This window comes from Heloderma suspectum, chromosome 2, assembly GCF_057233095.1.
Source record: "Heloderma suspectum isolate Gila_16-S chromosome 2, 16-S_ref, whole genome shotgun sequence".
NCBI classification, from domain to species: Eukaryota; Metazoa; Chordata; class Lepidosauria; order Squamata; family Helodermatidae; genus Heloderma; species Heloderma suspectum.
This window is the reverse complement of record NC_139459.1, coordinates 189,189,657-189,332,904: the sequence shown is the minus strand read 5'-3', so window position 1 is coordinate 189,332,904 and position 143,248 is coordinate 189,189,657. Positions and strand designations below refer to the sequence as shown.

The 143,248-nt window shown below is 47.7% G+C and overlaps 4 protein-coding genes and 1 pseudogene across 4 annotated transcripts; all 5 read right to left on the bottom strand.

The window, feature by feature from the left end:
* Window positions 1-33,013: 33,013 nt before the first annotated feature.
* LOC146353605 (chymotrypsin-like elastase family member 1) lies at window positions 33,014-46,958 on the bottom strand. The gene is made up of 9 exons (XM_084829751.1): window positions 46,901-46,958; window positions 42,425-42,489; window positions 40,718-40,818; window positions 39,001-39,126; window positions 36,186-36,322; window positions 35,558-35,703; window positions 34,326-34,475; window positions 33,715-33,778; window positions 33,014-33,267 (listed from the first exon to the last, which is right to left on the bottom strand). Exons 1-9 carry the CDS (start codon window positions 46,956-46,958, stop codon window positions 33,014-33,016), a joined length of 1,101 nt encoding a protein of 366 aa, XP_084685877.1.
* Window positions 46,959-64,789: 17,831 nt separating this feature from the next.
* On the bottom strand, window positions 64,790-65,465 carry LOC146353604 (NADH dehydrogenase [ubiquinone] 1 alpha subcomplex subunit 13 pseudogene; annotated as a pseudogene).
* Window positions 65,466-67,473: 2,008 nt separating this feature from the next.
* Window positions 67,474-81,347, bottom strand: LOC146353603 (chymotrypsin-like elastase family member 1). The gene is made up of 8 exons (XM_084829750.1): window positions 81,290-81,347; window positions 77,878-77,942; window positions 76,185-76,285; window positions 74,673-74,795; window positions 71,020-71,156; window positions 70,384-70,529; window positions 68,815-68,964; window positions 67,474-67,701 (listed from the first exon to the last, which is right to left on the bottom strand). Exons 1-8 carry the CDS (start codon window positions 81,345-81,347, stop codon window positions 67,474-67,476), a joined length of 1,008 nt encoding a protein of 335 aa, XP_084685876.1.
* Window positions 81,348-99,833: 18,486 nt separating this feature from the next.
* Window positions 99,834-114,850, bottom strand: LOC146353602 (chymotrypsin-like elastase family member 1). The gene is made up of 10 exons (XM_084829749.1): window positions 114,769-114,850; window positions 114,043-114,148; window positions 113,215-113,279; window positions 110,008-110,072; window positions 108,312-108,412; window positions 106,739-106,861; window positions 104,452-104,588; window positions 103,814-103,959; window positions 102,471-102,620; window positions 99,834-99,866 (listed from the first exon to the last, which is right to left on the bottom strand). The coding sequence occupies exons 1-10, from the start codon at window positions 114,848-114,850 to the stop codon at window positions 99,834-99,836; spliced, it is 1,008 nt and encodes a 335-aa protein (XP_084685875.1).
* A 2,272-nt stretch (window positions 114,851-117,122) lies between these two features.
* On the bottom strand, window positions 117,123-142,518 carry LOC146353601 (chymotrypsin-like elastase family member 1). The gene is made up of 13 exons (XM_084829748.1): window positions 142,485-142,518; window positions 140,781-140,788; window positions 139,696-139,711; window positions 139,260-139,324; window positions 136,843-136,943; window positions 135,223-135,342; window positions 126,834-126,970; window positions 126,194-126,339; window positions 124,938-125,090; window positions 123,476-123,567; window positions 123,002-123,144; window positions 121,180-121,238; window positions 117,123-117,185 (listed from the first exon to the last, which is right to left on the bottom strand). Exons 1-13 carry the CDS (start codon window positions 142,516-142,518, stop codon window positions 117,123-117,125), a joined length of 1,137 nt encoding a protein of 378 aa, XP_084685874.1.
* Between the last annotated feature and the right edge of the window lie 730 nt (window positions 142,519-143,248).

Sequence of the window (143,248 nt, the reverse complement as noted above, 5' to 3'; positions counted from 1 at the left end):
CCGGGGCATCTGCGATTGGGGCAAGGCGCTCCGTCCCTCCCCCCAGAATCCTCCCCAGCTGCCTCCACTCTGCGGCAACTCCATGGAGCTGCCAGCCGGGGTCAGCCAAGGCCAGAATTCCAGCTGCTGTTGGGCTGCTGCGGCCGCAACTGACGGCTGCTACACCAGCCGCCATTTGCGTGGCTGCCAAGCCATGATAGGCTATGTAAATACTTACATAGCCTATTATGGCAGGGACACAAATGGCGTAGCAGCTGCCATTTGCACCCCTGCTCTTTGCTGTGATAGGCTACGTAAGTATTTATGTAGCCTATCACGAAGAAAGGCAGCCACACCGTTTGCGGCCGCAGCAGCCCGGCAGTGGCCGGGAGACCAGCCAGAACTGCCGCCGCCACTCGCCGGAGCTGCCAGAGCCACTGGAGCCGCCGCATCCACCACATCCGCCACATCCACCTCCAGGTACACTCCATCCCTGGGGGATTCCACAGGGTGGCGAGGAGGAAGCCATTCCACCACGGATTCCAGGGCGCCGGATTCTTAAGAATCCGGCCTCACTGGAGTCTGTGGTGGAATTCTCTGACATCCCTATTATAAACAAACCCCACCAAATCAAGTAGATGTAGCAAAAAGCAAAATGGAGAATGTAGATATCCCTGCACCAGGTTCAAATGTTTGGAAATTTAACTTAAACATCCCCTTGGTGGGAAACTCAAGGGTTGTGGTTCAAACAAGACTAGGCCGCAGGCATGCATGAATCATCTGGGTTGAAGTGCCCGGGTATAGTTCTGAGGGGTGTTGCAGAGGTCAGGGCTAAGCCAATTGGAGCCCTAAGACTACTGGGAGAGGGCAAGGAATACATAAGGCTGTCTAAAAGGCCTCCCCACAAGACTATTAAGTCCCAGGTCTAAAATTACCTAGCTGCACCACTGGCAATTACTTCTGGGCTTTCTTATGTTGGATGTTTTCATGCAGTAAATTAGGTAGGATTTAGCTGGTAGAGTCCTGAGGGAGAGGAATGGACTGCACTATTAGAGAAAGGTTTGAAAAGAGGGAGGAGGTCTTGCAAGGTTTCACTCCCAGCTAAACGGACGATCTGTCTCCCGATCATTCAAAATAGCTCCATCAGCCCTTGGTCCATTTTTAGCTCAGTTCCAAGTGCCGGTGCTTAACTTAAGGCCCTACATGGCCCAGGGCCCAAGTATGTGTAGCACCACCTTCTCCTGCACCACTCTGACAGCACTCAAGACCACCATTTTGGGTTCCTACTTTATGAGGTTCAGTGGGGGGGAGCCTCTTTATCATTTTAGTTGCCCTTTTCTTCACTTTTTCCATCTCTACAATATCATTTTTAGATGTAGTCACCAGAAAGGTAAACAATATTCCAAGTGTGGTTGCACCCTATGTTTGCATAAGGGCATTATGGTATTGGCACTTCAATTTCCAATTACTGTACTAATTATGCAAACGTGGAATTTGCCTTTTTCACAGTAGCTGCATACTGGGTCAGCATTTTCACTGAGTTGTCCACCACAACCCCAAGATCTCTTTCTTGGTCAGTCACCATTAGCTCAGATCCCGTCAGCTTATATGTGAACTTGGGATCATTTTTCCCAACCTGTGGCCCTCCCTCCCATTGTTATTCGACTACAACTCCCATAATCTCTGACCACTGACCATGCTGGTTAGGGCTAATGAGTGTTGGAGTTGATGGACAACAGTCAATTCCTGTGTTCAGAAAATGTAGAGTGCAAGAAAAAACTAACCAAAAAGAACAGAAAGCTTATGAAGGTATCTTGTTAGCATTTGTAATTGATTTCTTGACCTTGTACTCTCTATAGTGCTTCATCAATTATAAAAGAAGAAAGAAAGAACAAAGCAGTCTAATGTCAAGCTTTATTTTTGCTAAGGGACGCAGACACCACAACATTTGACTAAAAGAAAATGTGTAGCGTGCTCTGACCAGGCAATGACATTCACTTCTGATATAGTTTCTCCTTCAGTTTGAGGAAATTATCTGAAAAAAGAGTTGTTTAAAAGGGGGGAACAAAAAGGGTTACTCTTCTGAGAACAAACATTCTTTTAAAATAAGAAGGTGGAGCTCTAAAAATACCAAATTTAATCTAAGCAAAAGTCAAAGGCAAAGCTCGTGGTAATGCAGTGTCAGAGGTGGGAACGCTCCAACTAAAGAGAGAAGATTGCAGCTCCTCATATTATTTAGTTGCTAGTAACCATAGCTGTGCATTTTATATTTTTATACACATCCCGCCACCCTTGCCGCCTCTCTCTCTCTCTCTCTCTCTCTCTCTGTCTCTTTCTCTCTCATGCACACGTACAAAATCAGCTCCCAACTTTCCATCACAATCTAGTATAAGGAAAATAATTGAGAATGAGGCTAAGGAGACAACAGCATGCTGCCTTCTTGATAGCTGGCTACTAGGATTAGTTTTGCCTTTACCCAAAGGTGTCCTGGACTCCCCACCTTTATTTGCTTGTTTACATTTGTTTGTTACATTGACATCTGTCTTTCTTCCATGATGAAACTCAGAGAGGCTGACATGGGTTCTCAGGTGAGTCTCCCATCCAGGGACTGCCCAGCTGAGCTTCAACCAGGAGGCTGCATCTCACTCCTTCAGGCCATGCCCTGGGGCAAATACTTTACCTTCTCACATACCAGTGAATGGTTGCCATTCATGCCTACAGGGACAAGCAAAGGCTTACACTTTTGTGGCCAGGCCAAAACCTGCACTCCACTCCTGCCAGTGGTTGTCCAGGGGCCTCTCAACGTGGAGACACCTTCCAACATGATTCCATTTGAAACCGCATTTTCATACATTCCAGTTTGTTCCTCCCAAGGGACACACAGCCAATTAAAGGAGTGTATACCCCCCTCCAAAAAAACCCGCTTTCGCATGGTAGCCCAAATGAGAATCTACATTAATTTGGGCACAAATCCACAAATGCACAGGTCATTACAGGTGTCCCCCAGGCAAGAAACCTGCAAAGTTCCTGAAGGATATACATGCATTCTAATTTAGAATGACTAGAATTGATTTACATTTCACCAATGTTAGCAGCACGGGAACATGGGTGGGAAGGTGCTATTGCACTCATCTCCTGTGTCTGGGTTTCCTATGGGCATCTGGTTGGCCACTGTGTGAACACAATGCTGGACTAGATGGACCTTGGTCTGATGCAGCACAGCTCTTCTTATGTTCTTAAATATAGAGTGTCTCTGAGCATGTCAAAAACAATTTGACATGCTCAGAGATGGATTTGTCAAAAACAAGTCCTGCCAGACAAATCTGATCTCATTTTTTGATCAAGTAACCTCCCTTGTAGACCGTGGGAATGCTGTAGACATCATATACCTCGACTTCAGCAAAGCTCTGGACAAAGTGCCCCATGATATCCTGATGAGCAAACTAGCTCAAAGTGGGCTAGATGAAACAACGATCCGGTGGATCCACAGTTGGCTACAGAATCGGACTCAAAGAGTGCTTATCAATGGGACCTTCTCAAGCTGGGGAGAGGTAACAAGTGGGGTACCGCAGGGCTCAGTCCTGGGCCCAGTGTTCTTCAACATTTTTATTAATGACTTGGAGGAGGAGGTGCAGGGAATGCTGATCAAATTTGCAGATGACACAACATTGGGTGGGGTAGCTAATACTTTGGAAGACAGAAACAAAATTCAAAGTGATCTGGATAGACTGGAGCGCTGGGCAGAAAACAACAGAATGACATTTAATAGGGACAAATGCCAAGTTCTGCACCTAGGAAAAAGAAACCAAATGCACAGTTACAAGATGGGGGATATGTGGCTCAACAACACTACAAGCGAGAAGGATCTTGGAATTGTTGTCGATCACAAGCTGAATATGAGCCAACAATGTGATGTGGCTGAAAAGAAGGCAAATGCTATTTTGGGCTGCATTCATAGAAGCATCGCTTCCAAATCCCTGGAAGTACTAGTTCCCCTCTACTCAGCACTGGTTAGGCCTCATCTGGAGTACTGTGTCCCGTTCTGGGCACCACACTTTAAGAAGGATGCAGACAAACTGGAGAGGGTTCAGAGGAGGGCAACAAAGATGATCAGGGGACTGGAAACAAAGCCCTATGAAGAGAGACTGAAAGAACTGGGCATGTTTAGCCTTGAGAAGAGAAGACTGAGGGGAGATATGATAGCACTCTTCAAGTACTTGAAAGGTTGTCACAGAGAAGAAGGCCACGATCTCTTCTTGATCATCCCAAAGTGCAGGACACAGAATAATGGGCTCAAGTTACAGGAAGCCAGATTCCGGCTGAACATCAGGAAAAACTTCCTGACTGTAAGAGCAATACGACAATGGAACCAATTACCTGGGGAGGTGGTGGGCTCTCCCACACTGGAGGCCTTCAAGATAAAGCTGGACAGCCATTTGTCAGGGATGGTCTGACTTGGATTCCTGCATTGAGCAGGGAGTTGGACTCGATGGCCTTGTAGGCCCCTTCCAACCCTACTATTCTATGATTCTATGATTCTATGTGCAAAATGTTTTTCTTTCACGACAGAACACTTACATTCTCCCCCTACCAATTCTATTCCCCTCCATGCAACCATCCCTCCTCATCCATCCTACCATCCTTCAGCAACTCTTCATCAAAACAGATGTCTTCTTTTGTGCAACTCCTCTCTACCTCCTCCTTGTTATGCACAAGCTCTCATTGTATCTTCCTCCCCGTAACTTCATTTGTGCCAAGACTTCACCAGGATTCAGCCGACGAGTCTGTTTTCAAAACTAAAGCTAAGTTATGGAGAAACTCTGAGCATGGACTAAGTGCTTTTTCCTCACCGCTGAAGCTAGAGTTCATGAAAAAAAACAAAAAAACAAAAAAACAAATCCGCAAATGACAAAACATGCATAGGACTGAGCTGAAAGGGTAGTCAATTCATTAGTCAGAATTGGGTAGGCACTGTATTAAGCCTGCAGTACCATGCTCACAACTCAGGACTTATTTCTGAGTAAACATGCAGAACATCAAGGTGCAAACCTCCCTGCAAAAGTAACTTGTGCTGGAATCCTATGCACAATTTCTTGAGGGTAAGCCTCATTAAACATAATGTGACCTCAATAGTCATTAGGGATGTACGGATTTCCCTCCTTCTGATCTGGTGGGGAATCCACCTGGGGGGAAGGCGATCCATTCCTCCCCCCCAGAATCCTCCAGAGCAGCTCCACTCCAGGAGGATTCCGCGGAACTGCACACTGGCTCCATACTGGTGGCGGTACAGTAATGGTGGCCAGTGTGCCGTTCCGCCTGCAATCCTCCTGGAGGGGAGGTAAGTGATCCATTCCGCCATGGACTCGGGAGTCTTTTGAGTCCACGGTAGAATTCCCCAACATCCCTAGTAGTCATACATAGGATTGCATAAATTAGCAATATTTATCTCCCCTCCACTTAAAAAACAAACCCAAAACCTCCTATTTTAAAAAAAAAAATGAAGCTTTCTGTTCAGAGGAACACAGGAAGCTGCCTTATACCGAGTCAGACCCTGGGTCCATCTAGCGCAGTATTGTTGACACTGACTGGCAGCAGCGGCTCTCCAGGGTTTCAGGCCAGATCCTTTCCTAGCCCTACCTGAAGATGCTGGGGTTTGAACCCGGAACCTTCTGCAGCCAAGCATGTGCTCCACCACTGAGCTACAGCCCTTCCTATTGCTGGATAATGGCAACTGACAGACAAAACAGCCCCAGTTTTGTTTCTCTGCAACCACGTGAACCCACTTTCTCAAAGGCTTGAGTGAGAAGGAGAAAAACCAACCCTCTTGTCTGTTTGTATAAAGTCAAATACAGTTCAGAACTTCTCTTGCCCATGGAAGAGAATTCTCTTTAAGAATTCCCCAAGATATGCCCTGGGTGGAATAAAGAAGAGAAAGGAAGGAAGAACAGGATAGTGGAGGGAAGAAGAAAAGAAGAATGGTGATTGGAAATGTGCATGGGGGGCAGGTAGAGAGAATTCCCTAAGCCATGTGGCTCCTTTCAGAGAGGTAGTACTTCAGAGGAAATTTAGGAAGCTGTGCAGGGTTTGCAATGATTACACGTACTTAAATGAGCTTTATGAGGTGAGGTGGCTGAGGGCTTTTTCTAGCTTTTTTAAAACTGTAGAACCTAGTTAAAAGCCCCAGCAGTTTCTAGATCATGATGCCACATAGTCCTAACCCTCCCTTTGGGATTATTTGAGTCCTGCAGCTATTTAGGAGAAATTAAAGTGGAGGGGGAGAAAGAAGTTTGTGGAGGCTGATTGGATCCTTGGCTGTACTGAAGCTATTAAACTTCTGCAGAATCCAAAGGTTCCAGTTCGGGGCAGTAAAATCAGATGCTGTGTGAAATACCAGTATTTCACATGGAGCTCTTTCTTCCCTTCCTTCTCCCTCTTCAAAATTTCATTGCAGGCAAGCTCCCAATGGTGGGCGTGTAAGAGCAGAAAAGAAAAGTAGGGGGAGAGAGGTTTTTTGCACCTCAATAAAAATTGAGGTGCAAAAAACCTCTCTCCCCCTACTTTTCTTTTCTGCTACAACCTACACCAGAAATTAGGGATAGTTACCTCCTAATGGTCACTTTAAACACTTTCTGATTAGGATCTCTAATCCCCTGGGTGACTTGACAGTTTTTACTTTTTGTTTTAGACTTTGAGAAAAGGAAACTTTATACATGGCTAGCCAAAAACCACTGGACCTAACTGTCTGAAATTTGGTATAATTTCAGTCAGCTCCACAGGGGCTGCTAGGTCCCCAAATTCCATGAATTTATGTGGAAGCACAAAACAAATTATAGCTCATTATTTTGACAGATTTTCTTGGGAAAAGCAAATTTTACCTGTGGCTAGCACAAAAGCCACTAGACCTAACTGTCTGAACTTTGGTAGACTCAATCATCTCTATAGGGGCTGCCAAGTCCTCAAATTCCATGCATGTGTGTGGAAGCACAAATAAAATATAGCTCTTTGCTTTGACAAATTTTCTTGAAAGTAGCAAACTTTATCTGTGACTAGCACAAAAGTCACTGGACATAACTGCCTGAAATTTGGCAGGTTCCATAAGCTCCACGGGGGCTACCAGTTTTCCCAAGTTCATACACTTATGTGGAAGAACAAAGAAATTATAGCTCTTTGCTTTGACACATTTTCTTGGAAAAAAGCAAATTTTACCTGTGGCTGGCACAAAAGCCCCTAGGCCTAACTGTCTGAAATTTGGCAGACTCAGTCAGCTATATGGGGGCTGCCAGGTCCCCAAATTCCATACATTTATGTGAAGCACAAAAAAATTATAGCTCTTTGCTTTGATAGATTTTCTTGGAAAAAAGCAAATTTTACCTGTGACTTACCAAGGCAAGTAGATCCCTTGAATTTTGACTCTAAAAATGTTGCAGAAAATTGGTCACAATGGAGAGAAATTATGGTGCTAGTGTTTGCTGGCCCTGTACACAAATGGTCTAAGGAGCAAAAGGCTGCACAGTTCCTGATATCCATAGGCCAGAATGGAACTCATATCTGAAGGTACCTGAAATACGCTACTGCCTGGGGATAATTTGGTGCGAGGCTGTTGTGTTGGATTGCCATAAAAACTGAAATGCAGAATTGAATGTAACTCTGTATTGTTCATGTATACAGTGGACTCGGCACTGGCAGTCAAATAAATCAATCGTTAAAGGTTGTATTTTTTTTCTAAAGCAATACAAAATAACAATATTCATCTTTCTTTTTTTTCACTTACAAAAATAGTTTCCCTAAGCAGTTAAAATGGTGACCGCAGTGTTCCTTCATCATGATCGGGGGACTAAAGTTTTGGCCATCATGGATGGTAGAGGTGATCATGCATTTCAAAACTGGCTTTTCGCTCTGTGTATTATTACTATTTCATGGATATTGAACCAAACAGAAATGTTCATGTTGGAGGATACGCTCCAGTAGTATGTACTAGTTAGGCACACATCATCAACTAGCACAGAGACTGTCAAAAAAGAACCACTGCACCTATTAAATTCATAACTAGTTTGGTCTAGTTTTGATTCAAATGGGAATGGGAAATCCAGCAATGTTCCAGATCACCCTAATTCTCTGAACTTCACTTTGAAACTCGCATAGCCTCACTCCAACCTTCAACTGCTTTCTGCATTTCTTTTCATTCTAATGGAAAAAGTGCTCATTTTTTGGATGTGCATACCAAAAAGGCTAGTCTAATGGCGTGGTCTGACCCTGGACTCTGATGCACTCCTTCCCGCCATCCCAAACAGCACCATCCCCAGAGGCTGACATTGCCCTTACAGAGGGGCACAAGTGCGGTTCCCACAGTCCCCCAGAGAACAAGACACAACTGGCTGCATCTCCTTTCATTTTTGAACAAAGTGCAGGATGGGGAGAGGCCAACCAAAGGGGGTCTCTAGACCCAGGATGCCCCTTGGCCCCATGATAACATTTCATCCCAGGGGAGAGGAAGCACGAATTGGTCAGTTCATAACATGGCAGGGAGGGGGGCATTGCTTCTCCAACACACTTTAAGAAAAAGAAATGCTTGGGCAAGTTTTAATTTCGAGAATGTAAAAAGAAGCTCACAAAAGATGGCCTGATTCAACAACATTCTTCATAGCAAGCAGAGTAGCGATGGCTGTGCAGTTTGAGTGAGGTTTTGCATTTTCCTGGCCAAAATATTTTGCACTTTGAGCACTGGGGAAAATGTGTCCTCTTCCTGAACAGCAGCAGAACCTGCAGCGATGTCATGCAAACTGTGCACAAGAAAGGAGTAGGGATGGCGGAGAAATCCACCATGGACTCCAATGAGGCCAGATTCTTTGGAATCTGGCCACCCAGAGTCCATGGCGGAATGGACTACCCCACCCCACCACCACCCAAAATCCCTCCCAGGACGGAACCTACCTGACGGAGGCTGGTCCGGGTCGCTGTCTTTATTCTGCTGCCGGGCTGAGGAACAAAATGGTGTCCGGTGTAGGGGATGCCATTTGCATCCCTGCCTTTTGCCATGATAGGCTATGTAAATACTTATGTAGTCTATCACGGCTTAATGCAAGGACGTAAATGGTGGCCGCTACGATGGCCACCATTTGCGGCCGCAGCAGCCCGGCAGCGGCCGGATGTCCACTCCTTGCCGCGGAGCCAGCTGGGGAGGATTCCGGGGGGAGGGACAGATCACCTCCCCCCCACCGCCAAAGCCTCAGACCGGAACCAGGTAAGGAATTCGTACATCCCTACCCTGCTTTTTGCCGTGATAGGCTATGTAAATATTTATGTAGCCAATCACAGCCAACAGCGGGGATTCCATTTGCATCCACAACCGGCAGTAGCCGGAGCCGGCTGGTAGCTCCGTGAACTCCCCGTGGAGCGAAGCTGGCCAGGGAGGATTCTGGGGGGAGGACCAAATTGCCTCCCCCCACCTGTGGGTGCCCCGGCCCAGAACAGGGTAAGTACTTGGTACACCCCTAGAAAGGAGGGGAAACTGTGTTTCTAGGAATATGGGCTTCTCTACATTAGGCTTTCATTGTGCGGTTGTGATTGGTCACTCCTGGTTTTTTGTGGGTCCTTTACACAGGATGTCATCAACCTCCAGTTCCACTCCCATGCTTTCTGCCCATTTTCCTTTATCCTTAACAGGGAAAATAGGATAATAAAATTTTATCACTCTTTAAAGCACTCCAACAGCTGGTGAATTTCTGGAATCATGCTATGTCGCAGGTATACCAGAGCACCATCTAGTGGCTCTATAATAAAACATATAGAACTTGTAGAGAAAGAAAAATATAGAAAAGAAGAAGTGTAAAGGAGGAGACCTTAATCCCGCAAGAAATGCAGAAACCGAAGCCCCAGGAAAGGTGCAAGATAAAAGCCTGGTGTTGAGAAGCTCTATAGCTGAAAGCTCCTCTTCTGAATGAATGGCATGGCCCTGCTAAAGGAACATGGATCCCTTAACAGAGCTGCCTTCAGTGCAGTTTTTTGTTTCTTCAGGTCTTCTTTTTTACAGTAAAGAAGCAACATTACATTAAGGTTTTTGAGCTGTGGAACAAGACAAAACTAATGTTTCCAGCAATACCTCACATTTCTCTGCTTCCAAATAGTGAGCTACAAAGGCTGTCTTAATTTAAAAGAATTGCAAAGCTTTTCCTGTTGGGTAGCAAAACTGGAGCATTCTCTTTTCAAATATGACATAGCTTCCAAATGGGGGAAGAGGATATTGACTGGATCGTCACGTCATAAGACCCCACAGTTAACGAGTCAACAAGAGAGGAAGCAAGAGAATGGGCTGGCTGCTGCAAGCGTGCCTGTCCCATGGCCATAACCAACCCAGGAGTATGTTGCTCCAGGGTTGTTTACTGTGATATCTGAATCCAGACCTCTGGGTTCTTGGGGGAGGAGTTTGGGTTGTTATTTAGGGATGTCAGAGAATTTCTCCACGAATCTCCAGGGGGGCGAATGCCAACGCATGCGGCCCCCTGAAATTGGTGGAGAAACGGTCTGCCACCCCCACCACCACCCCCGGGATGGGACGTACCTTCAGCGAATGTCCCTCGCGGCAGCGGCTCCCGGAGGCGGTGCGGCGGCAGCCGGTCTTCCAACCAGCTGCCTCCGCCACCATTTCCAAGTGAAAAAAAAAAAACACCAACAAACGTGATAGGCTACGTAAAGATTTACGTAGCCTATCACGGCTAGATTTTCAAAAAACACCGTGATAGGCTACGCAAATCCTTATGTAGCCTATCACGGTGGACTTTGGGGGGGGGGGAAGCACGTATGCCAATGGCGGCACCCATGGGCGCTGCCATTTGCGTACGCGCTTTTTTTTTTTTTTCCAAAGTCAGCCGTGATAGGCTACGTAAGGATTTACGTAGCCTATCATGGCTGACTGCAGGGACGCATTTGCATCCCGGCAGGAGACGAGATTCGCGGCCGGGGAGACGGGGCGCTCCCCCCCGGCCAGAATTTCGGCGGGGAGGGATGGGGCGCCTCCCCCCAGCCAGAATTTCGGTGGGGAGGGACAGGGCGCCTCCCCCCCGGCCAGAATTTCGGGGGGAGAAACAGAGCGCCTCCCCTCCACCACGAAGCAAGCTTCGGGATCAGGTAAGTGACTTTCGTCCATCATCCCTAGTTATGATGCGCCAAAAATAGCATTGTCTGAGCTGCTTATCCTTCTGGATGAATAGCACACGGATGTGGAATGGAGCTTTGTATAATGGTCTAATTCAGGGGTAAGCAACCTGGCACCCTCCAGATGATTTAGACTATAACTCCCATCATCCCCAGCAACCATGGCCAATGGGCAAGGATTATGGCAACTGCACTCCAAGAAGGCAAGTAAAGGGAGACATGATAGAGGTGTACACAATTTTCTACTCTGTGGAGGAAGTGGATAGGGAGACATTTTTTCTCCCTCTCTCAGAATACCAGATCCCCGGGTCAGCCCATGAAATTGATTGGTGGGACTTTCAGGAGAGATAAAAGGAAGGACCTCTTCACACAGTGCACAACCGCAAGATGTAGTCATGGCCACCAATTTGGATGGCTTTGAAAGAAGACTAGAGAAATTCATGGAGGAGGATGCTATCAAAGGCAACTAGTCCTGATGACTATATTGTACCTTCAGTATCGGAGGCAACATGCCTATTTATACTAGTTTCAGGGGAGCCTAAGTGGGAGGATGCGATTGCACTCCTGTCCATCTTGTGGGTTTCCAAAGGGCAGCAGGTTGGCCACTGTGTAAACAGATTGCTGGCCTAGATGGACCTTGCTCTGACCCAGCATGGAATTTGCACTTCAAATTAGGAGTGTTTGGGGTGGGGCCTGCTATCAAAGCCAGATTGCTGAGGCCTCTCCCACTGGCTACTGCACTGGCTACTGCATCAGCTGACCAGCCATTCTTCTACCCCATAGGTATTTCAGAGCGGGGGCTGCCAGAGGCCTCATGCAAAGTGCAATGCTAAGTGTGCACATAGCGTCACATGTGGAGATGCACTGAGAAGCACAGGCAAGGCCCTTGTTCATTCGAGTAAATATTTACGTAGGCTTTTACGGAGAAAAAAAAAGAAATGCAAATAGTGCCCACTACGCTTTTTGCAGTTCCGTTTTTTTTTGCCGTAATTGCCTACGTAAATATTTACGTAGGCTGGAACGGTGGAAAATAGGGAACGCAAATGGCGGCCGCCATAATCACCACCATTTGTGTATGCTGTTTTTTGTTGTTGGGGGGGGCATGCCATGATAGGCTACGTAAATACTTAAGTAGCCTATCACGGCAGCCTGGAAGGACGCAAATGGCCCAGGCCACTGTATCTGGGGTGGCTCAGGACTTCATGGCTGCCATGACAGCCATGGGGCTTTCCCAACATGTCATCAGCATAACACATGTTAAAGGGCACATGTTTGATCTGGTTTTCTCAACTGGGCAGGAGGATGCTGATCTGAAAGTAGGGGAATTAAGGTCTGTCCCCTTGTCATGGTTGGATGGATCACTTCCTACTGAGGTTTAGAGCCAGTGTAGTGTAGTGGTGAGAGTGACGGACTGGGAGCCGGGAGATCCGGGTTCTAGTCCCCACTTGGCCATGGAAGCTCACTGGGTGACTTTGGGCCAGTCACAGACTCTCAGCCCAACCCACCTCACAGGGTTGTTGTTGTGAGGATACAACAGTGAGGAGGAGGATAATGTAAGCCGCCTTGAGTTCCTTGCGAGAGGGAGAAAGGCGGGGTATAAATGCAATAAAATAAATAAATAAATAAATAAATAAATAAATAGAGTCTCAGCAGCCTTTGCTCTCTGCAAGGGTGGGGGAACCTATTAAAACGGTCCACCCCTAGAAGCTAATGGATTCTGAAGGATTCCAGAAGGCTCTGGGGGATTTTCCTGCTGGTATGGCTGGTGTTCCTGTCGAAGCCCAGATTGCTCTGTGGAATGCAGAGATGAGTCAGGCGGTTGGCACAATCATGCCCAAGCCCCCTCTCCCTCTGAGCTGGGCCTGGCCAGCTCCTTGGTATACACCTGAGCTGAGGGCAATGAAGCAACAGGGGAGATGGCTAGAACACAGGTGGAGGAAAGCCCATGCTGATTCTGACTGAACACAGGTTAAAGCTCTTCATCGAGCCTACTCTGTGGCGGTGAGGGTGGCAAAGAGACCATTCTTTCCCACCCTCATTGCATCTTCTCAGTGTTGTCCAGTGGAGCTTTTCTGAATGGTTCGCAGCCTGTTGCATTCTGGGCCGGGGAGACAGACTGTGGAACCCTAGGTAGAATGCAGTGACAAGTTTGCACGGCACTTTGAAGATAAAGTTGCTCAGATTCGTCAGGAATTGGACACTGATTAATGCTGTTCCATTGGTAAAGGCATCCACAGCACCATCTGATCCAGTGAGATTGGATGAGTTTCAGTTACTGAGGCCCGATGAGGAGGAAAAGGTGCTTGGCCAAGGCCAGTCGACCACCTGGGTGCTCTACTCTTGCTCTTCATGGCTTATTACATCAAACATGGAGGGGATGTCTGGCTGGGTTCAGAAGCTTGTAAATTCCTCCTTGAGAGAGGGAGTGGTGCTAGCCTCTTTAAAAGAGGTGGTAATCAGGCCACTCCTGAAAAAGCCTAACCTGGACCTGGAGGATGTTAACAACTATAGTCCAGTGGCCAATGTGCCCTTCCTAGTGCTTGAGCGGGTGGTTGTAGGACAACTCCAAGCCCTCTTGAATGAAACAGATTATATAGATCCATTTCAGTTGGGCTTCAAGCCTGGTTTCGGAACAGAAACTGCCTTGGTCGTCTTGTGGGATGACCTCTGCCAAGAGAGAGACAGGGGGAGTGCAACCATATTGGTTCTCCTGGACTTCTCCTGGACCTCTCATTATGCAGACCCAGCAAGTCTATGGGCACATCCTGCTGATCGCATGTGCCCATAGACTTATATGCAAAATAGAGCCGTGAATCGTGCGTATATGACTATGGACACATAGACTTATACGCAAGATTCATAGCTCTATTTGCATATAAGTCTATGGGCACATCCTCCCGATCGCCATTTTTAAAAAAAAAAAAAAGACTTGGCAATTGGCAGGGACAGGGAGGAGGTGAGCGGCTCTGGCCGGCAAGAAGCAGCCGAGTGCCATTCTGCATCCAGTCCTCCTGGAACGGAGGTAAGTGGTCCCAATCTGCTGCGGATTCCTGAGGACGGATTCCAAAGGATCTGTCATTTTGAATCCGCAGTGATTTCTCTGACATCCCTAGATACATTTCTATCCCCTCTTCTGGTTCTTCCCCCAACCAGGTGGTTCCTTACCAGCTTGTCCTCAGGTCTGCTGTTGAATGCCAGGTCGGTTCAAAATAAAATCTCCCTCATCCATGATTTGATTGTATGTATTACTGGGACCTGGGTGGGGGAACTGGGAGGGATTGCAGCATGAACACTGACTCCAGGGTTGGGGAGGCTGAGTAGCCATGGTCTATAGGAATTCGATCACCCTCTCTAGGCTTCCTGTTTGAGTGTGATCTTATCATAGAATCATAGAATAGTAGACTTGGAAGGGGCCTATAAGACCATCAAGTCCAACCCCCTGCTCAATGCAGGAATCCAAGTCAAAGCTTAGGGAGAGAGACTGGAACCCCTAGGAAGCACACAGTGACGAGTTTGCATGGCACTTTGAAGATAAAGTTGCTCAGATTTGTCATGAATTGGACACTGTGATTAATGCCGTTCCATTGGTAAAGGCATCCACAGCACCATCTGATCCAGTTAGATTGGATGAGTTTCAGTTACTGAGGCCCGATGAGGAGGAAAAGGTGCTTGGCCAAGGCCAGTCGACCACCTGGGTGCTCTACTCTTGCTCTTCATGGCTTATTACATCAAACATGAAGGGGATGTCTGGCTGGGTTCAGAAGCTTGTAAATTCCTCCTTGAGAGAGGAAGTGGTGCTGGCCTCTTTAAAAGAGGTGGTAATCAGGCCACTCCTGAAAAAGCCTAACTGGGACCCAGAGGATGTTAACAACTGTAGTCCAGTGGCCAACATCCCCTTCCTAGTGCTTGAGCGGGTGGTTGCAGAACAACTCCAAGCACCTGTCAAGGGCTCCTTAGGGGGCTCTCTCAGTCTAATCCAGTAGCTAAGGGATTAGACAAAGGGATTCCTTTCAAAGCTTTATTCTTCTTTTGCAACTTAACAACTATACCATTTGCAGCTAGATCTGAGCAGCACAGTACCTATGCCCTAAGTTGGAACAGTTGGTCCCCATTTGAAAGGGAATTACTGGCAGACCCCTGAACTTAAGGACTAGGGAGAGTCCCTCCCCTTTTCCCTTGGAGCCTCGGGGCGCAGCCGTTGTTTGCGCGCCAACCGGGCACTTCGCCTCCTTTCCGCGCCCTCCATCTGGCGCCGCTCTCTGCGTCTGCGTCGCGCATCTACCAAGTCTGCTATCTGTGCTTGGTCACTCCCTGGACTGCTAACTAAACTAGGAATGCTGGTGGGAGGAATCTTCGTCAGCTGTTGGCCCTGGGAAAGAGGAGCACACTCCTCTCCCAGGAGCGACTGCTCTTCCTCAGAATCAGAACTACTCTGGGATTCTATGGGCTCAGTGTCCACCCTGACATCATCCCCGCTCCCATGAGGCCCCCCTCGTGCTCCTCCCCTGGGGCCCCAGGTTTGTGGGGGTACAGCTGGTGGAAGCACCTCAGCAGCAACGGAGCATGCACATTTTCCGAGGGTTCCCAGGATCGCTCATCAGGCCTGTCCCAAGAATGAGGCACTGCAGCTGCCGCCAGGCCTTGAGGGGGAAGAATCGGGGGGGGGGAGTTTCCTCACTCCCTGGCTGGAGGTCAGGCTTACGAGAAAGAGCATCCACTTGTAGGTTGTCTGAGGCCTTCACATGGAAAATCTTAAGGTGGAACTGAGAAAAAAAAAAGCGACCACCTAATCTGCCGCTGGTTTAAGGCACGGGCTGTCTGAAGATGTCTGAGGTTGCGATGGTCGGTTCTAACTTCGACTGGGTGCTGTGCCCCCTCCAGGAGATGACGCCAGGTCTCCAAAGCGGACTTGATGGCCAACAGTTCCTTCTCCCAGATGGTATAATTCCTCTCAGACATGGTCAGTTTCCTGGAGTGGTAGGCACAGGGTTGCAGCCCGCTGCCCTCCTGATCAGGCTGAAAGAGCACCGCCCCCACCGCAGAGTCAGAGGCATCAGTTTGCACAACAAAAGGCTTCCTCGGGTCGGGATGTAACAGGATCAGCTCAGAACTGAAAAGCCACTTAAGTTCCTCGAAAGCTTGTTGGGCAGATGCCGTCCAATGAAAAGGAGATTTCTTGCCCTTAAGGAGGTCCGTGAGAGGAGAAGTGAGCCGAGCAAAACTGGGCAGGAACTTTCTGTAAAAATTAGCAAAACCCAGAAAACATTGCAAGTCCTTCTTGGTGGACGGAGCCTGCCAGGAGAGGACTTTGCAGGATCCATCCTGATACCGTCAGGCGAAATAATGTAGCCAAGGAAGTCCAAAGAGGTTAGGTCAAACGCACATTTCTCCAGCTTGGCATAAAGATGGTTCTCGCGGAGGCGCTGGAGTATGGCAGAGACATGGTGCTGATGGGCATCGGAGTCCTCAGAAAATATAAGTAAATCATCGAGATAAACGATGAGGAAAGTGTCCAAATAGTCCCTGAAGATGGCATTCATAAAATGCGAAAAAGTGGGAGGGGCGCAGGCGAGCCCAAAGGGCATTACTAGGTATTCATACGCTCCGTACCAGGTCCCAAAACAGGTCTTCCACTCATCCCCTTCCCGGATGCGAATGAGATTATATGCATTACGCAGGTCCAACTTTGTGAAAATCTTGGCTCGCCCCAGGTGCTCCAGCATCTCTGGTATGAGGGGTAGGGGGTACTTGTCAGGGATGGAAATGGAATTTAGATTTCTGAAATCATGCACCGGCCTGAGCTCTCCAGATCTCTTGGCCACAAAGAAGGTAGGAGCGCAGGCGGGGGAGGAGGAGGGGCGAATGAAACCGCGTTTGAGATTTGTGTCCAAAAACTCCCGCAGAGCTCGAAGTTCCGGATCCGACATCGGATACAGCCGGCCAGTGGGGATGGTTGCCCCCAGAATGAGGTTAATGGCACAGTCAAATGGCAGTGGGGGGGAAGCCGGTCAGCCTCGGTCTTGTCAAACACATCCCGAAAAGCTGCATATTTCTCTGGGAGGATGATGGTCGCTGAAGGACTGCCAGAAGCAGACAAGGAGGGGGAGGAAAGGGTTAAGGCCTGGGCTGGGACTGGCGCCTCCTCCGGGAGGCAATGCTCCCGGCAGTAGGGAGACGCAAACTCCACTTGCTGAAGTCCCCAAGAAATCTGAGGGTTGTGCTTAGAGAGCCAGGAAACACCCAGCACGATTGGGTATAAGGGAACCTTGGCTAAGTGAAACTGAATCTGCTCAACGTGGGACTGGGTGCGCATAGTGAGCGGAACTGTAATCCAGGTCACCACGCCCGAAGAGAGAGGATGCCCATCAATGGTCTCCACTGCCAAGGGGGCAGGAAGGGGCAGGGTAGGAATCTTGTGGAAAAGGGTGAAGGTCTCATCCATGAAACTGGTCGTCACCCCTGAGTCCACTAACGCTAGGGCCTCCACCCCCCCTCTGAGAGGAGCGGAGGTGAACATGCAACAGCAGATGGGAGGGGGGGTTGGGGAAGGCACCCACCCAGTGGGGAACTGACCCCCACAACGGAGGCCCCCAACAAGCCTGGGGGGCAGCCTAGTCAGGCCTGGGGACGAGGAGGAGGGGGAAGGAGAGGAGGAGGAGGGGGAGGCAGCGGAGCAGTGGATGTCACTCGGCAGGTCTTGGCGAAATGCCCCAGCTTTCCACATCGAAAACATCGGCGCTCAGTACGGCGGCGCTCAAACTCCTCTGGCGGCAGCGAGGCTCAAATAGCTCCCAGCTGCATCGGGGTCTCCTCTACCCCCAGTGCCGGAACAGGGGGTGGGGGAGGAGGCAGGAAATGTGGGGGAATGGGAGGAGGGAAATACCGGCCCCTGGCACCCTGCCGGGTCTGCTGGCGCCCCTCCAGCCGACTATCTATCTGAAGGCGGGTCTGGATGAGCTCCTCCAAAGTAGGTGGGCTGGGCGTGCTCGCTAACTCATCTAAAATCTCGTCGTTTAAACCATCCAAAAACTGAGCCACTAGCGTGGCATCATTCCACTGTAAATCCTGCATCAGCAAGCGAAAGGTTGTCGCGTAGCTGGAAACTGAGTCCTTACCCTGCCAGAGGTGGGAAATCTCCCGAGAAGCCATCTGCATGCACAGGGGTCACCGAAAAAACGTGCCATGGCTGTCATGAAACCTTGATAGTCCCCGAGCAGGGGGTTAATGATGAAACCCACACGAACCTGTTCCGTCTGGAAATCCTCAGGCCTAAGATGCATGTACAGCTCTGATTGGGCCCTGAAAATCTGAAAAAGTCCTTTCTCACCAGAAAACTTCTCTGGCAACGCCACTGGGCACTTGCGGCATGGGGAAGTGGAGGTGGGGGGGTTGAAACACAGCCTGTAGATCTTGCACGGCCACCGTCAGTTGAACCATCTGATCACGGAGCAACTGGTTCTCTTGCACAAGAGCTTGCACCACTGGGTCCCCGGCACCCTTCATAAGGCAATCGGAGAGAGAGAGAGAGAGGAGAGAAAGAAAAAAAAAGAGGAGACGGGGACCAAGCTGTCAAGGGCTTCTTGGAGGGCTCTCTCAGTCTAATCCAGTAGCTAAGTCCAGACACAGACAAAGGGATTCCTTTCAAAGCTTTATTCTTCTTTTACAACTTAACAACTATACCGTTTGCAGCTAGATCTGAGCAGCACAGTACCTATGCCCTAAGTTGGAACAGTTGGTCCCCATTTGAAAGGGAATTACTGGCAGACCCCTGAATTTAAGGACTAGGGAGAGTCCCTCCCCTTTTCCCTTGGAGCCTCTGGGCGCAGCCGTTGTTTGCGCGCTAACCTGGCACTTCGCCTCCTTTCTGCGCCCTCCATCTGGCGCCGCTCTCTGCGTCTGCGTCGCGCATCCACTAAGTCTGCTATATGTGCTTGGTCACTCCCTGGACTGCTAACTAAACTAGGAATGCTGGTGGGAGGAATCTCCGTCAGCTGTTGGTCCTGGGAAAGAGGAGCACGCTCCTCTCCCAGGAGCGACTGCTCTTCCTCAGAATCAGAACTACTCTGGGACTCTATGGGCTCAGTGTCCACCCTGACAACACCCTTGAATGAAACGGATTATCTAGATCCATTTCAATTGGGCTTCAAGCCTGGTTTCGGAACAGAAACTGCCTTGGTCGCCTTGTGGGATGACCTCTCCAAGAGACAAATGGGGGGAGTGCGACCCTATTGGTTCTCCTGGACCTCTCAGTGGCTTTCAGTACCATCGGCCATGGTATTCTTTTGGATATGCTGTCCGGGTTAGAAGTTGGAGGTACTGCACTGCAGTGGTTCCACTCAGACTTGGATGTCCAATTGCAGAAAGTGGTGCTGGGGGATTACTACTCTGTGCCTGGGCAATTATGCCATGGGGTTCCACAGGGCTCTACTTTATCCTCTATGCTGTTCAACATCTACATTAAACTGCTGGAGGAGGTTATCCAGAGGTGTGGGCTGAGGTGCCATCAATATGCGGAATGATACCCAGCTCTATCTCTCTTTCTCACCAAACCCGGGTGATGCAGTGGCTGTTCTGAATCATTGCCTGGGCACAGTAATGAACTGGATGAGGGCCAATAAACCAAAACTCAATCCCAACAAGACAAAGTACTCTTAGTGGGTGGTTCGTCTGCCCACCTAGGTGATGTTCAACCTGTTCTGGAGGGGCTTGCACTCCCCCTAAAGGATCAGGTTTGCAGTTTGGGGGTGCTCTTGGACCCAGAACTGTCACTTGAGGCACAAGTGAACTCAGTGGCATGGAGCACTTTTTATCAGCTTAGCCTGGTATAACAACTATGCCCTTATCTGGACAGAGATCGCCTAGCTACAGTTATCCATGCTCTGAAGATGGTAGATGCGACCTGCAGTCTGCAATGATATGGCCCGAACATACTACCTCAAGTCTCCATCTGTTCATCCTGCTACAAGTGTAGACCAGGACTTTATCTGGTACTGAACACAATTCCTCATCAGCTCCAGCCTTGCCAGGTACACAGATATGACTATTCACACCCCTCACCTCAAAGGCACTAAAGAATTATTCCCAGTTAGTATTGCACCAGATGGTAGTGCAATTCAGTATATGTAAACAGGAATGGTTTGGATTGACTTGTGGATTTGGTTGTGCATCTAGCAGGTTTCAGAAGAATAAAAAAGGGGTCCTGCTCAGTGATGTGGAGTAAATTTTGCAGGCACTCATCATGACTGTCCCCATCACCACCCGGAAAAGGAGACTCAGGAAATACAGGCAGTTGGGCTGATCTCTCTCCCTCTCTCTCGCTCTTATGTCCATAGATATTGATATCAATACAGAGATGGAGAAGGGTAGAATTGAGCAGAGAGCTCGGCTCACAAATGCAAGACAACCTGGGGGCTCCAAAGAAAACCAGTGAGCTCCAAGAGAGCCAGTTTCCCTGCACCAGGCTTCCCTAAATTGTATGCATCTCTCTTACTTCTCCCCTGACTTGCCTTCTTTCCAAGCTAAACAATCCCAGCTGCTTTAAGCTTTCCTCATAGGGGAGTTGCTCCAGACTTGATAATTTTAGTTGGCCTTTTCTGCACCTGGAAAGAGTTAGCAGGAGTTAATTGGGCGTTGATGTGGGTGTGTTCATCCTGACCAGATGTGCATTTAACTGAAAGCCCAGGGGCAGAAGACTTGTGGAGGGGGGGAGAAGGCACTCGTCCAGCTGTCTTGAGTTCTTGTTCAACAGGTTCATTGAAAGAAGAAGATTCACTGTATGCACAGAGCGGGGGGAGGCTGTGATAAGGAGCTTAAGACTGCTGTCGTAAATTTGCCTGTTTGGGGGGAGCAGCGCTTTTTCTGCAGAGAGAGACGAGGAGCTGTGTACAACTTATGGATGTACGAAACTCTTACCTGGCTCCGTGCTGGGCAATCTGCGGTGGGGGGGAGGCGCTTAGTCCCTCCCCCCGGAATCCTCCCTGGCCGGCTGCACTCCATGGCAACTCTGCGGAGCCGCCAGCTGGGGCCACCCGCAGCTGGACATCCGGCCACTGGGCTGGGCAGGGACGCAAATGGCGGCAGCCATAGTTGCCGCCATTTGTGTCCCTGTCTTTTGCCGTGATAGGCTAAGTATATATTTACGTAGCTTCTCATGGCAAAAGACAGGGGTGCAAATGGCATAGCGGCTGCCATTTGCGCCCCTGTTTTTTGCCGTGATAGGCTACGTAAATATATACGTAGCCTATCACGGCTAAAGACAGCAACACAAATGGTGGCGGCTTCGGCAGCCACCATTTGCATTCCTGCCTATTGCCGTGGTAGGCTACGTATATATTTACATAGCCTATCATGACCTCCGCAGGGACGCAAATGGTGTCCTTGCGTTAGCTGTGATAGGCTACGTAAATCACGGCCATTCAAAAGTGGCGAATGGCGGCCGCAGGCACCATTCAAGGAGCACTGGAACGGCCGACAAAGGTAAGCTCCATTCCGGGCCCATTTCACAGGGTGGTGGGCTGGGTGGCTTTGTTCCACCATGGATTCCAGGGAGCCAAATGCACTGGCATTCGACCTCCCTGGAATCCGTGGTGAAATTCTCCGACATCCCTAGTACAACTGGAACCTGGAAGGAGGTTCATTTTGCAGCGTGTGGACTCCATCGTTGCACACTGGGACCTGGTGTCTACTACAGTGTTGGAGTCTGGAGGCCTGTTTGTTCTCCCCACCCCACCCTGCCAAGACAAAGAGTGTTGATATATATTGTTCGCCTGTGGGATTGCTATGAGAGGCTGCAGTCTTAATGTCCGGACTAATCTACTTACAGAGACAAGAGGACTTGGGCTATGGTTTATAATTACACTTTACTCTCCTGTGAAGGGCTTATAGGGTTGGGATTTGATGTTTGCTGGGAATGCTGTATTTTATCTAGACTGTATTAATAAATCCATTGGTTAATTGATTTGCCCTTGCCTGCATGTGTGACTAAGGTTGACTGTCTTGGGGAGGGGGGATTGCCCCCCATGCATCACTTTACACTTGCTTGCATTGAACCACATCTGCCATTTAGATGCCCACTCTCCAAGTCTGGAGAGATCTTTTTAGAGGTCCTCACAATCCCTTTTCCTTTCAACTGGCCTAAATAATTTGGTGTCATCAGCAAACTTGGCCACTTCATTGCTCACTCCTAATTCCAGATCATTTATGAACAAGTTGAAAATCATTGGTCCCAGTACAGAGCCCTCTGGGACCACACTATTTCCATCCCTCCACTAGGAGGATTCACCATTTATTCCACTCTCTGCTCTCTGCTCCCTGTTCTTTCACCAGTTCTTCAACAATATAACAGTTAAAACAATAAAAGTCTACACTAAAAACATCATAAAAAATACCCTAACCCACCCCAAATTCCCACCTGAACAAACACGTTTTTAATGGGCGGAAGCTCATTAAAGATGGGGCATGGCGGAGTTCCCTAGGGAGGGAGTTCCACAGAGTGCTCTCTGCTCTCTGCTCCCTGTTCTTTCACCAGTCCTTCATCCATAAGAGGACCTGTCCTCTTATCCCGTGACTACTAAGTTTGCTCAGGAGTCTTTGATGAGAAACTTTGTCAAAAGCCTTTTGGGAGTCCAAACTAGAGACAATATCTAATGGAACACCCCATCCACATGTTTGTGGACACTCTCAAAGAACTCTTAAAGTTTAGTGAGAGTGGACTTACATTTGCGAAAGCCATGTTGGCTCTTTTTCAGCAGGGCTTCTCCTTCTATGTGCTTACTAATCTTATCTTTACTAGGGCTTTCAACCAATTTACCTGGAACCAATGATAAGCTAACCGGCCTGTACTTTTTGTGGGTTTGGGGGTAAAAACAGGCAGCGCACTCAATCGGCCCTGCTCGTACATGACAACCCATTGGTATTTTAACTAATGGGTTGTCATGATATGCAAACAGGCCCATAGTTAGCCAGTACGAGTGAATCAGGCCACACTGACATTTGGCACCCAGTGCGAGCAGCCATGGTCCAAGTTGCAAGCAAGACCACCTGCATGCATTTCTTCCAGAGAGCGGCCTTTAGCCTTGCAGAAGAGACCATGCCTCCATCATAGGCACATGCTTGCATGCAGAAGATCCCCGGGTTCAGTCCCCAAATCTTCATTTAGAAAGACCTCTGGGGGAAGGACTGGGAAAGACTTCTTTGCTGCTGGAGACCATGAAAAGCAGTTCTCAGTCAGAGTAGGCCGTGCTAGATGAGAGGAGAAAATGGTTTGACTTGGCCTATGGCAGCTTCAGGACCAGCTCTACCATGAGGCAGTGCGAAGGGCTGCTTCAGACAGCAGCTTTGGAGTTTCATGAAAGGGCAGCACATTGTTGGCTGTTTCATTTGTTAGTATTGTATTTTTACTGCAGGGTCTGTGCGTGTGGAGAAGTGCTTGTGGGGTGGGACATCTTTCCTCCTGGGTCTGATTTTTACTATGAGCCTTGACTTCGATGAGTGTGGCAACATTTGCTGCTCTGCCTTCTGTATCCCATCCCTTGGACGTTAGGGGCATGTGGTATGTTTCTAAGCACAATGGCAATTGAAAAAAAGGAGATGTTCCTCCTGTGCAAGCTCCAGGTCATTACTGACCCCTAGAGGAACACTGCTTATGCTGGCGTTTTCATGGCAGACTATAGCGGGGTGGTTTGCCATTGCCTTCCCCAGTCGTGACTACCTTTCCCCCAGCTGGGTCCTCATTTTATCGACCTCAGAAGGATGGAAGGCTGAGTCACCCTGAGCCAGCTACCCGAGACCCAGCTTCCACTGGAATCGAACTCAGGTCGTGGGGAGAGTTTCAGTTGCAATACTGCCACCTACCACTCTGCACCACAAGAGGCTCACAATGGCAATTATCCCCCTATAAATATGCAGAAAGTGGTGATTTGCATGTATGAATGATCTATCACAGACCAAACAGCACAGACCGAACATTCCTGTCATTTCACTTCACCACCAACACGAGTCTTGTCAATGGTTCGCACAAGTTCAGTTGTTGTTGTTCAGTCGTTAAGTCGTCTCCAACTCTTCGTGACCCCATGGACCATAGCACACCAGGCCTTCCTGTCCTGTGCTCTCTCCCAGAGTGTGCTCAAGCCTCAAGTCCATATTCATTGCATCGGTGATGCTATCTAGCCATCTCATCCTCTGCCGTCCCCTTCTCCTTTTGCCTTCAGTCTTTCCCAGCATCAGGGTCTTTTCCAGTGAGTTTTCTCTTTGCATTAGGTGGCCAAAATATTTGAGCTTCAGCTTCAGGATCTGTCCTTCCAATGAGCAGTCAGGGTTGATTTCCTTTAGGATGGACTGATTTGACCTCCTTGCAGTCCAGGGGACTCGTAAGAATCTTCTCCAGCACCACAGTTCGAAAGCATCAATTCTTTGGCGCTCAGCCTTCCTTATAGTCCAGCTCTCACAGCCATACATTACTACTGGGAAAAACATAGCTTTGATTATACAAAGCTTTGTCAGCAAGGTGATGTCTCTGCTTCTTACTATGCTGTCTAGGTTGGCCATAGCTTTCCTCCCAAGGAGCAAGCGTCTTTTAATTTCATGGCTACAGTCACCGTCTGCGGTGATCTTGGAGCCCAAGAAAGTAAAATCTGTCACTGCTTCCATTTCTTCCCCTTCTATATGCCAGGAAGTGATGGGGCCAGAGATCATGATCTTCTTTTTTTAATGTTGAGTTTCAAACCAGCTTTTGCAGTCTCCACTTTCACCCTCAACAAGAGGCTCTTGAGATCCTCTTCGCTTTCTGCCATAAGGGTGGTATCGTCTGCGTATCTGAGGTTGTTGATAATTCTCCCGGCAATCTTAATTCCAACCTGTGATTCATCCAAACCAGCGTTTCTCATGATGTACTCTGCATATAAGTTAAATAAGCAGGGTGACAGTATGCAGCCTTGTCGTACTCCTTTCCCAATTTTGAACCATTCGGTTGTTCCATGTCTGGTTCCTACTGTTGCTTCTTGTCCCTCGTACAGGTTTCTCAGCAGACAGGTAAGGTGGTCTGGACTCCCATCACTTTAAGAATTTGCCAGAGTTTGTTGTGATCCACACAATCAAAGGATTTAGCGTAGTCAATGAAGCAGAAATAGACGTTTTTCTGGAATTCTCTTGCTTTCTCCATGATGCAGCGAATGTTGGCGATTTGATCTCTAGTTCCTCTGCCTCTTCGAAACCTAGCTTGTACTTCCGGTAGTTCTCGGTTCACATGCTGCTGAAGCCTAGCTTGTAGGATTTTGAGCATCACCTTACTGGCATGTGAAATGAGCGCAATTGTATGGTAGTTTGAACACTTTGGCATTGCCCTTCTTTGGAATTGGAATGTAAACTGACCTTTTCCAGTCTTGTGGCCATTGTTGAGTGTTCCAAATTTGTTGGCATATTGAATGCAGCACTTTAACAGCATCATCTTTTAGGATTTTAAATAGCTCAGCTGGAAGACTGTCATCTCCGCTAGCTTTGTTGTTAGTAATGCTTCCTAAGGCCCACTTGACTTCACTCTCGAGGATGTCCGGCTCAAGTTCAGTGACCGCACTATCATGGCTATCAGGGACATTCAGATCTTTCCTGTATAGTTCTTCTGTGTATTCTTGCCACCTCTTCTTAATCTCATCTGCTTCTGTTAGGTCCCTGCCTTCTTTGTCCTTTATCATGCCCATCTTTGCACAAAACGTTCCCTTGATATCTCTGATTTTCTTGAAAAGATCTCTAGTCTTTCCCATTCTATTGTTTCCTCGATTTCTTTGCATTATTCATTTAAGAAGGCCTTCTTGTCTCTCCTTGCTATTCTCTGGAACTCTGCATTCAGTTGGATAGATCTTCCTCTTTCTCCCTTGCTTTTCGCTTCCCTTCTTTCCTCAGCTACTTGTAAAGCCTCATCAGACAGCCACTTTGCTTGCTTGCATTTATTTTCTTTCGGATGGATTGAGTTGCTGCCTCCTGAACAATGTTACGGACCTCTGTCCATAGTTCCTCAGGCACTCTGTCTATCAGGTCTAATCCCTTAAATCTATTCCTCATCTCCACTGTATATTCATAAGGGATATGATTTAGGTCATACCTGAATGGTTCAGTGGTTTTCTCTACGTTCTTCAATTTAAGCCGAAATTTTGCAAGAAGCAGCTCATGATCTGAGCCACAGTCAGCTCCAGGTCTTGTTTTTACTGACTGTATAGAGCTTCTCCATCTTTGGCTGCAAAGGACATAATCAATCTGATTTCGATATTGACCATCTAGTGATGTCCATGTGTAGAGTCGCCTCTTGTGCTGTTGGAAAAGCGTGTTTGCTATGATCAGCGTGTTCCCTTGGCAAAACTCTATTAGCCTTTGTCCTGCTTTATTTTGTACACCAAGGCCATGTTTGCCTGTTATCCCAGTGATTTCTTGACTTCCTACTGTAGCATTCCAATCCCCTATGATGAAGAGGACATCTTTTTTTGGTGTTAGTTCTAGAAGGTGTTGTAGGTCTTCATAGAACCGATCAACCTCAACTTCTTCAGCCTCAGTGGTTGGGGCATAGACTTGAATTACTGTGATGTTGAATGGTTTGCCTTGGATTCATACTGAGATCATTCTATCATTTTTGAGATTGTACCCCAATACTGCTTTTCCCACCCTTTTGTTGACTATGAGTGCTACTCCATTTCTTCTAAGTAGGGATGGCGGAGAATTTCTCCCCGAAACTTCGAGGGGCCGAGCGCCAACATGTTCGGCCCCCCGAACAAGTTTCGGGGAGAAATCCTCCACACACACCCGCCCCCCACACACACACCCCCGGGACGGGACTTACCTTCACCGAATGTCCCTCCCGGTGGCTGGTCCGGCCGGCGGTTTGGCGGGTGTTCGAGCGAGGCGGGAGCGGCAGCTGGTCTTTCGACCGGCTGCCGCCGCCGCCATTGCAATGAAAGAAAGAAAAAACGCCCCCTGATAGGCTACGTGACGATTCACGTAGCCTATCACAGCTAGATTTGCAAAGCCAGCCGTGATAGGCTACGTCAATCGTCACGTAGCCTATCACGGGTGACTTTAAAAAAAAAAAGTGTTAAAGATAATGGCGGCCCCCATAGGGAGCCGCCATTCCCGTTCCTTATTTGGTCGCTGTAGTCTACGTAAATGTTTATGTAGACTACGGCGAAAATAAGGGCAACGCTAAATAAGGAACGTGAATGGCGGCTCCCTATGGGGGCCGCCATTAGCGTACGCGCTTTTTTTTTTTAAGTCACCCGTGATAGGCTACGTGACGATTCACGTAGCCTATCACGGCTGACTTTGCAGATCTAACCGTGATAGGCTACGTGAATTGTCACGTAGCCTATCAGGGGGCGTTTTGTTTTTGTTTTTTTAACTTTCGCGTTCGCGGCCAGGCGAGGCGAGGCGCCTCCTCCCCGGCCTGAATTTCAGCTGGGCGAGGCGGGAAGCCTCCCCCCCCGGCCTGAACTTCGCGGGGGGACCAGCGAAGCGCCTCCCCCCCACCGCGAACGTCCTTCAATGACAGGTAAGTGACTTTCGTCCACCCCTACTTCTAAGGGATTCCTGCCCACAGTAGTAGATATGATGGTCACCTGAATTAAATTCGTCCATGCTTGTCCATTTTAGTTCACTGATTCCCAATATGTCGATGTTCAATCTTGCCATCTCATGTTTGACCACCTCCAGCTTACCTTGATTCATTGATCTGACATTCCAGGTTCCTAAACAATATTGTTCTTTACAGCATCGGACTTGCTTTTCACCACCAGACTCATTCACAGCTGAGTGTCCTTTCGGCTTTGGCCCAGCCGCTTCACTCTTTCTGGTGCTACTTGGAAATTCCCTCTGCTCTTCCCCAGTAGTATATTGGACACCTTCCAACCTGAGGGGCTCATCTTCTGGCATCATATCCTTTAGCCTTGTGATACGTTCCATGGGGTTTTCTTGGCAAGAATACTGGAGTGGGTTGCCATTTCTTTCTCCAGTGGACCACATTTTGTCAGAACTCTCTGGCATGACCTGTCCGTCTTGGGTGGCCCTGCACGGCATAGCTTATGGCTTCACTGAGCTACGCAGGCCCCTTCGCCACAACAAGGCAGTGATTCATGAAGGGGACACGTTCAGTTGCCAGTCATCAATGAGGAGGAATCATAATGAGAAATCTAGGGTTGTACGAAAGTGACTTACCTTTCGCGGATTATGTTGATGGTGGGGGGGGAGGTGTTCCGTCCCTCCCCCCGGAATCCTGGATGGGGGGGAGGTGCTCCGTTCCTCCCCCCGGAATCCTCGAATGGCCAGCTGTGCTCCGCGGCAGCTCCGCAGAGCAGCCGGCCAGGCCTGGCCAGGCCAGAGCCATCCGCAGCTATATTTCCGGCCGCGGAGGGCTCTGGGTAAAAACAACAACAACAACAACAACAACCGCATGCACAAATGGCGGTGGCTATGGCCGCCGCCATTTGCGTTCCTTCTTTTTGGCCGTCTTAATCTACGTAAAGATTTACGTAGCCTATGACGGCGAAAATCAAGGGGAACGCAAATAGCGTAGTGGGCACTATTTGCGTCCCTTTTTCATTCACCTTTTTAGCCTACGTAAATCTTTACGTAGGCTAAAATGGCGAATCAAAAGGGGATGCAAATAGCGCCCGCTACGCTATTTGCGTTCCCCTTGATTTTCGCCGTCATAGTCTACATAAATCTTTACGTAGATTAAGACGGTAAAAAGAAGGAACGCAAATGGCGGCGGCCGTAGCCACCGCCATTTGCGTACGCGTTTTTGTTTTTGTTTTAAACCCACCCCCAACCATGATAGGCTACGTAAAGATTTACATAGCCTATCACGTCTTTTTTTCTTTTTTTTTAAACCTAGCCATGATAGGCTATGTAAATCTTTATGTAGCCTATCATGTCTTTCCCCCCCCCCCCACAAGCCTGGAAATGGCGGTGCCACAGTCGCCACCACAGCCGCCGCCGCCCGGAAGATCCGCCCCAGGTGAGTCTCGTACCGGGGGGGATCCGCGGGGGCAGGGGGGTGGCAGGCTGTTCCGCCACAGTTTTCGGGGGGGCGAATGCGCTGGCATTTGGCCTCACCGAGATCCATGGCGGAATTCTCTGACGTCCCTAGAGAAATCCAGAAAGGCATATAGGCATGTGTGAAGTGGCATTCGCTCTAGTGAGCCTTGTCCACAGATGTTCAAGTGTTGTGTTCAAATCACTTCACATATGTTATTTCAGTAATGCTTACAACAACCCTGGAAGGTATTCTTATTTTCCCGTGACAGATGAACAGCTGAGGCTGCAGGATAGGAACTTCCTTGAGGGCAGCTGCTGAGTTCATCCTGAAGGCAGGATTTCAACTGGGAACGCTCCGTTTCTCAACCCGTACAGTGATTATCTAGTGCTGTTGTTTTCTCAAAGACGTGAGTGCTTGGCTGTCTCAGTATTCACGGCTGCTTTGCTGCTTATGGAGGAAATGCAGAACTCAATTCACCATGAGCAGACATGCTACATCTCAATCCTCTTTTACTAAAAGCTTTACTTTGATATTATTGTACTTTATTTACATTACTGTATCCTTTGCTAGTATAGCTGTTTTAGCACCCTCAAGATAATGGAGGTTTACAGAGCAACAGAAATTTAAGAAGACAGGTCTCTGCCCAGAAGGACCATACAGTCTATGTCAGGGGTGCAGAATCCAGCCCTCTGAGATTCCCAGTCCAGCCTCCAGGGCTCCCCTAAAGGCCATGCCCCCTTCCCAGGGCCCCACCCCTTCCCACAACCACCAATCGTTTGCTGGCTTCCCACCTTTTGTGCAGTTTGTTCCCCATTTTAAAAGGTTGAAACCCAAGGCTTAGTGCCTGGCAGTGAGAGCTTTCAGCCAGAAACTGCTGGCACTTTTGGTGTTTTGGCCCTGCCCCCTTTTGCCTTCCACCCTGCTCACCACTCGAACCCGGCCCCCAAGAGTTTCTCCAAATGGAACTTGGCCCTTGGGTGAAAGGGCGTCTGAGGCCCGGGCCTATATTTGACAGTGACAGTTGTGAAACCAAAGGGGAGGAAGGGAAGGGAAACAAGGAACGCCTGGGAGCAGAGGCAGGAACACATATTCAACTTTCATCTTGGTTGGATGAAGACAAAAGCATTCAGGTTTATGAAAAAGATGAAGGGAAGGACTTGAAAGGAGGGAGGAGGTCTTGCGAGGTTTCACTCCCAGCCAAACTGGCGACGGATCGTCTGTCTCCCAGCATTCAAAACAGCTACATCAGCTATCGGTCCATTTTTAGCTCAGTTCAAAGTGCTGGTGCTTAACTTTAAAACCTGACATGGCCCAGGGCCCACGTATGTGTAGCACCACCTTCCCCTGCACCACTCTGCCGACACCCAGGGCCACCATTTTGGGCGCCCACACTTTGTGGGGTTCGGGGGGGGAACCCCTTGATCCTTTTCGTTGCCCTTTTCTTCACTTTTTCCAGCTCTACAATACCATTTTTTACACATGGTGACCAGATATGTAAACAGTATTCCAAGTGTGGATGCACCCTGTGTTTGCATAGGGGCATTATGGTATTGGCACTTCTATTTCCAATTCCTTTTCTAATTACGTTAACATGGAATTTGCCTTTTTCACAGCAGCCACATACTGCGTCAGCATTTTCATTGAGTTGTCCACCACAACCCCAAGATCTCTTTCTTGGTCAGTCACCATTATCTCAGATCCCATCAGCTTATATGTAAACATGGATCTTTTTTCCCAAACTGTGGCCCTCCCTCCCATTGTTATTCGACTACAACTCCCATAATCTCTGACTATGCTGGTTGGGGATGATGCGTGCTGGAGTTGGTTGGCCACAGTAAATTCTAGTATTCAGGGAAGGGAAAGTGCAAGACAAAACTAACCAAAAAGAACAAAAAGACAGAACAGTTATCATGCATCGACACCACAGTTACCATTTCTTACTGATTTCTTGGCTTTGTACTCTCTATAAAGCTCAATCAATTATAAAAAAGAACGAAAAAGCAAAGCAGTCTAATGTAAAGCTTTATTCTTGCTAAGGGATGCAGACACCACAACATTTAACAAACAGAAAACGTGCAGCGTGTCCTGACCAGGCAATGACATTCACTTCCGATGTACTTTCTCCTTTCTAGCTCATTCCATTTGAGGAAATTACCTGGAAAAAAGAGTTTAATAAAAGGTTAGTCTTCTGAGAACAAACATTCCTTTAAAACAAGAAGGAGGAGCTCTAAAAGTACCAAATTTTATTCTAGGCAAAAGTCAGATGCGAAGCTCAGTTTAATGCAATCTCTGCCGCAGGAAAGCTCCAGCTGAAGAGAACAGGTGGGATTGCCGCTCCTCATATTATTTAGTTGCTGGTCAGCACAGTGGTAGGGGGCAGTATTGCAACCGAAACTCTCCCTATGACCTGAGTTCAATCCCAGTGGAAGCCAGGTCTCGGGTAGCCGGCTCAGGTCGACTCAGCCTTCCATCCTTCCAAGGTCGGTAAAATGAGTACCCAGCTTGCTGGGGGAAAGGTAGTCACGACTGGGGAAGGCAATGGCAAACCACCCTGCTATAGTCTGCCATGAAAACGCCAGCGTAAGCAGGCATCCCTCTAGGGGTCAGTAATGACCTGGTGCTTGCACAGGAGGAACCTTTCCTTTTCCTTTCCAGCTCAGCTATGCAATTTATATTTTCATACTCATCCCCCCCGCCGCCATCTCTCTCTCATGCACACATACAAAATCAGCTCGCAACTTTCCATCACAGTCTAGTGTACGGCAAAGAATCGAGAATGAGGCTAAGGGGACAGCAGCAGGCTTCCTTCTCGATAGCTGAAGTTACTAGGATTAGGGGAGAGATGTGTGTGTTATTCACACATCTGCACATGCAACACAGCGAATGTCCTTCACCCAAAGGTGTCCTGGATTCCCCGCCTTTGTTTGCTTGTTTACGCTTGTTTGTTACATTGACATCTGCCATTCTTCCATGATGAAACTCACAGAGGCAGACGTGGGTTCCAGGTGGGTCTCCCATCCAGGCGCTGACCTGCTGAGCTTCAACCAGGAGGCTGCATCTCACTCCTTCAGGCCATGCCCTGGGGCCATATACTTTACCTTCTCCCATACCGCTCAATGGTTGCCCTTCATGCCAAAAGGGCAAGCGAAGGGCTACACTTTTGTGGCATGGCAACTGCCTGCAGTCCACTCCTGCCAGTGGGTGTCCAGGGCCCTATCGATGCAGAGACACTCTCCAACATGATTCCTTTTGAAACCACATCTTCATCCATCCCAAATTGTTCTTTGTGTGGCACACGCAGCCAAATAAAGGCGCGTATAACCTCCCCCCTCCCGAACTTCTTTTGCATGGCAGCCTGCACAAGAATCCACATTAGTTTGGGGAGATGTCGGTGGAGTCTCACTTCATCAACAATCTTCATTCTTCTTCTTTTAAATAAAGTCATTAACCTTATGAACAGGTCTGCTCCACCAGATGAGAGCAGATTTAAAACAAAAGGCAGAACAGTTCCAATTCTCCACCCCTCTCTCCCCTCCTGCGCTGAGCAAATGCAATTGAAGACAATCCATATCTGGCATTTTCCATTCATTCAGCCGAGCAGAGCCATGAGAGATGTGTGTGTTATTCACACATCTGCACGTGCGACACAGCAAATGACTGGAAAAGCAATTCCCAACTCCCTACCCTTCTCTCCAGTCCAATGGAAGACAAGGTGATTTACTTCCAACTAGACACCCTGATCTGGCATTTTCAGCTCATTCCTTGAGGCAAGGAAACTATCAGGACAGAGGAGGGATCCAGGAAGGCTTTGGGGGGGGGGTCTTCCAAAGGCAGTGGGAGGAGGAAGCAGCTTTGGACTCAGGATTTAGATCAGTGGGCAAAGATGCTGCTGTTTTCCCGTGGAGGAGGGACCCGGTAGAGAAGGGTGACTCCTCCCCTCCCTTCACTGAAGGGAACTTTCCACTCCTCCTTGTAGCGCCATTCCCCAGCCAGTGCTGAAGCCACACCTCTTGCCGTGCCACAAGCTGAGGACACTCTGACTTTCACAGTGCAGGCGAGCCGCCTTAAAGGCGACATCCATCGCAAAACAACCTTGCAACCGTGTGGTTTTATGGCATGAAAACCTGGGATTGGTGCAGATTGGGGGTTACAGCATGAGTCCCGCCTGTGCGTGAGGCTCCCAAGTAAACCTCCCATGTAGATCCAGCCCGGGAGATTCCACAGCAGTGCCATGTGCCTCTGCACACCAGCCAAGCACAGATGGGCTCTTCTTCCCAGTGGTTCTTGCAATGTTCATATAAGCCCTCCCACTCACATCCCCATAATTATATTGGGAACTCTGATGGAAGCTTACAGTCTTGACATATTCATCGTGTGGAAGGGGTGTATCTATACACCAACTGGTTTAACAGCCATAACTTCCGCGCAAAAGGGACCCTAAATTGTAGCTCTGAAGAGAGGGCATTGATGGGGGGTAGGGCAGGGTGGGGGTCAACAGAGAGTTTCCCAAGGGTCAGATGGGCTGATTTAGTAAACACCCACTACTCAGCCTGGGACTGTGCCAACCCTACAGCAGATGAAGGACTGGTGGGTCCGTGTGGATAGCAGAGCCCCACAGAGCATCTCTTTTGCAACCTTTACACAGGAGTTTATAATTTAGAGACATCCTCTTATTTGGGATGCTAGTCAAGCCTTTCGTGGAAACTGATCATTTGTGGCCAGGGCCTAGAGCCACGTGGGGTTGTGGGAACACAGGAAGTCCTGTGAGTGTAGCTGTGCAAAGTGTTGACTGGCTGCGCAGATTGAAGCTATGTTGTAGGTTATATTCATGGATCCAATATCATTGCAAACCCCTTCCCACATAGCTCTTTCTGGTGGCACTTTCTGCCTGCATTTCTGGGAAATGCTGTGCGGAAAGACACCACCCAGACAACTTCTCAGCACAACAGACTCAGGGCCTTCATAGAACTAATGATGTGGGGTGTAAACCATAACAACAGCTATCAGCCCTATTTTTAGTGGGAAGGCAGGATATACGTTTAATAAAATAAAATAGACTGGGCTAAGCGTGTGGTTCAGATTCACCCCGTGACAAAGCAAACCCAAACATCAGCTGTGGAAACTCTCCTGTCTGGTCCCCCCCCCATTGGTGAAGTCCCCCCAGGAGTATACATAAACTTACTTCATTGATAAAGGAAATATAGGCAGAGACACGGGTGAACACCGTGGGTTTCCGAAGGATATCGCACTCTGCTCCATAACCAAAGCTAGTGATTCCATGGACATAGAATTTGCCGTTCACTCTGCAATACAATGGCCCTCCAGAGTCACCCTGGAATACAAAGAGGTGATGGAAAACATGCGTCACCAGCATTTCTGATGTATCCTTTTCCTTTGATTTTTTTCTGGAAAGAATGGAATCTCTACTTAAGCAAATGTGTCGCTTCTGTTCCCTCCAAGGGGGAAGCTGCCATGAGTGTCAGTTCTACTCTCCCAATGGAGGCCTGCTTTGTTAAAAAAGAAATGCCACTCAAGGAATGGGCTTCTGTGGCCTTTGTGCTTCTAAACCCAGTTCCAGTCCACTGAGAAGTCACGGAGTTTACAAGGAGGGGAACAGTTCACCAACTTCCAAATGAAACTGGAGCAGACTTTCTAATGGATTATTTTAAAACATTAGACTGGAAGGATGCCAACTCAGCAATATTTGAACACCAACTCCATATCTCCTGTAGAGCCATATAATCTTTAAGAGCACAATATTGTGATTAATATTTTGCATCAACTCCAGACCATAAGGGCAAGCAAAGTTGTGTTCTTGGTGGCTGCTTCTCATTTATTGAAGCTGAACTCACAGAACAGCATTATCCGTCTGGATGTTTTTGTTTAGGACAAGGGTGCAGAACCACTTTCAGCCCAAGGACTGAATTCCATGTTGAAGAAACTCTGGAGGGCCACATTCCAGCGGTGTGTGTGGCCGAAGGGGGGAAAGGGGCGGGGCCAGGATGCCAGCATGTTTTCTCTTGGAGCTCTTCCTGCCGCTCACTGCGCCTTTGGAGGGGCATTTCAAGCTTTCAGGATGGGGACAGAAACAGCACAAAGGCCAGGAAAACACCAAATGGCGAGTGGTTAGAGGAAGGGGGTGGGGCATCCTGGAGAGCCCTGGAGGGCCAGTCTGCAACCCCTCATTTAATGATTTCTTATTTATTACATTGTTATACTTCCAGATAGCTGAAGCTCCCTGGGCAGTTCAACAGCGGCAGAACACACAGCACGGGATACTGTTCAGATTATACTTTGAGAATGTCTCTGAGAGGTTTCGCTTACAACCTCTGGAGAGAATCCTCCCCCCTAAAATAACTTCCACTGTAAAAGCACTTCTGTTTTGCATGATACGTTGTTCTAGAACATGATTACCTTACATGATGCGCCTGACCCATTGCTTCCTGCACACACCATGGTTTTCTTGACAGTGGAGCCCAAGTAGGATGGGCTAGAGCAAGTCTTGTAATCCAGGACAGTGATCTGGGCTTCCTGAAGGACTGTTGCTGGTTGCCCATTAGCTGTGCAAAAATAGGCTTGGAGACTAGGATTCAGCTTGCCCAAGGAAATAGCAACAAGTTTCAACACCACCATGCATAGCCCATCTGGCATGACTTTTGAGGTACCAGGACCATCACAGGGCAAAGAAAGATGGCAGCCCTACATTGGTACAGATAGCACCATTTGTTTGGATGAGGCCCATGGCATGCAGAGCCTTGGGCTATGTTAGAATTCACCAGATTCCACCACCCACCCACCCGTTTGCAAATCCTCAGCCCAGTTCTCGTGACATTTATCTACTATACAACAGCTACCATATTCACCACCATCATTTATAAATGGCCTCATCTTCTAAAAAGCCAGGCAGGGGATCTGAAGCATCAGGATTTGAATCTGGGATGAATGAGATTAAAACTGTGGGCATCTATAGCTGGAGCTAAGTCAGCCAGAGAGGCAGCCTTGATACCTGGCACACTGCAGGAGTGACAATAACCCCACTCACTTTTGGTCTTGCCCCAGCCAGTGATAACACACCGATGTTTGTTGGGCAGAATCTGACCAGATGGTGGCAACTCAGCAAGCTGCACATAGCTGTTCAGGTTTGCACTTTGAGAGAGATGGAGTAAGGCAATGTCATTGCTGTGAAGGAACAGGGGCACAATGAGGAGCGGGATGAGGAAAGAAGAAAAAGAATCCCTTGAGCTTTCCATCAATGAGGAATAGGGATTGTTCTCATTGGTTTTTAAATATTACATACCTAACTCTTCTTCAGATGGAACAGAGGTGACTAACAAGAATTCCAAATATAATAAAGATCCAGGCCTTTTCTAACAGAAAGTTAAATGCAGCCATTTTGTTGTTATTTATTTATTTAAAACATTTCTATATCCTTAAGATCTCAGGGCAGCATACACATAAAATCAATTTAAAGAGTATACAATAAATAATTTAAACACCTAAAAACATATTAAACTATTAAACAAGCTACAACCAGTTAACATCTAAAACAATACAACAGTTAAAACAATGTGATAGGGAATGCATTTAGCCCTCAAAGCCTTTGGTAAGCCAAGTTTTTATTTGGGACCAAAATGAGACCAATGTCTGCACCAATCGAGTCTCCAAGGGGAAGGCATTCCACAACCGGGGTGCCACAGCAGATAAGGCCCTCTACCACATCCCACTATGGTGTACGTCTCGTACTGGTGGGACGCAGAGGAAGGCCCCTCCAACAGATCTCAGTTCTCAGGCAGGCATATATAGGGAGAGGCGCTCCCTCAAATACTGAGGTCCCAAGCCACATAGGGCTTTAAATGTCATCACCAAAACCTTGAATTCTGGCCGGGAGCGTATTGGCAACCAGTGCAATTCCGTCAAAACCGATGTTATATGGTTTTTATGAAGTGTTCTAGCTGCTGCATTTTGCACTTGCTGCAACTTCCAAGTCATCATCAAGGGCAGCCCCATGTAAAGTGCATTGCAATAGTCTAATTGGGAAATTATCTCCAAGTCTTGTACAGGTTTTTCCCCCTAGTGACTCTGTTTAGCCTTTCAGACTCCTGTGTGCACAGTTTAGTCACTGGAGCAAATATTGCACTAAGGCTGGAGTGAGACGTTCTGGGAGACAGGCAGTTGTCCCATCTTCCTTTTCTCTCCACAGGCAACACGTGATAAGAAAAACAGAAGCATGATGAGGCATCAGTGTGCCCTGAATTCCCACCACAAACTCCAGTGGGGCAGCCACCAAAGTGCAGCAGGGATGGGGAACCTTGGTAATGTCGCATTATGCATTATGTAAATGTTACTGGGGGAGCACAAGGAGACACAGGGCTGCTGTGTTTGGTGGCAGCCATACATCTCCTGTGACATCTACACCTGGCCCCTTTTGCCTCAGGAAGTGCTTTCCTTGTAGGAAAAGAGGAATGAAATGGTCCTTGGAATCACTTCTCTGGCATGCTTCCTGTAATTGCTGTTCTAATCAACAAAAGGCAAAGGGAACAACTTTAACGGTCTTTAAACAAAACAACAACAACAACAACAACAGATAATTTCTGCATATTTTGTGAGACAAAGAAAGCAACATTTTTACTCCTTGAGCTTATTGTCTGGAATACCAAGAACAGAGCTGGACAGAGCTCCTTGGCCACCTTTACACCAGGGGCTCCAGGCTCTGCAAAGAGGGGGAGATTTAAGAGGGGGAGAGTTGCAGCTCCCAAAGCCTGCTTGCCAGCACAGGCAACACCAAAGTTACATAAGAGGGAATAGAGTGCTAGGCTTCAGGCCGGACACCTACTCTTTCAGGGCTCCCCTCCCTTCAGCAAGGGCCTGGAAGGGATGGTCTGGCCCAGAGGCATCAAAGCTCCAGCCTCTAGTGGCATACAGAAGTTAGCCCTGCCCATGAAGGGCTAATGCAGGGACAGGGAGTTGGCCTGAGCCTCCCCCCATCGCTGAAGTTATACTGCCCACTAGGCCCGCCCTGACGTTGGCACAGTAAGCACAGATCCTGGGAAGGGGAATCTATGCATACCTTCCTGCATGCACAGAGGCTTCCCCTTTTGAGGCATCTGTGCTGGACAGGTGCATGTTGGGTGTGGGGCTGGTGGGCTGTGTAACTTTGGGAGCCAGGGCTAGGAGGGGTGGTCCCACTCCCTCTCCATGTGGAGGGCTGGCTTCCGAAGAAGGCTAAAGTCTGGAACTGAGCTGGGGCCATTTATCCTTCTTGGGCCACACTCTTCCTCCCCAGTGAGCTTTGTCAGGACAAGTGGCCTGCTTGGGGCTGTCCAAGGTCCTGAAGCTCCAGCTTGACCCTACCTGCTCCATGACCACAGGTGCTTTCAGATGAAGGCCTCCCAGCACTACCAATCTGACAGCACTGAGCAGGTATTCCATCTTTTTCTCCTTCATGGATGGTTTTGTGGTAAGAAAAAACAAGGGAAAAGCAGTGCGAAAACACAGGAGGGTTATGGACAGAAGATGCCATCATCTCCTCCCTGGCCAACCCTAAAATTCTGTGAATGAGGCAGGCAATGGCATGAACAAAGCCTTGTCTGGAAGCACCCTAAGCCACCGTCAGACACCCATCTTTTCCAGTGGGCTCCAGCTCATGGCCAGACCAAGACACATGGCAAGGTGGTTTTGGAACTGAGCAGACTTTCAAAGCAGGATGGGACTTGGCCTTGTGGTTTGCTGTCTGAAATCTCACTGGTGCTGCCCAAACTCTCACTTAAAGTAGCTCTTTAGATCTTAGACATATTAGAAGCTGTGTTGAACTGGTACAGGTGTATGCAGTTGGGCGACATTTTCAGAATCACACTTACCCGGCAGAAATAATCTTGCTGTCCCAATATTTATGTTCAATGATCCGACCCACACTTATGACCTGCTCTGTGCCTTCAGGCCGGTGAACGTTGTGATCACCAAGAACCACACGAAATGTCTTCTTCCTGTAGTTAAGAGGGAAGGAAAATGGAACTGAGTTATGTTGCCACGTTGGAACATTTCCGCAAGCCCTGACAGCTTCACATATAAGTAACCTCCCACATTTCAGAGAAGCTATGAAGTACTCAGAAACAAATAAGAGGTTCATTGCAGGGTAGCAAGGGAGCTGCCGCCACCCCACTTCTATCGGGTCTGACAGACAGTGGGTATCCTCTGACAACTGTTGTTATACTTGCAAATTATTCATTTTTTTTTGGAGAGCAACTCATTAAGACGTTTGTACCAAACTAAAGCATTGCACTTATACAGATGACAACCATTAAGTGGGCAAGATTTTCAGCCCATCTTTTTCTCAGACAGATTCAAGGACAGTCACTTTAATATTTTGCCCTGGAACCTGAAGGTCTTCATCATCAGAACTCAAGCTCAGTGCTCAGAATCAAATCAATCCTTCACACAAGGCAACATTTGAGCCTTTGACAGGTGTTCTCCAGTTTTTCATAGAATTCAGGCTTCCTACCCCACCCTCCCATGGAGTAGCAACTTGGGAGAGGAGAGGTATGGGTGAGACAGGAACCAACAGGGGGAAAAGTGACTGCAGGCAGCAATGGAGAGGCAAATCCTTGATGCAGGACAGAGAAGCTCCACCTTCTTCAGAGGGTGGAATTTACTGCAGAGCCTTCTGCAGGTTTCCAGGCAACTACACAACCATGAGGTCTAGAAACTTCATTTAAAAATGAACAAGAATTAATATTCTCAGGATTGTGTCCCCGGTATTCAGTTATTTGGACACAGTACAACATGCTCCATGGTGAGTGATTTCTTGCATAAACAAGATCCCCCCTGGTCTATACAGCCAGATAAGACACAGCCAATGGAGTGATGCTGTGGAATCCACCAGGATATGCCAAGAAGACACTCCATAGAAAAAGAATAATTTTACATTATGGTAGGGCTGTGCAGGGACCCCCCGATCTGACACAGAAGCTGCTTTGCAGAGGCGCTGCAGCGGAGATGGCAGCAGCACGGTGGAAGGGAGGAGAAGGCAGCTCAGGTAAGGACCTGGAGGCACCGGAGGGGCTGGGCCAGGGCCCAGAGTGTGGGCCGAAGTGCACGGTGAGCCCCTGACATGCTTGGGGCCGCTTAATGCCCCCTCCACTTCACCTCTGAAGGGGCACAAAGTGGCCTGAAGCAGCCTGCTTCGACTCAGGGTTCGGGCCTTGGGCAAAGCGGTGCACAGCCCTACATTATGGCACTTGATGAGATGGTGCATTTGGAGGGACCATCCAATTCCAACCATTTCTGAACAGAGACCAAAAAGCGGAGCAGGTGTTGGAAGAAGCAAAACCAAACAAAGTCAGTTCCACACTGCTCTCACATTCGAGGACCATCACCAAGTATTGCCTCCTCTCTGCTGTGTAGCTAAGCGCGAGAAAGAAAAGATACAGTTCCCCAATGTTTTACATTCCAACAGACACAAGATGAAAGATTTCCCTCCAAACCTTATCCAACATTCACCTTCCATCCCAGCATTTCATGTCACCTGATTAAAAGCACATGACCTCTCAAGGTAGTGAAGGTATCACTCACTGTTACCTGTCTACACAATGAGCCGCTGTCATCACCCAGTTTCGGTGCACCAGTGTCCCACCACATGTGTGTAACCAGCCGCTACTTGCATAGTACTGGAGGGAAACCTAGATGGGGAGGTAAGAGAGGGAGCTGCATTTATTGCCACCAAAAAAGTGCTAAAGGTATCTGCAGCCAGCTTAATGGTAGCAGGCAGTGCCGGTTCCACGTTTCTGAGGACCTGGGCGAGACCCCCTCAATGCCACACCCCAGTGAGTTCTCCTTTCTCACCGCCATTGTCACCAGCTATTCTTGCTCCCGATCCTCTTTCCCATCATTGCTGCCACTTCCTTGCTGGACAAGCTGGCTGGGAGCCAGTGAGGAAGCAGGCCGTGGCGTCTCCTGCTCCACCACGTTTGCCTGGCCAGAGCGAGAGGCAGCTGAGCAAGCAGGTCGCGATGGTGAAGAGGAGGAGCATGTCCGGGGGGCTCTTGCCAGTCAGCCCCTGCTGGTGTGTGGATCCTCGGCAGGTGCCCAACCATGCCTACCCTTGATGCCAGCCCTGGAAGCAGGGGTTGAGGCTTTCTGGACTGAAGAAGCCAACTCCAGGGGACTATTTACTAAGGACACAATGATTTGAGAAGTAGCTCTGCTGTGGGGAAAACAGGGCTGTCGGGGCAGGCGGGGGAGTACTCCCGACAGAGCCCCCAAATAACGCTTCCCTCCCAATGTGCACAGAACCTTGGGGGGGATTTTTACTGGGACCAATAGGGAGGGGTGGAAGGGTTAAAGTCTCCCTGCCCACATTCTGTGGTCCCAATGCTGCCCACCCACGCCCATGGCTGCTCTCTAGATTTGTCCAAATCATGTGCATTAAGGGCGTTCATTCACTTCATGTCACATTTAGCGTGGCCCTCAATACAAGGCTGTGAGAAAATGAATGCCACCTCTTCTGCTTGAGTCCGGTGACCTCCAAGGCCCAGCATTCCATGTTCTATTCTCCACCAGTGTGCCAAAAAGAGAATAATAATACTCCTTCCACCAGGTCTGGAATAGTTTTTTTTTTTTTAATTTGGCAGCATCACAATGACTATATGCGTCATTTACTCTGGTTTCGCAGGTTCCCTGGTTTCTTCTTGTGCCCCTTCCCATTTTGGTACCCTAGGGTTCCTCCTCTGAGCCCTGGCTCAAAGTAAGCTGCATGGGCAGGGGACACCTGCAGGGATACTGGGCTCCAACAGCCGCTTTCTTTGCAGCAGGGCAGAGGGGGCCTTGCCCCTCAAATCCTGTCTGTTATGGAATTTGCCTGCTAATCATCTTCTTGCCAGTCTTGGCAAAGCATCACAATTAGTTTTCTGAGTAGTTTTCTGGATATATACAGTAAGCAGCTTTTCTGTCATTTCTCAGAATTCTGGCAACTCAGATCCTCCCTGTTTCCATTACTCATGATGCAACACTATTTGCTATTATTAGCAGCCCCAATTTGGAATTGGTCTTATGGCCTTAACATGAGCAAAAGCAAAGACAAAGCAACAAGGGCAGTCTGCAGCCTTGAACAGAGGACTAAAAGTGGAGCCTGGAAGAAGAGAAAGGGGCTGAAAAACCTTTTCTCCTTGTCTCATATTTTTCCCATTCAGGATTGCATCACCAACTGTTTTGCTCCCCCTGCCCCTCATTCAAATGCAAAAGGGGGGTAAAAAACATCATGTTCTGGAAAGGAGGCATTGTATTTACCTGTGATGGCCAAGAATGCTTGCTTGCCTCATAGCCCGCAATGACACGTCCACGTGCTTCAATGGCTATGGAAAGAATCCAAGAGTCAGTCATATTCAACCACATCCTAAATGCATTGCTGGAAGGAAATTTATACTGGGGGCTATGTGACATTTGGCTGTGCATACCATCGGCGTGCATTACATTGCTTTCAGGGGATATCATCCCATTCAGTCATCTGTCTGCTGCTTTCTAGAAGCCCCTTTTCCATTAATTGTCACTCCCCATGCAAGCTTCATTGACTACGCTAAAGCCTTTGATTGTGTGGATCACAACAAACTGTGGCAAATTCTTAAAGTGATGGGAGTACCAGACCACCTTATCTGTCTCCTGAGAAATCTGTACAAGGGTCAAGAAGCAACAGTAAGAACCAGACATGGAACAACCAAATGGTTCAAAATTGGGAAAGGAGTACGACAAGGCTGCATATTGTCACCCTGCTTATTTAACTTATATGCAGAGTACATCATGAGAAATGCCGGGTTGGATGAATCACAGGTTGGAATTAAGATTGCCGGGAGAATTATCAACAACCTCCGATACGCAGACGATACCACCCTAATGGCAGAAAGTGAAGAGGATCTCAAGAGCCTCTTGTTGAGGGTGAAAGTGGAGACTGCAAAAGCTGGTTTGAAACTCAACATTAAAAAAACGAAGATCATGGCATCTGGCCCCATCACTTCCTGGCATATAGAAGGGGAAGAAATGGAAGCAGTGACAGATTTTACTTTCTTGGGCTCCAAGATCACCGCAGACGGTGACTGTAGCCATGAAATTAAAAGACGCTTGCTCCTTGGGAGGAAAGCTATGGCAAACCTAGACAGCATAGTAAGGAGCAGAGACATCACCTTGCCGACAAAGGTCCGTCTAATTAAAGCTATGTTTTTCCCAGTAGTAATGTATGGCTGTGAGAGCTGGACTATAAGGAAGGCTGAGCGCCAAAGAATTGATGCTTTCGAACTGTGGTGCTGGAGAAGATTCTTACGAGTCCCCTGGACTGCAAGGAGGTCAAATCAGTCCATCCTAAAGGAAATCAACCCTGAGTGCTCATTGGAAGGACAGATCCTGAAGCTGAAGCTCCAATATTTTGGCCACCTAATGCGAAGAGAAAACTCTCTGGAAAAGACCCTGATGCTGGGAAAGACTGAAGGCAAAAAGAGAAGGGGACGACAGAGGATGAGATGGCTAGATAGCATCACCGATGCAATGAATATGAACTTGAGCACACTCCGGGAGAGAGCGCAGGACAGGAAGGCCTGGCGTGCTATGGTCCATGGGGTCACGAAGAGTCGGACACGACTGAACAACAACAACAACATGCAAGCAGGTCGAGGGAAGGAAAATACAAATTGACCAACAATGTAATCTTGTCTGGACACAGTGACTGTAATGCTAATACGTCATATCCCTCTGTTCCAGTTCTGACAGACAGTGAGAATCTGTTTCTGGACTGCTTCTGACTGCAGATAGGGGCTCACATTAGAATGTTCCTCTGTGCATGCTTGTGCGTGTGTGTGTCGCTATCTTCACATGGAGCTTTTATCCTGCAATTGAGACTGCTCCTTCTCAGAAGTTTGCGGGCTCTTTACGTGACCCGTGATCATCCAAGGCATCTCATGAACTAAATGGCCTGTGTTCCTTTTTTAAATAGATCGTAGATACTGAGCTATTAAATTACCCCACTGCGTTCCCCTTCAGTTTCCTCTGTGAAAAGAGTAAAAGTGGCAAGAAGAGGAGCAAGATCAATGAAAGATAATGGAAGGCTCAGATATGGGGAGAAGGAGGGGGAAAGAGCAGGGGGAGAAGGAAGCCCATGAAAAGGGGAGTCGTTGTGATCCTGCATTTAAAACAGAAGCAGAAAGCCCCGTTTTAAATGCAGGATTTTACGCGGGTGTAGAGATGCCCTGTGAGTGGTGAGAAACCGAGTGGTGCAGAGCAGCACAACATCACAGCATCAAGGGGGTTCTGGATCCACAATGGATGCAGTCAGTCGTAAGGTGAAATATATAAGGGAGGCAGATAGACTGACAAACAGAGTCATTTCAAAATGTATTTCGGGTTCACTGTTTTGGCTTCTGCCCTCATCAGTAGCTAAGACTATGATGATGATGATGAAGATAGATAGATAGATAGATAGATAGATAGATAGATAGATAGATAGATAGATAGATAGGCAGGCAGGCAGGCAGGCAGGCAGGCAGGCAGGCAGGCAGGCATTTGATGTGGGTACCAAATGTGGTGGGGGATGGGATTCAATACAGACCCCTTCCCAACATCCCTATGCCTACGGCGTCACCCCTGACCCTGAGCAAAAAGGTCTGAAGAGGGATTCTAAGCGTGTGAAGCTGATGTCGCCTTCCCCCTATTGCGATCATCTTTTTTTAATGTGTAGGAGGAATCCATTCTTTATGGGGAGGGGGGCAGACGTGAATGCTCCCCTGTTCTCTGAAGTGGTATACCCCAGACAAATTTATCTCCTCATCTGCTGTACGTAAGAAAGCCAACTCAAATCCATGGTGTGTGGGCAATTTTCATCATGATGACAGCTGATGAATCAAGGCTTAATCTGCCCTCCAGGCACGCTGCACCGTCCTTCTCCCTGCAAGTCATTCTTCTTTAAGTGCTGTGGCTGCTAGCCATGCAATTCAAGTGATGTCTGGCTTGGCCCCAACTCCACATGGATGGGACTGGGTCTCTTACTTGTCCTTTCAGACCACACATTCCTCAGCAGACACTGACATACTTGTAAACCTGGAGGAGAAAACAAGCCACCCCACAGAGGCAGCCACCGGTGTCATGGGGAGTTGGTACTAGAGTTGCTGGTCCGCATAATGGCTATTTCTCGTCCCTGTGCCAGTCCTACTACCAGCACATCGGCAAGACCAGGCATGGAGATCGGCAGAGTTGATGGCCGGTTTGGAAGGATGCGGCCTGTTGATATCCAGAGGAGGGCAATGATCACTGGAGGAAAGTCATGTCTGAAGGCACCTGAAATACGCTACTGTCTGCCTGGGGATAATTTGGTGCGAGGCGATTTCGTTGGGTGGCCATAAAAACTGGAATGGAGCATTGACTGTAACTCTGTATTGTAGATGCATACAATGGACTCAGCTCTGGCAGCCAATTAAATCCATCATTAAAAGTTGTGGTTTTTTTTAAAGTACTTCAACAAAGCTGGGAAACCAGAACTTATCTTTTGTTTGCCAAGAATCAAGCACTCCTATGGAATATTATAACTGAATTTCTAATGTCCTCATTCCATGGCTTGCTATTGACTTGAGAAAACATGTTGGGCTGATCTGTGCTGCCTCCTGCCACCGGATACTTTTCTAGATCCAGCGAACTGAACAAGACATTTAAAAGTTCTGGGCTGAGGAGAATTGGGTTGCATTAATTGAATATATCCAGGTGGAAAGTAATATACAAAGAACAAAAAATAATGACAAAATTCAGTTAATCTCAGACAGGAGTGGGGAACCTGTGCCCCTCCAGATATGGGTAGATCACAACTCCTGTCATTCCTGACCATTGAATGTGTTTGCTGGGGATCATGGGAGTTGGAGTCCAACAGCATCCAGAGGGCCACAGGTTCCCCACAGCCCATATCTAGGAAAAGGGAACTGCTTAAGTGCAACCAGTCCTACAGAGGTGAAGGTCTTCATTATTGTAAGAGAATCTTTGCCTCATACCTGTGGCAGGTTTGACCAGCACATTCAGCTGTTGACTGAAAGGCTGGCAGTTTGAGGCCACCAAGTGACATGGTGGGCTCAGCCTCATTCACGCTGTCTGCCCCTTCTGAGTGAAGGAGCAGGGCTCTGTGCTTAGCAGGTAGACGGTCCCAGGCCCTGATATCCCAAGAAGCCACTTATGCATCACCCCAAAGGGCGACAGAGGGGGATACATGATCTGCACAACATTTGCAATGCTGGTTTAGCTGTATGGATCTCCCGGTCCCTTGCTCTCCCTTGCTATGGGTCTTTGTCTTTCAACTGAACCTGGACTGGACAGCCCTCCAAATGTGGCAGGGGCGGGCAACTTGTGGCCCTCCAGATGTTTTGGCCTAAACTCCATCACCCCCCGCCATTGGCTACGTTGGCTAAGGCTCATTGAAGCTGTAGGCGAAAATATCTGGAGGGGCAAATGTTGCCCACCCCTGAAATAGGGGATGCCTTCAAATAGAGAACCATTCTCTGTAAAGTGGGGCACACGGCCACCCTCCTGGCATCTCCAGCCAAGACGCAGAGCTAGCAGGGGCTGGGGAAGAGCTCCACCTGGTTCTGAGCACATCTGCCAGACAGGGCAGGCAGCAAGGTGGACTAAATAGGACCATCCATAAAGCAGCTTCATATCTGAATATATTTCTGCAGGGAAGCTAAAGCACTTTTGTATGTAATATGGGGTGGGCGGTGGAACCTCTCATTTCATCTCCACAAGAACATTCTGGCTCAGAATACTTACCACAAAGGACACTGGCAAAGGTGAGAAGCCTCAGCATGGTGGGCGAATGCTTGGATTTGACTGCACAAGAGCTCTTTTTATACTTTAGTATGCGAAGAACAGAAGAACATCAGGTACAGGTACAGATACAGATATCTTACAGCATTTATGGTCGGGATGGCTGGCTGGGCATGAACATGGTTACAGATGCTGCTGTTATTACTTTCCCTTTTAAAAGGTATGATCTTTCTCTCTCTCTCACTTTCTCTCACTCTCTGTCTCCCTCTCTATGTATACACACACACACACACATAAATAAATAATGACAAACACTTCTAATGTCTAAATCAATACACAATAACAACACTTATCTTTCTTTTGTTTCACATACAAAAATAGTTTCCCTAAGAAGTTAAAATGGTGACCACATTCTTCCTTTGTCCTGATCTGTGGACTGAAGATTTGGCCATTGTGGGTGATCATGCATTTCAAAACTAGCTTTTTGCTGTGCCCATAAGTATTTCATGGATATTGAAGCAAACAGAAATGTTCATTTTGGAGGATACGCTCCAGTGGTATGTACCAGTTAGGCACACATCATCAGCTAGTACAGAGACTGCGAAAAAGTGTTGCACCTAGTACCTTGGTAACTAGTTCGCTCTAGTTTTGATTCAAACGGGAATGGGAAATCCAGTGATGTTACGGATCACCGTAATTCTCTGAGCTCTACTTTAAAATGCACATGGCCTCACTCCCACAGTGGACTCAGTCTGTTTTTATTTTCATTCAAACGGAAAAAGTGCGCATTTCTTGGATGTGCATATCAGAAAGCTCGGTCTAATGGCATAGTCTGTCCCTGGGCTCTGATGCGCTCCTTCCCTCACTCCCAAACAGCCCCATCCCAAGAGGCTGCCATTGCGCTTTGGGAGGGGCACAAGTGCGATTCCGACAGTCCCCCCTGAAAGGAGACACAACAGCGTGAAGAAGACACTGGCTGCATCTCCTTTCATTTCTGAACAAAATGCAGGGTAAGGAGAGGGAGGCCAAAGGGGGTCTCCACACCTAGGATGCCCCTTGGCACCCACAATAATGTTTCACCCAGCCCTGGTGAGAAGAGGCTGGAATCGGCCAGGCCATAACATGGCAGGGAAGGAGACATTGCTTCTTTTTGCCACCTCAAGAAAAATAAATGCTTGGGTGAGCTTCATTTTCGAGAACGTAAAAAGAAGCTCACCAAAGATGACATGATTCAACAACATTCTTCATAGCAAGCAGAATAGTGATGGCTGTGCAGTTTGAGTGAAGCTTTGCATGTTCCAGGGCAAAATATATTGCACTTTGAATCTTGGGGAAAATGGTCATCAACCTCTCCCGTCCTTTCTGCCCATTTTCCTTTATCTTTAACAGGGAAAATACGATAATATGTTTTTATCACCCTTTGAAGCACACCAACACCTGGTGAATTTCTGGAATCATGCAATGTCACAGGTATACCACAGCACCATCTAGTGGTTCTATAATGAAACATATAGAACTTGCAGAGAAAGAAAAAACACAGGAAAAAACACTTGTAAAGGAGGCATTCTTAATCCTGCAAGAAATCCAGAAACCAAAGCCCCAGGAAAGGTGCAGGATAAATGCCTGATGTTAAGAAGCTCTATAGCTGAAAGCTCCTCTTCTGAATAAATGGCATGGCCCTGCGAAAAGAACATGAATCCCTTAACCGAGCAACATTGCATTCAGGTCGTTAAGTTGTGGAAGAAGACAAGCCTAATGTTTCCAGCAATACCTCACATTTCTTTGCTTCCAAATAGTGAGCTACCACAGTTAGCCCAGAGAACCCATAGTTAACAAGTCAACATGAGCGTAAACAAGAGAGTGTGCTTGCTGCTGCAAGTGCGTCTGCCCCATGGCATTAACCAACCCAGGGGCATGTTGCTCTTGGGTTGTTTACTGTGATATCTGAATCCAGACCTCTGAGTTCTCCAGGGAGGAGTTCGGGTTGTTATGATGTGGCAACCACGCCATTGTCTAAGCTGCACATCCTTCCTGATGAATAGCACACGGATGTGGAGTGGAGCTTTGTATTATGGTCTAATTCAGGGGTAAGCAACCTGGCACCCTCTTGAACTACAACTTCCATCAGCCCCAGCCACCATGGCCAATGGGAAAGGATTATGGCATCTGCACTCTAAACAGGTGAGTATTCGTGAATTTTGGAGGTGTACTGCAGTGTCCGCATGGGTGAGGGCCCTAGGCATGGAAGCACCTGGTGGGACATTGCCTCAACTCCTGTTGTGTTCTTTAAATTTGCTCCTTATCGGAAAATGTCTGATATTCCTGGTTCTTTTAAAGGAAATCAGCGGGTTCTCCTGGCAACCTGAAATATGTTGTATTATATGCCAATATCTTTTTATGTTCCCTTCCAATTTATTGGTGATGTGGTCAAATGTTAAAGCACAGTTGATTCGGTCTATTCCTTAGGGAGCTGGAGTGTGAGCTACCATATTTTAAATATGCACAAGTGTCAGTGGGCTTTCTATAAATTGTAGTGGCAAGTTGTTCCCCCTCCTTTCTCATTTTGAGATCTAAAAAGGGAACTTCCAGGGTGTTCGACTGAATATCGATTTTGATGTTTTCATCCCTGGTATTTACCCAAGTTATGACTTGTGGTAGCTCCTTCTCGCTCCCTCTCCAAGGGGTGAATTTATCATCAATATACTTCAGCCTTATCAAAGACTTAGTCGTATAATGGCCCTCAGGTGAAAAAAGTTCTTTTTCATGTTCTACCTTATATAAGTTTGCACTTCTGGGGCCATATAGCAGCCCATGGCAACCCCTTTAATTTGCCAGTAAAACCTATTATCAAATTGAAAATAATTCTGGTAAAGCGCTATTTCTGCAAGGGAGAGAAGAAGGAGGTGCTTATGTTCTCCTATCCAATGTTCACTGTATAACTTTGAGAGCATCTTTTTGAAGTATATTGCAGTATAAAGATCTTACATCCATGGTGATCAAAATAGGCTTCTCTATATTAACAGATCTGATGTTGTTAATGAAATCCGAGGAATCACATGCATAAGATGGCACTGAACGTATGAAAGGTTTTAGGAAGTGATCCACGTGCTGGGAGTGTGGTTGTAATACTGAATTACATCCCGACAATATTGGTCTGCCTGAAGGGGTGGGGTGGGGGCGGATCCTTATGGATTTTTGGCAAGGTATAATACACTGGAATCCTAGGGTTGGTCTTATATAGAAACTGGTATTCTCCTTCACGTATATAACCCAGGCCTAACCTGTCATCTAGGATGTTTTTAATCTCCCTCATACTGGCTGGAGTGGGATCGCTATTTCATACCATATATGAGACCATGTCAGCTAGCTGACAGTGTACTTCTTGTTTGTGGTGCATGCTGTCCTGAAATACAATGCCCCCCCTCCCGTTATCTGCCAAACCAAGAAAAGGGAATGTATGTATACCCTGACACACAATATACAACAACCAAAGACGTGAATGGTGTGCCAGTATTTCCACAACTTCAGCGTAATCTAATAACGTATAAATATCGAGCATAAAATGTATTCTAACTATTGGTACAATCCCCAATTATTTAAAAAGAACAACACAAAAATCAAAATCTGTATAATACAATGTAACAGGTTCTCATAGAGCCCAGCACAGGCTTCAAGGGAATGAAAAAAATAAATATGTGGTCCACAAGATCAGAATGATGTGTCAGCAGTTCATATTACTCATTGCTGGAAGCTCGTGGAATTAGGGAACAGAAGAAAACACTTACTGATCTCAAAACAAAGCCAAATGTTTTTCAGCCTATGTGGCCTTCCTCAGAGGCTTAAATCAAAACGAAATTAATTATTTTAAAAAACTAATCAATTAATATACAATTTTTACAAAGTTAGCTATTTCTCACTAATACATAAAAATCTATCTCACCAGTTTGGGTGGTGGAGTCCAATAACTTTTGGTGGGTTACAGTAAAGTCTAGTATTCAGGGAGGGAGAGTGCAAGACAAAACCAAAAAGAACATAAAGACAGAAAACTTACGAAGTTATCATGTATCGACATCACAATTACTTTTTGTTATTGATGTTGACCTGGTGTTGAATGGGGTATGGCTACCCTTGAAAGACCAGGTCCGCAGCCTGGGGGTCATTTTGGATGACCGTTGCCCTTATTTTTGCCGTAGTCTACGTAAATGTTTACGTAGACTACATGTGCCCAAATAAGGAACGCAAATGGAGGCTCAGGTGTCAGCTGTGAGCCGGACAACGCTGTATCAACTCCATCTGATACAGCGGCTGCGCCCCTTCCTTCCCGACCATCTGCTCCCATCGGTAGTACATGCCCTGGTCTCTTCTCGTTTAGACTACTGTAATGCGCTCTACGTGGGGTTACCCTTGAAGACGGTTCAGAAGCTGCAGCTGGTACAGAACGCGGCGGCTCGCCTGATTAAAGGCAGCCGCTGGCGAGATCACATCACTCCAGTGCTGAAGGAGTTGCACTAGTTACCAGTTGTTTTCCGGGCCAAATTCAAGGTGTTGGTTTTGACCTTTAAAACCCTATATGGTTCCGGCCCAGCCTAGCTTAAGGAGCGCCTCCAGCAGCACCAGACAGGCTGCTTAACAAGATCAGCCTCGGATGGCCTTCTCTCTGTCCCATCAGCCAGGACAGCTAGACTGGTGGGGACGAGGGAGAAGGCCTTTTCTGTGGTGGCCCCCACTCTGTGGAACTCCCTCCCTAGGGAACTCCACCATGCCCCCTCTTTAATGAGCTTCCGTCATGCATTAAAAACGTGGTTGTTCAGGCAGGCATTTGGGGTGGGTTAGGGTATTTTAGAAAATGTTTTTATTGTAGAATTTTATTGTTTAAAACTGTTTTATTGTATGCTGTACATCGCCCAGAGTGGCTGGGTGACCAGCCAGATGGGCGATTAATACATTTAATAATAAATAAATAAATAAATACATTTCTTGATCTTATACTCTCTATAAAGCTCAATCAATTATAAAGAAGAAAGAACAAAGCAGTCCAATGTATAGCTTTATTTTTGCAAAGGGACTCAGACACCACAATATCTGACCAAATGTGCAGTGTGTTTTGACTAGGGATGGCAGAGAATTCCGCCACGGATTTCAGTAGGGATGTCGGAGAATTTCTCCACGAATCTCCAGGAGGCCGAATGCCAACGCATTCAGCCCCCTGAAATTGGTGGAGAAACGGTCCGCCACCCCCCCGGAATGGGACTTACCTTTGTCGAATGTCCCTGGTGCTGGTGGCTCCCGGCAGCGGTGCGGCAGCAGTGTGGCAGCGGTGGCGGCCGGTCTTCCAACTGGCTGCCGCCACCGCCATTTCCCAGTAAAAAAACAACAACAACAACAAACATGATAGGCTACGTAAAGATTTACGTAGCCTATCATGGCTAGATTTTCCAAAAACACTGTGATAGGCTATGTAAATCCTTACGTAGCCTATCACGGCTGACTTTGGGGGGAGGGGGAAGTGCATACGCAAATGGCGGCGCCCATGGGCACCACCATTTGCGTTCCTTATTTGGGCACGTGTAGTCTACGTAAACATTTATGTAGACTACGGCGAAAATAAGGGCAACGCAAATAGCGTTGCCCTTATTTTCGCCGTAGTCTATGTAAATGTTTACGTAGACTACATGTGCCCAAATAAGGAACGCAAATGGCAGCACCCATGGGCTCCGCCATTTGCGTTCGTGCTTTTTTTTCCTTCTTTTTCCAAAGTCAGCCGTGATAGGCTACGTAAGGATTTACGTAGCCTATCAAGGCTGACTGCAGGGATGCAAACGGCGGTGGCTACGGCCGCCGCCGTTTGCATCCTGGCAGGAGACGAGATTCGAGGCCGGGGAGACAAGGCGCTCCCCCCCGGCCAGAATTTCAGCGGGGAGGGATGGGGTGCCTCCCCCCTGGCCAGAATTTCAGCAGGGAGGGATGGGGCGCCTCCCACCCCACCCAGAATTTTGGGGGGAGGGACAGAGCGCCTCCCCCCCACCGCAAAGCAAGCTGCGGGACCAGGTAAGGGACTTTCGTCCATCCCTAGATTTCAGTGAGGCCAAATGCCTATTTGCATAGGCTAAGACGGCGAATCAAAAAGGAATACAAATAGCGCCCACTATGCTATTTGCGTTCCCCTTTATTTTCGCCTTAATAGTCTACATAAATATTTATATAGACTAAGACGGCGAAAAATAAGGAACGCAAATGGCGGCTGCTGTAGCCACCACCATTTGCATATGCTTCTTTTTTTTTAACCCAGACATGATAGGCTACATAAATATTCCATCTTTTTCTCCTTAATTGATGGTTTTGTGGTAACGGTGGGATGATGAGTAGAAGATGTCACCATCTCCTCCCCGCCTGACCCTAAAAGTCTGTGAATGAGGCAGGGCAATGGCATGACCCAAACCTTGTCTGGAAGCACCCTAAGCCACTGTCAGACATCTATTTTTCTCAAGGGGCTCTGGCTCATGGCCAGACCAAGACACTGCCCACAACACCTGGCAAGCTGGTTTTGGAACTGAGCAGACTTTCGAAAGCAGGTTGGGACTTGCCTTGCAGTTTGCTGTTCAGAGTCTGAAATCTCACTGGTGCTACCCAGACTCTCACCTAAAGTTAGGTATGTCAGAGAAATCCACTGCGGATTCAAAATGCCAGATTCTTTGGAATCCGTCCTCAGGAATCCGCAGCGGATTGGGACCATTTACCTTCGTTCCAGGAGGACTGGATGCAGAACGGCATTCGGCTGCTTCTTGCCAGCCAGAGCCGCTTGCCTCCTCCCTGTCCCTGCCGATTGCCAAGTCTTTAAAAAAAAAAAAAAAAAAGCACCCGGGAGGATGTGTCCATAGACTTCTATGCAAATAGAGCCATGTATCTTGCATATAAGTCTACGTGTCCATAGTCTTATGTGCACGATTCACAGCTGTATTTTGCGTACAAGTCTATGGTAGGGTTGGCGGAGAATTTCTCCCCGAAACTTCGGGGGGCCGAGCGCCAACGTGTTCGGCCCCCCGAACAAGTTTCGGGGAGAAATTCTCCACACACACCCCGCCCCCCGCACACACCCCGGGACGGGACTTACCTTTGGCGAATGTCCCTCCCGGCGGCGGGTCCAGCCGGCGGTTCGGCGGGTGTTCGTCCGGGGTGGGAGCGGCAGCCGGTCTTTCAACCGGCTGCCGCCGCTGCCATTGCAATAAAAGAAAAAAAAACACCCCTGTGATAGGCTACGTGATGATTAACGTAGCCTATCGCGGCTAGATTTGCAAAGTCAGCCGTGACAGGCTACGTAAATCGTCACATAGCTATCACGGGTGACTTTAAAAAAAAAAAAGCGCGTACGGATAATGGCGGCCCCCATAGGGAGCCGCCATTCCCGTTCCTTATTTGGTCGCTGTAGTCTACGTAAAGATTTACGTAGACTACAGCGACCAAATAAGGAACGCGAATGGCAGCTCCCTATGGGGGCCGCCATTAGCGTACGCGCTTTTTTATTATTATTATTTACGTCACCCGTGACAGGCTACGTGACGATTTACGTAGCCTATCACGGCTGACTTTGCAGATCTAGCCGTGATAGGCTACGTTAATTGTCACGTAGCCTATCAAGGGGGCGGTTTTTTAAAAAAAAAACACTTTTTAGTTTGTGGCCGGGCGAGGCGAGGCGCCTCCTCCCCGGCCTGAATTTCGGCCGAGCGAGGCAGGAAGCCTCCCCCCCTGGCCTGAATTTCAGCCAGGCGAGGCGGGAAGCCTCCCCCCCGGCCTGAACTTCGCGGGGGGAGCAGCGAAGCGCCCCCCCCCATCGCGAACAAGCTTCGAGGACAGGTAAGTGACTTTCGTGCATCCCTAGTCTATGGGCACATGCGATCAGCAGGATGTGCCCATAGACTTGCTGGGTCTGCATAATGAGAGGTCCAGGAGAAGTCCAGGAGAACCAATATGGTTGCACTCCCCCTGTCTCTCTCTTGGCAGAGGTCATCCCACAAGACGACCAAGGCAGTTTCTGTTCCGAAACCAGGCTTGAAGCCCAATTGAAATGGATCTATATAATCTGTTTCATTCAAGAGGGCTTGGAGTTGTCCTGCAACCACCCGCTCAAGCACTAGAAAGGGCACATTGTTAACATCCTCCGGGTCCTGGTTAGGCTTTTTCAGGAGTGGCCTGATCACCACCTCTTTTAAAGAGGCCAGCACCACTCCCTCTCTCAAGGAGGAATTTACAAGCTTCTGAACCCAGCCAGACATCCCCTCCATGTTTGATGTAATAAGCCATGAAGAGCAAGAGTAGAGCACCCAGGTGGTTGACTGGCCTTGGCCAAGCACCTTTTCCTCCTCATCGGGCCTTAGTAACTGAAACTCATCCAATCTCACTGGATCAGATGGTGCTGTGGATGCCTTTACCAATGGAACGGCATTAATCGTGGTGTCCAACTCATGATGAATCTGAGCAACTTTATCTTCAAAGTGCTGTGCAAACTCGTCACTGTGTGCTACCTAAGGTTCCGCGGTCTTCCTCCCTAAGCTCTTACTTGGTTTCCTGCATTAAGCAGGGGGTTGGACTTGATGGTCTTACAGGCCCCTTACAACCCTGCTATTCTATCATTCTAAACTAAGGCCTTGATGGCCACAAATGGCGTCCCAGATGCCATTTGTGGCTGCAGACAATCTGGCCCACCCACGATATAGCAATGGTGGCTGTATCGCTGGCACTTTGGAGCCAGCCAGCGGCTCCGCAGAGTCGCCGTGGAGCAGAGCCGGCCGGCGAGGATTCCGGGGGGGGGTGGGAGGGATGGCATGACACCTCTGCATGACACCTCTGACAGCCCCTGCTCTGAAATACCTATGGGGTAGAGGAATGGCTGGTCAGCTGATGGCAGTAGCCAGTGGGAGAGGCCTCAGCAAGCTGCCTTTGATAGGAGGCCCCACCCGAGAAACACTCCTGATTTGAAATGCAAATTCTCCGTATGCTATTGGCGTAATCAATAAAGCAATGTAAGATTAGCAGAGCTCTTGTGTGTAGCCTCATTTCTCCAACCCTTTGAGATATTGGGCCTGATTAGGACTGAACACCCTATATCAGACAGATGTGGTCACAGAAGAGCTATGCAAGGTCAGAGCAAGGTCCATCCAGGTAGGGATGTACGAATCCCTTACCTGGTTCCGGTCAGGGCATCCTCTGGGGTGGGGGAGGTGATCCGTTCCTCCCCCCGGAATCCTCAACGGGGGGGTGGCGATCCAGTCCCCCGCGGAATCCTGCCTGGCCAACTCCGCAGCAGGGCCTCCAGCCGCTGCCAGGCTGGTGCGGACGCAAATGGCGTCCTGCGTAGGGGATGCCATTTGCTTTGCTACGCTATCCCATGATAGGCTATGTAAATATTTACGTTGCCTATCACGGCTAAAGCAGGGACGCAAATGGCTATGCCATTTGCAGCCGCAGCAGTAGGGATGTCAGAGAATTCCGCCATGGATCTCGTGAGGCTGAATGCCAGTGCATTCGGCCCCCCCAAAATCCGTGGTGGAACGAAGACCCCGCCCCCCCAACCCACGAAAGGCCTGTGAAATGGAGCACTTACCTGCTGCCATCTGCACTGACTTGTGAATGGCGGCTGCCCTGCAGCCGCCATTCACTTCTTCATCATAGCCGTGATAGGCTATGTAAGTATTTACGTAGCCTATCACGGCAAGCCAAAAAAGAGAAAAAAACAGCGTATGCAAATGGTGGCGGCTATGGCGGCCGCCATTTGTGTTCCCTATTTTTAGCCGTTTTAGCCTACGTAAATATTTATGTAGGCTATTATGGCGAAAAAAAGGGGAAAGCAAATAGCGTAGTGGGCGCCATTTGCGTTCTTTTTTTCGCAGTAATAGCCTTAGGGATGTCAGAATTCTGCATTGGATCTCGGTGATGCCCCCAAAATTCGGCCCCCAAAATTCCATCGTGGAATGAAGTGCCCGCCCCCCCAATCCACAAAAGGCACGCGAAATGGAGCACTTACCTGCTCCCATCTGCGCTGCTTTGCGAATGGCAGCCACCATTCGCTTTGACTTCATAGCCGTGATAGGCTACGTAAATACTTACGTAGCCTATCACAGCCAACGCAGGGACGCCATTTGTGTCCCTGCAGAGGCCATGATAGGCTACATAAGTATTTACGTAGCCTATCACGGCAGGGGGAAAAAACCCAGCGTACGCAAATGGCGGCGGCTACTGCCATTTGCATACGCTGGGGGTTTTCCCCCGCCGTGATAGGCTTCGTAAATATTTACGTAGCCTATCACAGCTCAATACATGGATGCAAATGGCGGCAGCTACGACAGCTGCCATTGGCGTCCCTGCAGGGCTGCCCAGCTGGATCACCTCCCCCCCCATCGAGGATTCTGGGGGGAGGGACAGAGCGCCTTCCCCCCACCGCGGATTGCCCGGCGCAGAGCCAGGTAGGTGTTTCGTACATCCCTAAATACCCTATGTAAATATTTACATAGGCTAAAACGGCTAAAAATAGGGAACCCAAATGGCAGCCACCCTAGCCGCCGCCATTTGCGTACACTGTTTTGGGGGGTTTGGGGGCTTGCCGCGATAGACTACATAAATACTTACATAGCCTATCATGGCAGCTTCATTGGAAACACAAATGGCGGCCGCTACAGCAGCCGCCATTTGCATCCACAGCAGCCCATCCGCGGCCGGAGATCTGGCTGTGGACAGCCCTGGCCGGCAGCTCCGCAGAGCCGCTGCGGAGCAGAGCCGGCCCAGGGAGGATTCGGGGGGGATGGAGTGCTTGGAGAATCCAAGCTGTGAAAACCTAAGTGACTTCCGTACATCCCTACGCAGCAGCCCGGCAGCAGCCGGAGCTGTGGCCACCGCCACTTCATCCGCCACCGGAGCCACCACAGGAGCCACCGCCGCTACCACATCTGCCGCCAGGTAAGTCCGTCCTGGGGGGATTCCGCGGGGAGGCGGGAGGCCGCTCTACCACGGACTCTGGGGGGGGGACTCACTGGAGTCCGTGGCGGAATTCTCCACCATTCCTACATCCAGGCCAGCATTCTGGTTACACCGTGGCCAATCTGCTGCCCTTTGGAAACCCACAAGAAGGACAGGAGTGCAATCACATCCTCCCGCTTAGGCTCCCCTGCGACTAGTGTAAATAGGCATTTTGCTCCGATACTGAAGGTACAATATAGTCACCAGGTCTGGTTGCCTTTGACAGCATTGTCCTCCATGAGTTTGTCTTTCAAAGCCATCCAAATAGGTGGCCATGACTACATCTTGCGGTTCTGCACTGTATGAAGAAGTCCTTCCTTTTATCTCTCCTGAATCTCCCACCAATCAATTTCATGGGCTGACCCGGGAATCTGGTATTCTGAGAGAGGGAGAGAAAACGTATTTCTGAGCCAGAATGTTCTTGTGGGGATGAAATGAGAGGTTCCACTACCCACCCCATAGTACATACAAAAGTGTTTTTTGCTTCCCTGCAGAAATATATTCAGATATGAAGCTGCTTTATGGATGGTCCTATTTAGTCCACCTTGCTGGATGGTTCTCTATTTGAAGACATCCCCTTTTAGGAGTGGGCAACTTGTCTCCCTCTAGATACTTTCACCTACAACTTCGATGAGCCTTAGCCAACGTAGCCAATGGTGGGGGGTGATGGACTTGTAGGCCAAAACATCTGGAGGGCCACAAGTTACCTACCCCTGCCCCATTCGAAGGGCTGTCTAGTCCAGGTTCAGATGAAAGACAATGACTCTGAGCAAGGGAGAGCAAGGGACCGGGAGATCCATACATCTAAACCAGCATTGCAAATGTTGTGCAGATCATACATCCCCCTCTGTCCCCTTTTTGGGTGATGCATAAGTGGCTTCTCTGGATATCAGGGCCTGGGTCCTTCTGCCTGCTAAGCACTGAGCCCTGCTCCTTCACTCAAAAGGGGCTGACCAGTGACTGATGCTGAGCCCAACATGGCTTCAAACCACCAGCCTTTCAGTCAACAGCTGAATGTGCTGGTCAAACCTGCCACAGGTATTTTTTTAAATCAATACTTTTTATTCTACTTTTTATCTTTATAAATGTAATAAAAAATACCAACTACATAATCACCACCTACAGTTTCCAACATTACAGTATTCTTTGGAGGACACAGCACAACCAAAAAAAAAAACAAAAAAGGAAATATAAAAAGGAAAGAGAAGAAAACAGAGAAAGAACAGGAAAACAAAGGGAACAAGAAAAAGTGGGGGGGGGGTTATTAAAAAAAAAGTTAGATAAAAGGGTTAAATTTAAACTCCCTTAGACATAAACTTCAAGTTTCACTCTACTTAAAAGATTATACCATTGCCAATATTACAATTCAATAAAGCCTAGGTAATCCATCATATTTCAGTAACATATCCTCAGACTTATAGCAAGGAAACAGGCATACAATTCTTTGCCCCTAGCCATAAAATGCTTTTCAAACAACATATAATGGTAAAGCTAAAATCAACCAACCAGGAATATTACTAATCATAGTCTCAAAATAATAATAATAACAATAATAATAATAATTTTTAAAAAGAAGGAAATCATTAAGGATAAAAGGGGGGAAGGAACAACAATCACTAGTATATTTTATACTATCTATATTTTAGATAGTATCATTTCTAAATATATATATGAGTGTGTATTTTTCTGTACACCCACAAACCGGAATTTTATATACAGTATATCATGTCTATTATATTAAAAAAAGGAGATAAAAGAAAATGGAAGGGGGAAAAACAAATGGATATATGTAAACAAAACAATCATCTCTGGCATACTGCCCCAATCTTGTAACCCAAACAAACCGACAAGCAATAATTGTTTGTACATTCCCAGCTCATGGGACTGAAGAAGATGTCTCCCGTGCTTTACCAACAAGCCAAGCTTCCACCATATCATGAATTAATAACTTTTTCATCTGGCCTTCAAAGAGAATGCAAAATGTGGCAGAGTATTTTATGTGATATTGTAATTCATTTGTCTTGCCTGTTTTCTCGCCTTCGTGAATTGCTTTCTTTTATCAGTGATTTCTTTAGTGTAGTCCGGAAATAGCATAACTTTATCTCATTTGAGCCCCAAAAAAAGATCTCCCCCCTCTCTTGCCAAGCGCAGGATGTAATTTTTTGTAGAAACTCTTGCGAACTGAACTATAACAGTAACAGCAGTCTCTTTACCACTACACACCGGACTTGGAACACAGAATGCATGCTCAATGTCAAGTAAATAATCAGATGGCAAAGCAAGTAGTTCATGCAGGAATTTATCCAAGAATTTAGACAGGCTTACATCATTGGGTAGTTTTTTGATGCCAATAATACATAGGTTAGCTCTTAGAGTGAATGCTTCCATTTGAGAGATTCTAGTAGACAGGATATTATAAGAAGCTTGCATTGTAATCTCTTGAGCTGACACCCGATCTTGCAGGTCATTAACTTTCAACTCCGTCTTTTGCAGAGAAGTATTAATTAGGTCCACAGCCCCTTGAAGTACAGTAGTGGAATCTTGTGAATCAGTGCCTGGGCACGGTAATGGACTGGATGAGGGCCAATAAACCAAAACTCAATCCCAACAAGACAGAGTACTCTTAGTGGGTGGTTCATCTGCCTGGCTAGGTGATTTCAAGCTGTTCTGGAGGGGGTTGCACTCCCCCTAAAGGATCAGGTTCACAGTTTGGGGGTGCTCTTGGACCCAGAACTGTCACTTGAGGCACAGGTGAACTCAGTGGCACGGAGCACTTTTTATCAGCTTAGGCTGGTATACCAACTACGCCCTTATAGTCTAGCTACAGTTATCTATGCTCTGAAGATGGTAGACGAGACGAGCACTCTGCAATGATATGGCCCGAACATACTACCTCAAGTCTCCATCCGTTCATCCTGCTACAAGTGTAGACCAGGACTTTATCTGGTACTGAACACAATTCCTCATCAGCTCCAGCCTTGCCAGGTACACAAATATGACTATTCACACCCCTCACCTCGAAGGCACTAAATAATAATTCCCAGTTAGTATTGCACTGGAAGATAGTACAATTCAGTATACGCAAAGAGGAATGGTTTGGTTCAACTTGTGGATTTGGTTGAGCATCTAGCAGGTATCAGAAGAATAAAAAAGGTGTCCTGCTCAGTGGTGTGGGGGTAAATTTTGCAGGCACTCATCATGACTGTCCCCATTGCCACCCGGAAAAGGGGACTCAGCAATGCAGGCAGCTGGACTGATCTCTCTCCCTCTCTCTCCCTCTATGCACATTGATATCAATATCAATATAGAGAGGGAGCAGGGTAGAATTGAGCACTATGGCTGGTGCCATGACTGGGAATCCACCTGTTTTGGTGGAGAGCTCAGCTCACAAATGCTCAGCCTGGCTCACAAATGCAAGACAACCTGAGGGCTCCAAGGAAATCTGGTGAGCCTCAAGAGAGCCAGATTTCCCCACACCAGGCTTCCCGAAATTGTATGCATCTCTTACTTCTCTCCTGACTTGCCTTTGTTCCAAGCTAAACAATCCCAGCTGCTTCAAGCTTTCCTCATAGGGGAGTTGCTTCAGCCTTGATCATTTTAGTTGCCCTTTTCTGCACCAGGAAAGAGTTAGCAGGAGTTAATTGGGCGTTGATGTGGGTGTGTTCATCCTGACCAGATGTGCATTTAACTGAAAGCCCAGGGGCAGAAGACTTGTGGAAGGGGGGAGAAGGCATTTGTCCAGCTGTCTTGAGTTCTTGTTCGACAGGTTCATTGAAAGAAGAAGATTCACTGTATGCACAGAGCGGGGGAGGCTGTGATAAGGAGCTTAAGACTGCTGTCGTAAATTTGCCTGTTTGGGGGGAGCAGCGCTTTTTCTGCGGAGAGAGACGAGGAGCTGTGTACAACTGGAACCTGGGAGGAGGTTCATTTTTCACCGTGAGGAGGACTCCGTCGCTGCGCACTGGGACCCGGTGGCTACTGCAGCGTTGGCGTCTGGAGGCCTGTTTGTTCTCCCCGCCCCGCCCCGCCAAGACAGAGAGTGTTGATATATATTGTTGGCCTGTGGGATTGCTGTGAGAGGCTGCAGTCTTAATGTCTGGACTAATCTGCTTACAGAGACAAGAGGACTTGGGCTATGCTTCGTAGGTACACTTTGCTCTCCTGTGTGAAGGGCTTATGGGGTGGGATTTGATGTTTGCTGGGAATGCTGTATTTTATCTAGACTGTATCAATAAATCCATTGGTTAATTGATTTGCCCTTGCCTGCATATGTGACTAAGGTTGACTGTCTTGGGGAGGGGGGATTGCCCCCCATGCATCACTTTACACTTGCTTGCATTGAACCACATCTGCCATTTAGATGCCCACTCTCCAAGTCTGGAGAGATCTTTTTAGAGGTCCTCACAATCCCTTTTCCTTTCAACTGGCCTAAATAATTCGGCGGGGTCAGCAAACGTGGCCACTTCACTGCAAACTCCTAATCCCAGATCATTTATGAACAAGTTGAAAAGCATTGGTCCCAAAACGGAGCCCTCTGGGACCACACTATTTCCATCCCTCCACTGGGAGAATTCACCATTTATTCCGAAGGGTGGCCTTTGCCCTAGCAGAAGATACCATAACTCGGTGGTAGGCACATGCTTTGCATGCAGAAGATCCCTCAGTTCAGTCCCCAAATCTTCATTTAGAAAGACCTCTGGTGCAAGGACTGGGAAAGACTTCTCTGCTGCTGGAGACCTTGAAAAGCAGTTCTCAGTCAGATTAGGCCATGTGAGATGATGGGAGAAACTGGTTTGATTTGGCCTATGGCAGCTTCAGGACCAGCTCTACCATGAGGCAGAGTGAAGGGCTGCTTCAGACAGCAGCTTTGGAGTTTCATGAAAGGGCAGCACATTGTTGGCAGTTTCATTTGTTAGTACTGTATTTTTACTGCAGGGTCTGCGCGTGTGGAGAAGTGCTTGTGGGACATCTTTCCTCCTGGGTCTGATTTTTACTATGAGCCTTGACTTCGATGAGTGTGGGAGCATTTGCTGCTCGGTCTTCTGTATCCCAGCCCTTGGACATTAGGGGCATGTGGTATGTTTCTAAGCACAATGGCAATTATCCCCCTATAAATATGCAGAAAGTGGCAATTCGCGTGTATGAATGATCTATCACAGACCAAACAGCACAGACCGAACATTCATGTCATTTCCCTTCACCTCCAACATGAGCCTTGTCAATGGTTTGCACACATTTAGTTGCCAGTCATCAATGAGGAGGAATCATAATGAGAAATCCAGAAAGGCATATATGCATGCGTGAAGTGGCATTCGCTCTAGTGAGCCTTGTCCACGGATCTCCAAATGTTCAGAGCACTTCACATACGTTATTTCAGTAATACTTACAACAACCCTACAAGGTATTCTTATTCTCCCATGACAGATGGACAGCTGAGGCTGCAGGATAGGAACTTGCTTGAGGGCAGCTGCTGAGTTCATCCTGAAGGCAGGATTTCAACTGGGAACGTTCTTGTTCACTCCTCCGTTTCTCAACCTGTACAGTGATTATCTAGTGCTGTTGCTTTCTCAAAGATGTGCACGCATGGCTGCCTCAGTATTCGCAGCTGCATTACTGCTCATGGAAGAAATACTGAATTCTTATTAATTCACCATGATCAGACATGCGACATCCCAATCCTCTTTTACTAAAAGCTTTACTTTGATATTATTGTACTTTATTTGCATTACTGTATGCTTTTCTAGTATAGTTATTTTAGCACCCGCAAGATAATGGAGGTTTACAGAGCAACAGAAATTTAAGAAGACAGGCCTCTACCCCGAGGGACCATACAGTCTATATCAGGGGTGCAGAATCCAGCCCTCTGAGGTTCCCAGTCCAGCCTCCAGGGCTCCCCTAAAGGCCATGCCCCCTTCCCAGGGCCCCACCCCCTTCCCCCTAACCACCAATCGTTTGCTGGCTTCCCACCTTTTGTGCAGTTTGTTCCCCATTTTAAAAGGTTGAAACCCAAGGCTTAGTGACTGTTAGTGAGAGCTTTCAGCCAGAATCTACTGGCACTTTTGGTGTTTTGGCCCTGCCCCCTTTTGCCTTCCGCCCTGCCCACCCTCGAACCTGGTCCCCGAGAGCTTCTCCAAATGGAACTTGGCCCTTGAGCGAAAGAGCTTCTGAGGCCCGGGCCTATATTTGACAGTGACAGTGAAACCAAAGGGGAGTAAGGGAAGGGAAGGGAAACAAGGGACACCTGGGAGCAAAGGCAGGAACACATATTCAACTTTCGTCTTGGTTGGATGAAGACAAAAGCATTCAGGTTTATGGAAAAGATGAAGGGAAGGACTTGAAAGGAGGGAGGAGGTCCTGCGAGGTTTCACTTCCAGCCAAACTGGCGACGGATCGTCTTTCTCCCAGCGTTCAAAACAGCTACATCAGCTATCGGTCCATTTTTAGCTCAGTTCAAAGTGCTGGTGCCTAACTTTAAAACCTGACATGGCCCACGGCCCACGTATGTATAGCACAACCTTCCCCTTCACCACTCTGCCGACACCCAGGGCCACCATTTTGGGTGCCCACACTTTATGGGGTTCAGTGGGGGGAAGCCCCTTGACCCTTTTTGTTGCCCTTTTCTTCACTTTTTCCAGCTCTACAATACCATCTTTTACACGTGGTGACCAGAAATGTAAACAGTATTCCAAGTGTGGATGCACCCTGTGTTTGCTTAAGGGCATTATGGTACTGGCACTTCTATTTCCAATTCCTTTTCTAATTACGTTAACATGGAATTTGCCTTTTTCACAGCAGCCGCATACTGGGTCAGCATTTTCACTGAGTTGTCCACCATTTCATTTCATTTTCATTTTTTCATTTCATTTCATTTCTATACCGCCCAATAGCCGAAGCTCTCTGGGCGGTTCACACAAACCCTGCTGCCGCTCACACGTAAAACTGGCAACCAAATTTAGCGTTGTCGAGCACGCTCTGTGGGTGCAGGTAAAAGAGCTCGTCGAGCGTGGGGGGCACCCAACTTGTGATGTGGAACAGAGACTCACTGACCTGCCAGCCGGGGATGTCCTTCATGATCTTGGCCTCCTCGTCGAGATTTTGACGCAAGATGCGTAGCATCCTGCGGTCATCCTCAGCCATAAGAAGGGGAAAGATGGCCACTCGCGTCTCCAGGTCCTCGATGTTCAGGCGCCGCCTCTCTCGGTTCCATGTCACAAGGGAATAATAGCCATAGATGAGGGTCCCAATTCCAATGGCGAACAGGCTATAGCCCGAGAGCCCCCGCCGGGGCAAGTTCCTCTTGTAGTCAATGGGCCCGTACACGCCCAGCGGCGGCATGTCCTGCTTCACCTTCCCGGCTCCGGCCGCCATCTTGGGAGCGGGCAGCTCGCTCCCGGCGCGACGGGCCCTCCTCCGCCTCCAAGCGTCCCCCTTTGATGACGCTGGAGCTCGCCTCACGAACGCCGGCCCCGGAGCTCCGTGACGGAGCCTCCGACCCGCCCGCCGCATACCGCGAGATCTCTTCCACCACAACCCCAAGATCTCTTCCTTGGTCAGTCACCATTAGCTCAGATCCCATCACCTTATATGTGAACTTGGATCTTTTTTCCCAAACTGTGGTCCTCCCTCCCATTGTTATTCAACTACAGCTCCCATAATCTCTGACTATGCTGGTTGGGAATGATGCATGTTGGAGTTGGTTGGCCACAGTAAATTCTAGTATTCAGGGAAGGGAAAGTGCAAGACAAAACTAACCAAAAAGAACAAAAAGACAGAACAGTTATCACACATAGACATCACAGTTGCCATTTCTTATTGATTTCTTGGCTTTGTACGCTCTATAAAGCTCAATCAATTATAAAAAAGAACGAAAGAGCAAAGCAGTCTAATGTAAAGCTTTATTCTTGCTAAGGGATGCAGACACCACAACATTTAACAAACAGAAAATGTACAGCATGTCCTGACCAGGCAATGACATTCACTTCCGATGCACTTTCTCCTTTCTAGCTCATTCCATTTGAGGAAATTACCTGGAAAAAAGAGTTTAATAAAAGGTTAGTCTTCTGAGAACAGACATTCCTTTAAAACAAGAAGGAGGAGCTCTAAAAGTACCAAATTCTATTCTAGGCAAAAGTCAGATGCGAAGCTCGGTTTAATGCAATCTCTGCCGCAGGAAAGCTCCGGCTGAAGAGAACAGGTGGGATTGCTGCTCTTCATATTATTTAGTTGCTGGTAAGCATAGCTGTGCATTTTATATTTTCATACTCATCCCCCCCCCCCGCCGCCATCTCTCTCTCATGCATCTGCATACATTGACATCTACCATTCTTCCATGATAAAACTCACAGAGGCAGACATGGGTTCCAGGTGGGTCTCCCATCCAGGCACTGACCTTCTGAGCTTCAACCAGGAGGCTGCATCTCACTCCTTCAGGCCATGCCCTGGGGCCATATACTTTACCTTCTCCCATACCGCTCAGTGGTTGCCCTTCATGCCAAAAGATCAAGCAAAGGGCTACACTTTTGTGGCATGGCAAATGCCTGCAGTCCACTCCTGCCAATGGGTGTCCAGGGGTGACCACGTTTTCATCCATCCCAAATTGTTCTTCGTGTGGCACATGGAGCCAAATATAGGCACATATAGCCTCCCCCCCAAAAAAAAAACTTCTTTTCCATGGCAGTCTGCATAAGAATCCGCATTAGTTCGGGGAGATGTCGGTGGGGTCTCACTTCATCAACAATCTTCCTTCTTCTTCTTTTAAATAAAGTCATTAACTTTATGCACAGGTCTGCTCCACCAGATAAGAGCAGATTTTTTAAAAAAGGCAGAGCAATTCCCAATTCACCATCCCTGTCTCCCCTCCCATGCCGAGCAATGCAGTTGAAGCCAATGTGATTTACTTCTGACTAAACCTGTTTAGTGGGCAGTTTTCAGTTGTTCCTTGAGCTATAGGAGCTCAAAACCTTTAGATTTTTCACAAAGAAAAGTAATCTGAAAGCAACGTGCTAACTTTCTCAGGCAGGAGTAAGGCTCGCTTGGGAAAAAAAAAAACCTTTCCTCCTCTCAGCGCTGCTCCACCCAGCCAGCGCTGAAGCCAGTATCTCTAGCTGAGGTCACGGGCTCCCAAACCTTATGCTCAGGTCCACCGCTCCAGATAAACACGGATTTAAAGTAAAAGGCAAAGCAGTTCCAATTCTCCACCCCTCTCTCCCCTCCTGCGCTGAGCAAATGCAATTGAAGACAATCCATATCTGGCATTTTCCGTTCATTCGGCCGAGCAGAGCCATGAGAGATGTGTGTGTTATTCACACATCTGCACGTGCAACACAGCGAATGACCGCAAAAGCAATTCCCAACTCCCCACCCTTCTCTCCAGTGGAATGGAAGACAAGGCGATTTACTTCCAACTAGACACCCTGATCTGGCATTTTCAGCTCATTCCTTGAGGCAAGGAAACTATCAGGACGGAGGAGGGATCCAGGAAGGCTTGGGCGGGGGGGGTCTTCCAAAGGCAGTGGGAGGAAGAAGCAGCTTTGGACTCAGGATTTAGATCAGTGGGCAAAGCTGCTGCTGTTTTCCCGTGGAGGGGGGACCCGGTAGAGAAGGGTGACTCCTCCCCTCCCTTCACTGAAGGGAACTTTCCACTCCTCCTCGCAGCGCCACTCCCCATCCCCAGCCAGCACTGAAGCTGCACCACTTGCCGTGCCACAAGCTGAGGACACTCTGAATTTCACAGCGCAGGGAAGCTGCCTTAAAGGCGACATCCATCGCAAAACAACCTTGCAACCGTGCGGTTTTATGGCATGAAAACCTGGGACTGGTGCAGATTGGGGGTTACAGCATGAGTCCCGCCTGTGTGTGAGGCGCCCAAGTAAATATCCCATGTAGATCCAGCCCGGGAGATCCCACAGCAGTGCCATGGGCCTCTGCACACCAGCCAAGCACAGATGGGCTCTTCTTCCCAGTGGTTCTCGCAATGTTCACATAAGCCCTCCCACTCACATCCCCATAATTATATTGGGAACTCTGATGGAAGCTTACAGTCTTGACGTATTAATTCTGTGGAAGGGGGGTATCTACACACCAACTGGTTTAACGGCCATAACGTCTGCGCAAAAGGAACCCTAAAATGTAGCTCTGAAGAGAGGGCATTGATGGGGCGGAGGGCAGGGTGGGGGTCAACAGAGAGTTTCCCAAGGGTCAGATGGGCTGATTTAGTAAACACCCACTACTCAGCCTGGGACTGTGCCAACCCTACAGCAGATGAAGGACTGGTGGGTCCGTGTGGATAGCAGAGCCCCAAAGAGCATCTCTTTTGCAACCTTTACACAGGAGTTTATAATTTAGAGACATCCTCTTATTTGGGATGCTAGTCAAGCCTTTAGTAGAAACTGATCATTTGTGGCCAGGGCCTAGAGCCACGTGGGGCTGTGGGAACACAGGAAGGCCTGTGAGTGTAGCTGTGCAAAGTGTTGACTGGCTGCGCAGACTGAAGCTGCGATTTTATGCCCGTCCCCATTCTGTAGATTATATTCATGGATCCAATGTCATTGCAACCCCCTTCCCACATAGCCCTTTCTGGTGGCACTTTCTTCCTGCATTTCTGGGGAAATGCTGCGCAGAAAGACACCACCCAGACAACTTCTCAGCACAGCAGACTCTGTGCCTTCACAGTGATGTGAGGGGGTAAACCATAAGAACTGCTATGAGCCCTATTTTTTAGTGAGAGGGCAGGATATAAATGTAATAAAATAAAACCAAAAAGGTAGACTGGGCTAAGTGTGTGGTTCAGATACACCCCATGACAAAGCAAACCCAAACATCAGCTGTGGAAACTCTCCTGTCTGGTTCCCCCATTGGTGAAGTCCCCCCAGGAGTATACATAAACTTACTTCATTGATAAAGGAAATATAGGCAGAAACACGGGTGAACACCGAAGGTTTCTGAAAGGTATTGCACGGTACCTCGCGACCAAAGCTAGTGATTCCATGGACATAGAATTTGCCATTCACCCTGCAATACAACGGCCCTCCAGAGTCGCCCTGGAATACAAAGCGGAGATGGAAAACATGCATCACCAGCATTTCTGATGTATCCTTTTCCTTTGATTTTTTTCTGGAAAGAATGGAATCTCTACTTAAGCAAATGTGTCACTTCTGTTCCCTCCAAGGGGGAAGCTGCCATGAGTGTCACTTCTACTCCCCCAATGAAGACCTGCTTTGTTAAAAAAAGAAATGCCATTCAGGGAATGGGCTGCGGTGGCCTTTGTGCTTCTGAACCCAGTCCACTGAAAAGTCACAGAGTTCACAAGGAGGGGAACAGTTCACCAACTTCCAAATGAAACTGGAGCAGACTTTCTAATGGGTTATTTTAAAACATTAGACCGGAAGGATGCCAACTCAGCAATATTTGAACACCAACTCCATATCTCCTGTAGAGCCATATTATCTTTAAGAGCAGAATATTGTGATTAATATTCACGTCAACTCCAGACCATAAGGGCAAGCAAAGTTGTGTTCTTGGTGGCTGCTTCTCAGTTAAGGAAGGCGAACTCACAGAACAACATTATCCTGAATTCCATGTTGAAGAAACTCTGGAGGGCCACATTCCAGCGGTGTGTGTGGCCGAAGGGGGAAAGGGGCGGGGCCAGGATGCCAGCATGTTTTCTCTTGGAGCTCTTCCTGCTGCTCACTGCGCCTTTGGAAAGGAATTTCATTTTTATACTTCCAAATAGCTGACGCTCCCTGGGCGGTTCAACAGCGGCAGAACACACAGCATGGGATACTGTTCAGATTATACTTTGAGAATGTCTCTGAGAGGTTTCGCTTATCTGCTTCTGATTTGCATGATATGTTTTTCTAGAACACAATTACCTGACATGATGCACCTGTCCCATGGCTTCCTGCACACACCACGGTTTTCTTGACCTTGGAGCCCCAGTAAGATGGGCTGGAGCAGGTCTTGTAATCCAGGACAGTGAATTGGGCTTCCTGAAGGACCTTTGCCATGTGCCCATTAGCTGTACAAAAATAGGCCTTCTTGGTGGCAATTTTTCATTTAAGGAAGAGGAAACCGCAAAACAACATCATCCATCTGTCCGTCTTGTTTAGGACTAGGGTGCGCAACTACATTCAGCCCAGGGGCCAAATTCCATTTTGAAAAAACTCTCAAGGGCCACATTCTGGTGATGGGGCAAAAGGGGCCTTAGGCTCTTCCTGCCAGTCACTGAGCCTTCAGGGAGGCACTTCAACCTTTCAACCTATACTGCCCAATAGCTGCAGCTGTCTGAGTGGTTCTACAGCAGCAGAACACGCAGCACTGGATACGGTTCGGATTAAACTTTGAGAATCTGTTTGAGAGGCTTCACTTTCAAATTTGAGGGATAATCCTCTCCCCTAAACTAGCCTCCACTCTAAAAGCACTTGTGCTTTGCATGGTATGTTTTTCTAGCACATGACTACCTTGCATCCTGAGTGTTCCCCATCGCCTCCTGCACACAGCATGGTTTTCTTGACTATGTAGCCCCAATAGGATGGACTGGAGCAGGTCGCGTAATCCACAACAGTGAGCTGGGCTTCCTGAAGGACTGTTGCCAGCTGCTCATTATCTGTGCAAAAATACGCCAAAGTCTAGGATTCAGCTTGCCCAAGGAAATAGCAACAGAGTTTCAACACCACCATGGATAAAGTTTCAACACCACTGCCATAACTTTGGAGGTACCAGGACCATCATGGGGCAAAACAAGATGGCAGCCCTGCATTGGCATGGATAGCACCATTTGTTTGGATGAGGCCCATGGCATGCAGAGCCTTGGGCTATGTTAGAATTCACCAGATTCCACCCCCTCCAGTTGCCACTGCTCAGCCCAGTTCTCGTGACATTTATCTACTATACAACAGCTACCATATTCACCACCACCCTCTATAAACAGCCTCATCTGCTAAATGAAGCCATGAAGACAGGGCATCTGATGCATCAGGCTTTAAATTTCGGACTTGTGAGATTAAACCTGTGAGCATCTACAGCTGCAGCTAAGTCAGCCAGAGAGGCAGCCTTGATACCTGGCACACTGCAGGAGTGACAATAACCCCACTCACTTTTGGTCATGCCCCAGCCAGTGATAAAACACCGATGTTTGTTGGGCAGAATCTGACCAGATGGTGGCAACTCAGCGAGCTGCACATAGCTGTTCAGGTTTGCACTTTGAGAGAGATGGAGTAAGGCAATGTCATTGCTGTGAAGGAACAGAGGCACAATGAGGAGCGGGATAAGGAAAGAAGAAAAAGAATCCCTTGAGCTTTCCAACAATGAGGCATGGGAATTGCTTTCACTGGTTTTTAAATATTACATACACCTAACTCTTCTTCAGATGGAACAGAGGTGACTAACAAGAATTCCAAATATAATAAAGATCCAGGCCTTTTCTAACAGAAAGTTAAATGCAGCCATTTTGTTATTATTTATTTATTTATTTAAAACATTTCTATCCTGCCCTATATCATTAAGATCTCAGGGCAACATACAGATAAAATCAATTTAAAGAGTATAAAATAATAAATACTTTAAACACCTAAAAACATATTAAACTATTAAACAAGCTACAACCAGTTAACATCTAAAACAATACGACAGTTAAAACAATGTGCTGGGGAATGCATTTAGCCCTCAAAGGCTTTGGTAAAAAGCCATGTTTTTACTTGGGGCCGAAACAAGACCAATGTCTGCACCAATCGGGCCTCCAAGGGGAGGACATTCCACAACCGGGGTGCCACAGCTAGGGATGTACAAAATGACTTGCCTGTTTCATTTCATACATCCGCGGTGGGGGGGACGGGCTCTGTCCCTCCCCCCTAAATCATCACCGTCCAGCTCCACTCTACAGCGACTCTGCAGAGATGCCAGCCAGGGCCGCCTGCAGCGACATCCGGCCGCTGCTGGGCTGCGCAGGGATGCAAATGGCGGCCGCCGTAGCCACCGCCATTTGCGCCCTCTTTTTTTTGCCATGATAGGCTATGTAAATATTTGCGTAGCCTATCACAGAAAAAAAAAATGGGGATGCAAATGGCGGTAGCTACGGTGGCCGCCAATTGCATTCCTTTTGTTGCCGTGATAGGCTACGTAAATATTTACGTAGCCTATCACGGCCTCTGCAGGGACGCAAATTGCATCCCTGCGTTAGCCGTGATAGGCTACCTAAGTATTTACATAGCCTATCACAGGAAAAATCGTGAAGCAAGTGGCGGCTGCAGATGTGGCCGCCATTCGCAAAGCAGCGCGAACGGCACCAGGTAGGTGCTCCGTTTCACATGCCCTTCGCGGGGTGGTGGTGTGGGGGGCTTCGTTCTGCCACAGATTTCAGGGGCCTGAATGAACTGGCATTTGGCCTCACTGAGATCCATGGTGGAATTCTCTGCCATCCCTTCCCATAGCAGAGAAGGCCCTTCAACAGTAACTTGAAGACGTACGTACATAGTGTACGTCTCCTGTCTCGTGCTGGTGGGATGCAGAGGAAAGCCACCCCAACAGATCTCAGTTCTCTCAGGCAGGCACATATAGGGAGAGGTGCTCCCTCAAATATTGAGGTGCCAAGCCACATAGGGCATTAAATGTCATCACTAAAACCTTGAATTCTGACTGGAAGCGTATTGGCAACCAGTGCAATTCCTTTAAAACTGGTGTTATGTGGTTTTTATGAAGTGTTCTAGCTGCTGCATTTTGCACTTGCTGCAACTTCCAAGTCATCATCAAGGGCAGCCCCATGTAAAGTGCATTGCAATAGTCTAATTGGGAAATTATCTCTAAGTCTTGTACAGGTTTTTCCCCCTAGTGACTCTGTTTAGCCTTTCAGACTCCTGTGTGCACAGTTTAGTCACTGGAGCAAATATTGCACTAAGGCTGGAGTGAGATGTTCTGGGAGACAGGCAGTTGTCCCATGTCTCTTCCTTTTCTCTCCACAGGCAACACGTGATAAGAAAAACAAAAGCATGATGAGGCATCAGTGTGCCCTGAATTCCCACCACAAACACCAGTGGCAGCCACCAAAGTGCAGCAGAGATGGGGAACCTTGGTAAGGTCACGTTACGCTTTATGTAAACGTTACTGAGGGAGGGCAAGGAGACACAGGGAATGACTTTAAAGGTCTTTAAACCAACAACAACAACAATGTAGAAGATAATTTCTGCATATTTTGTGAAACAAAGAAAGCAACATTTTACTCCTTGAGCTTATTGTCTGGAATACCAAGCAGAATGCAATTAGTTCAGTGAGTACGCAAGAGACCATGAGAACTCGGAAAACTGCCTCGTACTGAGATGGAGCACTGGTCTAGATCGCACACTACTCCTGTAGACAGCAGAGGTCACAACCAGGGGTCTTTCCAGTCTTGGAAACTGTGAACTGGAGATCTCTGGGACTGAAGCCTGGACTTTCTTCCTCCGAGGCATGGGCTCTAACACTGACCTATCCTCCTCACCCCATTTTGGGATTGTACGTCTTGACTGAAGTCTGTCTCCTATGAACCTTCCCCTGTCAGCCGAGAGTCCTGTGAGTGAGAAACAGCTGGACAGAGCTCCTTGGCCACCTTTACACCAGGGGCTCCAGGCTCTGCAAAGAGGGGGAGATTTAAGAGGGGGAGAGTTGCAGCTCCCAAAGTCTGCTTGCCAGCACAGGCAACACCAAAGTTACATAAGAGGGAATAGAGTGCTAGGCTTCAGGCCGGACACCTACTCTTTCAGGGCTCCCCTCCCTTCAGCAAGGGCCTGGAAGGGATGGTCTGGCCCAGAGGCATCAAAGCTCCAGCCTCTAGTGGCATACAGAAGTTAGCCCTGCCCATGAAGGGCTAATGCATGGACAGGGAGTTGGCCTGAGCCTCCCCCCATCGCTGAAGTTATACTGCCCACTAGGCCCGCCCTGACGTTGGCACAGTAAGCACAGATCCTGTGAAGGGGAATGTATGCGTACCTTCCTGCATGCACAGAGGCTTCCCCTTTTGAGGCATCTGTGCTGGACAGGTGCATGTTGGGTGTGGGGCTGGCAGGCTGTGTAACTTTGGGAGCCAGGGCCAGGAGGGGTGGTCCCACTCCCTCTCCATGTGGAGGGCTGGCTTCCGAAGAAGGCTAAAGTCTGGAACTGAGCTGGGGCCATTTATCCTTCTTGGGCCACACTCTTCCTCCCCGGTGAGCTTTGTCAGGACAAGTGGCCTGCTTGGGGCTGTCCAAGGTCCTGAAGCTCCAGCTTGACCCTACCTGCTCCATGACCACAGGTGCTTTCAGATGAAGGCCTCCCAGAACTACCAATCTGACAGCACTGAGCAGGTATTCCATCTTTTTCTCCTTCGTGGATGGTTTTGTGGTAAGAAAAAACAGGGGAAAAGCAGTGGGAAAACAAAGGAGGGTTATGGACAGAAGATGCCATCATCTCCTCCCTGGCTAACCCTAAAATTCTGTGAATGAGGCAAGCAATGGCATGAACAAAGCCTTGTCTGGAAGCACCCTAAGCCACTGTCAGACACCCATCTTTTCCAGTGGGCTCCAGCTCATGGCCAGACCAAGACACATGGCAAGGTGGTTTTGGAACTGAGCAGACTTTCAAAGCAGGATGGGATTCAACCTTGTGGTTTGCTGTCTGAAATCTCACTGGTGCTGCCCAAACTCTCACCTAAAGTAACTCTTTGGATCTGAGACATATTGGAAGATGTGTTGAACTGGTACAGGTGTATGCAGTTGGGCAACATTTTCAGAATCACACTTACCCTCGAGAAAGATTGTTGTCCCAATCTTTATGCCCAAAGATCTGACCCACACTTATGACCTGCTCTGTGCCTTCAGGCCGGTAAACGTTGTGATCACCAAGAACCACACGAAACATCCTCTTCCTGTAGATAAGACAGCAGGAAAGTGGAACTGATTTATGTTGCCACGTTGGAATATTTCCACAAGCCCTGACAGCTTTACATATAAATAACCTCACATATAAATAACTTCACATATAAATACCAAACTAAAGCATTGCACTTATAGAGATGACAATCATTCAGCCGGAAAGATTTTCAGCCCATCTTTTCTCCAACAGATTCAAGGACAGTCACTTTAATATTTTGTCCTGGAACCTGAAGATCTCCATCAACGGAACTCAAGCTCAGTGCTCTGAATCAAATCAGTCCTTCACACAAGGCAACATTTGAGCCTTTGACAGGCGTTCTCCAGTTTTTCATAGAATTCAGGCTTCCTACCCCACCCTCCCATGGAGTAGCACCTTGGGAGAGGAGAGGTATGGGTGAGACAGAAACCAACAGGGGGGAAAGTGACTGGAGACAGCAATGGAGAGGCAAATCCTTGATGCAGGACAGAGAAGCTCCACCTTCTTCAGAGGGTGGAATTTACTGCAGAGCCTTCTGCAGGTTTCCAGGCAACTACACAACCATGAGGTCTAGAGACTTGCTTTACCAATGAAAAAGAATTGGTATTCTCAGGATTGTGTCCCAGGTATTCAGTTATTTGGACACAGTATAACATGCTCCATGGTGGGTGATTTCTTGCGTAAACAAGATCCCCCCAGTCTATACAGCCAGGTAAGATATAGCCAATGGAGTGATTCAGTGGAATCCACCAGGATATGCCAAGAAGACACTCCACAGAAAAAGAATAATTTTACATTATGGTAGGGCTGTGCAGGGACCCCCCAATCTGACTCAGAAGCTGCTTTGCAGAGGTGCTGCGGCGGAGAAGGCAGCAGCACTCTGGCAGGGAGGAGAAGGCGGCTGCAGGCCAAAGCACACCGAGTGCTTTGGTGAGCCCCCGACCCGCTCCGGGCCACTTAATGCCCCCTCTGCTTCACCTCAGGGGCACAAAGTGGCCTGAAGCAGCCCGCTTCGACTCAGGGTTCGGGCCTTGGGCAAAGCGGTGCACAGCTCTACATTATGGCACTTGATGAGATGGTACATCTGGAGGGACCATCCAATTCCAACCATTTCTGAACAGAGACCAAAAAGCGGAGCAGGTGTTGGAAGAAGCAAAACCAAACAAAGTCAGTTCCGCACTGCTCTTGCATTAGGACCATCACCAAGTATTGCCTCCTCTCTGCAGTGTAGCTTCGCATGAGAAAGAAAAGATGCAGCTCCCCAGTGTTTTACATTCCAGCAGAGACAAGAGGAAAGACTTCCCTCCAAACCTTATCCAGCATTAACCTTCCATCCCAGCATTTCACGTCACCTGATTAACAGCACATGACCTCTCAAGGTAGTGAAGGTATCGCTCTCTGTTACCTGTCCACACAATGAGCCGCTGTCATCACCCAGTTTCGTTTCACCAGTGTCCCACCACAATTATGGTACCAGCTGCCATTCACGAAGGACTGGAGGGAAACCTAGATGGGGAGGTAAGAGAGGGAGTTGCATTTCTTGCCACCAAAGGAGCGCTAAAGGTATCTGCAGCCAGATTAATGGCAGCAGGCAGTGCCAGTTCCAGGGTTCTGAGGACCCGGGCGAGACCCCCTGAATGGCCCCACTCCCTCAGTGAGTTCTCCCTTCTCACCGCCATTGTCACAGGCTGCTCTTGCTCCCGATCCTCTTTCCCATCATTGCTGCCACTTCCTTGCTGGACAAGCTGGCTGGGAGCCAGTGAGCAAGCAGGCTGTGGCGTCTCCTGCTCCTCTCCTCGCCACCACCGTTGCCTTGCCAGAGCAAGAGGCAGGTGAGCAAGCAGGTTGCGATGGTGAAGAGGAGGAGCACGTCTGGGGGGCTCTTGCCAGTCGGCCCCTGCTGGTGTGTGGATCCTCGGCAGGTGCCCAACCATGCCTACCCTTGACGTCAGCCCTGGGAGCAGGGGTTGAGGCTTTCTGGACTGAAGAAGCCAACTCCAGGGGACTATTTACTAAGGACACAATGATTTGAGAAGTAGCTCTGCTGTGGGGAAAACAAGGCTGTCTGGGTGGGCGGGGGAGTACTCCTGACAGAGCCCCCAAATAAAGCTCCCCCCCAATTCACACAGAACCTTGGGGGGGATTTTTGCTGGGACTATGAAGGAGGGGTGGAAGGGTTAAAGTCTCCCTGCCCACCTTCTGTGGTCCCGATGCTGCCCACCCCTATGGCTGCTCTCTAGATTTGTCCAGATCATGAACTTTAACAGCGATCATTCACTTCATGTCACATTTAGCATGGTCATCGACACAAGGCTCTGAGAAAATGAATACCTCCTCTACTGCTTGAGTGCTATGACCACCAAGGCACAGTATTCTGCATTCCTTTCTCCACCAGTGTGCCAAAAAGAGAATAATAATAATCCTTCCACCAGGTCTGGAATAGTTTTTTTTATTTGGCAGCATCACAACGACTATATGCGTCATTTACTCTGGTTTCGCAGGTTCCCTGGTTTCTTCTTGGGCCCCTCCCCATTCTGGTACCTTGTAGGGTTCCTCCTCTGAGCCCTGGCTCAAAGTAAGCTGCGTGGGCAGGGGACACCTGCAGGGATACTGGGCTCCAGCAGCCGCTTTCTTTGCAGCAGGGCAGAGGGGGCCTTGCCCCTCAAATCCTGTCTGTTATGGAATTTGCCTGCTAATCATCTTCTTGCCAGTCTTGGCAAAGCATCACAATTCGTTTTCTGGCGAGCATATATACAGTAAGCAGCTTTTCTCTCATTTCTCAGAATTCTGGCCACTCCGATTCCCCCTATTTCCTTGCAGCACCATTTGCTATTATTAGCGGCCCCAATTTGGAATTATTCTTATGGCCTTAAGATGACCAAAAGCAAAGACAAAGCAACCAGGGCAGTCTGCAACCTTGAACAGAGGACTAGAAGAGAAACCAGGAAGAAGAGAAAGGGGCTGCAAAACCTTTTCTCCTTCTCTCATTTTTTTCCATTCAGAATTGCATCCCCAACTATTTTGCTCCCCCTGCCCCTCATTCAAATGCAAAAGGGGGGTAAAAACATCATGTTCTGAAAAGGAGGCATTGTATTTACCTGTGATGGCCAAGAATGCTTGCCTGCCTCATAGCCCCCAATGACACGTCCACGTGCTTCAATGGCTACGGAAAGAATCCAAGAGTCGGTCATATTCAACCACATCCTATGTGCATCGCTGGAAGGAAATTTATACTGGGGGCCATGTAACATTTGGCTGTGGATACCATCGGCGTCCATTACATTGCTTTCAGGGGATATCGTCCCATTCAGTCATGTGTCGGCTGCCTTGTAGAAGCCCCTTTTCCATTAATTGTCACTACCCATGCAAGCAGGTCGAGGGAAGGAAAATACAAATTGACCAACAATGTAACAATGTCACATTACAGTGACTGTAATGCTAATACATCATATCCCTCTGTTCCAATTCTGACAGACAGTGAGAATCTGTTTCTGGACTGCTTATGACTGCAGATAGGGGCTTACATTAGAATGCTCCTCCGTGCGTGCATGCGTCCGTTTGTGTGTGTGTGTGGCTTTCTTCACGTGGAGCTTTTATCCTGTGATTGAGACTGCTCCTTCTTGGAAGTTTGCGGGCTCTTTACATGACCCGTGATCATCCAAGGCATCTCCTGCACTAAATGGCCTGTTTTTAAATAGATCGCAGATACTGAGCTATTAAATTACCCCACTGCGTTCCCCTTCAGTTTCCTCTGTGAAAAGAGTATAAGTGGCAAGAAGAGGAGCGAGATCAATGAATGATCATGGAAGGCTCAGATATGGGGAGAAGGAGGGGGAAAGAGGAGGGGGAGAAGGAAGCAGGTGAAAAGGGGAGTCGTTGTGATCCTGCATTTAAAACGGAAGCAGAAAGCCCCGTTTTAAATGCAGGATTTTACACTGGTGTAGAGATGCCCTGTGAGTGGTGAGAAACCGAGTGGTGCAGAGCAGCACAACATCACAGCATCAAGGGGGCTCTGGATCCACAATGGATGCAGTCAGTCGTAAGGTGAAATATATAAGGGAGGCAGATAGACTGACAAACAGAGTCATTTCAAAATTTATTTCGGGTTCAGCGTTTTGGCTTCTGCCCTCATCAGTAGCTGAGATGATGATGATGATGATGATGAAGATGATAGATAGATAGATAGATAGATAGATAGATAGATAGATAGATAGATAGATAGATAGGCAGGCAGGCAGGCAGGCAGGCAGGCAGGCAGGCAGGCAGGCAGGCAGGCAGGCAGGCATTTGATGTGGGTACCAAATGTGGTGGGGGATGGGATTCAATACAGACCCCTTCCCAACATCCCTATGCCTACGGCGTCACCCCTGACCCTGAGCAAAAAGGTCTGAAGAGGGATTCTAAGCGTGTGAAGCTGATGTCGCCTTCCCCCTATTGCGATCATCTTTTTTTAATGTGTAGGAGGAATCCATTCTTTATGGGGAGGGGGGCAGACGTGAATGCTCTCCTGTTCTCTGAAGTGGTATACCCCAGACAAATTTATCTCCTCATCTGCTGTTCGTAAGAAAGCCAACTCAAATCCATGGTGTGTGTGCAATTTTCATCATGATGACAGCTGATGAATCAAGGCTTAATCTGCCCTCCAGGCACGCTGCACCGTCCTTCTCCCTGCAAGTCATTCTTCTTTAAGTGCTGTGGCTGCTAGCCATGCAATTCAAGTGATGTCTGGCTTGGCCCCAACTCCACATGGATGGGACTGGGTCTCTTACTTGTGCTTTCAGACCACACATTCCTCAGCAGTCACTGACATACTTGTAAACCTGGAGGAGAAAACAAGCCACCCCACAGAGGCAGCCACCGGTGTCATGGGGAGTTGGTACTAGAGTTGCTGGTCCGCATAATGGCTATTTCTCGTCCCTGTGCCAGTCCTACTACCAGCACATCGGCAAGACCAGGCATGGAGATCGGCAGAGTTGATGGCCGGTTTGGAAGGATGCGGCCTGTTGATATCCAGAGGAGGACAATGATCACTGGAGGAAAGTCATGTCTGAAGGCACCTGAAATACGCTACTGTCTGCCTGGGGATAATTTGGTGCGAGGCGATTTCGTTGGGTGGCCATAAAAACTGGAATGGAGCATTGACTGTAACTCTGTATTGTAGATGCATACAGTGGACTCAGCTCTGGCAGCCAATTAAATCCATCATTAAAAGTTGTGGATTTTTTTAAAGTACTTCAACAAACCTGGGAAACCAGAACTTATCTTTTGTTTGTCAAGAATCAAGCACTCCTGAATGGAATATTATAACTGAATTTCTAATGTCCTCATTCCATGGCTTGCTATTGACTTGAGAAAACATGTTGGGCTGATCTGTGCTGCCTCCTGCCACCGGATACTTTTCTAGATCCAGCGAACTGAACAAGACATTTAAAAGTTCTGGGCTGAGGAGAATTGGGTTGCATTAATTGAATATATCCAGGTGGAAAGTAATATACAAAGAACGAAAAATAATGACAAAATTCAGTTAATCTCAGATAGGGGTGGGGAACCTGTGCCCCTCCAGATATGGGTAGATCACAACTCCTGTCATTCCTGACCACTGAATGTGTTTGCTGGGGATCATGGGAGTTGGAGTCCGACAGCATCCAGAGGGTCACAGGTTCCCCACAGCCCAGATCTAGGAAAAGGGAACTGCTTAAGTGCAATCAGTCCTACAGAAGTGAAGGTCTTCATTATTGTAAGAGAATCTTTACCTCATACCTGTGGCAGGTTTAACCAGCACATTCAGCTGTTGACTGAAAGGCTGGCGGTTTGAGGCCACCAAGTGACATGGTGGGCTCAGTTTCATTCACGCTGTCTGCCCCTTCTGAGTGAAGGAGCAGGGCTCTGTGCTTAGCAGGCAGACGGTCCCAAGCCCTGATATCCTGAGAAGCCACTTATGCATCACCACAAAAGGGGACCAAGGGGGATACATGATCTGCACAACATTTGCAATGCTGGTTTAGCTGTATGGATCTCCCAGTCCCTTGCTCTCCCTTGCTATGGGTCTTTACCTTTCAACTGAACCTGGACTGGACGGCCTTTCAAATGGGGCAGGGGTGGGCAACTTGTGGCCTTCCAGATGTTTTGGCCTACAAGTCCTTCACCCCCTGCCATTGACTATGTTGGCTAAGGCTCATCGAAGTTGTAGGCGAAAATATCTGGAGGGACACAAGTTGCCCACCCCTGAAATAGGGGATGCCTTCAAATAGAGAACCATTCTCTGTAAAGTGGGGCACACGGCCACCCTCCTGGCATCTCCAGCCCGAGAAGCAGAGCTAGCAGGGGCTGGGGAAGAGCTCCACCTGGTTCCGAGCACATCTGCCAGCCAGGGCAGGCAGCAAGATGGACTAAATAGGACCATCTGTAAAGCAGCTTCATATCTGAATATATTTCTGCAGGGAAGCTAAAACACTTTTGTATGTAATATGGGGTGGGCGGTGGAACCTCTCATTTCATCCCCACAAGAACATTCTGGCTCAGAATACTTACCACAAAGGACACTGGCAAAGGTGAGAAGCCTCAGCATGGTGGGTGAATGCTTGGATTTGACTGCACAAGAGCTCTTTTTATACTTTAGCATGCGAAGAACAGAAGAACATCAGGTACAGGTACAGATACAGATATCTTACAGCATTTATGGTCGGGATGGCTGGCTGGGCATGAACATGGTTACAGATGCTGCTTTTATTACTTTCCCTTTTAAAAGGTATGATCTTTCTCTCTCTCTCACTCGCTTTCTCTCACTCTCTCTCTCCCTCTCTATGTATACACACACACACACACACACACACACACATAAATAATGACAAACACTTCTAATGTCTAAATCAATACAAAATAACAACACTGATCTTTCCTTTTTTTCACATACAAAAATAGTTTCCCTGAGCAGTTAAAATGGTGACCGCATTCTTCCTTTGTCCTGATCTGTGGGCTAAAGATTTGGCCTTTGTGGGTGATCATGCATTTCAAAACTAGCTTTTTGCTGTGCCCATTAGTATTTCATGGATATTGAAGCAAACAGAAATGTTCATTTTGGAGGATACGCTCCAGTACTATGTACCAGTTAGGCACACATCATCAGCTAGTACAGAGACTGCGATAAAGTGCTGCATCTAGTACCTTGGTAACTAGTTCGCTCTAGATTTGATTCAAATGGGAATGGGAAATCCAGCAATGTTACAGATCACCGTAATTCTCTGAGCTCTACTTTAAAATGCGCAAGGCCTCACTCCCACAGTGGACTGCAGTCTGTTTTTCCATTCAAATGGAAAAAGTGCGCATTTCTTGGAATTTATTTATTTATTACATTTATATCCTGCCATTTTTCCTCTTTAAGAAACCCAAGGCGGCGTACATAATCTTCCTCCTCTCCATTTTATCCTCACAACAACAACCCTGTGAGGTGGGTTGGGCTGAGAGTCTGTGACTGGCCAAAGTCACCCAGTGAGTTTCCATGGCCGAGTAGGGACTAGAACCCAGATTTCCCAGCTCCCAGACCAACACTCTAGCCACTATACATGCATACCAAAAAGCTCGGTCTAATGGCATAGTCTGACCCTGGACTCTGATGCGCTCCTTCCCTCACTCCCAAACAGCCCCATCCCAAGAGGCTGCCATTGCGCTTTGGGAGGGGCACAAGTGCGATTCCGACAGTCCCCCCTGAAAGGAGACACAACAGCGTGAAGAAGACACTGGCTGCAACTCCTTTCATTTCTGAACAAAATGCAGGGTGAGGAGAGGGAGGCCAAAGGGGGTCTCCACACCTAGGATGCCCCTTGGCACCCACAATAATGTTTCACCCAGCCCTGGTGAGAGGAGGCTGGAATCGGCCAGGCCATAACATGGCAGGGAAGGAGGCATTGCTTCTTTTTGCCACCTCAGGAAAAATAAATGCTTGGGTGAGCTTCATTTTCGAGAATGTAAAAAGAAGCTCACCAAGATGACATCATTCAACAACATTTTCATAGCAAGCAGAATAGTGATGGCTGTGCAGTTTGAGTGAAGCTTTGCATGTTCCAGGGCAAAATATATTGCACTTTGAATGTTGGGGGGAAATGCCCGATCTCTGGCGCCAGCTTGTCTGGCAAAAGGGGGGGGCCGCTGCGGGTGGGTGGGGTGAGAAGAGGTGGCTGGTGCCTATTGAATAACCACCCATAGCACCACCAGGCTGGGGAGGAGCCGGCAGAGCCCTCTTAAGCTCTGCACCCCCTCCCAAACCAGCTCTCTCGCTCTAAACGGCTCCCTCCCGCCCTCCCTTGACCAGTGTGGGTTTATGCCAGTTGCCCTTTTCGGAGCCATGTAGGAATTTTTGGCTCACAGTTTAATTGGCCTTCTACTGTGAGTCTTTCTGCCTACTTCACACTGTTATTAGGGCTAGGGTGAGTCCTATGGGCGAATATGGTCCAATCTAGGGATGATGAAGAATTCCGCCATGGATTCCAGGGATCCATGAATCTAGGGATTCAGCCCCCCGGAATCCATAGCAGAACGAAGCCACCCAGCCCACCACCCCGCGAAATGGGCCTGGAACGGAGCCTACCTTTGTCAGCCATTCCAGTCCTCCTTGAATGGCGGCCGAGTCTGCTGTGATAGGCTACAAAAATATTTATGTAGCCTATGACGGCTAATGCAGGGATGGCTTTTGCGTCCCTGTGGAGGCCGTGATAGGCTACTTAAATATATACGTAGCTTATCACAGCAAAAGACAGGGATGCAAATGGAGGCGGCTACAGTGGCCGCCATTTGCGTCCCTGCACATCCCAGCGGCCAGATGTCCGCGGAGCCAGCCAGGGAGGATTCTGGGGGGAGGGATGGAGCCCCTCCCCCCCACCACGGATTGCCCAGCACAGAGCCAAGTAAGAGTTTTGTACTTCCCTATTCCAGATGTCAGGGTGGACACAGGGTGGACACCCATAGAATCCCAGAGTAGTTCTGATTCTGAGGAAGAGCAGTCGCTCCTGGGAGAGGAGTGTGCTCCTCTTTCCCAGGACCAACAGCTGACGGAGATTCCTCCCACCAGCATTCCTAGTTTAGTTAGCAGTCCAGGGAGTGACCAAGCACATATAGCAGACTTAGTGGATGCGCGACGCAGACGCAGAGAGCGGCGCCAGATGGAGGGCGCAGAAAGGAGGCGAAGTGCCAGGTTGGCGCGCAAACAACGGCTGCGCCCAGAGGCTCCAAGGGAAAAGGGGAGGGACTCTCCCTAGTCCTTAAATTCAGGGGTCTGCCAGTAATTCCCTTTCAAATGGGGACCAACTGTTCCAACTTAGGGCATAGGTACTGTGCTGCTCAGATCTAGTTGCAATCAGTATAGTTGTTAAGTTGTAAAAGAAGAATAAAGCTTTGAAAGGAATTCCTTTGTCTGTGTCTGGACCTGGCTACTGGTTTAGACTGAGAGAAACCTCCAAGGAGCCCATGACACCAATCTCTCTTGGGTCACTTTTCAGTTTGCGGCTAGGACGGGCAAAAGCAGAAAGAGATTAGGGATGGTGTGCACGCAGAGGCATCTTATGGTGACAGGTGACACCTGAGGCCCCCTGAACGGGTTGTGCAGCTCAGCGGGGGGATAAGGGTTGCCTGGGAGACCAACCCTACTCACTCACCCAGGTGTTGTGTAGCACCGGGAGGGGGTGACAGGGGAAGGTCTACCTCCCCCACAAGGGGCAGTCCGGAGGAGTGGCGAGATCGATGCCACCCCTCAGGCTGGGTGTGTTTTCGCCCAGGAAGTGCCAGCTAGTTGCCGGCACAGTTAGCTGCCCGTCCTAGGTCCCCCTTTGCAGATATTGTCAATAAAATGTGGCCCAATTTTCAACCCAAGACTTGTTGTCTGACTCTTCTTTAACCCATCTCCACTCGCAATATGTCCTCTTCCTGAAAAGCAACAGAACCTGCAGCGATGCCATGCAAACTGTGCACAAGAAAGGAGGGGGAACCACGTTTTTAGGAATGTGGGCTTCTCTACATGAGGCTTTTCTTGTGCAGTTGTGATTGGTCACTCATGGTTTTTTGCTGGTCCTTTACTGGACATTGTCAACCTCTCCCGTCCTTTCTGCCCATTTTCCTTTATCTTTTACAGGGAAAATACAATAATAAGTTTTTATCATCCTTTGAAGCACAAAGGAACATGAATCCCTTAACTGAGCTGCATTCAATGCAGTTTTTTGTTTCCTCATCTCTTCTTTTTTACAGTAAAGAAGCAACATTGCATTAAGGTCTTTGAGGTGTGGAAGAAGACAAGCCTAATGTTTCCAGCAATACCTCTCATTTCTTTGCTTCCAAATTTGCTACCACAGTTAACACAGAGAACCCATAGTTAACAAGTCAACATGTGCGTTTGCGTGAAGCTTTGCATGTTCCAGGGCAAAATGCATTGCACTTCGGGATGTCAGAGAATTTCTCCACGAATCTCTGGGAGGCCAAATGCCAATGCATTCGGCCCCCCAAAATTGGTGGAGAAACGGTCCGCCAGCCCCCGCCGCCACCCCCGGGATGGGACGTACCTTGTGCGAATGTCCCTGGCGGCGGCAGCTTCCCGCGGCAGTTCGGCAGCGGCGGCGGCTGAGGCGGCCAGTCTTCCGACCAGCTGCCGCCGCTGCCATTTCCAAATAAACAAACAAACAAACAACAAATGTGGTAGGCTACGTAAAGATTTACGTAGACTATCATGGCTAGATTTTCAAAAAACTCCATGATAGGCTACGTAAATGTTTACGTAGCCTATCATGGCTGACTTTGGAAGAAAAAAAAAGGGCGCCGCCATTTGCGTTCCTAATTTGGGCACGTGTAGTAGACATAAACATTTACATAGACTACGGCGAAAATAAGGGCAACACTATTTGCCCAAATAAGGAACACAAATGGAGGTGCCCATGGGCGCCGCCATTTGCATACGCACTTTTCTTTTCTTTTTTTCAAAGTCAGCCGTGATAGGCTATGTAAACATTTACATAGCCTATCACGGCTGACTGCAGGGATGCAAATGGCGGTGGCTATGGCCGCCTCCATTTGCGTCCCAGCAGACGATGAGGTTTCGCGGCCGGAGGGATGGGGCACCTCCCCCCCGGCCAGAATTTCGAGGGGGAGGGATGGGTCGCATTCCCCTCCGCCCAGAATTTCGGGGGGAGGGATGGAGTGCCTGCCCCCCACCGCAAAGCAAGCTGCGAGATCAGGTAGGGGACTTTCGTCCATCCCTAATTCCACTTTGAATCTTGGGGAAAATGGTCGTCAACCTCTCCCATCCTTTCTGCGCATTTTCCTTTATCTTTAATAGGGAAAATACAATAATACATTTTTATTACCCTTTGAAGCACACCAACACCTGGTGAATTTCTGGAATCATGCAATGTAACAGGTATACCACAGCACCATCTAGTGGTTCTATAATGAAACATATAGAACTTGCAGAGAAAGAAAAACACACCGGGAAAAAAACACGTGTAAAGGAGGCGATCTTAATCCTGCAAGAAATGCAGAAACCAAAGCCCCAGGAAAGGTGCAGGATAAATGCCTGATGTTAAGAAGCTCTATAGCTGAAAGCTCCTCTTCTGAATAAATGGCATGGCCCTGCTAAAGGAACATGAATCCCTTAACCGAGCAACATTGCATTAAGGTCTTTGAGTTGTGGAAGAAGACAAGCCTAATGTTTCCAGCAATACCTCACATTTCTTTGCTTCCAAATAGTGAGCTACCACAGTTAGCCCAGAGAACCCATAGTTAACGAGTCAACATGAGCGTAAGCAAGAGAGTGTGCTTGCTGCTGCAAGTGCGTCTGCCCCATGGCATTAACCAACCCAGGGGCACGTTGCTCTTGGGTTGTTTACTGTGATATCTGAATCCAGTCCTCTGGGTTCTCCAGGGAGGAGTTTGGGTTGTTATGATGTGGCAACCACGCCATTGTCTGAGCTGCATATCCTTCCTGATGAATAGCACACGGATGTGGAATGGAGCTTTGTATTATGGTCTAATTCAGGGGTAAGCAACCTGGCACCCTCTTGAACTACAACTTCCATCAGCCCCAGCCACCATGGCCAATGGGAAAGGATTATGGCATCTGCACTCTAAACAGGCGAGTATTCGTGAATTTTGGAGGTGTACTGCAGTGTCCGCATGGGTGAGGGCCCCTAGGCATGGAAGCACCTGGTAGGACATTGCCTCAACTTCTGTTGTGTTCTTTAAATTTGCTCCTTATTGGAATATGTCTGATATTCCTGGTTCTTTTAAAGGAAATCAGCGGGTTCTCCTGGCAACCTGAAATATGTTGTATTATATGCCAATATCTTTTTATGTTCCCTTCCAATTTATTGGTGATGTGGTCAAATGTTAAAGCACAGTTGATTCGGTCTATTCCTTAGGGAGCTAGGATGTGAGCTACCATATTTTAAATATGGACAAGTGTCAGTGGACTTTCTACAAATTGTAGTGGCAAGTTGTTCCCCCTCCTTTCTCATTTTGAGATCTAAAAAGGGAACTTCCAGGGTGTTCGACTGAATATCGATTTTGATGTTTTCATCCCTGGTATTTACCCACATTATGACTTGTGGTAGCTCCTTCTCACTCCCTCTCCAAGGGGTGAATTTATCATCAATATACTTCAGCCTTATCAAAGACTTTGTTGCATATTGGCCCTCAGGTGAAAAAAGTTCTTTTTCATGTTCTACCTTATATAAGTTTGCCACTTCTGGGGCCATATAGCAGCCCATGGCAACCCCTTTAATTTGCCAGTAAAACCTATTATCAAATTGAAAATAATTCTGGCAAAGCGCTATTTCTGCAAGGGAGAGAAGAAGGAGGTGCTTATGTTCTCCTATCCAATGTTCACTGTATAACTTTGAGAGCATCTTTTTGAGGTATATTGCAGTATAAAGATCTTACATCCATGGTGATCAAAATATGCTTCTCTATATTAACAGATCTGATGTTGTTAATGTAATCCAAGGAATCACATGCATAAGATGGCACTGAAAGTATGAAAGGTTTTAGGAAGTGATCCACGTGCTGGGAGTGTAGTTGTAATACTGAATTACATCCCGACAATATTGGCCTGCCTGAAGGGGTGGGGTGGGGGTGGATCCTTATGGATTTTTGGCAAGGTATAATATACCGGAATCCTAGGGTTGGTCTTATATAGAAACTGGTATTCTCCTTCACGTATATAACCCAGGCCTAATCCCTCATCTAGGATGTTTTTAATCGCAATCACTATTTCATACCATATATGAGACCGTGTCAGCTAGCTTGTTTGTAGTCCATGCTGTCCTGAAATACAATGCCCCCCCCTTATCTGCCAAACCAAGAAAAGGTCCTTGACAGGGGGGGGAGGCAATCCGTTCCTCCCCCCCGGAATCCTGCCTGGCCAGCTCTGCTCCGCAGCCGGGCCGCGGACCCACGGCCAAGCCAACCCGCAGCGGGGCCTCCAGCCACTGCCGGGCTCTTCCCCAGCCCCTGCTAGCTCTGCGTCTCGGGCTGGAGATGCCAGGAGGGTGGCCGTGTGCCACACTTTACAGAGAACGGTTCTCTACTTGAAGACATCCTCTATTTCAGGGGTGGGCAACTTGTGTCCCTCCAGATATTTTCACCTACAGCTTCAATGAGCCTTAGCCAGCATAGCCAATGGTGAGGGATGATGAACTTGAAGGCCAAAACGTCTGGAGGGCCACAATTTGCCCACTGCTGCCCCTTTTGAAGGGCAGTCCAGTCGAGTGATGCATAAGTGGCTACCCTGGATATCATGGCCTGGGACCTTCTGTCTGCTAAGCACTGAGCCCTGCTCATTCACTCAAAAGGGGCCGACCAGTGACTGATGCTGAGCCCAACATGTCAGTTGGTGGCTTCAAACCACCAGCCTTTCAGTCAACAGCTGAAAGTGCTGGTCAAACCTGCCACAGGTATTTTTTTAGATCAATACTTTTTATTCTACTTTTTATCTTTATAAATGAAATAAAGAATACCAACGACATAATCACCACCTACAATTTCCAACATTACAGTATTCTTTGGAGGACACAGCAACAACCAAAGAAAACAAAAAAGGAAATATAAAAAGGAAAGAGAAGAAAACAGAGAAAGAACAGGAAAACAAGGGGAACAAGAAAAAGTTCTTTATAAAAAAAATAGTTCTTTATAAAAAAAAAAGTTACATAAAAAGTTTAATTTAAACTCCCTTACACATAAACTTCAAGTATCACCCTACTTACCATTGCCAATATTACAATTCAATACAGCCTAGGTAATCCATCATATTTCAGTAACATATCCTCAGACGTATAGCAAGGAAACAGGCATACAATTCTTTTCACCTAGCCATAAAATGCATTTCAAATAACGTATAATGGCAAAGCTAAAATCAACCAACCAAGAATATTACTAAACATAGTCTCAAAATAATAATAACAACAACAACAACAATAATAATAATTTTAAAAAAGAAGGAAATCATTAAGGATAAAAGCGGGGAAGCAACAACAATCACTAGTATATTTTATACTATCTATATTTTAGATAGTATCATTTCTAAATATATATATATGAGTGTGTACATTTCTATACACCCACAAACTGGAATTTTATATATAGTATATCATGTCTATTATATTAAAAAAGGAGATAAAAGAAAATGGAAGGGGGGAAAAACAAATGGTAAACAATTGTAAACAATTGTAAACAATTACAATGGTAAACAATTGTAAACAAATGGTAAACAATTGTAAACAAAACAATCTTTTCTGGCATACTGCCCCTATCTTGTAACCCAAACAAACCGACAAGCGATAATTGTTTATATATTCCCAGCTCATGGGACTGAAGAAGATGTCTCCTGTGCTTTACCAACAAGCCAAGCTTCCGCCATATCATGAATTAATAACTTTTTCATCTGGCCTTCAAAGAGAATGCAAAATGTGGCAGAGTATTTTATGTGATATTGTAATTCATTTGTCTTGCCTGTTTTCTCGCCTTCGTGAATTGCCTTCTTTTATCAGTGATTTCTTTAGTGTAATCCGGAAATAGCATAACTTTATCTCATTTGGGCCCCCCAAAAAAATCTTCCCCCTCTCTTGCCAAGCACTGGATGAATTTTTTTGTTGAAACACTTGCAAACTGAACTATAACAGTAACAGCAGTCCCTTTAACACTACACACCAGACTTGGAACACAGAATGCAATCTCAATGTCAAGTAAATAATCAGATGGCAAAGCAAGTAGTTCATGCAAGAATTTATCCAAGAATTTAGACAGGCTTACATCAGTGGTTAGTTCTTTGATGCCAATAATACGTAGGTTAGCTCTTAGAGTGAGTGCTTCCAGCTGAGAGATTCTAGTAGACAGGATATTATAAGAAGCTTGCATTGTAATCTCTTGAGCTGACACCCGATCTTGCAGGTCATCAACTTTCAACTCCGTCTTTTGCAGGGAAGTATTAATTAGGTCCACAGTCCCTTGAAGTGCAGTAGTGGAATCTTGGATTGTATCCAATCTCTTAGCCTGTTTTGACAGTTGAAAAGACAAAGATTTTCTCAGTGGCTTTCAGTACCATTGGCCATGGTATTCTTTTGAATATGTTGTCCGGGTTAGAAGTTGGAGGTACTGCACTGCAGTGGTTCCGCTCAGACTTGGATGTCCAATTGCAGAAAGTGGTGCTGGGGGATTACTACTCTGTGCCTGGGCAATTATGCCATGGGGTTCCACAGGGCTCTACTTTATCCTCTATGCTGTTCAACATCTACATTAAACTGCTGGGGGAGGTTATCCAGAGGTTTATGCTGAGGTGCCAACAATATGCAGATGACATGCAGATGACACCCAGCTCTACCTCTCTTTCTCACCAAACCCAGGTGAGGCAGTGGCTGTTCTGAATCAGTGCCTGGGCATGGTAATGGACTGGATGAGAGCCAGTAAACCAAAACTCAATCCCGACAAGACAGAGTACTCTTAGTGGGTGGTTCGTCTGCCCGGCTAGGTGATATTCAACCTGTTCTGGAGGGGCTTGCACTCCCCCTAAAGGATCAGGTTCACAGTTTGGGGGTGCTTTTGGACCCAGAACTGTCACTTGAGGCACAGGTGAACTCAGTGGCATGGAGCACTTTTTATCAGCTTAGGCTGGTATACCAACTATGCTCTTATCTGGACAGACATAGTCTAGCTACAGTTATCTATGCTCTGAAGATAGGGATGTACGAAAGTCACTTACCTTTTCGATGGGGTGATTCGCGGTGGGGGGGAGGCGCTCCGCACCTCCCCCCGAAATCCTGACCTGGCCGGCTGAGCTCTGCAGAGATTCCGCAGAGCCGCTGGCAAGGTCTGCCCACAGCCGGACATCCAGCCGCTGGGCAACAGGGATGCAAATGGCAGCTGCCGTAGCCGCTGCCGTTTGCATCCCTGTATTTAACCATGATAGGCTATGTAAATATTTACGTAGCCTATCAGGGCAGGGGAAAAAAAGAGCATACAGAAATGGCAGCAGCTACGGCGGCCGCCATTTGCGTTCCCTTTTTTTTGCCGTTTTAGCCTACATAAATATTTACATAAGCTATTATGGTGAAAAAAAAGGGGAACACAAATAGCATAGTGGATGCTATTTGCGTTAGCAGTGATAGGCTACGTAAGTATTTACGTAGCCTATCATGGATATAGTGAAGAAGTCAGCGCAGATGACACCAGGTAAGTGGTCCGTTTCGTGGGGTGGGGGAGCGGGGGCTTCGTTCTGCCATGGATTTCGGGGGGCTGAATGTGCTGGCATTCGGCCCGCCCCCGAAAACTAGGGATGTCGGAGAATTTCTCCACGGATCTCCAGGAGGCCAAATGCCAATGCATTCAGCCCCCCCAAATTGGTGGAGAAACGGTCCGCCACCCCCCCACCACCCCCGGGATGTGACTTATCTTTGGCGAATGTCCCTCGCGGCGGCGGCTCCCAGCGGCGGTGCGGCGGCGGCAGCAGCCGGTCTTCCAACCAGCTGCCTCCGCCGCCATTTCCAAGTGGAAAAAAAAAAAACCAACAAACATGATAGGCTACGTAAAGGTTTACGTAGCCTATCATGGCTAGATTTTCAAAAAACACCATGATAGGCTACGTAAATCCTTACGCAGCCTATCACGGCTGACTTTGGGGGGGGGAAGCACGTACACAAATGGCAGAGCCCATGGGTGCCTCCATTTGCCTTCCTTATTTGGGGACAGGTTGTCTACATAAAGATTTACGTAGACTATGGCGAAAATAAGGGCAACGCAAATAGCGTTACCCTTATTTTCGCCGTAGTCTACGTAAATCTTTACGTAGACTACCCAGGCCCAAATAAGGAATGCAAATGGCGGCGCCCATGGGCGCCGCCATTTGCGTACGTGCTTTTTTTTTTCAAAGTCACCCGTGATAGGCTACGTAACAATTTACGTAGCCTATCACGGCTGACTTTGGAAATCTAGCCGTGATAGGCTACGTAAATCGTTACGTAGCCTATCACAGGTGTGTTGTGTGTTTTTTTAAATTCACTTTTGTATTTTGCAGCCGAGGAGACGGGGCGCTTCTCCCCGGCCTGAATTTTGGCCGGGCGAGGCGGGGCAGGGCACCTCCCCCCCGGCCTGAATTTCAGCCGGGCGAGGCGGGGCGCCTCCCCCCCCCCCGGCCTGAACTTCAGGGGGAGAACCGAAGCGCCTCCCCCCCACCGCGAAGCAAGCTGCGGGACCAGGTAAGTGACTTTCATACATCCCTATCAGGAGGGCTTTAAACTGAATCCTACAGGGAAGGGAGATGTAATGTTGGGAGTAACAATGGACGTAGGTGCATGCACTGCAACGGAGAGAACAGCTCTGATAGTGCCCAATAATAGTCTTCAGACACATGTAGGAAGAAAGCCAGACTATGAAGCACATGGTCTTCGATGTCTATATACTAATGCCCAGAGTATGGGACACAAACAGAACGAACTTGAACTCTTAATACAAGAGGGAAATTATGACCTGATAGGTATAACTGAGACTGGGTGGGATGACTCTCATGACTGGAATACAGCAATTGAAGGATATAACTTGTTCAAAAAGAACAGGAGGAACAGAAAGGGAGGTGGGGTTGCACTGTATGTGAAAAATACATATCTGCACAGAAATACAGGAGGATGAGCTTGGTAGCCCCATCGAGAGCATCTGGGTTAAAATAAATGGAGCAAAGAATAAAAGGAACCTGGTGGTCAGAGTCTACTACCGGCCACCCAATCAAGGAGAAGACAAGGATGAAACTTTTGAAAAGCAAATAGCCCAAGTTTTAAGGAAACATGATGTAGTAGTAATGGGGGACTTCAATTTCCCCGATATGTGTTGGGAGACAAATTCAGCAAAACATGGCCCCTCCAGGAAATTCCTGACTTGTGTGGCGGATAACTTCCTCCTACAGAAAGTAGAGGAAGGAACTAGAGGATCGGCTATCCTTGACTTGATCCTAGTTTCTCATCAAAGACTCCTGAGCAAACTTAGTAGTCATGGGATAAGAGGATATGTCCTCTTATGGATGAAGAACTGATAAAAGAACAGGGAGCAGAGAGCACTCTGTGGAACTCCCTCCCTAGAGAACTCTGCCATGCCCCGTCTTTAATGAGCTTCCACCACACATTAAAAACGTGGTTGTTCAGACAGGCATTTGGGGTGGGTTAGGGTATTTTTTATATACCCTAAGACGTGCACGCATGGCTGCCTCAGTATTTGCAGCTGCATTACTGCTCATGGAAGAAATGCAGAACTCTTATTAATTCACTATGAGTAGACATGCTACATCCCAATCCTCTTCTACTAAAAGCTTTACTTTGATATTATTGTACTTTATTTACATTACTGTATCCTTTATTTTAGTGCCCTCAAGATAATGGAGGTTTACAAAGTAACAGAAATTTAAGAAGACAGGCCTCTGCCCCGAGGGACCATACAGTCTATATCAGGGGTGCAGAATCCGGCTCTCTGAGGTTCCCAGTCCAGCCTCCAGGGCCATGCCCCCTTTCCAGGGCCCCACCCCCTTCCCCCTAACCCCCAATCGTTTGCTGGCTTCCCACCTTTTGTGCAGTTTGTTCCCCATTTTAAAAGGTTGAAACCCAAGGCTTAGTGACTGGCAGTGAGAGCTTTCAGCCAGAATCTACTGGCACTTTTGGTGTTTTGGCCCTGCCCCCTTTTGCCTTCCGCCCTGCCCACCCTCGAACCTGGTCCCCGAGAGCTTCTCCAAATGGAACTTGGCCCTTGGGCGAAAGAGCTTCTGAGGCCAGGGCCTATATTTGACAGTGACGGTGAAACCAAAGGGAAGGGAAACAAGGAACGCCTGGGAGCAGAGGCACGAACACATATTCAACTTTCGTCTTGGTTGGATGAAGACAAAAACATTCAGGATTATGGAAAAGATGAAGGGAAGGACTTGAAAGGAGGGAGGAGGTCTTGCGAGGTTTCACTCCCAGCCAAACTGGCAATGGATCATCTGTCTCCCAGGATACAAAACAGCTACATCAGCTATTGGTCCATTTTTAGCTCAGTTCAAAGCGCTGGTGCTTAACTTTAAAACCTGACATGGCCCAGGGCCCACGTATGTGTAGCACCACCTTCCCCTGCACCACTCTGCAGACACCCAAGGCCACCATTTTGGGTGTCCACACTTTGTGGGGTTCAGGGGGGGAAACTTGACCCTTTTCGTTGCCCTTTTCTTCACTTTTTCCAGCTCTACAGTACCATCTTTTACACGTGGTGACCAGAAATGTAAACAGTATTCCAAGTGTGGATGCACCCTGTGTTTGCATAAGGGCATTATGGTACTGGCACTTCTATTTCCAATTCCTTTTCTAATTATGTTAACATGGAATTTGCCTTTTTCACAGCAGCCGCATACTGGGTCAGAATTTTCATTGAGTTGTCCACCACAACCCCAAGATCTCTTTCTTGGTCAGTCACCATTACCTCAGATCCCATCAGCTTATATGTGAACTTGGATCTTTTTTCCCAAACTGTGGCCCTCCCTCCCATTGTTATTCGACTACAACTCCCATAATCTCTGACTATGCTGGTTGGGGATGATGCGTGTTGGAGTTGGTTGGCCACAGTAAATTCTAGTATTCAGGGAAGGGGAAGTGCAAGAAAAAACTAACCAAAAAGAACAAAAAGACAGAACAGTTATCATGCATCAACATCACAGTTACCATTTCTTATTGATTTCTTGGCTTTGTACGCTCTATAAAGCTCAATCAATTATACAAAAAGAATGAAAGAGCAAGGCAGTCTAATGTAAAGCTTTATTCTTGCTAAGGGATGCACACACCACAACATTTAACAAACAGAAAACGTGCAGCGTGTCCTGACCAGGCAATGACATTCACTTCCGATGTACTTTCTAGCTCATTCCATTTGAGGAAATTACCTGGAAAAAAGAGTTTAATAAAAGATTAGTCTTCTGAGAACAAACATTCCTTTAAAACAAGAAGGAGGAGCTCTAAAAGTACGAAATTTTATTCTAGGCAAAAGTCAGATGCGAAGCTCCGTTTAATGCCATCTCTGAGGCAGGAAAGCTCCAGCTGAAGAGAACAGGTGGGATTGCCGCTCCTCATATTATTTAGTTGCTGGTCAGCACAGTGGTAGGGGGCAGTATCATGGAACACGGCCTTGTTGTGGCGAAGGTGCTTGCGTAACTCAGTGAAGCCATAAGCTATGCCATGCAGGGCCACCCAAGACGGACAGGTCATGGTGGAGAGTTCTGACAAAATGTGGTCCACTGGAGAAGGAAATGGCAACCCACTCCAGTATTCTGGCCAAGAAAACCCCATGGAACATAACACAAGGCTAAAAGATATGATGCCGGAAGATGAGACCCTCAGGTCGGAAGGTGTCCAATATACTACTGGGGAAGAGCAGAGGATATTTCCAAGTAGCGCCAGAAAGAGTGAAGCAGCTGGGCCAAAGCCGAAAGGACACCCAGCTGTGGATGTGTCTGGTGGTGAAAAGAAAATCCGATGCTGTAAAGAACAATATTGTTTAGGAACCTGGAATGTCAGATCAATGAATCAAGGTAAGCTGGAGGTGGTCAAACATGAGATGGCAAGATTGAACATCGACATCTTGGGAATCAGCAAACTAAAATGGACAAGCATGGGTGAATTTAATTCAGGTGACCATCATATCTACTACTGTGGACAAGAATCCCTTAGAAGAAATGGAGTAGCACTCATAGTCAACAAAAGGGTGTGAAAAGCAGTACTGAGGTACAATCTTAAAAATGATAGAATGATCTCAGTACAAATCCAAGGCAAACCATTCAACGTCACAGTAATTCAAGTCTATGCCCCAACCACTGAGGCTGAAGAAGCTGAGGTTGATCGGTTCTATGAAGACCTAAAACACCTTCTAGAATGAACACCAAAAAAAGATGTCCTCTTCATCATAGGGGATTGGAATGCTAAAGTAGGAAGTCAAGAAATCACCAGGATAACAGGCAGGCATGGCCTTGGTGTACAAAATGAAGCAGGACAAAAGCTAATAGAGTTTTGCCAAGAGAACACGCTGATCATAGCAAACACGCTTTTCCAACAGCAAAAGAGGCGACTCTACACATGGACATCACCAGATGGTCAATATCGAAACCAGATTGATTATGTCCTTTGCAGCCAAAGATGGAGAAGCTCTATACAGTCAGTAAAAACAAGACCTGGAGCTGACTGTGGCTCAGATCATGAGCTGCTTCTTGCAAAATTTCGGCTTAAATTGAAGAACGTAGGGAAAACCACTCAACCATTCAGGTATGACCTAAATCATATCCCTTATGAATATACAGTGGAGGTGAGGAATAGATTTCAGGGATTAGACCTGATAGACAGAGTGCCTGAGGAACTATGGACAGAGGTCCGTAACATTGTTCAGGAGGCAGCAATTCAATCCTTCCCAAAGAAAAAGAAATGCAAGAAAGCACAGTGGCTGTCTGATGAGGCTTTAGAAGTAGCTGAGGAAAGAAGGGAAGCGAAAAGCAAGGGAGAAAGGGGAAGATATACCCAACTGAATGCAGTGTTCCAGAGAATAGCAAGGAGAGACAAGAAGACCTTCTTAAATGAACAATGCAAAGAAATTGAGGAAAACAACAGAATGAGAAAGATGAGAGATCTCTTCAAGAAAATTGGAGATCTCAAGGGAACGTTTTGTGCAAAGATGGCCATGATAAAGGACAAAGAAGGCAGGGACCTAACAGAAGCAGATGAGATTAAGAAGAGGTGGCAAGAATACACAGAAGAACTCTACAGGAAAGATCTGAATGTCCCTGATAGCCGTGATAGTGCGGTCACTGAACTTGAGCTGGACATCCTAGAGAGTGAATTCAAGTGGGCCTTAGGAAGCATTACTAACAACAAAGCTAGCGGAGATGACAGTATTCCAGCTGAGCTATTTAAAATCCTAAAAGATGATGCTGTTAAAGTGCTACATTCAATATGCCAACAAATTTGGAACACTCAACAATGGCCACAAGACTGGAAAAGATCAGTTTACATTCCAATTCCAAAGAAGGGCAATGCCAAAGAGTGTTCAAACTACCGCACAATTGCACTCATTTCACATGCCAGCAAGGTGATGCTCAAAATCCTACAAGCTAGGCTTCAGCAGTATGCGAACCGAGAACTACCGGAAGTACAAGCTGGGTTTCGAAGAGGCAGAGGAACTAGAGATCAAATCGCCAACATTCGCTACATCATGGAGAAAGCAAGAGAATTCCAGAAAAATGTCTATTTCTGCTTCATTGACTACGCTAAATCCTTTGATTGTGTGGATCACAACAAACTCTGGCAAATTCTTAAAGTGATGGGAGTACCAGACCACCTTACCTGTCTCCTGAGAAATCTGTACAAGGGTCAAGAAACAACAGTAAGAACCAGACATGGAACAACCGAGTGGTTCAAAATTGGGAAAGGAGTACGACAAGGCTGCATATTGTCACCCTGCTTATTTAACTTATATGCAGAGTACATCATGAGAAATGCCGGGTTGGATGAATCACAGGTTGGAATTAAGATTGCTGGGAGAATTATCAACAACCTCAGATATGCAGACGATACCACCCTAATGGCAGAAAGTGAAGAGGATCTAAAGAGCCTCTTGTTGAGGGTGAAAGAGGAGAGTGCAAAAGCTGGTTTGAAACTCAACATTAAAAAAACGAAGATCATGTCATCTGGCCCCATCACTTCCTGGCAAATAGAAGGGGAAGAAATGGCAGCAGTGACAGATTTTACTTTCTTGAGCTCCAAGATCACCACAGACGGTGACTGTAGCCATGAAATTAAAAGACACTTGCTCCTTGGGAGGAAAGCTATGGCAAACCTAGACAGCATAGTAAGAAGCAGAGACATCACCTTGCCGACAAAGGTCCGTCTAATCAAAGCTATGTTTTTCCCAGTAGTAATGTATGGCTGTGAGAGCTGGACTATAAGGAAGGCTGAGCGCCGAAGAATTGATGCTTTCGAACTGTGGTGCTGGAAAAGACTCTTACGAGTCCCCTGGACTGCAAGGAGGTCAAATCAGTCAATCCTAAAGGAAATCAACCCTGACTGCTCATTGGAAGGACAGATACTGAAGCTGAAGCTCAAATATTTGGCCACCTAATGCGAAGAGAAAACTCTCTGGAAAAGACCCTGATGCTGGGAAAGACTGAAGGCAAAAGGAGAAGGGGACGGCAGAGGATGAGATGGCTAGATAGCATCACCGATGCAATGAATATGAACTTGAGCATGCTCCGGGACAGAGCGCAGGACAGGAACGCCTGGTGTGCTATGGTCCATGGGGTCATGAAGAGTCGGACAAGACTGAATGACTGAACAACAACAAGGGGGCAGTATTGCAACCGAAACTCTCCCTATGACCTGAGTTCAATCCCAGCGGAAGGCGGAAGCCAGGTCTCGGGTAGCCAGCTCAGGTCGACTCAGCCCTCCATCCTTCCGAGGTCAGTAAAATGAGTGCCCAGCTTGCTGGGGGAAAGGTAGTCATGACTGGGGAAGGCAATGGCAAACCACCCTGCTATAGTCTGCCATGAAAATACCAGCATAAGCAGGCATCCCTCTAGGGGTCAGTAATGACCTAGTGCTTGCACAGGAGGAACCTTTCCTTTTCCTTTCCAGCTCAGCTATGCAATTTATATTTTCATACTCATCCCCCCAGCCACCATCTCTCTCTCATGCACACATACAAAATCAGCTCCCAGCTTTCCATCACAGTCTAGTGTATGGCAAAGAATCAAGAATGAGGCTAAGCAGAAGGAGACAGCAGCAGGCTTCCTTCTCGATAGCTGAAGTTACTAGAATTAGGTGAGAGATGTGTGTGTTATTCACACATCTGCACGTGCGACATAGTGAATGTCCTCCACCCAAAGGTGTCCTGGACTCCCCGCCTTTGTTTGCTTGTTTACGCTTGTTTGTTACATTGACATCTGCCTTTCTTCCATGATGAAATTCACAGAGGCAGACATGGGTTCCAGGTGGGTCTCCCATCCAGGCACTGACCTGCCGAGCTTCACCCAGGAGGCTGCATCTCACTCCTTCAGGCCATGCCCTGGGGCCATATACTTTACCTTCTCCCATACCGCTGAATGGTTGCCCTTCATGCCAAAAGGGCAAGCAAAGGGCTACACTTCTGTGGCATGGCAAATGCCTGCAGTCCACTCCTGCCAGTGGGTGTCCAGGGGTGACCACGTTTTCATCCATCCCAAATTGTTCTTCGTGTGGCATATGGAGCCAACTAAAGGTGCATATAGCCTCCCCCCCAACCTCTTTTCCACAGCATCCTGCACGAGAATCCACATTAGTTCGGGGAGATGTCGGTGGGGTCTCACTTCATCAACAATCTTCCTTCTTCTTCTTTTAAATAAAGTCATTAACTTTATGCACAGGTCTGCTCCACCAGATGAGAGCAGATTTAAAACAAAAGGCAGAGCAATTCACAATTCACTACCCCTGCCTCCCCTCCTGTGCTGAGCAATGCAGTTGAAGACAATGTGATTTACCACTGACTAAACATGTTTAGCGGGCAGTTTTCAGTTGTTCTTTGAGCTATAGGAGCTCAAAACCTTTAGATTTTTCACAAAGAAAAGTAATCTGAAAGCAACGTGCTAACTTTCTCAGGCAGGAGTAAGACTCGCTTGGGAAAAAACAAAACCTTTCCTCCTCTCAGCGCTGCTCCACCCAGCCAGCACTGAAGCCAGTATCTCTAGCTGAGGTCACGGGCTCCCAAACCTTATGCTCAGGTCCACCGCTCCAGATAAACACGGATTTAAAGTAAAAGGCAAAGCAGTTCCAATTCTCCACCCCTCTCTCCCCTCCTGCGCTGAGCAAATGAGTATTGAAGACAATATGTATCTGGCATTTTCTGTTCATTCGGATGAGCAGAGCCATGAGAGATGTGTGTATTATTCACACATCTGCACGTGCGACACAGCGAATGACTGGAAAAGCAATTCCCAACTCCCCCCACCCTTCTCTCCAGTGGAACGGAAGACAAGGCGATTTACTTCCAACTAGACACCCTGATCTGGCATTTTCAGCTCATTCCTTGAGGCAAGGAAACTATCAGGACGGAGGAGGGATCCAGGAAGGCTTGGGGGGGGGGGGTCTTCCAAAGGCAGTGGGAGGAGGAAGCAGCTTTGGACTCAGGATTTAGATCAGGGAGCAAAACTGCTGCCGTTTTCCCGTGTAGGGGGGAGCGGGTAGAGAAGGGTGACTCCTCCCCTCCCTTCACTGAAGGGAACTTTCCACTCCTCCTCTCAGCGCCACTCCCCATCCCCAGCCAGCGCTGAAGCCGCACCTCTTGCCGTGCCACAAGCTGAGGACACTCTGACTTTCACAGCGCAGGCGAGCCACCTTAAAGGCGACATCCATCGCAAAACAACCTTGCAACCATGCGGTTTTATGGCGTGAAAACCTGGGACTGGTGCAGCTTGGGGGTTACAGCATGAGTCCCGCCTGTGCGTGAGGCGCCCAAGTAAACCTCCCATGTAGATCCAGCCCGGGAGATCCCACAGCAGTGCCATGGGCCTCTGCACACCAGCCAAGCACAGATGGGCTCTTCTTCCCAGTGGTTCTCGCAATGTTCACATTGCCCTCCCACTCACATCCCCATAATTATATTGGGAACTCTGATGGAAGCTTACAGTCCTGACGTATTCATCGTGTGGAAGGGGGGTATCTACGCACCAACTGGTTTAACGGCCATAACGTCCGCGCAAAAGGGACCCTAACATGTGGCTCTGAAGAGAGGGCATTGATGGGGGGGAGGGCAGGGTGGGGGTCAACAGAGAGTTTCCCAAGGGTCAGATGGGCTGATTTAGTAAACACCCACTACTCAGCCTGGGACTGTGCCAACCCTACAGCAGATGAAGGACTGGTGGGTCCGTGTGGATAGCAGAGCCCCACAGAGCATCTCTTTTGCAACCTTTACACAGGAGTTTATAATTTAGAGACATCCTCTTATTTGGGATGCTAGTCAAGCCTTTCGTGGAAACTGATCATTTGTGGCCAGGGCCTAGAGTAGGGGTGTACGAAACCCCAGTTACCTGGCTCCACCAGGTTCCACAGGTGGGGGGAGGCACTCCATCCCTCCCCACAGAATCCTTGACAGGGGGGAGGCGCTCCGTGCCTCCTCCTGGAATCCTGGCGGGCCGCCCGCAGCTGGACATCCGGCCACTAGGCAGCCCTGCAGGGACGCAAATGGCGGCTGTCGTAGCCACCGTCATTTGCGTCCCTGTAGTGAGCCATGATAGGCTATGTAAATATTTACGTAGCGTATCACGGCAGGGGGAAAACCCCAGCGTACGCAAATGGCAGTAGCCGCCGCCATTTGCGTATGCTGGGGTTCCCTCCCCCCACCGTGATAGGCTATGTAAATACTTAGCCGTGCGTTAGCCGTGATAGGCTACGTAAGTATTTACGTAGCCTATCACGGCTGAAGAGGAAGAAGCGAATAGCAGCCATAGGACGGCCGCCATTCAGAAAGCAGCACGGACGGGAGCAGGTAAGTGCTCCATTTCACACACCTTTCGTGGGGTGGGGGCAGCGGGGACTTTGTCCCGCACGCCTTTCGTGGGGGAACGGGGGCTTCGTTCCGCGACGGTTTTCGGGGGGCCGAATGCACTGGCATTCGGCCTCACCAATATCCGTCGCGGAATTCTCTGACATCCCTAGCCTGCCACGTGGGGCTGTGGGAACACAGAAAGGCCTGTGAGTGCAGCTGTGCAAAGTGTTGACTGACTGACTGTACAGATTGAAGTTGTGTCTTATGCCCGTCCCCATTCTGTAGATTATATTCATGGATCCAATGTCATTGCAACCCCCTTCCCACATAGCTCTTTCTGGTGGCACTTTCTTCCCGCATTTCTGAGGAAATGCTGTGCGGAAAGACACCACCCAGACAACTTTTCAGCACAACAGACTCAGTGCCTTCATAGAACTAGTGACGTGGGGTGTAAACCATAAGAACAGCTATGAGCCCTATTTTTAGTGGGAAGGCAGGATATTAAAAAAATGTAATAAAATAAAACAAAAAGGGTAGACTGAGCTAAGTGTGTCGTTCAGATACACCCCGTGACAAAGCAAACCCAAACATCAGCTGTGGAATCTCTCCTGTCTGGTCCCCCCCCCCATTGGTGAAGTCTCCCCAGGAGTATACATTAACTTACTTCATTGATAAAGGAAATATAGGCAGAGACACGAGTGAACACCGTGGGTTTCCGAAAGGTATCACACCCAGTACTGGAAACAAAGCTAGTGACTCCATGGACATAGAATTTGCCGTTCACCCTGCAATACAACGGCCCTCCAGAGTCGCCCTGGAATACAAAGTGGAGTTGGAAAACATGCATCACCAGCATTTCTGAAGTATCCTTTTCCTTTGATTTTTCTGGAAAGAATGGAATCTCTACTTAAGCAAATGTGTCACTTCTGTTCCCTCCAAGGGGGAAGCTGCCATGAGTGTCACTCCTACTCCCCCAATGAAGACCTGCTTTGTTAAAAAAAGAAATGCCATTCAGGGAATGGAGCCCTGGAGGGCCAATCTGCGATCCCTTATTTAATGATTTCTTATTTATTACATTTTTATACTTCCAGATAGCTGAAGCTCCCTGGGTGGTTCAACAGCAGCAGGGCACACAGCACGGGATACTGTTCAGATTATACATTGAGAATGTCTCTGAGAGGTTTAGTTTACAACCTCTGGAGAGAATCCTCCCCCCTAAAAAAACTTCCACTGTTAAAAGCACTTCTGATTTGCATGAAATGTTTTTCTAGAACACAATTACTTGACATGATACACCTGTCTCATTGCTTCCTGCACACACCATAGTTTTGTTGACCTTGAGCCCCAGTAAGATGGGCTGGAGCAGGTCTTGTAATCCAGGACAGGGAGTTGGGCTTCCTGAAGGACCTTTGCCATGTGCCCATTAGCTGTGCAAAAATAGGCCTTCTTGGTGGCAATTTTTCATTTCAGGAAGGGGAAACCACAAAACCACATCATCCATCTGTCCGTCTTTTGTTTAGGACTAGGGTGCACAACTACATTCAGCCAAATTCCATTCTGAAAAAACTCTCGAGGGCCACACTCTGGTGGTGGGTGTGGCTGAAGGCAAAAGGGGCCTCAAGCTCTTCCTGCCAGTCACTGAGCCTTCAGGGAGGCACTTCAACCTTTCAGGATGACAGAAACAGCACTAAGGCCAGGAAGCCACAAAGCGATAGGTGGTTGTGAGGAAGGGGGTGGGCATCCTGGAGACCCTTGGAGGGCCACATGGTGAGCTGTATTTTAATGATTTCTAGTTCATTACATTTCTATACTGCCCAATAGCTGCAGCTGTCTGGGTGGTTCAACAGCAGCAGAACACGCAGCACTGGATACGGTTCAGATTAAACTTTGAGAATATGTTTGAGAGGCTTCACTTACAAATTTGAGGGAGAATCTTCTCCCCTAACCTAGCTTCCACTCTAAAAGCACTTGTGATTTGCATAGTATGTTTTTCTAGCATGGCATTACCAGGCATCCTGAGCGTTTCCCATCACCTCCTGCACACAGCATGGTTTTCTTGATTCCAGGGCCCCAATAGGATGGACTGGAGCAGGTCACGTAATCCAGTACAGTGAGCTGGGCTTCCTGAAGAACTGTTGCCATGTGCCCATTATCTGTGCAAAAATACGCTGAAGTCTAGGATTCAGCTTGCCCAAGGAAATAGCAACAGAGTTTCAACACCACCATGGATAAAGTTTCAACACCACTGCCATAACTTTGGAGGTACCAGGACCATCATGGGGCAAAACAAGATGGCAGCCCTGCATTGGCATGGATAGCACCATTTTTTGTTTGGATGAGGCCCATGGCATGCAGAGCCTTGGGCTATGTTAGAATTCACCATATTCCACCCCCTCCAGTTGCCACTGCTCAGCCCAGTTCTCGTGACATTTATCTACTATACAACAGCTACCATATTCACCACCACCCTCTATAAACAGCCTCATCTGCTAAAAGAAGCCATCAAGGCAGGGTATCTGATGCATCAGGCTTTAAATTTCAGACCAATGAAATTAAAAGTGTGAGCATCTACAGCTGCAGCTAAGTCAGTCAGAGAGGCAGCTTGATACCTGGCACACTGCAGGAGTGACAATAACCCCACTCACTTTTGGTCCTGCCCCAGCCCGTGATAAAACACTGATGTTTGTTGGGCAGAATCTGACCAGATGGTGGCAACTCAGCAAGCTGCACATAGCTGTTCAAGTTTGCACTTCGAGAGAGTTGGAGCAAGGCAATGTCATCTCTGTGAAGGAACAGAGGCACAATGAGGAGCGGGATAAGGAAAGAAGAAAAAGAATCCCTTGAGCTTTCCATCAATGAGGAATAGGGATTGTTCTCATTGTTTTTTACATATTACATACCTAACTCTTCTTCAGATGGAACAGAGGTGACTAACAAGAATTCCAAATATAATAAAGATCCAGGCCTTTTCTAACAGAAAGTTAAATGCAGCCATTTTGTTATTATTTATTTATTTAAAAATTTCTATCCCTTCCTTTAAGATCTCAGGGCAGCATACAGCTAAAATCAATTTAAAGAGTATAAAACAATAAATAATTGAAACACCTAAAAACATTTTAAACTATTAAAGAAGCTACAACCAGTTAACATCTAAAACAATACAACAGTTAAAACAATGTGCTGGGGAATGCATTTAGCCCTCAAAGGCTTTGGTAAAAAGCCATGTTTTTACTTGGGACCAAAATGAGACCAATGTCTGCACCAATCAGGCCTCCAAGGGAAGGGCATTCCACAACCGGGGTGCCACAGCAGATAAGGCCCTCTACCACATCCTACTATAGTGTATGTCCCGTACTGGTGGGATGCAGAGGAAGGCCACTCCAACAGATCTCAGTTCTCAGGCAGGCACATATAGGGAGAGGCGCTCCCGAGGTGCCATGCCACATAGGGCTTTAAATGTCATCACTAAAACCTTGACTTCCGACCGGGAGCGTATTGGCAACCAGTGCAATTCCTTCAAAACCAGTGTTACGTGGTTTTTATGAGGTGTTCTAGCTGCTGCATTTTGCACTAGCTGCAACTTCCGAGTCATCATCAAGGGCAGCCCCATGTAAAGTGCATTGCAATAGTCTAATTGGGAAATTATCTCTAAGACTTGTACAGGTTTTTTCCCCTAGCGACTCTGTTTAGCCTTTCAGACTCCTGTGTGCACAGTTTAGTCACTGGAGCAAATATTGCACTAAGGCTGGAGTGAGACGTTCCGGGAGACAGGCAGTTGTCCCATGTCTCTTCCTTTTCTCTCCACAGGCAACACGTGATAAGAAAAACGGAAGCATGATGAGGCATCAGTGTGCCCTGAATTCCCACCACAAACACCAGTGGAAGCCGCTAAAGTGCAGCAGAGATGGGGAACCTTGGTAAGGTCACGTTACGCTTTATGTAAATGTTACTGAGGGAGGACAAGGAGACACAGGGAATGACTTTAAAGGTCTTTAAACCAACAACAACAACAACAATGTAGAAGATAATTTCTGCATATTTTGTGAAACAAAGAAAGCAACATTTTACTCCTTGAGCTTATTGTCTGGAATACCAAGAAGAATGCAATTAGTTCAGTGAGTACGCAAGAGACGATGAGAACTCGGAAAACTGCCTCGTACTGAGATGGACCACTGGTCTAGATCGCACACTACTCCTGTAGACAGCAGAGGTCACAACCAGGGGTCTTTCCATTCTTGGAAACTGTGAACTGGAGATCTCTGGGGCTGAAGCCTGGACTTTCTTCCTCCGAGGCATGTGCTCTAACACTGACCTATCCTCCTCACCCCAATTTGGGCTTGTACGTCTTGAACTGAAGTCTGTCTCCTATGAACCTCCCCCTGTCAGCCGAGAGTCCTGTGAGTGAGAAACAGCTGGACAGAGCTCCTTGGCCTCCTTTACACCAGGGGCTCCAGGCTCCGCAAAGAGGGGGAGATTTAAGAGGGGGAGAGTTGCAGCGCCCAAAGCCTGCTTGCCAACACAGGCAACACCGAAGTTACATAAGAGGGAATAGAGTGCTAGGCTTCAGGCCGGACACCTACTCTTTCAGGGCTCCCCTCCCTTCAGCAAGGGCCTGGAAGGAACGGTCTGGCCCAGAGGCATCAAAGTTCTAGGCTTTAGTCGCATTCAGAAGTTAGCCCTGCCAGTGAAGGGCTAATGCATGGACAGGGAGTTGGTCTGAGCCTCCCCCCATCGCTGAAGTTATACTGCCTGCTAGGCCCGCCCTGACGTTGGCAGAGTAAGCACGGATCCTGTAAAGGGGAATCTATGCGTACCTTCCTGCATGCACAGAGGCTTCCCCTTTTGAGACATCCTATTGGAAGCCATAATGGAAGCCCTGTTGAACTGGTACAGGTGTATGCAGCTGGGTGATGTTTTCAGAATCACACTTACCCTTGAGAACCAATGTTGTTCCAACCTTTATGCTCAAAGATCCGACCCACACTTATGACCTGCTCTGTGCCTTCAGGCCGGTGAACGTTGTGATCACCAAGAATCACACGAAACGTCTTCTTGCTGTAGATAAGAGGGAAGGAAAATGGAACTGAGTTATGTTGCCACGTTGGAACATTTCCGCAAGCCCTGACAGCTTCACATATAAATAACCTCCCACATTTCAGAGAAGATACAAAGTACTCAGAAACAAATAAGAGGTTCATTGCAGGGTAGCAAGGGAGCCGCCGCCACCCCACTTCTGTCGGGTCTGACAGACAGTGGGTATCCTCTGACAACTGTTGTTATACTTGCAAATTATTCATTTTATTTTGGAGAGCAACTCATTAAGACGTTTGTACCAAACTAAGGCATTGCACTTATACAGATGACAACCATTAAGTGGGCAAGATTTTCAGCCCATCTTTTCTCCAACAGATTCAAGGACAGTCACTTTAATATTTTGCCCTGGAACCTGATGGTCTTCATCGTCAGAACTCAAGCTCAGTGCTCAGAATCAAATCAATCCTTCGCACAAGGCAACATTTGAGCCTTTGACAGGTGTTCTCCAGTTTTTCATAGAATTCAGGCTTCCTACCCCACCCTCCCATGGAGTAGCATCTTGAGGGAGGAGAAGTATGGGTGAGACAGGAACCAACAGGGGGAAAAGTGACTGGAGACAGCATTGGAGAGGCAAATCCTTGATGCAGGACAGAGAAGCTCCACCTTCTTCAGAGGGTGGAATTTACTGCAGAGCCTTCTGCAGGTTTCCAGGCAACTACACAACCATGAGGTCTAGAGACTTGCTTTACCAATGAAAAATAATTGGTATTCTCAGGATTGTGTCCCAGGTATTCAGTTATTTGGACACGGTACAACATGCTCCATGGTGGGTGACGTCTTACACAAACAAGATTCCCCCTGGTCTATACAGCCAGATAAGACACAGCCAATGGAGTGATTCTGTGGAATCCACCAGGATATGCCAAGAAGACACACCACAGAAAAAGAATAATTTTACTTTATGGTAGGGCTGTGCAGGGACCCCCCAATCTGACTCAGAAGCCGCTTTGCAGAGGCGCTGCAGCAGAGATGGCAGCAGCATGGTGGCAGCGAGGAGAAGGCCGCTCAGGTAAGGACCTGGAGGCACTGGGGGGGTCTGGGCCAGGGGCCAGACTGCGGGCTGAACTGCACCGAGCGCTTCGGTGAGCCCCCGACCCTCTCTGGGCCACTTAATGCCCCCTCTGCTTCACTCTGAAGGGGCACAAAGTGGCCGGAAGCAGCCCGCTTTCACTCAGGGTTCGGGCCTTGGGCAGCCCTACATATGGCACTTGATGAGATGGTGCATTTGGAGGGACCATCCAATTCCAACAAGAAAAGATGCAGCTCCCCAGTGTTTTACATTCCAGCAGAGACAAGAGGAAAGACTTCCCTCCAAACCTTATCCAGCATTAACCTTCCATCCCAGCATTTCACGTCACCTGATTAAAAGCACATGACCTCTCAAGGTAGAGAAGGTATCACTCTCTGTTACCTGCCTATGCAATGAGCCGCTGTCATCACCCAGTTTCGTTTCACCAGTGTCCCACCACAATTATAGTACCAGCTGCCATTCACGAAGGACTGGAGGGAAACCTAGATGGGGAGGTAAGAGAGGGAGTTGCATTTCTTGCCACCAAAGGAGCGCTAAAGGTATCTGCAGCCAGATTAATGGCAGCAGGCAGTGCCAGTTCCAGGGTTCTGAGGACCCGGGCGAGACCCCCTGAATGGCCCCACTCCCTCAGTGAGTTCTCCCTTCTCACCGCCATTGTCACAGGCTGCTCTTGCTCCCGATCCTCTTTCCCATCATTGCTGCCACTTCCTTGCTGGACAGGCAGGCAGGGAGCCAGTGAGCAAGCAGGCTGTGGCGTCTCCTGCTCCTCTCCTCGCCACCACCGTTGCCTTGCCAGAGCAAGAGGCAGCTGAGCAAGCAGGTCGCGATGGTGAAGAGGAGGAACACGTCTGGGGGGCTCTTGCCAGTCGGCCCCTGCTGGTGTGTGGATCCTCGGCAGGTGCCCAACCATGCCTACCCTTGACGTCAGCCCTGGGAGCAGGGGTTGAGGCTTTCTGGACTGAAGAAGCCAACTCCAGGGGACTATTTACTAAGGACACAATGATTTGAGAAGTAGCTCTGCTGTGGGGAAAACAGGGCTGTCGGGGCAGGCGGGGGAGTACTCCTGACAGAGCCTCCAAATAAAGCTCCCCCCCCAATTCACACAGAACCTTGGGGGGGATTTTTGCTGGGACCATGAGGGAGGGGTGGAAGGGTTAAAGTCTCCCTGCCCACCTTCTGAGGTCCCGATGCTGCCCACCCCCATGGCTGCTCTCTAGATTTGTCCAGATCATATGCATTAAGGGCGTTCATTCACTTCATGTCACATTTAGCGTGGCCCTCGATACAAGGCTGTGAGAAAATGAATGCCACCTCTTCTGCTTGAGTCCAGTGACCTCCAAGGCCCAGCATTCCATGTTCTATTCTCCACCAGTGTGCCAAAAAGAGAATAATAATAATCCTTCCACCAGGTCTGGAATAGTTTTTTTTTAATTTGGCAGCATCACAACGACTATATGCGTAATTTACTCTGGTTTCGCAGGTTCCCTGGTTTCTTCTTGTTCCCCTTCCCATTTTGGTACCCTAGGGTTCCTCCTCTGAGCCCTGGCTCAAAGTAAGCTGCGTGGGCAGGGGACACCTGCAGGGATACTGGGCTCCAACAGCCGCTTTCTTTGCAGCAGGGCAGAGGGGGCCTTGCCCCTCAAATCCTGTCTGTTATGGAATTTGCCTGCTAATCATCTTCTTGCCAGTCTTGGCAAAGCATCACAATTCGTTTTCTGGCGAGCATATATACAGTAAGCAGCTTTTCTCTCATTTCTCAGAATTCTGGCCACTCCGATTCCCCCTATTTTCTTGCAGCACCATTTGCTATTATTAGCGGCCCCAATTTGGAATTATTCTTATGGCCTTAAGATGACCAAAAGCAAAGACAAAGCAACCAGGGCAGTCTGTAACCTTGAACAGAGGACTAGAAGAGAAACCAGGAAGAAGAGAAAGGGGCTGCAAAACCTTTTCTCCTTCTCTCATTTTTTTCCATTCAGGATTGCATCCCCAACTATTTTGCTCCCACTGCCCCTCGTTCAAATGCAAAAGGGGGGTAAAAAAACATCATGTTCTGGAAAGGAGACATTGTATTTACCTGTGATGGCCAAGAATGCTTGCCTGCCTCATAGCCCCCAATGACACGTCCACGTGCTTCAATGGCTACGGAAAGAATCCAAGAGTCAGTCATATTCAACCACATCCTACATGCATCACTGGAAGGAAATTTATACTGGGGGCCATGTAACATTTGGCTGTGGATACCATCGGCGTCCATTACATTGCTTTCAGGGGATATCGTCCCATTCAGTCATCTGTCGGCTGCTTTCTAGAAGCCCCTTTTCCATTAATTGTCACTCCCCATGCAAGCAGGTCGAGGGAAGGAAAATACAAATTAACCAACAATGTAATCTTGTCTGGACAGTGACTGTAATGCTAATACGTCATATCCCTCTGTCCAGTTCTGACAGACAGTGAGAATCTGTTTCTGGACTGCGTATGACTGCAGATAGGGGCTCACATTAGAATTTTCCTCCATGCATGTGTGTGCGTGTGTGTGTGGCTTTCTTCACGTGGAGCTTTTATCCTGCAATTGAGACTGCTCCTTAGGGATGGACGAATCCCTTACCTGGCTAAGCGCAGGGGCATCTGCGGTGAGGGGGAGGCGCTCCGTCCCTCCCCCCAGAATCCTCCCTGGCCAGCTCCGCTCCATGGCCGGGCCCGGGCTGCTGCAGCCACAAACGGCGGCCATCGTAGCAGCCGCCATTTGCGTCCTTGGAAGCAGCCATGATAGGCCATGTAAGTATTTATGTAGCCTATCACGGCAAAGAGCAGGGACACAAATGGCAGCCTAAGTAAATACTTACGTAGCCTTTCACAGCTGCAAGGACACAAATGGCGGCCTCAGCAGCCCGGCTGCGGCCGGCCGGGAGACCAGCCACTGCCGCCGCATCCACCCCAGGTAAGTTCCATCGTGGGGGAATTTCGCGGGGGGGTGGGAGGCCATTCCGCAACTTATTCCGGGGATTCTTTAGAATCCAGTAGGGATGTATGAAACACTTACCTGGTTTCATCCAGGGACATCAGCGGTGGGGGGGAAGCTCTCTGTCCCTCCCCCCGAAATCCTCAATGGGGGGGAGGTGCTCCATCCCTCCCCCCCGGAATCCTGCCCGGCTGGCTCCACTCTGCGGCAGCTCCATGGAGCAGCCGGCCAGGGCCGTCCACAGCCGGAGTTCCGGCCACGGACAAGCTGCTGCGGATGCAAATGGCGGCCGCCGTAGCAGCAGCCATTTGCATCCAGCCAGGCTACCCTGATAGGCTATGTAAGAATTTATGTAGCCTATCACAGCAGTCAAAAAAAAAACTTCGTACGCAAATGGCGGCCGCTGTTGGCGTTCCTTTTTTTTCCCCCGTTTTAGCCTACGTAAATATTTACGTAAGCTATTACGGCAGGGGGAAAAAAGGAATGCAAATAGCGCCCACTATGCTATTTGTGTTCCCCTTTTTTTTTTCGCTTTAATAGCATATGTAAATATTTACATAGGCTAAAACAGTGGAAAAAAAGGAACGCAAATGGTGGCCGCCGTAGCCGCCGCCATTTGTGTATGCAGTTTTGTGTTTTTTTGCTAGCCGTGATAGGCTACGTAAATACTTACTTAGCCTATCACGGCCTCCGCAGGGACACAAAAGGTGTCCCTGCGTTAGCAGTGATAGGCTACGTAAGTATTTACGTAGCCTATCACGGCTATGATCAACCAGGAAGCAAATGTCGGCCGCAGGGCGGCCGCCATTCGCAAATCAGCGTGGACAGCAGCAGGTAAGTGCTCCATTTCACGTGCCTTTCGGGGGTTGGGTGGGCGGGGACTTCGTTCCACCACGGATTGCGGGGGGCCGAATGCACTGGCATTCGGCCTCACCGAAATCTGTGGCAGAATTCTCTGACATCCCTAGAATCTGGCCTCACTGGAATCAGTGGTGGAATTCTCTGACATCCCTACTGCTCCTTCTCGGATGTTTGCAGGCTCTTTACATGACGCCGTGATCATCCAAGGTGTCTCCTGCACTAAATGGCCTGTGTTCCGTTTTTAAATAGATCGCAGATACTGAGCTATTAAATTACCCCACTGCGTTCCCCTTCAGTTTCCTCTGTGAAAAGAGTATAAGTGGCAAGAAGAGGAGCGAGATCAATGAACGATCATGGAAGGCTCAGATATGGGGAGAAGGAGGGGGAAAGAGGAGGGGGAGAAGGAAGCAGGTGAAAAGGGGAGTCGTTGTGATCCTGCATTTAAAACGGAAGCAGAAAGCCCCGTTTTAAATGCAGGATTTTACACTGGTGTAGAGATGCCCTGTGAGTGGTGAGAAACCGAGTGGTGCAGAGCAGCACAACATCACAGCATCAAGGGGGCTCTGGATCCACAATGGATGCAGTCAGTCGTAAGGTGAAATATATAAGGGAGGCAGATAGACTGACAAACAGAGTCATTTCAAAATTTATTTCGGGTTCAGCGTTTTGGCTTCTGCCCTCATCAGTAGCTGAGATGATGATGATGATGATGATGATGAAGATGATAGATAGATAGATAGATAGATAGATAGATAGATAGATAGATAGGCAGGCAGGCAGGCAGGCAGGCAGGCAGGCAGGCAGGCAGGCATTTGATGAGGGTACCAAATGTGGTGGGGGATGGGATTCGATACAGACCCCCTCCCAACATCCCTGTGCCTACGGCTTCACCCCTGACCCTGAGCAAGAAGGTCTGAAGAGGGATTCTAAGCGTGTGAAGCTGATGTTGCCTTCCCCCTATTGCGATCATCTTTTTTTAATGTGTAGGAGGAATCCATTCTTTATGGGGAGGGGGGCAGACGTGAATGCTCTCCTGTTCTCTGAAGTGGTATACCCCAGACAAATTTATCTCCTCATCTGCTGTTCGTAAGAAAGCCAACTCAAATCCATGGTGTGTGTGCAATTTTCATCATGATGACAGCTGATGAATCAAGGCTTAATCTGCCCTCCAGGCACGCTGCACCGTCCTTCTCCCTGCAGGTCATTCTTCTTTAAGTGCTGTGGCTGCTAGCCATGCAATTCAAGTGATGTCTGGCTTGGCCCCAACTCCACATGGATGGGACTGGGTCTCTTACTTGTGCTTTCAGACCACACATTCCTCAGCAGTCACTGACATACTTGTAAACCTGGAGGAGAAAACAAGCCACCCCACAGAGGCAGCCACTGGTGTCATGGGGAGTTGGTACTAGAGTTGCTGGTCCGCATAATGGCTATTTCTCGTCCCTGTGCCAGTCCTACTACCAGCACATCGGCAAGACCAGGCATGGAGATCGGCAGAGTTGATGGCCGGTTTGGAAGGATGCGGCCTGTTGATATCCAGAGGAGGACAATGATCACTGGAGGAAAGTCATGTCTGAAGGCACCTGAAATACGCTACTGTCTGCCTGGGGATAATTTGGTGCGAGGCGATTTCGTTGGGTGGCCATAAAAACTGGAATGGAGCATTGACTGTAACTCTGTATTGTAGATGCATACAGTGGACTCAGCTCTGGCAGCCAATTAAATCCATCATTAAAAGTTGTGGATTTTTTTAAAGTACTTCAACAAACCTGGGAAACCAGAACTTATCTTTTGTTTGCCAAGAATCAAGCACTCCTGAATGGAATATTATAACTGAATTTCTAATGTCCTCATTCCATGGCTTGCTATTGACTTGAGAAAACATGTTGGGCTGATCTGTGTTGCCTGCTGCTGCCACCGGAAACTTTTCTAGATCCAGCAAACTGAACAAGACATTTAAAAGTTCTGGGCTGAGGAGAATTGGGTTGCATTAATTGAATATATCCAGGTGGAAAGTAATATACAAAGAACGAAAAATAATGACAAAATTCAGTTAATCTCAGACAGGGGTGGGGAACCTGTGCCCCTCCAAATATGGTTAGATCACAACTCCTGTCATTCTTGACCATTGAATGTGTTTGCTGGGGATCATGGGAGTTGGAGTCTGACAGCATCCAGAGGGCCACAGGTTCCCCACAGCCCAGATCTAGGAAAAGGGAACTGTTTAAGGGCAACCAGTCCTACAGAGGTGAAGGTCTTCATTATTGCAAGAGAATCTTCGCCTCATACCTGTGGCAGGTTTGACCAGCACATTCAGCTGTTGACTGAAAGGCTGGTGGTTTGAGGCCACCAAGTGACATGGTGGGCTCAGCCTCATTCACGCTGTCTGCCCCTTCTGAGTGAAGGAGCAGGGTTCCGTACTTAGCAGGCAGACAGTCCCAGGCCCTGATATCCCGAGAAGCCACTTATGCATCACCCCAAAGGGCGACAGAGGGGGATACATGATCTGCACAACATTTGCAATGCTGGTTTAGCTGTATGGATCTCCCGGTCCCTTGCTCTCCCTTGCTATGGGTCTTTGTCTTTCAGCTGAACCTGGACTGGACAGCCCTTCAAATGGGGCAGAGGTGGGCAACTAGTGGCCCTCCAGATGTTTTGGCCTACAAGCCCATCACCCCCCGTCATTGGCTACATTGGCTAAGGCTCATCAAAGTTGTAGGCAAAAATATCTACAGGGACACACATTGCCCACCCCTGAAATAGGGGATGCCTTCAAATAGAGAACCATTCTCTGTAAAGTGGGGCACATGGCCACCCTCCTGGCATCTCCAGCCTGAGACGCAGAGCTAGCAGAGGCTGGGGAAGAGCTCCACCTGGTTCCGAGCACATCTGCCAGCCAGGGCAGGCAGCAAGATGGACTAAATAGGACCATCCGTAAAGCAGCTTCATATCTGAATATATTTCTGCACGGAAGCTAAAACACTTTTGTATGTAATATGGGGTGGGCAGTGGAACCTCTCATTTCATCCCCACAAGGACATTCCAGCTCAGAATACTTACCACAAAGGACACCGGCAAAGGTGAGAAGCCTCAGCATGGTGAGTGAATGCTTGGATTTGACTGCACAAGAGCTCTTTTTATACTTTAGTATGTGAAGAACATGCGAAGAACAGAAGAACATCAGGTACAGGTACAGATATCTTACAGCATTTATGGTCAGGATGGCTGGCTGGGCATGAACATGGTTACAGATGCTGCTTTTATTACTTTCCCTTTTAAAAGGTATGATCCTTCTCTCTCTCGCTCGCTTTCTCTCTCTCTATATATATATATATATACACACACACACACACACACACACACATACATAAATAATGACAAACACTTCTAATGTCTAAATCAATACAAAATATCAACACTGATCTTTCTTTTTTTCACATACAAAAATAGTTTCCCTAAGCAGTTAAAATGGTGCCCGCATTCTTCCTTTGTCCTGATCTGTGGACTAAAGATTTGGCCATCGTGGGTGATCATGCATTTCAAAACTAGCTTTTTGCTGTGCCCATTAGTATTTCATGGATATTGAAGCAAACAGAAATGTTCATTTTGGAGGATACGCTCCAGTACTATGTACCAATTAGGCACACATCATCAGCTAGTACAAAGACTGTGAAAAAGTGCTGCACCTAGTACCTTGGTAACTAGTTCGCTCTAGTTTTGATTCAAATGGGAATGGGAAATCCAGCGATGTTACGGATCACTGTAATTCTCTGAGCTCTACTTTAAAACGCGCATGGCCTCACTCCCACAGTGGACTGCAGTCTGTTTTTATTTTCATTCAAATGGAAAAAGTGCGCATTTCTTGGATGTGCATACCAGAAAGCTCAGTCTAATGGCATAATCTGACCCTGGACTCTGATGCGCTCCTTCCCTCACTCCCAAACAGCCGCATCCCAAGAGGCTGCCATTGCCCTTTGGGAGGGGCACAAGTGTGATTCCAACAGTCCCCCCTGAAAGGAGACACAACAGCGTGAAGAAGACACTGGCTGCATCTCCTTTCATTTTTGAACAAAATGCAGGGTGAGGAGGGGGAGGCCAAAGGGGGTCTCCACACCTAGGATACCCCTTGGCCCGCACAATAATGTTTCACCCACCCATGGTGAAAGGAGGCTGGAATCGGCCCATCCATAACATGTCAGGGAAGGAGGCATTGCTTCTTTTTGCCACCTCAAGAAAAATAAATGCTCATCAAAGGTGACATGATTCAACAACATTCTTCATAGCAAGCACAGTAGTGATGGCTGTGCAGTTTGAGTGAAGCTTTGCATGTTCCAGGTAGGGATATCAGAGAATTCCTCCACGGATCTCAGTGAGGCCGAATGCCAGTGCATTCGACCCCCCAAAATCCATGGCGGAACGAAGCCCCCCGCCCCCCCGCCCCGTGAAAGGCATATGAAACAGGACACCTCCCTGCTGCCGTTCACGCTGACTTGCAAATGGTGGCTGCGGTCACCATTCACTTCATCACTATAGCCGTGATAGGCTGCATAAGTATTTACGTAGCCTATCACGGCAAAAAAAAGGGAACGAAAATGGCCATTTGCATTCCCTTTTTTTTTGGCCGTGATAGCCCACATAAATATTTATGTAGGCTATTACAGCAAAAGAGAGGGGCGCAAATGGCATAGTGGCTGCCATTTGCATTCCCTTTGGGGTTTTTTTTGCCGTAGTAGGCTATGTAAATATTTACGCAGGCTAAAACGGCAAAAAAAGGGGGGGATGGAAATGACGGCCACTGTAGCCGCCACCATTTGCGGCCGCTGTTTTTGGTTTTGTTTTTGTTTTGCCATGATAGGCTACATAAATATTTATATCACGGCATCTCTTCTTTTTTACAGTAAAGAAGCAACACTGCATTAAGGTCTCTGAGTTGTGGAAGAAGACAAGCCTAATGTTTCCAGCAATACCTCACATTTCTTTGCTTCCAAATAGTGAGCTACCACAGTTAACAAAGAGAACCCATAGTTAATGAGTCAACATGTGTGGAAGCAAGAGAGTGTGCTGGCTGCTGCGAGTGCGTCTGCCCCATGGCAATAACCAACCCAGGGGCACGTTGCTCTTGGGTTGTTTACTGTGATATCTGAATCCAGACCTCTGGGTTCTCCAGGGAGGAGTTTGGGTTGTTATGATGTGGCAACCACGCCATTGTCTGAGCTGCACATCCTTCCTGATGAATAGCACACGGATGTGGAATGGAGCTTTGTATTATGGTCTAATTCAGGGGTAAGCAACCTGGCACCCTCTTGGATGACAACTCCCATCAGCCCCAGCCACTATGGCCAATGGGAAAGGATTATGGCATCTGCGCTCTAAACAGGCGTGTATTCGTGAATTTTGGAGGTGTACTGCAGTGTCCGCATGGGTGAGGGCCCCTAGGCATGGAAGCACCTGGTAGAACATTGCCTCAACTTCTGTTGTGTTCTTTAAATTTGCTCCTTATCAGAAAATGTCTGATATTCCTGGTTCTTTTAAAGGAAATCAGCGGTTTCTCCTGGCAACCTGAAATATGTTGTATTATATGCCAATATCCCCTTCATGGATCACTGCCTTGTTGTGGCGAAGGGGCTTGCATAACTCAGTGAAGCCATAAGCTATGCCGTGCAGGGCCACCCAAGATGGACAGGTCATGGCAGACAGTTCTGACAAAATGTGGTCCACTGGAGAAGGAAATGGCAACCCACTCCAGTATTCTGGCCAAGAAAACCCCATGGAACGTATCACAAGGCTAAAAGATACGACACCAGAAGTTGAGCCCCTCAGGTCGGAAGGTGTCCAATATACTACTGGGGAAGAGCAGAGGATATTTCCAAGTAGTGCCAGAAAGAGTGAAGCAGCTGGGCCAAAGCCGAAAGGATACTCAGCTGTGGATGTGTCTGGTGGTGAAAGGAAGTCCGATGCTGTAAAGAACAATATTGTCTAGGAACCTGGAATGTAAGATCAATGAATCAAGGTAAGCTGGAGGTGGTCAAACATGAGATGGCAAGATTGAACATCGACATCTTGGGAATCAGCAAACTGAGATGGACAAGCATGGGCGAATTTAATTCAGGTGACCATCATATCTACTACTGTGGACAAGAATCCCTTAGAAGAAATGGAGTAGCACTCATAGTCAACAAAAGGGTGGGAAAAGCAGTACTGGGGTACAATCTCAAAAACGATAGAATGATCTCAGTACGAATCCAAGGCAAACGTTTCGACATCACAGTAATTCAAGTCTATGCCCCAACCACTGAGGCTGAAGAAGCTGAGGTTGATCGGTTCTATGAAGACCTACAACACCTTCTAGAACTAACACCAAAAAAAGATGTCTTCTTCATCATAGGGGATTGAAATGCTAAAGTAGGAAGTCAAGAAATCACCGGGATAACAGGCAAGCATGGCCTTGGTGTACAAAATGAAGCAGGAAAAAGGCTAATAGAGTTTTGCCAAGAGAACACGCTGATCATAGCAAACACGCTTTTCCAACAGCACAAGAGGCGACTCTACAGTCTACACATGGACATCACCAGATGGTCAATATCGAAACCAGATTGATTATGTCCTTTGCAGCCAAAGATGGAGAAGCTCTATACAGTCAGTAAAAACAAGACCTGGAGCTGACTGTGGCTCAGATCATGAGCTGCTTCTTGCAAAATTTCGGCTTAAATTGAAGAAAGTAGGGAAAACCACTCAACCATTCAGGTATAACCTAAATCATATCCCTGATGAATATACAGTGGAGGTGAGGAATAGATTTCAGGGATTAGACCTGATAGACAGAGTGCCTGAGGAACTATGGACGGAGGTCCGGATTGTAACATTGTTTAGGAGGCAGCGACTCAATCCATCCCCAAGAAAAAGAAATGCAAGAAAGCAAAGTGGCTGTCTGATGAGGCTTTATAAGTAGCTGAGGAAAGAAGGGAAACGAAAAGCAAGGGAGAAAGGGGAAGATATACCCAACTGAATGCATAGTTCCAGAGAATAGCAAGGAGAGACAAGAAGGCCTTTTTAAATGAACAATGCAAAGAAATCGAGGAAAACAATAGAATGGGAAAGACTAGAGATCTCTTCAAGAAAATCGGAGCTATCAAGGGAACGTTTTGTGCAAAGATGGGCATGATAAAGGACAAAGAAGGCAGGGACCTAACAGAAGCAGATGAGATTAAGAAGAGGTGGAAAGAATACACAGAGCAACTATACAAGAAAGATCTTAATGTCCCTGATAGCCATGATAGTGCGCTCACTGAACTTGAGCCGGACATCCTAGAGAGGGAAGTCAAGTGGGCCTTAGGAAGCATTACTAACAACAAAGCTAGCGGAGATGACAGTATTCCAGCTGAGCTATTTAAAATCCTAAAAGATGATGCTGTTAAAGTGCTGCATTCAATATGCCAACACATTTGGAACACTCAACAGTGGCCACAAGACTGGAAAAGGTCAGTTTACATTCCAATTCCAAAGAAGGGCAACGCCAAAGAGTGTTCAAACTACCGTACAATTGCGCTCATTTCACATGCCAGCAAGGTGATGCTCAAAATCCTACAAGCTAGGCTTCAGCAGCATGTGAACCGAGAACTACCGGAAGTACAAGCTGGGTTTCGAAGAGGCAGAGGAACTAGAGATCAAATCGCCAACATTCGCTGGATCATGGAGAAAGCAAGAGAGTTCCAGAAAAATGTCTATTTCTGCTTCATTGACTACGCTAAAGCCTTTGATGGTGTGGATCAGAACAAATTGTGGCAAATTCTTAAAGTGATGGGACTACCAGACCACCTTACCTGTCTCCTGAGAAACCTGTATGAGGGTCAAGAAGCAACAATAAGAACCGGACATGGAACAACAGATTGGTTCAAAATTGGGAAAGGGGTATGACAAGGCTGTATATTGTCGCCCTGCTAATTTAATTTATATGCAGAGTACATCATGAGAAACGCCAGGTTGGATGAATCACAGGTTGGAATTAAGATTGCTAGGAGAATTATCAACAACCTCAGATACGCAGACGATACCACCCTAATGGCAGAAAGCGAAGAGGATCTAAAGAGCCTCTTGTTGAGGGTGAAAGAGGAGAGTGCAAAAACTGGTTTGAAACTCAACATTAAAAAAATTAAAATCATGGCATCTGTCCCCTTCACTTCCTGGCATATGGAAGGGGAAGAAATGGAAGCAGTGACAGATTTTATTTTCTTGGGCTCCAAGATCACCACAGACAGTGACTGTAGCCATGAAGTTAAAAGATGCTTGCTCCTTGGGAGGAAAGCTATGGCAAACCTAGACAGCATAGTAAGAAGCAGAGACATCACCTGGCCGACAAACATTCATATAATCAAAGCTATGGTTTTCCCAATAGCAACGTATGGCTGTGAGAGCTGGACTATAAGGAAGGCTGAGCGCCGAAGAATCGATGCTTTCGAACTGTGGTGCTGGAGAAGACTCTTACGAGTCTCCTGGACTGCAAGGAGGTCAAATCAGTCAATCCTAAAGGAAATCAACCCTGACTGCTCATTGGAAGGACAGATCCTGAAGCTGAAGCTCAAATATTTTGGCCACCTAATGCGAAGAGAAAACTCTCTGGAAAAGACCCTGATGCTGGGAAAGACTGAAGGCAAAAGGAGAAGGGGACGGCAGAGGATGAGATTGCTAGATAGCATCACCGATGCAATGAATATGAACTTGAGCACACTCCGGGAGAGAGCGCAGGACAGGAAGGCCTGGTGTGCTATGGTCCATGGGGTCACAAAGAGTCGGACACGTCTGAACAACTGAACAACAACAACATATGCCAATATCTTTTTATGTTCCCTTCCAATTTATTGGTGATGTGGTCAACTGTTAAAGCACAGTTGATTCAGTCTATTCCTTAGGGAGCTGGGGTGTGAGCTACCATATTTTAAGTATGCACAATTGTCAGTGGGCTTTCTATAAATTGTAGTGGCAAGTTGTTCCCCCTCCTTTCTCATTTTGAGATCTAAAAAGGGAACTTCCAGGGTGTTCGACTGAATATCGATTTTGATGTTTTCATCCCTGGTATTTACCCACATTATGACTTGTGGTAGCTCCTTCTCACTCCCTCTCCAAGGGGTGAATTTATCATCAATATACTTCAGCCTTATCAAAGACTTTGTTGCATATTGGCCCTCAGGTGAAAAAAGTTCTTTTTCATGTTCTACCTTATATAAGTTTGCCACTTCTGGGGCCATATAGCAGCCCATGGCAACCCCTTTAATTTGCCAGTAAAACCTATTATCAAATTGAAAATAATTCTGGCAAAGCGCTATTTCTGCAAGGGAGAGAAGAAGGAGGTGCTTATGTTCTCCTATCCAATGTTCATTGTATAACTTTGAGAGCATCTTTTTGAGGTATATTGGTGTATAAAGATCTTACATCCATGGTGATCAAAATATGCTTCTCTATATTAACAGATCTGATGTTGTTAATGAAATCTGAGGAATTACATGCATAAGATGGCACTGAACGTATGAAAGGTTTTAGGAAGTGATCCACGTGCTGGGAATGTGGTTGTAATACTGAATTACATCCCCACAATATTGGTCTGCCTGAAGGGGTGGGGTGGGGGTGGATCCTTATGGATTTTTGGCAAGGTATAATATACTGGAATCCTAGGGTTGGTCTTATATAGAAACTGGTATTCTCCTTCACGTATATAACCCAGGCCTAATCCCTCATCTAGGATGTTTTTAATCTCCCTCATACTGGCTGGAGTGGGATCGCTATTTCATACCATATATGAGACCACGTCAGCTAGCTGACAGAGTACTTCTTGTTTGTAGTCCATGCTGTCCTGAAATACAATGCCCCCCCCCGTTATCTGCCAAACCAAGAAAAGGGAATGTATGTATACCCTGACACACAATATTCAACAACCAAAGAAGTGAAAGGTGTGCCAGTATTTCCACAACTTCAGCGTAATGTAATAACGTATAAATATCGAGCACAAAATGTATTCAAACTATAGGTACAATCCCCAATTATTTAAAATGAACAACACAAAGATCAAAATCTGTACAATACAATGTAACAGGTTCTCATAGAGCCCAGCACAGGCTTCAAGGGAATGAAAAAAATCGATATATAGTCCATAAGATGAGAATGATGTGTTAGCAGTTCATATTACTCATTGCTGGAAGCTCATGGAATTGGGGAGCAGAAGAAAACACCTACTGATCTCAAAACAAAACCAAATGTTTCTCAGCCTATGTGGCCTTCCTCAGTGGCTTAATTCAAAACAAAATTAATTATTTTTTTAAAACTAATCCATTAATATGCAATATTTACAAATTAAGATATTTCTCACTAATACATAAAAATCTGTCTCACCAGTTTGGGTGGTGGAGTCCAATAACTTTTGATGGGTTACAGTAAAGTCTAGTATTCAGGGAGGGAGAGTGCAAGACAAAACTAACCAAAAAGAACATAAAGACAGAAAACTTGTGAAGTTATCATGTATCGACATCACAATTACCTTTTGTTATTGATTTCTTGATCTTATACTCTCTATAAAGCTTAATCAATTATAAAAGAAGAAAGAAAGAACAAAGCAGTCCAATGTATAGCTTTATTTTTGCAAAGGGACGCAGACACCACAATATCTGACTAAATGTGCAGTGTGTTTTGACCAGGCAATGACATTCACTTCTCATGTAGTTTCTCCTTCAGTTTCAGGAAATTATCTGAAAAAAAAGTTTTTTAAAGGGGGGGGAGAAAGAAAATGTTATTCTTATGAGAACAAACATTCCTTTAAAATAAGAAAGAAGAGTTCTAAAAATACCAAGTGTTATTCTTGGCAAAAGTCACAAGTGAAGCTCGGTTTAATGCAGTCTTGGAGGATGGAAAGGTCCTGCTGAAAACAGTAGGTCGGGTTGCAGCTCCTCATGTTATTTAGTTGCTAGTAAGCATAGCTGTGTATTTTATATATACATTCCCCCTCTCTCTCACACGCATGCATGCACACACTCACACTCACACACACACAATCTCAGTTCCCAACTTTCCATCACAATCTAGTATATGGCAAAGAATCAAGAATGAGGCTAAGGAGACAGCAGCAGGCTACCTTCTCGATAGCTGCAGTTACTAGCATTAGGTTTACCTTCACCCAAAGGTGTCCTGGACTCCCCGCCTTTGTTTGCTTGATTACGTTTGTTTGTTACATTGACAACTGCCTTTCTTCCATGATGAAACTCACAGAGGCAGACATGGGTTCCCAGGTGGGTCTCCCCTCCAGGCACTGCCCTGCTGAGCTTCACCCAGGAGGCTGCATCTTCAGGCCATGACCTGGGGCCATATACTTTACCTTTTCCCATACCAGTGAATGGTTTCCATTCATGCCTACAGGGAAAAGTAAAGGGCTAGACTCCTATGGTGAGGCCAACAACTGCACTCCTCTCCTGGCAGCGAGTGACCAGGGGCCTATCCACACGGAGAAGCTTTCCAACACAAGTCAATTTAACCCTGCATATTCATCAATTCCAACTTTTCCCTCCCATGGAACATGCAGCCAATTAAAGCAGTGTCTACAAAAACAACAAAAAAGAACCGCTTCCGCATGGCAGACTGCATGACAATCCGCATTAGTTGGGCCACAAGTGGGTGGAGTCTCGTGGCATCAACAAGCTTCCTTTAAAATAATAATAATAATAATAATAATGCAGTCCTTAACCTTGTGCACAGGTCCATTCCACTGGATAAGAGCAGAATTACGACAAAAGGCAAAGCAGTTCCTAGTTCATCACCCTTCTCTTCCCTCCTGTGCTGAGTAAGGGCAATGGAAGACAGGGTGATTTACTTCCAAGTATCCATTTGGCTGAGCAGACCCATGTGAGATGTGTGTGTTACTCACACATCTGTATGTGCGACACAGCGGATGACTGGAAAAGCAGTTCCCAACTACCCACCTTCTCCAGTGCAATGGAAGTCAAGCTGATTTACTTCCAGCTAGACACCTTGATGCGGCATTTTCAGGTGTTTCCTTGAGGCAAGGAAATAATAAGGATGGAGGGGAGGTCGGGGGGGTCTTCCAAAGCCAGTGGGAGGTGGAAGCAGCTTGGCACTCATGATTTAGATCAGTGGGCAAAGCTGCTGCTGTGTGACGCCTGTCTGCGAGGGACACTAGCACCGAAGGAAATCTCCCGTGTAGATCCAGCCCAGGGGATTCCACAGCGGCGCTAGGTGCCTCTGCGCACCAGGAGAACAGGGATGCGCTGCTCTCCCCAGTGGTTCTTGCTATCTACATATAAGCCCTCCTGCTCACACACCCATCATTGCGATGGGAATTTGACAGAAGCTTACAGGTTTGACTTATTTATTGTCCCGAGGGGCATATCTACACACAAACCAGTCTAATAGACATACCTTCCCTCCAAAAGGAGCCCTAAAATTGCAGCTCTGCAAGAGAGGGCATTGACGGGGGCTATGGGGGAGGGGTCAACAGAGAGTTTCCCAAGGCTCAGGTGGGCCAATTTGGTAAACGCCCACTTGTCAACTGAGGACTGTGCCAACCCTACGGCAGATGTAGGACTGGTGGATCGGTGCGGATAGCACAGCCCCAAAGAACATCTCTTTTGCAACCTTCTTCCAGGAGTTTACAATTTAGAGACATCCTCTTGTTTGGGATACAGGCCCAGTCTTTCTTAGAAACTGGTCATTTATGGCCTAAGGTCCCATGGGGCTGCAGAAGCACAGGAAGGCCTAGGAGTGCTGCTGTGCAACGGGTTGACTGTGCAGATTGAAGCTGTGTTTTATGCCCGTCCCCATCCTGTGGCTTATATTCATGGATCCAATATCATTGCAACCCCCTTCCCACATAGCTCTTTCTGGTGGCACTTTCCTCCCTCATTTCTGGGGAATGCTGTATGGAAAGACACCACCCAGACAACTTTTCAGCACAACACACTCAGCGCCTTCATAGAACTAGTGATGTGGGGGGTAAACCATAAGAACTGCTGTTTTTAGTGGGAAGGGAGCATATAATTGAAATAAAATGAAATAAAAGGGTAGACCGGAGTAAGTGTAGTTCCGATACACCTTGTGACAAAGCACACCCAGACATCAGCTGTGAAAACTCTCCTGTGTGCCTGGTCCCATCCTAAGTGCAGTCCCTCCAGGAGTGCACATGAACTTACATTATTGACCCAGGAAGTATAGGCAGAGACACGGGTGAACACAGTGGGCTTCTGAAGGACGTTGCACTCGTAAGTGGTACCACCAAAGATAGTAATTCCATGGACATAGAATTTGCCCTTCACCAGGCAATACAACGGCCCTCCAGAGTCACCCTGAAATACAAAGCAGAGATGGAAAACGTGCATCACCAGCATTTCTGTGGTGGCAGTAGGTTCAGTACCAGAACTGCAAGGTGTGGGGAGGTAGTTTAGCCCTCCCACCCACCCCATACTGCAGCTCTGATTACCCCCACCACCACCACCAAGATTTCTGTGCCCTCCAAGAGGGAAGCTGCCATTGCAACTCTCCGATCAATGCAACTCATAACAAAGATTTGCTTGGTTTAAAAACAAAAAAAAAGCCACACAGGGAAAGGGCTGTGGAGGCCCTTGTGTATCTCAAACCAGCCAAATGAAAAATCAAGGAGTGGACAAGGAAGGGAACAGTTCACCAAATTCCAAATGAAACTGGAACAGAATTTTTGTAATGAGTTTGAAGTCTTTTGGGAATTAGACTGGAAGGATGCAAACTCAGCAGTCTTTGAATGCCTAGTCCATACCTTCTGTAGATCCATATTAGAGATCAGGAGAGAATGCCCTCATAACATGAGCATCTTTGTGTCAGCTCCAGACTATGAGGGCAAGCAAAGATGCATCCTTGGTGGCAATTTTTCATTTCAGGAAGGGGAAACCACAAAACCACATCATCCATCTGTCCGTCTTTTGTTTTGGACTAGGGTGCACAACTACATTCAGCCAAATTCCATTCTGAAAAAACTCTCGAGGGCCACACTCTGGTGGTGGGTGTGGCTGAAGGCAAAAGGGGCCTCAAGCTCTTCCTGCCAGTCACTGAGCCTTCAGGGACTTCAACCTTTCAGGATGGGGGCAGAAACAGCACTAAGGCCAGGAAGCCACAAAGCAATAGGTGGTTGTGGGGAAGGGGGTGGGGCATCCTGGAGACGCTTGGAGGGCCACATGGTGAGCTGTATTTTAAGGATTTCCAGTTTATTACATTTCTATACTGCGCAATAGCTGCAGCTGTCTGGGTGGTTCAACAGCAGCAGAACACGCAGCACTGGATACGGTTCAGATTAAACTTTGAGAATCTGTTTGAGAGGCTTCACTTTCAAATGTGAGGGAGAATCTTCTCCCCTAACCTAGCTTCCACTCTAAAAGCACTTGTGATTAGCATAGTATGTTTTTTAGCATGGCATTACCAGGCATCCTGAGTGTTTCCCATCGCCTCCTGCACACAGCATGGTTTTCTTGACTCTGAAGCCCCAATAGGATGGACTGGAGCAGGTCGCGTAATCCACGACAGTGAGCTGGGCTTCCTGCAGGACTGTTGCCATGTGCCCATTATCTGTGCAAAAATACGCCGAAGACTAGGATTCCACTTGCCCAAGGAAATAGCAACAGAGTTTCAACACCACCATGCGTAGCCCATTTAACATAACTTTGAAGGTACCAGGACTTTTGAGGTACCATAACTTTTGAGGTACCAAGATGGCAGCTCTACATTGGTATGGGTAGCACCATTTGTTTGGATGAGGCCCAAGGCATGCAGAGTCTTGGGCTATGTTAGAATTCACCAGATTCCACCCCCTCCAGTTGCCACTGCTCAGCCCAGTTCTTATGACATTTATCTACTATACAACAGCTACGATATTCACCACCACCTTTTATAAGCAGCCTCATCTGCTAAAAGAAGCCATCAAGGCAGGGTATCTGATGCATCAGACCTTGAATTTGGGACCAATGAGATTAAAACTGTGAGCATCTACAGCTGGAGCTAAGTCAGCCAGAGAGGCGGCCTTGGTACCTGGCACACTGCAGGAGTGACAAAGCCCCACTCACTTTCGGTCCTGCCCCAGCCCGTGATAAAACACCGATGTTTGTTGGGCAGAATTTGACCAGATGGTGGCAACTCAGCGAGCTGCACATAGCTGTTCAGGTCTGCGCTTTGAGAGAGATGGAGCAAGGCAATGTCATCGCTGTGAAGAGACAGAGGCACAATGAGGAGAGGGATGAGGAAAGAAGAAAAAGAATCCATTGAGCTTTCCAACAATGCACAAGCCAGAATTGTTCTCATCGGTTTTTAAATACTACAGACCTCACTCTTCTTCAGATGGAACAGAGGTGACTAACAAGAATTCCAAATATAATAAAGATCCAGGCTTTTTTTTTTTAACAGAAAGCTAAGTGCAGCCATTTTGTTATTATCTCTAAGACTTGTACAGGTTTTTCCCCCTAGTGACTCTGTTCAGCATTTCAGACTCCTGTGTGCACAGTTTAATCACTGGAGCAAATATTGCACTAAGACTGGAGTGAGAAGTTCTGGGAGGCAGGTGGTTGTCCCATGTCTGTTTCTTCTCTCTCCCCAGGCAACATGTGGTAAGGAAAACAGAAGCATGATGAGACATCACTGTGCTCTGAATTCCAACCACAAACACCAGTGGAAGCCACTGAAGTGCAGCAGAAACTTGGTAATGTCACATTACGCATTATGTAAATGTTATTGGGGGAGGACAAGGGGACACAGGGCTGCTGTTTTTGGTGGCAGCCATGCATCTCCTGTGACATCTAGTCCTGGCTCCTTTTGCCTCATGGAAGTGCTTTCCTTGTAGGAAAGGAGTAACGAAGTGGCCCTTGGAATCAGTTCTGTGACATGCTTCTGGTAATTGCTTTTCTAATCAACAAAAGGCACTGAAAAGGGAACATCTTTAAAGGTTTGTAAAGCAGTAGCCGCAACAACAATAACAACAACAACAGATGACAGTAATGCAGAAGATAATTTCTGCATATTTTGTAAAATAACGAATACATAATTTAACTGCTTGAGGTTATTGTCTGGAACTCGAAGAAGTGTGCAATTAGTTCAGTGAATATGCAAAAGACCATGAGAGCATGGAAAACTGCCTCATACTGAGATGGACCACTGGTCTAGATTGCACACTATTCCAGTAGACAGCAGAGGTCACAACCAGGGGTCTTTCCAGCCATATCACCTGAGAGACCATTAACTGGAGATCTCTGGGACTGAACCCTGGACTTTCTACCTCCAAAGCTCTAACACTGACCTAACCACCTCACCCCATGTTGGGGTTGTACTTCTTGAACAGCCATCCGTCTCCTGTGAACCTCACCCTGTCAGCCAGGAGTCCTGTGAGTGAGAGACAGCTGGACAGAGCTCCTTTACACCAGGAGCTCCAGGCTCCGCAAAGAGGGGGAGATTTAAGAGGGGACGAGTTGCAGTTCCCAAAGCTCCCAGACAGAATAGAGTAGTGCCATACATCACTTCAGCACCAAATCCAAAGTGAATTGTGATGCTTCAGGGTGCCTTGGTGAGATCCGAAGCAAATCAGACTAGCAGCTATGTGATCCAAAGAGGAGTGACTGCTGAAGCATCTCAATCCGCCTTGGAGATTTGGAGCCACTCTGATGCCTTCTGAAGCCCTGACAACCTGTCCCTAAATGTATCAACTTGTGAAAGATCAGGGAAGGGGTGAGAAGGAGGAGGAGGGAGTGGGCTTTGGTGAATGGCAACTGTAGTTGTCAAATTAGTGCTGAACTTAACCCAGCAGACTCCTATCACAGACAGTGGTGGAAGAAGGGGGGAATACTATATATATTGGAGGGATCAGCCTGCGTTTGCTTCATTGTGAGAGAGAGTACTTAGGGAGGTGGTGTTTAGAGAGACCTGTTAGAGTTTGGCTAGATCTGGGGGGGAGAGTTGTACTGCAGCTTTGTCATTCTTCTTCTTTCCCACCCAGCCCTTCCCAATTCAACGACTCCCTTTCTTTCTTTTCTGGATTCTTTAACCAAGAATATTTAAAGTACTAAAGAATATTTAAAGTTTCCTCCTTTCCTTGCCTTGTTGTTTGACTCCCCACCACCGCCCTTCTGAATTATTCAACCATTTTATTAGTTTTCTCTGTCTTTCTTTCTAGATTCTTTATTTTAAAAAAAAACTAGAAAAATTGAAAAGGTAGTTTAGTTTCCTTGCCTTGCCTTGTTCTTTGCCCCCTTCCTGCCCTTCTCAATTCAACTTTTTCTTCATAGTTTTCCCTGTCTTTCTTTCTAGATCCTATCTATCTATTATCTATCTATCTAGATATATGTAAGTATTTTCCTTTCCTTGTTCTTGGCTCTCCTCCCCTCACCCTCCGCCCTTCTGAATTCTTGTATTCCTTCCCTTTTGAATTCTATATCTTTTCCCAACACATTAAAAAAAAAAAAACTTCTCTTTCCTTGTCGGTAGTTCTATATTTGCTTTTCTTTTGCTCATGTGTATGTGTGTGCTTGTGTTGTGGTCAAGCAGAGCACTACACTTGTCCACATCTCAAAATATGGTGGACAAAGCACTACACACATAATATCTATTATTTAAATAATACTATGCTGTGTGGCAAAGCAAGCAAGCAAGCCCAATCTTCATGGTCTCATTGGCAGGGGCAGAGGCAGGCGAGGTGCTGCTGGGACTAGCAGCACTGGTAGCCAACCTGGCTCTCCCCAAGTCCGGATAGTGCATCCAGGTGTAGCAGGGCAGCAGAGGGCAGAGGCAAGTCGCAGTGCCCAGAGGTCACTGTTTGAGGAGGCTGGTGCAGGCAGCAGCACTAGTACTGTTGCCAAAGGAGCATCACCTCCTTCTGTAGCAGAAGTAGGGAGCCCGCTGATGGACATTATGTCAGAGGTGTCTGATATCCTCAGTGTGGTGGAGGGTCAAGAGGAGCAGATCCTCCAGGGTGTGGGGGAGGATGAGCAGCAGGCAGAGGCTCAATCTCCAGCATCTGACCCCTCTTCCATTGTTCCCCCTGCTCGTGTGGTGACCCCCGAGATTCAAGGCAGGCAGTCCCTGTCTCCACAGCAACATCAGGGAAGCATCGTGTGGGACCACTTTGAGGTGGGAGTGGATCCAGCACTGCCATCTGCCACCAGTGCAAGGCATCTCTGAGCAGAGGGAAACAGCCAGGCACTACACCACCACCAGCCTGCTCCTGCACTTAAGGAGGTAGCACCAGTTGGTGCTCGGGGGAGAGGCCCCCATGTCCCAGCAGCCAGGCAGCAGGGGCAAGCAGAAGGTTGGTAGTGCTGAAATTCCTGCAAACTCTCCACCTCTCACCCCCAAGAGGCTTTGGCAAGCCACCATGGGGGAGATGGGGTGGGGGATGTATGAGTCCACATGGTGGAGGTTTCCAACGTCCGACCAGATCACCAACTGCATCAGTGAGATGATGGCATTGGATGACCAGCCATTCAGTCTCATTGAAAATGCGAGGTTCAAGAGGTTGATGGCCCATATGGTGCCCTACTACGAGCTGCCATGTCACACCACCCTTAGCAGGCAGTTGGTGCCCTTCCTGTACCAGGCATGTAGAGAGAAACAGGCAGAGTCGCAGATGGAGCACTTCACCTCCGACATTTGGTCCAGCGAGGGCAGTGCACACACTTACTTGTTCCTGATGGCTCACTGGTGGGCAGCAACAGGGACAGTAGTGGCCAGCACTCCCAGGACTGGCAAGGATGGTATTGCTGGGCCCTCCTTCATGTGCAAGCCATGGACCAGTCCCACACAGCAGCAGAGATTACAGAGGCCATGAGCAGCATGGAGGAGGGGTGGCTGGCTGGACACCAGCTCACCCACAGTTACATGGTCATGGACAGGGGAGCCAACATGGTGAAGCCTGTGTGTGAGGACAGATTTGAGGGCATCTGCTGCATTGTGCATATCTTTGACCTTACCGTGAGGGATGCCCTTGGAATGGGCCGCTCCAAGGTACATCCCACCAACCCCCATCCAGCATCTGTAATCTATTGGAGAGCTACAGGAAGGTGGCTGGGCCCTTCCACCACAGTGTAAAGGGCAATAGGCTGCTGTGGGAGAAGCAAGTGGAGTTGGGGCTCCCGCAGCACAGGCTGGCTCAGGGCATGTCAACACACTGGAACTCCTCCTACCCCATGCTGGAACATATGGTGAAGCAACAGTGTGATGTCCATGAGGTGTCGAGCATTGTGGACATTGGCATCCATGATCCCCTGGGCAGGCAGCAGTGGGATGCCACATCCAAGCTTGTGGTGGTCCACAAGCTGTTCCTTGAGGCCACCAAGACCCTGAGCACCAGCACTGCCCTCCTCAACAGGTGATCCCTGTGGCCAGGAATTTCCAGAAGCAGATGGGAAAGTTTCTGGAGACCAGGGATCCCATCGCAGGCCAGCTCTTCCTGCAAGCCATGAGGGAAGTGGTGATAAGGCTGAGGGATGACCTAGTACAGTGGGTAGAGGACATACATGTTGGCCACCATGTGCGATCTCTGCCTGAAAGACAGCCTTTGTGGGGAGAACTCCCAGATGGGGTAGCAGGAAATATTGGTGGAGGAAGTGAGAGGGCACAGGCAAAGAGGCTGGGCAGGTGCCAGAGGAGGAGGTGGGGAGACAGGCCACCATCCCTTCTAGCAGCATCACTCCCAGCAGGACCACAGGCCAGGGGTTCTGGGTCAAGGCAGTGCAGGCAGTGGTTGGGGGGAGAGGCATCCAACCTGCCCACCAGGATGATGCCACAACGTCTATACAGTGTTACCTGGCAGAGCCCATGGAGGACCGGACCATGGACCCGATGGTCTACTTGTCCTCCTGCAGCCAGGTTTGGCCAGACCTGGCTCGAGTGGCCAGGGAAAGACTCAGCTGCCCACCAACCAGCATCCCACATAAGAAGGTGTTCTCCATGGTGGGCGATGTTGGATGCTGACTTATTGGAGCAGCTGGTCTTCCTCAAAGTCACCCTGTCCATGCTGGGATACCCCACCCTCAAGCCCTTGGGTGAGTGAGCGGCACACTCACTCACCCTGCTGTTTCTCTTCATTTTGGCTGGCTTTTGTCTTTATTTGAGTCAGGAAGAGCACCACGTTTCATCATTACCATCATCAATCATCATCACTACTACTGCTACTATTTTAGTTAAGCCTCTTAGCAGGCTTGTTTTGTTTGTCTCTGGCCCAGTTCAACTCAGAACTCGGGGTCTTCTGTATTTCAATGAATAAGCACCCTTAGCAGGCTTTGTTTGTTCATTTCTGGCCTCAGTCTGGTCCAGTCCAACTGAGAACTCACCATCCTCTGCATTTCAATCATTGTGCCTGCTTTGCAGACCCAGTTGGTTTGTTTCCAACCTCATTTCAGTCTGGATAACTATTGCATATTTGCACCCTGCTGCACCCATGGGTGTCTCACTCTTGGCTGACCTCCACCTGCCTCTGCCTGCCTCTGCCTGTCCACCCGCCTGCCCCAATCCTGGCTGGAATATTTGGGCTTGATGGCTTTGATGCCATGGGCCTTTTGCATATTTGCACCCTGCTAAACCCATGGGTCTCTCTCCCTCTCTCTCTGTGTGTGTGTGTGTGTGTGTGTGTGTGTGTGTGTGTGTGCCAGCCTCCGCCTGCCTCCATCAGCCTCTGACTGCCTCCTCCTCCCTCCATCAGCCTCCACCAGCCTCTGCCCGCCTCCACCTGCCTCCATCAACCTCTGCCTGCCTCTGCCTGCCTCCGCCTGCCTCCACCAGCCTCTGCCTGCCTCTACCTGCCTGCCCACCTGCCCAGTACCTGGGTGAAATAGGCAGGCTTGGTGGCTTTGACACCACAGGCCTATTGCATATTTGCACCCTGCTCTACCCATGGGTGTCGCTCTCTCCTCCAGCCTCTGCCTGCCTCTGCCAGCCTCCACCAGCTTCTGCCTGCTTCTGCTCTGCCTGCCTTTCCTTTCCTTATTCTTTGGCTCCCCACCACCACCTTTCTCCATTCAACATTCCTATTAGTTTTCCCTTTCTTTCTTTCTTTATAAAACAAAAACAGAAAACATTAAAAAGGTACTTTAGTTTCCTGGCCTTGCTTGTTCTTTGGCTCCATGCCCCCCCCCCAGCCCTTCTCCGTTCAACCATTTCTTAGTAGTTTTCCCTTTCTTTCTTTCTTTCTAGATGGTGTGTGTGTGTGTGTGTGTGTATTCTCCTTTCCTTGTTCTTGGATCTCCCTCTCCCCCTTCTCAATTCTGGTATTCCTTCCCTTCCCATTTTTGAACTCTATACCTTTTGCCTAAAACAAAACAAAACCAACCCTTTTCCTTCCTTGTAGATAGTTCTGTACTTGCTTTTCTTTTGTGTGTGTGTGTGGGTGTGGGTGTGCTTGTGTTGTAGTCAAGCAAACACTGTGTGGCAAAACAATACACACAAGTCCACATTTCGAAATGCAGTGGGCAAAGCACTACAAATACTGACATATATCATTTGAATTTAATACTACATTGTGTGGCAAAGCAAGCCCAATAGGAGGAATCTTCAGGGACTTGGCATTGGGGCTGCCTGTTGCCCAAATGTCATGCACTTCTGTGCAACCAGTGTAAAGTTATAGTTCTTTGCTTTCAGAGTCTGTGTTGAAAAAAGCACACAGCACAGCCTGCTTGCCAGCCTGTCTTCCCAGGTAATGTATTCCATCCAGCCAAAGAAAGCTTGGGGTTATCCACTGTGAAGCTGTATAGGAAAGTAGTACTAGAGGAGAGGGGTTATTTGCACTTCAAAGAAACCTACAGCAGATATTAGGGATAGTGACCTCCTCCTAATCACTGCTTGAACACCAAACTTCTCAGATTATCACATTATGCCTTTTGGTTTGAGTTTCTGAGAACAGCACATTTTATCTGTGCCTAGCACAAAAACTACTGCACCAGACTGTCTCAAATGTGGCTGGTGGAATCCCCTCCATGGGGGCTGAGAGGTCCCCAAATTTCATGTACTTCTGTGGAAACTGAAAAGTTCTAGCTCTTTGCTTTGAGATTTTTTTCTTTTCCCTGGTGCCTAGCACAAAAGCAACTGGGCCAAACTGTCTGAGATTTAGAATGTGGAATCCCCTCAATGGGGGCTGTCAGATCCCCATGCCCCATGTATTTACCATGAAAACTGAAAAAGTTATGGCCATTTCTGTTTTCCAGTGCAAGGCATTGGGGAAACATCAAATCTGAATGATTTGGATGTCCGAATCTCAGTTCAAATCCAAATCTGAAGTGAAAGAGATGGGGTCCCAATAGGTCCAGAGCAAATTGGGGCTGCTTCAGAAGGTCCGAACCAGCATCCGAAGCAAAGCGGGGGGTCTGTGCACAGCCCTAGAATAGAATGCTAAGCCTCAGGCCAGAGAACGGTCTTTCAAGTCTCCCCTCCCTTTAAGAAGAGTCTGCAAGGAACGGTCTGGCCCAAAGATATCAAAGCTCCAGGCCTTAGTTGTATTCAGAAGTTAGCCCTTTGCATGGAGGGCTAATGCATGGACAGGGAGTTGGTCTGAGTCTCCTCCAACCCCACCAAAGTTGCACTGTGCACTGGACCTGCCCTGACATTAACATATTAAGCACAGGCTCTTGCAAAAGGGAATCTATGCATATCTTGCTATATGTGCCGAGGCTTCCCTTTTAGAGACATCTGTGCTAGACAGGTGCATGTTGGGCATGGGGCCAGTGGGCTGTGCAACTTTGGGAGCCAGGGCCAGGAGGGGTGGTCCCACTCCCACTCCATGTGGAGTGCTAACTTCTGAACAGGACTAAAGTCTGAATCTCAGCTGGGGCCCTTTATCCTTCTTGGGCCACACTCTTCCTCCCAGTCCCAGGCAAGCTTCTGAATGGGGCTTTTGTCAGGACAACTGGTCTGCTTGGGGCTGTCCAGGGTCCTGCAACTCCAGCTTGACCCTACCTGCTACCTGACCACAGGTGCTTTCAGAGGGAGGGATCCCAGTGCTACCAATTAGAAGGCACTGTGCCTTCTGTCTTTTTCTCCTTAATGGATTGCTTTGTGGTAAGAAAAAACAAGGGGAAAGAGGTGGGAAAACACAGGAGGGTTATGAGTAGAAGATGTCAACATCTCCTCCCCGCCTGACCCTAACATTCTGTGAATGAGGCAGGGCAATGGCACGATCAAAGCCTTGTCTGGCAGCACCCTAAGCCACCGTCAGACATCCATCTTTTCCAGTGGGCTCCGGCTCGTGGCCAGACCAAGACACTGTCCACAGCACCTGGCAAGCTGGTTGTGGAACTGAGCAGACTTCCAAAAGCAGGTTGGGACTTGGCCTTGTGATTTCCTGTTCAGAGTCTGAAATCTCACTGGTGCTGCCCAGACTCTCACCTAAAGTAGCTCTTTGGATATCAATATCAGACACATTGGAACTCTGCTGAAATGTTACAGCTTTATGCAGTTGGGCAATGTTTTCAGAACAATACTTACTCTATAGAAACATTGTTCCAATTTTGATGCACAAAGGTGCGCCACACACTTCTGACCTGCTCCATGCCTTCATACTGCTTAATGTTGTGATCACCAAGAACAACACGAATATTCCTGTTTCTGTAGATAAGTGGGCAGCAAAATGAAACAGAGGTATGTTGCCAATGCCAAATCTTTCTGCAACCCTGGCACCTTCATATATGGATGAACTCCCACATTTGATGGAAGATATGAAGTACTCAGAAACTAATAAGGGGTTCATTATCGGGTAGTAAGGGAAGGCAAAGAGAGAGAAAAGCTCTCAAGATATGCACCAGAGCTTTCTCTCTTTTTTTGTCTGTACTGTGGTTCTATTTCCCTCTTTTTTTCTACTCAAGTCCATCCAGGGTAATAAGGGAGCCATTCATCACTTCCAAGGTGTCTCCTAGGCAGTGGAAATCCTCTGCCTTCTGTTCTTTTGAATACCTTTCAAAATATTCATTTTCATTTTGGAGAGCAACTGATTAAGAAGCGTATACTGAAGTAAAGCATAAGACATATAGACATAAGAACCATTAAGTGGGGCAGAGTTGCAGCCCATCTTTTTCTCAGATAGATTCAGGGCATGGCTGCTTTAATATTTTGCCCTGGAACGTGAAGGCCTTCTTCAAGCTCAGTACTCAGAATCAAATCAATTCACAATCATCGCACAAGGCAACGCTTGGGCATTTGACATGAAGCATTCTCAAGTTCTGCATAGAATTTAGGCTTCCTACCCCACCCTGCCACAGAGTAGCATCTGGCAAGGGGAGAGGGATGGCTGAGGGATGAACCACCAGAGGGAGGAGTGACTGGAGGCTGCAGTGGAGAGGCAAATACTTGACGCAGGACAGAGAAGCTCCACCATCTACAGGGGGTGGAACTTTCTGCAGAGCCTTCTGCAGGTTTCCAAGCAACTACAAAACCATGAGGACTAGGAACTTCCTTTAAAAATGAACAAGAATTAATACTCTCAGGATTGTGTCCCAGGTATTCAATTATTTGGACACAGTATAGCATGCTTCATAGGGGGTAATTTCTTATACAAACAAGATTCTCCCTGGTCTATACAGCCAGATAAGACATAGCCAATGGAGTGATTTTATGGAATCCACCAGGATATGCTTGCTACTCTCTCTGTGGTTCAGAAAATATAATGTGGGTCAACACAGCCAATAAGACACTCCATAGAACAATGAATAATTTTGCATTATGGCACATGATGCAGTTGGAGGTGCCATCCAATTCAAACAATTTATGAAAAGCAATGGAAAAGAGGAGCAGATTTTGGAAGAACCGGCCAACCAAAGTCAATTCCACATTGCTCTTGCATATTAAGACCACAATGAGCTATCTCCTCCTCGCTCCAGTGTAGCTCATTCCAATCTGCTCTGTCCCGGGGCTCACTCTGGCTTTCAACTTGAAGAGAGAACCCCGAGAAAGAAAAGGCACCATTCCCCCGTGTTTCACATTCCAAGAGAAAAGAGGTGAAAGACTAATCCACGAACCCTATCCAGCATTAACCTTCCATCCCAGCATGTCACATCACCTGATTAAAACGACAAGATCTGCCAAGTTAGTGAAGGTATAGCTCACTGTTACCTGTCTACGCAATGAGCAGCTGTCATCACCCAGTCTTGGTGCACCAATGTCCCACCACAATCCTGGTACCAGCTGCCATTCTCATAGACCTGGAGGGAAACCTAGATGGGGAGGTATGAGAGGGAGTTGCATTTCTTGCTGCCAAAAGCAGCACTAAAGGCTATCTGTAGCCAGATTAATTGCAGCAGGCAGTTCCAGTTCCAGCTTTCGGAGGGCCCCTGGGCAAGGCCCCCTCAACGAGACCCTCCCTCCCTGACTCTACCTCTCACCACCATTGTCACCAGCTGTTCTTGCTCCTGACCCTCTTTCCCATCATTGCTGCCACTTCCTTGCTTGACAGGCAGGCAGTGACCAAGGAGGCCATGGCGTCTCCTGCTCCTCCTCCTCACCACCACGTTGTCTGGGCCAGAGCGAGAGGCAGGGCATCCAGCAGGTTGCAGTGGTGAAGAGGGGGAGCAACTCCAGGGGGCTCTTGTCAGTGGGCCTCTGCTGCGGTGTGGAACGTCAGCAGGTGCCCAACCATGCCCACGTTTGACGCCAGCCCTGGGAGCCAGGACTGAGGGAGCCAGCTCCAGCAGACGCTTCACTAGAAGCTTGTGTGCCTGGGGGCATGAGATGGGCACATGTCTGAAAGCTGCTTTTGATCAAGGAAGCCAGGCAGGGAAAACGGCCAACAGTGTGTGTTCACGATGTGGCTCTTGCTCAGAAGAGACCTGCTCCCACACGCATCCTGGGCCCCCCTCGAGCGCCCAGGCAAGAATCTCTCGCCTCGAACCTGCTGATGTGGCAAAGGCAAGCGGCACGCAGCCAGCTAACTGCACTTTCAGTGAAGACACTCCGGCAGCACAGTCCCATGCCCATCCGCTCAGAGGTAAGCCCCGCTGAATTCAGTGGGGCTAGCTCCCAGGTAAGTGTGGATAGGGTTGCCGCCTAAGTCCTCAGAAATCTTGAACTCCTGTACTATTCACACCGACAGATGTTAAAGTGATGGGGAAGCTGGAACAGAGATCCCCGTAAGACCAAAGAACACCTCAAATCCCCGGTGAGTGACTAGTTTTGACCAGAGAAGCAGCTGCTCCGTATGGCATCGCTGAATGAGACCCTTCTGGGAGATGCTGTGGTGCTTTGTAGTTACTGTTCTGAAAACACATGCGGACAGTGCAGGAGGGGGGCTTGCCTGCTCCAAGAGCCCCCTAATACCCAGGGCTCCCCACTTAGCTTCATGAGAACACAGCCACGGATGTATTTCTATTAACATTTTGTGGTCGCTTCCCAGTTGTGTGTGTGTGTGTGTGTGTGAGTGTAATTTAAAGAGATGTATTATTGCTTTATTCCCCCTTTCTCCATATGGTAGAATGTTTCATGGGCGCTCTGGAGCTCTGTAGAAGGGGGGACTGTGGGGGACAGACAGTATTTTGGCAACAGAGCCCCCAAATAAAGCTTCCTTCCCAATGTGCACAGTTTTTTGTTGGGACCATGAGGGAGGTTTGGAAGGATTAAAGTCTCCCTCCCCACTTCCTGTGGTCCTGGTGCTTCGCACCCACCCCCATGGCTTGGTCTTTAGATTTGCCCAGATCGTGTGCATTAAGGGCATTCATTCACTTCATGTCACATTTAGTGTGGCCCCTGGTAAAATGTGCAGAGAAAATGAATGCCACCTCTTCTCCTTGAGTGCTGTGACCTCCGAGGCACAGCATTCTGCATTCTTTTCTCCACCAGTGTGCCAAAAAGAGAATAATAATCCTTCCATCAGTTCTGGAATAGATTTTTTTTTCATTTGGCAGCACCACAACCCCCGTATGCATCATTTACTCTTTTTCGTAGGTTCTCTGATTGCTTCTTGGGCCCCTCCCCTTTTTGATACTTTTGTAGGGTTCCTTCGCTGGGCCCTGGCTCAAAGTAAGCTGTGTGGGCAGGGGAGACCCGCAGGTGTAGTGGGAACCAACAGCCACTTGCTTTGCAGCAGTGCAGAGGGGACCTTGTATATTACAGAATTTGCCTGCTAATCATCTTCTTGCCGATCATGGCAAACAGTTACAATTAGTTTTCTGGCTAGCATATTTACAATAAGCAGCTTTTCTCTCATTTCTCAGCATTCTGGCCACTCTGATGCTGCCTGCTTACTTTGGTCATGATGCAGCACCATTTCCTATTATTAGTGGCCCAAATTTTGTCATTGTATGTATGGCCTTAACATGACCAAAATCAAATGAAAGCAACCAGGGCAGGCTGCAACCTTGAACACAGGGCTAGAAGTGGAACCTGGAAGAAGAGAAAGGGGCTGTAAAACCTTTTCTCCCTGTCTCATATATTTTCTCTTCAGGATTGTATCCTCCACTATCCTCCCCCCTGCCCCTGGTTCAAATGCAAAAGGGTGGAAGAAACTTCATTTTCCAGAAAGGAGGCATTGTATTTACCTGTGATGGCCAAGAATGCTTGGTTGCCTCACGGCCCCCAATGACACGTCCACGTGCTTCAATGGCTATAGAAAGAATCCAAGAGAAGGTCATATTCAACCACATCCTACATGCATCACTGGAAGGAACTTTGAACTAGGAACCATTTAATATTTTTGAGCATGGATACCATCAGCTTGTATTACATTGCTTTCATTGTGATATGGTGCCATTCAACCATCTGTAGGCTGCTTTCTAGAAACTCCTTTTCCATTAGTTGGCATTACCCATGCAAGCAGGTCAAGGAAAGGGAAGTACAAATTGGCAAACAATGTCATCTTGTCTGGACCCGGACCATTAACGCTAATTGGGGAGATCCCCCTGTGTCAGTTCTGACAGACAGGGAGAATCTGTTTCCTGACTGCTTATAACTGCAGATGGAGGCTGATACAACAACGCTCCTCTGTGCATTTCTCTGTGAATGTGGGTGAGTGGTGAGAAAGAGAGTGGTGTAAAGAGGCACAACATCAAGGCATCTAAGAGGTTCTAGATCCACTGTGGATGCAGTCAGTCATGAGGTGAAATATATAAGGAAGACAGATAGACTGACAACCAAGTAATTTCAAAATGTATTTGGAGCTTAACATTTCAGCTTCTGCCTCATCAGCAGCTGTGTGTGTGAGAGAGACAGAGAGAGACAGAGAGAGAGAGAGAGAGAGAATTCACATAGAAATCTAAAGCCCTAATGATGTATTCAAAGAATGCATCTGAGCTTGAAATCTAGTGGGGCCATCAGACCTGCACCTCTGTTGGCCAGGGAGCCCTCCTGCCAACATGCTTCAACCCCTGACCTTGAGCAAGAAGGTCTGAAGAGGGATTCTCAGCGTGTGAAGCTGAACACGTGAAGAACCACGCCTTCCACACTTCATGCTCACAGACATTCTTTAAATGCATAAAGAAGGGTTAACGTGTCAGGGAGACGTTCCCTTCTCCCTGTTACGAGCATTTTATATGTGTAGGAGGAATCTGTTTGTTATGGGGAAGGGAACAGTCCATCATGTCAATGCTCACCAGCCATATGCCAGACAAATGTATCTCCTCATCTGCTGTTCGTGAGAAATCCAACTCAAATCCAACTCCAGGCATGAGCCAATCTCATTTCTTTGAGGATCTGTTCCCAATACCACTCAGCACTTGGTGGCCACAGAGACAGGGGTGTGGGGGATCCAGCCAATGCCAGCTGTGATGAGCTGGTGCTATGGACGTGTGCAGCACCTCTGGCATTTTGCATGCCAGCCATGAAAGGGCCAAAACAGGCATATAAAGGAGCTCTTGTTGGCTCCAATGGGGGCATTTTTCTAAAGTTAATTAACTTTCATCTGGAAATGATACCCTTCTTCTTCCTGCAAGTAATTCTTTTTTTAAAAAAAAGTGATGTGCTAGCAATGCAATTCAAGTAACATCTGGTGCGGCCTCAATTCCACATGGGTGGGACTGGATCTCTTACATGTGAATTCAGACATCACATTCCTCAGCAGACACTGACAGTACTTGTAACCTGGAGGAGAAAACAAGCCACCCCAAAGAATGGGAAGTTGGTAGTAGAATTGCTGGTCTGCATGATGGCTATTTCGTGTCCCTGTGCCAGTCCTACTACCAGCACATCTGCAAGACCAAGCATGGTGATTGGCACAGTTGCTGGCCGGTTTGGAAGGATATGGCCTGTTGGATATCCACAAAGGACAATGATCACTGGAGGAAACTCATGTTTGAAGGGACCTGAAATACGCTACTGCCTGGGGATAATTTGGTGTTAGGCAATTTCGTTGGATGGCCATAAAAACTGGAATGGAGCATTGACTGTAACTATGTATTGTACATGCATACAGTGGACTCAGCGCTGGCAGTCAATTAAATTCATCATAAAGCATTGTAATTTTTTTAAGTACTCCGACAAACCTGGGAAAATTAGAACTACTTTTGTGTTTGTTAAGAATCAAACACTCTTGAATGGAATAGTATAAGTTAATTTTTAATATACTCATTCCATGGCTTGCTGTTGACTTGAGAAAACATGTTGGGCTGATCTGTGTTGCCTGCTGCCACCGGGTACTTTTCTAGACACAGCAAAACCAAGAAGAGATTTAAAAGTTCTGGGCTGAGAAGAATTGGTTTGCATTAACTGAATTTACCCAGGTGGAAACTAATATAAAAAGTACACAAACAAAAACTAATGGCAAAGTTCAATTAATCTAGGACAGCATTGGGGAACCTGTGCTGCTCCAGATGTGGGTAGATGACAACTTCCATCACCCCAGACCATTGACCATGCTTGCTGGGGCTCATGGGAGTTGGAGTCCAACACAGGTTCCCCACAGGTTCCCTAGCCCAGATCTAGGAAAAGGGAACTACAGCAAATGCAACTACTCCTGCAAAGCAGAACTGAAGGTCTTCATTACTGCAAGGAGAATCTTCACCTCATACCTCTGGCAGGTTTCACTGGCACATTCAGCTGTTGACTGGACAGCTGGTTGTTTGAAGCCACCAACTGACGTGTTGGGCTCAGCATCAGTCACGGGTCTGCCTCTTTCAAGTTAAGAAACAGGGCTCAGTGCTTAGCAGGCAGAAGGACCCAGACCCTGATATCCAGAGAAGACACATATGCATCACCCAAAAAGGGGGATACATGATCTGCACAACATTTGCAATACTAGTTTAAATGATGCAACCTCTGGGCCCTTTCTCTCCCTTGCCATGCGTCTTTATCTTTCAACTGAAACTGGACTGTACAGCCCTTGAAACCGGGCAGGGGTGGGCAACTTGTGGCCCTCCAGATGTTTTGGCCTAAAAGTGCCATCATCCTTCACCATTGGCTATGTTGGCTAAAGCTGATTGGAGTTCTAGGCCAAAACATCTTGAGGGCCACAACTTGCCGTCCCCAGAAATAAGGGATGCCTTCAAATAGAGAACCGTTCTCTGTAAAGTGGGGTACATGGCCACCCTCCTGGCATCTTCAGGCCAAGACGCAGAGCTTGCAGGGGCTGGGGAAGAGCCCCACCTGGTTCCGAGCACATCTGCCAGTCAGGGCAAGCAGTAAGGTGGACTAAATAGGACCATCTGTAAAGTAGCTTCATATCTGAATATATTTTTGCAGGGAAGCAAAAAAACACTTTTGTATATAATATGGAGGGGGAAACCTCTCATTTCATCCACACAAGGACATTCTAGCTCAGAAATACTTACCACAAAGGACACTAGCAAAGATGACGAGCTTCAGCATGGCAAATGAATGTTTGGATTTGACTGCACAAGAGCTCTTCTTATATTTTAGTATGCTAAGAACAGAAGAACATCAGGTACAGAACAGATATCTTACAGCATTTATAATTGTGATGGCTGGCTGGGCATGATCATGGTTTCAGATGCTGCTTTTATTGTTATCCTTTTAAAAGTTATTATCCTTCTCGATAGATAGATAGATAGATAGATACATACATACATACATACATACATACATACACACACACATACATACATATGTATACACACACACACACATACATAGTGACAATCTCTTTTCATATCTAAACCAATACAAAATAACAACACTGATCTTTCTTTTGTTTCACAAAAATTGTTTCCTTCAGCAGTTAAAATCATGACCAGATTGTTCCTTCATCATGATCTGTGGACTAAAGATTTGGCCATCGTGGGTGGGAGAGGTGATCATGTATTTCAAAACTAGCTTTTCATTCCACCTATTAGTTTTCATGGATATTGAAGCAAAAAGAAATGTTCATTTTGGAGGATATGCTCCAGTAGTATGTACCAGTTAGGCACACATCATCAGCTAGTACAGAGACTGCGAAAAAGAAAGCACTGCACCTAGTACCTTGGTAACTAGTTTGCTCTAGTTTTGATTCAAACAGGAATGGGAAATGCAGCCATGTTCTGAATCACTGTAATCCTCTGCACTCCACTTTGAAGCTTGGATGGCCTCACTCCCACAT

Coding starts and splice junctions, on each gene's coding strand:
- LOC146353605 (XM_084829751.1), bottom strand. CDS start 46,958: ATGCTGAGGCTTCTCACCTTTGCCAGTGTCCTTTGTGGTAAGTATTCT. Junction 36,323..39,000: donor AGCAAGATTATTTCTGCCGG/GTAAGTGTGATT, acceptor GTTCCTTCACAG/CAATGACATTGCCTTACTCC. Junction 33,779..34,325: donor ATATTTCCTTTATCAATGAA/GTAAGTTTATGT, acceptor TCCTGTGTAAAG/GTTGCAAAAGAGATGCTCTG.
- LOC146353603 (XM_084829750.1), bottom strand. CDS start 81,347: ATGCTGAGGCTTCTCACCTTTGCCAGTGTCCTTTGTGGTAAGTATTCT. Junction 74,796..76,184: donor GCGGCTCATTGTGTGGACAG/GTAACAGAGAGC, acceptor TCTTATCTACAG/GAAGAGGATGTTTCGTGTGG. Junction 68,965..70,383: donor GGGAACACTCAGGATGCAAG/GTAGTCATGTGC, acceptor TTTGTATTCCAG/GGCGACTCTGGAGGGCCGTT.
- LOC146353602 (XM_084829749.1), bottom strand. CDS start 114,850: ATGCTGAGGCTTCTCACCTTTGCCGGTGTCCTTTGTGGTAAGTATTCT. Junction 110,073..113,214: donor CTGGTCTTGCCGATGTGCTG/GTAGTAGGACTG, acceptor TTCTTTCCGTAG/CCATTGAAGCACGTGGACGT. Junction 102,621..103,813: donor GGAAACGCTCAGGATGCCTG/GTAATGCCATGC, acceptor TTTGTATTCCAG/GGCGACTCTGGAGGGCCGTT.
- LOC146353601 (XM_084829748.1), bottom strand. CDS start 142,518: ATGCTGAAGCTCGTCATCTTTGCTAGTGTCCTTT. Junction 123,145..123,475: donor GGAATGGACCTGTGCACAAG/GTTAAGGACTGC, acceptor TTTTCCCTGTAG/GCATGAATGGAAACCATTCA. Junction 121,239..123,001: donor GGGAACCCATGTCTGCCTCT/GTGAGTTTCATC, acceptor GTAATTCCTCAG/ATTTCATTAACAACATCAGA.